The sequence below is a fragment of the Heloderma suspectum genome, chromosome 3 (genome assembly GCF_057233095.1).
Source record: "Heloderma suspectum isolate Gila_16-S chromosome 3, 16-S_ref, whole genome shotgun sequence".
Taxonomy (NCBI): domain Eukaryota; kingdom Metazoa; phylum Chordata; class Lepidosauria; order Squamata; family Helodermatidae; genus Heloderma; species Heloderma suspectum.
In genome coordinates this window covers 315,522,502-315,666,680 of record NC_139460.1, presented here as the reverse complement: position 1 = coordinate 315,666,680, position 144,179 = coordinate 315,522,502, and the positions used below count along the sequence as shown (strand labels likewise).

Below are 144,179 nucleotides of genomic sequence, written 5' to 3'. Positions count from 1 at the left end.
AAACAAGACAGTCTCTATGCAAAAGAATACATAGACACAAATCTAACAACAGGAATGGGAGGTTTGCCTGGCACTCATGTGGTACTCTTACCTGTGCCAGGTGAAGACCTTTTTCTTTTCCCAGGAATTTTAGCATTTTAGCATTCTAGTCTTTTAGCACTATTTTAAATATGTTACTGTATTTTAAATCTCTACATTGCTGCTAGATTTTATTCTGGTTTATACTGTAGTTTTAATGCTTTATATTTTATATTGTTTTTATGGTGTATTGTGGTTTTAATTTTTATGAACCACCCAGAGAGCTTCGGCTATTGGCCAGTATAGAAATGTAATAAATAAATTTTCAAAAACCCAAAATAGAGACTATTTTAACCTCCCAGGACACTCTACTACTGACCTTCAGGTGGCCATTCTTCAACAAGGAATTTCAAAGAATTTCAACATGAAATTGCTAAAGTACAATTCACGAAGAGATTCAGTTCTGTTTCCTGTGGTTTGAACAAGGATGAAGGTCTTTTATCACACTACTTTTGTTAATCTGCTCACCATTGCAATGATCTCTGTGTTATCACCCAACAATGTTTTGTCAGTGGCAACTGTTAAGGTAATTATAACTGTCTGTACTTTTTGCATTTCAGTTCCCTCTGACCACACCATTTACATTCCCCCACCCCCACACCAGCATATGTAGATAAAAATTTGTTAATCCGTATTGTGTCAGAAGGTGCCTGCCACAAGTCTTTGCTGCAACAGATAACATGGCTACACCTTTGGGAATTTATTTTTGTTTGCACTCTATTGCCTTCTAGGCTCAATTCAAGGTGCTAGTGATGAAGTACAAAGACCTGAATATCTTATCCTGGGGCCCAGCATACTAAGAGATTGCTTTCATCCCTTTATTTCCACCATGATCTTTATGATCAACCCTCTGTATGCTAAACTGGGATTGCAAGGGCATGCAGAGAGATGTTCTTGATGGTGGACCCACAACTCTAGGATTGCTTTCTTCTGGAAACTCAAAAAAGTCCAAGTCTAGAGCCCTCTATATTTAATACATCTTTGAAACTGTTCACAGGTCTCAACTGAGGTCAGAAGGCAGAGGCATGGGGTAAATCCCATTATCCCTTCCACGAATTCATATCCACAAATATGTCTTCTGTATAGGGCTATGGTGCTTTCTAGAAGCAGTACAATACATTGTATTCAGAATGAGTTTGGTGGCCAGAGAAAGGGCAAGATGGGATTTGATTGGTGTATCTAGGGAATTTGTGATAAAATATTGATACCTCCTCTGTACCTGTGGGATGAGAGTGGGCTATAAATTTAAATAAATACATAAATACATAAATTTTATTATTTATATATCAGTCTTATCAAGCAGGAATGAAGTGGAGCTATAATTAATCACTAATGGATACAATGCAACTGTTAAAAGTAGTGAAGCTGATTTATCAAAAGGGAGGCTGCTCAGCGCTTGAGATAGTTTATGAAGATTAAAGCCCATATAACTGCTGAGTCTTCCAGAAGTCATAGAATCAAAGAATAGTAGGGTTGGAAGGAGCCTATAAGACCGTCGAGTCCAAACCCCTGCTCAATGCAGGAATCCAAGTTAAAGCATCCCTGACAGATGGCTGTCCAGCTTCATCTTGAATGCTTCCAGTGTGGGAGAGTCCACTACCTCCCTGGGTAATTGGTTCAATTGTTGTATTGCTCTAACAGTCAGGAAGTTTTCCCTGATGTTCAGCTGGAATCTGGCTTCCTATAACTTGAGCCCATTATTCCATGTCCTGCACTCTGGGCTGATCGAGAAGAGATCCTGGCCTTCCTCTCTGTGACAGCCTTTCAAGTACTTGAAGAGTGCTATCATATCTCCCCTTAGTCTTCTCTTCTCAAGGCTAAACATGCCCAGTTCTTTCCATCTCTCCTCATAGGGCTTTGTTTCCAGTCCCCTGATCATCTTTGTTGCCCTCCTCTGAACCCTCTCCAGCTTGTCTGCATCCTTCTTAAAGTGTGGCGCCCAGAACTGGACACAGTACTCCAGATGAGGCCTAACCAGTGCTGAGTAGAGAGGAATTAGTACTTCACAGGATTTGGAAGCTATACTTCTATTAATGCGGCCCAAATTAGCATTTGCCTTTTTTCTAGCCACATCACATTGAAGGCTCATATTCAGCTTGTGATCTACAACAATTCCAAGATCCTTCTTCTTGTAGTATTGTTGAGGCAAGTATTCCCAATCTTGTAACTGTGCATTTGGTTTCTTTTTCCTAGGTGCAGAACTTGGCATTGATCCCTATTAAATGTCATTCTGTTGTTTTCTGCCCAGCACTCCAGCCTATCAAGATCACTTTGAATTTTGTTTCTGTCTTCCAAGGTATTAGCTATCTCGCCCAATTTTGTGTCATCTGCAAATTTGATCAGCATTCCCTGCAACACCTCCTCCAAGTCATTAATAAAAATGTTGAAGTGCACTGGGCCCAGGACTGAGCCCTGCGGTACCCTGCTCGTTACCTCTCCCCAGTTTGAGAAGATCCCATTGGTAGGCACTCCTTGAGTTCAATTCTGTAGCCAACTGTGGATCCACCTGATAGTTGTTTCATCTAGCCCACTTTTCGCTAGTTTGCTAATGGGGATATCATGGGGCACTTTGTCAAATGCCGAACACATTCTTCCCAGCCTTTGTGAGGTGCAACACATCCCTTGCCAACAGTCCATCTTCCAGGAAGTATAGCCCACGGTCCCAGAATCTCTCACGCCGGCACCACCATCGTAGCCAGTCATTCACCCAGAGTATTTTTCTTTCCCTTTCTGTCCCTCTTCTAACTACTGGAAGGATGGATGAGAAAACTATCCGGGCCCCAAAGTTCTTGAGTTTCCTTCTCAAAACTTCAAAGTCTGACGCGATTTCGTCGTAGCTCCGCTTGGTGGTATCATTTGTTCCCACATGGATGAGAAGAAAGGGATACCTGTCAGTGGGCTTTATGAGTGCAGGCAACCCTTCAGTCACATCTCTAATCCGTCCTCCTGGGAGACAGCACATCAGGCGAGTCCATGGGTCTTCGTGACATACTTGGGTCTCGATCCCACGCAGCAAGGAGTCTCCCACTACTAGTACTCTTCTCTTGTTGTTGTTGTAGGCCTTGGTTTCCTCGCCTCTGTTTGACTGACCTTCTGCCTCTTGCTCGCTCTCATGCAGATTCCCCTGTAATTCTTCCTCTGCAGGCTGTCCTCCAGTCTCATCCTCAAGTACCTGGAAACAGTCCCATAGCTCCACTGCATCCGCTGGTGCACAGTGGCGTCTAGTTCTTCTGCTCCTAACTGTCACCCTTTTCCAAGGAGTATCGTCTACTTCATTTTTCCTCATCTCAGCATTTTCCTCTTTTGCCTCAGCTTGCTGTTCCTCTTCAAGCTTCTGTTCTTCACTTTGCTGCTGCAGTTCCACCGTTCTGTCCAAGAACTCTTCATGTTCTCTTATTCCCTGGAGGGTTGACACTTGCCGCTCCAGTCCTCTTACTTTTTCTTCCAACAGCATGATTAACTTGAACTTGTTGCAGGTGTAGGCCATGTTGTTCTCAGGCAAGAAAACAAACATGGCACAAACGCTGCAGGTCACCACCACTGGAGAGTCTAATCCTTCCATAGCCCCTTTTCCCTTTTTGTGTCTAGCTTTCTGATTGTTCTAGAGTAGCCTGTGCCTGGTCCTCTACTCACTGGAGGTTAAAAACATTGGCCCACTGGTATGGAAGTGTGTGTTACAAGAAAAAGAAATTTTAAAAACTGCAAAAGAAATAATAAAAAAAGTTAGGGGCCGGTGGCCAACTCCCCTGGCCAACTCCTGTTTGCTTTCCCTGTTCACTCGCTCCCTGGGAGCTTGCTTGCTTCTATAGTCCCTAGACCAGCTGGAGCAGCTTCCTCTGCTCTGATCAGCTGGGAGGTGAGAAACAGTCTTCCTAATAGGCTAAAAGTGGAGGTGAGCCTTTGATTTCACTGGGAGTAAAGCATGACTAAATTACTCTGGATCCAGCCCTATATTAATAACTTTTCATTGGGGTAAGGTCACTACCCCTTGGGCTGTTTCTTGTGCACCCAGCAACAGCAATTATCAAAATTAAGGAAGGAAGATTTCATAACTTAACCCCCTAATTGGGGTAAGATCCAGTTTATATGTTACGAAATTATGTCCAAAATCATATGTTTTGGTTTTAGAACCTTTGTACCGGAACCGTTGTTCTTATGTTATGAAGAACCTAGTGGTGTTCAGCTATTCCCCCCTCTCCCGCAACGCACATAGTATGTGGAGGGGAAGTAGAGCTCCAGCTGCGAACCCTACCCACTCCATCCATATTCCCCCCCCCCCCGCATCCCTCAGCCTCCAAGTATTGAGAAGAATGACAGCTAGGAAGGCCTATGTGGGTTGGCTTTCCATGCCTGTGGGAATCTGGATTGCAAAGGGTTCCTGCTGACATGGGAGAGCCTTCATGGTGTGTGCAGTTGGATGTGCATAGGCTCCCCTTGCTAACCTTCTGCATCAGGGGTGCGGCCAGGAATGTGCCAACAACAAGGTTGGGTAGGGTGGGTGTGGCCCCACTTCTCTTTCCATGCATTGAGTGTACACAGTGCAGAACAATAAAGAGCTATCACAGGTGTGGAGTTCAGACTGGTTCCGACTGAAGCCTGGAGCGGATTCACTGCTCCACTGACATCAGAGCCACCAGTCTCCACTGCATCATACAATTTTAGAGTTGGAAGGAACCTTGGGGGTCAGCTTGTCCATCCCCTTGTTCAGTGGAGGATTTACAGTGCAGGATGTAACTGCAGCAGCCCTGACAGATGGCTGCCCAGCCTCTGCTTAAATTCCTCCATCACCTCCCAAGGTAGCCTGTTCTACTGTTGAACAGCTGTTACTGTTAGGAAGTTTCTCCTGATGTTTAGTCTGATGTTTCTCCTGATGTTTAGTCTGCTTTCTTTCAATTTCCACCCATTGGTTCTACTTCTGCCCTTTGGAACAACAGAGAATGTGTTTAGTTTAGCTCAGTTTAGTTATATGCCACTTTTCCATGGTGGACTGTGCCAACAATGGCTCACAATAAACATCAACTTACCAAAATATATCACATTTGAAAAAAGCCAAAAAGCTTTGCTCCATCATCTGTGCGAGAACTATGCCGGAAGGCTGCTATCCGTGTCCCCCCATAATCTTCTCCAGGCTAAACATGCCCAGCTCTTTCAACTGTTCCTCATAGGATTTGGTTTCCAGAACCCTCACTATCCTAGTCACCCTCCCCTGGACACAGTCCAGTTGTCCACATTCTGCTTCAAATGTGGCACTCAGAACTGGAAGAGCACAGCAGATGCTGGATGACCAGAGCAGGACTCTCAGTCTATGGCCTTGCTCTTTTGGATGAAAGAGAATGGTGGTAATGTTAACATATGGAGCATGATTTAATCCTTGTTCCTCAAGAATCTATAAATTTATGGGAGGGATCTAGACTTAGTCATACTTAGAGTAGACCTGTTCAACTCAATGGGACTTAAGTCATGCCTACAGTCCCAATCATTTCAGTGGGTCTACTGTTAAGTATGATTAAGTCTGGATCCAACTCAGTCTTCAGAATCTATAAATTATGATTGAGTGTATTTAACAGTTCAGAGCCTATCTACAAAACAAAAATGGAACAAGAACCTTGGGCTTATGCTTAACTGATGTTTATATGCCTTAGTTACATGTAATTTTTCAAAACTGAATAAAAATTATTTAAACAAAAGGGGAAAAATTCAAGATAAGGTTCAACTGTATGTTTTTTCTCTATGTTATGACAATCCATTCCATTTGTTTTCTCTCCTGTTCATTGTTTGATTGTGCTTTAACGTTATTTATTTTATTATTGTATTCTTCTCTTTTTTCTTTCTAGCTTTTGTTTATGTTTATGTGTTGTGAATATGCCTAGCTCTGCATGATTTTACATGTTTAAAAAAATTTAAAAAAATGATTTAAACAAAAGAACCTTTACAAAGAGAAGTTTGGGATTGTATGTGGAGAACAGAAATGAGGTGATAGCTTTATATTAATTGGAATTACCCCAAGATCTTTACTATGTGGTATTTGATTCCATGGGTACTGAAGCACACACAATCTTGTGGATTCAAATGACTGGAGATATAGAAATGAAAATGTAGATTTCTTTCATATTTAGTGGCCCTGTCTCAAAACTGATAGGCAGAGCAACCCTGTGGGGAAGGGGAGAGGAACGGCCACTTCCTAAGCCTTGCTGGCTTTCACTGACCAGGGCAGAAGGTGGGGCGGAAATTTTAAATTAAAAAAATCCCTCTCATTGACACCAATGGGAAGGAAAATCACTATTCCAGCTCCAGGGTTGGCATAATTTTAATCCCTTGTCGGGGAGGGGGGGTGTTGGGGGAACAAGGCGCTTTGGATCCTGCATATCCATGGCTTCCCCCAATACACCCCAGAATGCCCCTTCCCCATACGGAAAGGAGGCATAGTGCCTCCTTTCAAGAATGCAATGGCAATCAATAATAGCAAAGGATGCAGCCTCTCCTGGCTGACCTGCACCAAGAAGAAGGGTAAAGTTCATAACCAGTGGAACAATCTATCTCGACATCACAGGGTAAATGAGCCCTGCAGAAGAGCCCAAGACCTGGTTTGCAAATACATGTTCATTGCAGGTGGATACCAGGAAGAGGGCCTTTTCTGCTGTGGCACCCCAGTTGTGGAATGAGCTTCTCGAGAGGCTTGCCTGGTGCCAATGTTGTAATTTTTCCGGCACCAGGGAAATAACAAGCACCTTGTTATTTTCCCAGGCATTTGAGCATTCTAGTCTTTTAGTTCTGTTGTTTTAAATCTACGGTTGTATTTTAAATCTCTGTGCTGGTGCTAGGTTTTATTCTGGTTGTACTTTTATACTGTCATTTTAAGCGTTTATATTTCATATTGTATTTTATGCTGTATTTTGTGGTTTTAATTTTTCTGAACTGCCCAGATTGCTTTGGCTATTGGGCAGTATAGAAATGTAATAGATAGACAGACAGACAGACAGGCTCCATAACTACACAACGTGATGACTTGCATGTGTGAATGGTCCATCTCACATCAAGAACCAATGGGAGCTCCCCTTGAAATGCAAACCACAGCTTAATATTTGGATTTTGTTCCAGTGCTGGCTCCAGGTTTTTGAGGGCGCATCAACGGGGTCTGCCTTCTCACTGCCGTGGTCACCGGCTGCTCCTGCTCCTCTTTCCCATCATTGCTGCCACTTGCTTGCTTGACCAGTAGTGACCAAGTAGACAGTGGCATCTCCTCCTCCTCCTCCTTCTCACCATCTCTATTGTCTGGGCCAAGGTGAGGCAGGTGAATATGCAGGTTGCAATGGTAAAGAGAAGCAAGTCCAGGGAGCTCTTGTCATTGGGCCCCTGTTGGTGGGTGGACTCTTGGCAGGTGCCCCATCATGCCTACCCTTGATGCCAGCCCTAGCCATGGTAGTTTACTTCTTGAAAGATACAGAGTGGGCCATCCATGCTTACCTTTGACATTGGCCCTGTTTACTCCATAAGTATTATCTGTATTTCCTCCAGACCTCTGGTTCTCAGTCACAGCAGCAATAATTTGTGTCCGCCCAGGAGAGGGGCTGTCCAAGCCAAGATTCTCTTTGAAACTCCAAGCTAACGTTGGTTTCCCTCTCCCACCCTGCTTTTGAAGATAAAGCCCTAGTTTTGGTAAATGCACATCCAAGTCTTGCATAATTAAAAAGAAATGCATATATCCATGTCCTTTGTTGTTGTTGTTCAGTCATTCAATCGTGTCCGACTCTTCATGACCCCATGGACCATAGCACGCCAGGCCTTCCTGTCCTCCACTCTCTCCCAGAGAGTGCTCAAGTTCATATTCATTGCAACAGTGATGCTATCTAGCCATCTCATCCTCTGCCGTCCCCTTCTCCTTTTGCCAACATCATATTAAAAGCATTAGTAATTAGTTCCAGTAATGGGCAACTGAATTCTCATGTAAGTTTCAGGTCCTTTGTGACATTGTGTGGTGCTGCTAGTCACTGTGAAAACTAGGATTAAATACAGAGTAGATCACAGTGCTGATATGGGAATGGTTGGACTGGTTAACAAACAAGCCAGCATTTCTTATCCGTTGAATGCCTAACACTTCTTTGGGGCCACTGCCTTTAAAAACAGCAACAACAGTGCTCCGTAAATGCCAGTTGGACCCATGTAATAGGTTGGGACACTCCTTCCTGGAACAGCACTCTGGAACTGCATGCTGGTTAAAGTATGGAGAAGACTGGTTTGACATTCCTTTAACCAGCACCTGCTTTAAAGGTGAGTTAGGCAAAGCAATAATGCCACCTGTTGGCAGCTTAAAAAATAAATGCACACTGAAACTATGCAGCCTGATCCTATATAATTTTAATTGGCGGTAAATCTACCTGTGAATAGGGCTTACTCTCACGTAAATGAGCACAGGTTTGCTGCTGAGATGTTGCTTAATTACCTGCCGTGCATTTTTATTAAAGTCAATAATTATTTGCAAATCTCCTTCTGTTCTTTGATATCAGTAATCCCTTCATTTAAAATGAAGAGAGCCAGTGTGGTGTGGAGAGCCAGTGTGGTGTAGTGGCAAGAGTGTTGGACTAGGAGCTGGGAGATCTGGGTTCTAGTCCCCACTCGGCCATGAAAGCTCACTGGGTGACTTTGGGCCAGTCACAGACTCTCAGCCCAACCCACCTCACAGGGTTGTTGTTGTGAGGATAAAATGGAGAGGAGGAGGAGGATAATGTAAGCCGCCTTGGGTTCCTTGCGAGAGGAAGAAAGGCGGGGTATAAATGCAATAAATAAATAAATAAATAAATAAATAAAATCTCCCAGAACAGGCCCTTTTGTGCATCACCACCAAGCACCAGCCACATGCTAGAAACCAGGGGTATGTGGCCCCATCAGATGATCTCAGTGAGTGGGCAGATTGATACGACAGGTGTCGTGTCCTACCACCTTCTTGGTAGGACCATCCTGGAACTCAATGAGGTCTCAGAGGAGGAGAAGGAGGATCTCATAGCTAGGTCTGGCGTTTGTAGGGGTCAAAGGGAGTCAGAGGATGTTGTTAGCCCTCCTGAAACTACCACCTGTGGTGATGCTCCGCTCAGGGAGGATACAGTGTTGGAAGAACCAAAGTCCCCTGACTGGTCCTATCCCTCTCCAACAGACCCACTAGGATCACCCCCAGGACCCCAGGAGCAACAGCGGACCTATGTCTGGACAGAGGCCCAGAATCAGAGATGCAGTGCTTGTCTGGCAGCACATCCAGTATCCCTGAATCTTACCCATGAGGAGGATGCATACTCTGGATCAGGGCCCTAATAACTAACCAGTAAGGATGAGGCAGCAACATCACCCATAAAGCATTGCTGAAACAACATCTCTCTTCCTGTGCTCCATGCTGGACAGCCCCTGTGCTAACCTGACCTTCTGTAGCTCAGTGTTGGAGCCCCTGCTTTGCATGCAGAAGGTCCCAGGTTCGATCCCCGGCTTCTCCAGGTAGGGCTAAGAAAGAATCCTGCTGCAAACCCTGGAGAGCCGCTGCCACTCAGTGTCGACAGTACTGAGCTAGATGGACCAATTGTCTGACTCAGTATAAGGCAGCTTCCTATGATCCTAATCCTTGACCCACATGACTTCTCCTGGGAAGGCAGGATTTGACCCACATGGCAGGGCTGGCAGGAATGGGGCAGGAGGAGGCAGTTCTTTAGGTAACTTGGCTCCTGGCCATTTAGGACACTAAGGGCCACTAGTGGCACTACATAATTAAATAAAGGCACACTCCTATGCATGTTTAGACAAACAAAAGTCCTACATGCTGGCTGAGGAATGCTGGGAGTTGTAGGCTGTTTTTCTGTCTAAGCATGCATAGGATTGTGCCCTAAATGTAATAACCACCACCTTGAATATATTGCATGGTCTTTGATGCCCAGGTTGTGCTCAGGGTAGAAGGTTCTCAGGACAAGACAGCATCCCAGTTACTTAACTATTTTCCCAGCAAAGAGGCGGGGCGGGAGGGGGGAAGGAGGAGAGGGAAGATGCTGAATGCTTGCTTTGCAACAAATTCCTTTGACTGTTCTGATCTACTCATTACAGAAACGAGCACTCACTCTCCTTTACTTTCTGCAGGGTTAAATGTGGTATGACCTATATCAATTGTTAAAAAAGATGTAACAGGGGTTGAAAGTGGTGAGGCTATAGTTGGGGAATTAATAATAATAGATGCCTCTACCATCTTCTGCTCCTCCTCTTCCTCCTTGCCATTTATTTAATGTGGTTACCTTTAAAAATGTTGGAAAGACGGACAAATTATCTCAGAATTTTTCTGTTTCTAAGGGATATGTAGGAGCTATCTTCTAAAAATATATGACCAGGTTATGGAACGCATAGTCAGGACTGGAGTACCATGAAAGGGGGACAAATTGTCATTTATTTACTTCACTATTATATTTTTATCCTGGTGTCTGTGTTCCATTTCGGTTTTCTACCACCAGCTCCAAAATGTCATGGGCTGTTTATGGTTGCATAAGTAATGCAGTTGGGACACTTCATATGCGCTTTTTTAAAATGCAGATTGTTAATCTGTCTAGGTGAAATAAGGCCCAGATAATAGGATCTGCAATAGGGCAAACATACCTTAAACCCTTAACATGCATACAAGTTCCTTTAAAAGTTAGGGGCTGCTGGAAGAAAAGTGGAAGGTAGGAAGGGATTTTTAAAAAAAATCATTTTCTCATCACGGCAAAAAAAAGGGAATAATCCATGTCAAAGATGGAAAACAATTTACTCAGGACAGTCTCCTTAAGTGTCACAAAACTCTTTTCCGGCTGCTGCAACATTCTCTAATGACATTATAGCTTGTGGCCCCATCTCATCTAATCTGTTAGCAAAATCCGAAAGTCACTTAGGTCAGTCTCTAATGCAAGCTAAATGAGTCTTTCCAGTAATAAGAAGCTTTGCAGAATTAGTTTTCGTTCTGCAGAAAATTGCCATTGGGGCCAGCACTTTTATCTAAAAATTTCACTTGTGCATAAGCAAAAAACTCATATATTATTTGGTTACATTCCATCAGTATGAGAAATAACATTGTGAGAATTCAATGCATGCTAATGATATATAGAAATCCACCTGCTTTCCGATAAAATGAGTTTAATTTTCTGTTGCCCACTGCCTGGTTGGCCTTTCATAAATTACTTATGCACAGCTATTATTAAAATAGAGGGAAAGCAAATTAGAAAGTCCGCATATCTCTCTACTGGATTTAACCAAGGCAGGACTGTGACAGCTAGAGTCAGCGTTTTTGAAAAAAAAATTCTGCTCTCTTGAAAAATTTTGCATCTCTATACAATTCTGGGCCGCTGTTGTAAACGTTCTGACCTGCCTTCTTACCAAATTAACCTAAATCCTTTCTATTTTTCAACATTAATGGAATCCTCTAGAGTCCTGCTGATATATATTAAAATATATTTATTGGTTAATTTGAATTCCAACCATTTTTTGTACCTCATTTCCCAGCACTTCTGTTATATCTCTGCAGTTTAGAGCTTTAGCATTAGAAACCTTACAAATTAAGATAAATGCATCTGACAATTATCAGATCAAAAAGAACTTAACTTTCATTGGAATATATGATTGCAAATTTCTCTTCCTGATGAAAGAGAAAAATGAGGACTTTCTCCTTGAAACAGTTAATTGGATTTTGAAGCACTGTACATTTCAAGCAAATGGTGCAGCTTTTGCCTGGTCTGTGACTGTATGACCCCTTGGCTTTACAACAGACAATGGGTTTTCATTTTCTTGCAGGTCTTTCAAGTCCATAGTTCATGGTGACTTTAACTTTAATTTCTGTTAATGATATTATTTTGCACTTTTGGGGATCAAACTTTCACATGATGGGTTTGAGCAGCAGAGGCAATCCCATTAGATTCTCAAATTACACTCTTTTTAATGCTGCTTGAAGCATTATTTCATTTTATAATGTATTTTTTCATACTACACACACACACAAAGAATTTAAAACTAGCGGTTATTCTACAAGCTATATAATAGCAGGAAAGAAAATTAAATACATTGAATCATGAAATCTTTGTACAGCTGAAGCTGATAATGCTAATAGGCACAAACCTTGTGATTTTACTTCCACATGTATGTGGAAAGACACACCACCCTCCCTAATTGGGTGAGGGGACTATTACTCATTGCACAAATAATCCCACCACCCATCTTTACCTTGATTCATACTCTTGATTCTCACACATGGGCTCTTTCTTCCATTTGGTAGACAGGAGAAAATAAAAACAACAATCCTTTTTACATAAAGCAATGCAATTTGGAACTTTATTCAGTTTAACTGTCTCAATCCCTGACTTTTAACCGCAGAGACTTTACTGATCCCACACACCTCTTCTTGTTGGTGAGAGCTGATACTCCTCAGCTACCACATTTTCTTAAGGTATGAAGCAATGGTGACAGACAGACACCATACAAGTAATTCCATTCCACATGGCTCAACTCTGTGGGAGAGGGTGCGCCAGGGAAGTAGAGGGAACTTCCTCAGAATTAATCAGGGACAGAGACGTGATGTGTTCATAGGGTGGGTATGTGTTCTATTGTACAGAGACAATTTTGCTGTGATTTTGTAAATCTTTACTGCAGTCAGTAGACCATTCTAGCTGATAAAATAAATTACACACACAGAGCAGAACATCCAGTTAACTTTAGGAAAACATAATAGAAATATATGATAGTGGATTCAAGTATTTGGCCACTTGCTCGGTAATTGACTTGTCTGAGCTCAGGAGTAATAGAGTAATAGAGATGCTCTGACTTGGATTCCTGCATTGAGCAGGGGGTTGGACTCGATGGCCTTGTAGGCCCCTTCCAACCCTACTATTCTATGATTCTATGAGTCATTAAGAATTCAGTAGGGTGACCAGAGAAGGAATGTAAAATGGGATTTAAAAGATCATTCCTAGCCGCTTGATAAAAACTGCAAAACAATAAAACACGCCATATAGTTTCCACCTCGGTATTATTGCAAGGACAATATCAGTTACGCAATGAAATTTTGTATATCAGCCATCTAAAAGTTTAGAGGGTAGATCATTAAGGGCACATGGCTGGCTGGGGAATGCTGGGAGTTGTAGGCCTTTTCTCTGTCTAAGCGCGCATAGGATTGTGCCCTAAATCTAGCGAACAAGAATGCTCTCCGATATTTAGGGACTGTTAGCCAGCGCAGATAGGGCATCCCATCTATACAGAAAGAGACTGGTAAACCTAAGGACTGAGGCGAACATGGGCTCCAAGCAGCACCCCAAAGGTGGGTCTACATCCAGCAACCTTACAGAAGACAATCCTTCATTTGAAGGGTAGTCAGAGGAATAGTCTGAAAGGCCTTCAAATGGGGCAGCCAATTATTTGACATCCACTATCTCCTAGCAGAGCAGAGCAAAGCAGAGCAGAGCAGAGCAGAGCAGAGCAGAAGAAGCTGCTCCAGCTGGTCTAGGGGCTATACAAGCAAGCAAACTCCCAGAGAGCGAGTGATAAGAGTGAGCAAACAGGAGCTTGCCAGAGGAGTTTGGCAGGGGAGGTCAAGGGGGAGGCCCCTGACGTTTTTTAAAATTTCTTTTTCTTGTAACACACACTTGCATAACAGTGAGTAGAGGACAAAGCACATGCTACTCCAGTACAATCAGAAAGCTAGAAACATAAAGGGAATAGAGACTATGAAAGGACAAGACTCTCCACTGGTGGTGACCTGCAATGTTTGTGCCATGTTTGTTTCTTGCCTGAGATCAACTTGGCCTACACGTGCAACAAGTGCAAGTTGATCACTCTGTTGGAAGAAAAAGTAAGAGGACTGGAGCGGCAAGTGTCGACCCTCCAGGGAATAAGAGAACATGAAGAGTTCTTGGACAGAACTGTGGAACTACAGCAACAAGAGCAACAGCAAGCTGAGGCAAAAGAGGAAAATGCTGAGATGAGGAAAAATGAAGTAGACGATACTCCTTGGAAAAGGGTGACAGAAGCAGAAGAACTAGACGCCACTGTATACCAGTGGAAGCAGTGGAGCTATGGAACTTGAGGATGAGACTGGAGGACAGCCTGCAGAGGGAAAATTACAGGGGAACCTGCATGAGAGCAAGCAAGTGGCTGAAGGTCAGTCAAGCAGAGGCGAGGAAACCAAAGCCTACAACAACAAGAAGAGTACTAGTAGTGGGAGACTCCTTGCTGCGTGGGATCGAAACCCAAGTATGTTGCGAAGACCTATGGACTCGCCAGATATGCTGTCTTCCAGGAGGATGGATTAGAGTCGTGACTGAAGGGTTGCCTGCACTCATAAAGCCCACTGACAGGTTTCCCTTTCTTCTCATCCATGTGGGAACAAATGATACCGCCAAGCGGAGCTACAAAGAAATCGCGCAGGCTTTGAAGTTTTGGAAGGAAACGCAAGAACTTTGGGGCCCAGATAGTTTTCTCATCCATCCTTCCAGTAGTTAGAAGAAGGACAGAAAGGGAAAGAAAAATACTCTGGATTAATGACTGGCTACGAAGGTGGTGCCGGCGTGAGAGATTTGGATTCTGGGACCACGAACTATACTTCCTGGAAGATGGACTGTTGGCAAGGGATGGGTTGTACCTCACAAAGGCTGGGAGAATGTGTTTGGCCACAGCATGAAGAACTTCATCAGGAGGGCTTTAAACTGAATCCTACAGGGGAGGGAGACGTAAAGTTGGGGGTAACAATGGATGAAGGCTCATGCACCACAATGGAGAGAACAGCTCTAATCGCGCCCAATAATAGTCTTCAGAAACATGTAGAAAGAAAGCCAGAATATAAAGCACATGGTCTTCAATGTCTATATACTAATGCCCAGGGTGTGGGAAACAAACAGAACGAACTTGAACTCTTAATACAGGAGGGAAATATTTATTTATTTATTTATATTAAATTTATTAATCGCCCATCTGGCTGGGTTTGTACCATATGACAACCCTAGAGAGGGGGCTGTATATTCAAAACGTCAGCTGCATGCACCGGGCAAGTGCCACGGCTCATCATGGGTCAAACAACCCCCAGTGAGTCCATTGTGTCATGGGAACCAGGTCAATACGTTATGTGTATGTGTGTGTAAATAAATATCTACACACCCACACATAATAGTACTGTGTGTATATATTACACGCATGCATACACACACACACTACTTTAACTTGTCCTGACATTTTAGGATGGGACAAGTTAGATTCTTTTTTATGTATTAACTCTGTAAAGATAATTCTCATCATGAATACACTCGTATATCCACTCAAAAGAAATAAATATGCAAGTAATAGGCTTTTAAAGAACAGGGCAAATACAAGCAAAATTACCAACCACCCATGTTAAAAAAACAAAACAAAACACAACAACGGACAGCAGCAACAACAAGGAGCAGCCTTTCAGTGAATGAACTGTAGTAATTAATAATTAATAGTTAAATAACCCCTCATTAGAAACCAGCTGCTTTCAAGCTGAATGTTAGGCCTTTCTTTTGCTTAAAGTCAGCTTTTCCTTTACTGCTGTTTACATTAATTCAGCTACCTGAGGGCTGGGATGCAAAGAACTTAGGGCTTGAGTTCCTCAAACAGATCCTCACCCCCATCCCGCATATACAAATACCACACAGAGAACCACTTTTGAAACTGAGGGGACTTTCTCAAAAGAAGTTTGTGATGTGGCATGAGCACTTTTGCCACGTCAAAACTAAAATTAAAAATAGTACTCAGCGGGTCCAAAACCTTTGGTACACCTACTATAGCTCTTTAATGGTTTCCAGCTCTTCAATGGCTTTAACAGATTCCAGTGCATATGAACAAGATACAGTGGCCACAGTCGCACTTCACACTAAACCATAGTTTGGCGCAATGACAACAAGCAGGAACTAACCACAGAGAACCTCAGGCTTGCACGCTCCTCCCCTCACCCTGCTCTCTCTCTGCTTTGGACTTCACAGCATTGTAGCCACAACAGTACCTTTGACAAGTCATTTCACAAAGCTACTCAGACAAGACTGGTTTACACAGCATGACAAGCAGATTACAGGTCGAGTATGGGTTGAACTGTGGGTTGTTGTGTTGTGTGAACTTAGTTTTGCTAACAAACTATGGTTTGTTAACCATGAACAACCCACAGCGCACAACCCAACTACAAACCATGGGTTCTCTTATGGGTTGTTCATGGTTAACAAGCCATGATTTGTTCGCATGGTTGGCTTTACACAACACAGCCACCCATGGTTCAATGACAACTCACACTCAACCCATACTCTGGCTTGTCATGTTGTGTGAACGAGGTCATTTAATGCTTACCAAGAGGTTTAGGAACAATCTGCCCTGCTCCGCTAGGATGATGGGAAGCAAGACTATTTCGGGTAACTTGGAAGGTTCTACTTTTGGCAGAGTTAAGACTCTCCAATAATGGGCTCATTGCAGCGATAGCCATAAAAAGTCATTGTCAAATAAAAACTGGAAATAGACAAGACACTTCATAAAGCAGCATGCTTTGAGCATAATATACCGAAAACAACACCCAAGCCTTGTTTGTATAAGCATGCGAATTAGCCAGTTTTAGGGCAGAGAAAAAGGCAGCATTCTCTTATGATGACTTTTTTTTAAGAAAGCTCACTCTACCGTATTTGTTTGATAATGGATTTGTGTCTATTGTCCTGCACTTCACTCCTCATCAACAAGAGCACTCCAGTGTAGAGAAATATGATTTTACCGCAAAGGAACAAAAACGAGTGAGACCAAAAAAATAATAATACAGCAGATGGAATATTATTTGCATCTGTGCAAATAATGCCTTGCAACAAAATATATGGTGCTTTATTATGAGATAAAGCAAGCAGATGTGCCTAGAGTGCATCTAACATATGGAGCAGGAATGTCTTTGTCTGATGCAAAGTTCTTAACCTTCATGTATATCCCTCCTTGTACATCCATTAGCTTTCTCTTTTAAAAACAAAACTCTCTAGATGTACACTGTGCATTTGCACAGGGCTGCATTACCACCAAGACAATTTGGCCTTTCCATTTTAACGAGTGACGCACAAATAGGTTTCTGCTTTCATACAGTCACTTATCTGTGAGTTTCAGTGCTTGTCCCATTGCAAAGATAATTAAATATCTTTATCTTGTTTTTCATCCATGTTCACACAGTTACTTCAGTTTGACAAAGCCTAAACATGATTTTACTCCTCTTCTGGCTGAACAGGACTCCTAACATTTGCTTGCAAACACACTCTGACCCACTAGGTAAGGCCAGGGGAAAAGGAATATAGGAAGCTGCCCGAGACTGTTCTAGTTCGCATGATCAAAATCACCCACAACCCAAACTCCACTCATGGCTTGTTGTGTTATCCATGTTGTTGGCGTGGTTAACAAACCACCCAGAACTCACAGGGCATTTTAGGGTCTATATGACCCAGTATTGTCAACACTGACTGGCAGCAGCTCTCCAAGGTTTCAGGTGGGAATTTTTCAAGCCCTACCTGGAAAATGAGATGCCGGGGATCGAACAAGGGGCATTCTGCATGCAAAGCAGGTGCTCTGCCACTGAGCCACAGCCCCTCCCTAAAGCCAGGCCACAATGTAGCAGGCCATTGGACCTGAATTTTCTGACTCTTTAGATCCCAGAACTGGTCACCTGGAGGAATGTGTTTTTCCTGATTGCTGTTTGGCAAACCTAACACAGAAAAGAGTTAAAAGCCCTGTTCTTTGTGGTCAAAACCAGCTCCAGGGTTGAGGGGGCCCTGGGCAAAGTGGTGCCCCCCCCCGGTCACTGGGCCCACTTAGACTTAGGGGCTGGGTGGTGGCAGGCAGCAGTCCTCTGAGCAGCACTACAAGCAGCGCCAGGTGGCTGCTTTTAGCTGCGATTAAAATTCCCCACAATGCCCCAGAGTGATGCTAAGTCCAGGGCATTGTGGGGAATTCATATGGCAGCTGGACTCACGTGCCCAACACCATCCGTTCTTTTCATGTAGCACCTGGATCAGGATCAGCAGGGGCCCTACTGGGGTTCTGGCAGCTGCCCAAGGATGGCAGGTGCTGATGTCAGCTCTGTGGCCTGTGATGCTGCACGCTCCGTAAATCAGGGGTGAGGAACCTCTTTTGGTCCAAGGGCTGAGTTCAGTTTCGGAGAAGCTCTTGGGGGGCCCATTCCAGCGGCGGAAGGGACCTAGGGCAAAGGGGGCGAGACCAGAAGCTAAAGGGGCAGGGCCAGAAATACAACCCCCCCAAACATATTGTCACTTAAAGCTCTTCCTGCCAGTGACTCAGGAGAGGCATTCACCATTTTAGAATTAGGAAAAAACTGCACAAATGCCAGGAAACCACCAAACAATCTGTGGTTGAGGGGAAACGAGTGTAGCCAGGGGAAGGGGCGCGCCATCAGGAGGGCTGGGTGTGGCCCCCGGGCCCCGCAATAAATGGACCCCAGCTAAGCTCTCTGGGCAGTTTGCAAAGATTAAAAACCATTAAAAATACAGTATACAAAGTTTTAAAACCATTTACATAAAAAACACACAAACAGACAGTACATACAAAGGCAACACATATAAAAAACAACTTTGAATAATCGACCATAACCATAAGACAAATCTAGGACCTGCTTAATCTCATCATATGCTGCCAAATGCCTGAGAAAAGAGAAAGTTCTAAAACTGTTGCTGAAAAGATAATAATGTTGGCACCAGGCAGGCCTTGTCTGGGAGATCATTTCATAACTGGGGGTCCACCACTGAGAAGGCCCTCTCCCTTGTTGCCGCCTTCCAAGCCTCCCTCTTACTTTGCTCTGGAGGTTCCTTTCACTATCAAAAGTGCAATGCCCTATTCAGCATTGGTCTATAGCTTTAGCCAAGACGGTATTGTGGTTAGAATGTCAGACTAGGCCGGCAGAGACACAGGTTCAAATCTCCACTCAGCCAGGAAACTCACAAGGTGACCTTGGGCTACTCACACTCAGCCTAAACTACCTCACTTACATTCCGCCTAACCTATCTTACAGGGTTGTTGTGAGGATAAAATGGGGGGCAGGGGGAAGAAACCATGAACGTTACCTTGAGCACCTTGGGTGAGAGGAGGGATATGAATGTAATAAATAAAATGAAATAATGTACATGTATGACACTGATTATTGTCTTTGTTGTAGATTTTGTTTCCTGCTTTTTTCATGTGTATGTTTTCATTATATTCTTTCTTGTTACCCTCTACATGTGCTATGTTAAATCTGGGGGGAGGGCAGTTGACATTTGTTATGTGAAAAATGTAAACACAGCTTTATTATCATAAACATGAAATAAAAAGCCCTATGCACATCTTCAGTATGCACATTGGCTGAACACATGGAAGGGAATGGGATAACACCTACTGGCCCCACCTTTTGACTTCTGCATGTTCAGTGGAAAGTGAGGAAGAGGTTTTACATGCATATAGCTGTGTGAACACAGGACCTTCCACACAACTGAGAACTCTGCATGATCAGGGCTCCTAAATATGCATATAGTGCCTACGTGGATACTTAGAGCCTTTCTGCACAATACTTTTATTGTGCGCTTGTGATTGCTCATTCACAGTAGTTTGTGGGTCTTTTACATGACCTTGTCATCCCCCAGGGCCTCTCCTTGCTTTGCAACCATTATCATGGTTTTCTTCTTAACAGGGAAAGTCTGGTATATCCTGAATGGCACCATAAAACCCTCTGTACAATTGTGCAATTCTGCTATACTACAGCTCCATCTAGTGGCTGTATAATGAAACATATAGAAAGGCAGAGAAAGAAAACCCTCGAGGAAAAAAAGCACATGTAAAGGAGCCTATCTTAATCTTGCAAATAATCTGACAGCAGAAGCCCTGGTAAAGGTGTGGGGTAACAGCCTCATGTAGAAATGCTCTTATGCATGTGTGGAGCCCTGTTCTCAACTTACATTGAATGCAGAGGTTGGGGCCCGAGTTCCCTCTATAGGCTTATTCAGGCCTGATATCTTAGCATTCAACCAATCCACAAGGTCAGGGATGTGTTCGCTAGCCCTGACCCACAGCATCCACACAAACATCTACAGGTAGGGACCCTTTGTGTGCACTCCTGCACACATAAAGTTTCCATGTGATTGGGAACCCTGCACCGTCCCTCCCTGCAGATGTTCGTACTGTACGAGTGGTTGTCAGAAGGCTAGTCGGCACGTCCCTCCTCCCCGCATTGATTGAATGAATGTGTGTTATGCCTGAATAGGGCTCAGTGTTCAATGAATGTAGATATGGATGGAAAATGGGTATATTGTGTGAGGGTGAAGGAGGAGTGTGGACTCCTTATGCATCTGGACTGTGTGTTAATTTGCATATTTTAATCTTTAGAAGGTCACTCTTATGTTTTTTGTCGTATCAGAAACAAGATCCTACCTAGGTTTTACTTAGGACTTGCACATTGTCAGTGGATAGCATGTCAGGTAAGAAGCAGGATTGTGCCCAGTGTGGACATGTCCCCAACCTCAATGTGTGCTCTGGTCCCACTTGTTGCACTGTGCCTTTGGCCAAACGTCTCAAAGAGGTCTCTATGCAGATAGAGATGCACTTATGGAGATTCTTCAGCCTGGTCAGGAAACCTGTGTGATCAGGGTTCTGATAGCATGGAAGACCATACATACATGCAGTTGTATGCGCAGATCTTCTACTGCAGCCTTCCCCAACCTGGTGCCTTCCAGATGTTTTGGGCTACAGCTCCCAGCCAGCAACTCCCAGGCACCCTCAGCCAGGATGATCAATTGCTGTAGTCCAATGTATTTGGAGACATGAGATTGCGGAAGGCTATTCTACTGAATAACTTGAGCACGCTCCGGGAGAGAGCGCAGGACAGGAAGGCCTGGCGTGCTATGGTCCATGGGGTCACGAAGAGTCGGACACGACTGAACGACTGAACAACAAAATTCTACTGAATGCACAGCTCCTATGTCATCTGCACACAACTGTATACATGTACTGTTTGAGATGCTCCTGTTCCTGGTATGAGTTCACCAAATATATGGAAGGAATATCTGAAATGGCTTCCATCTCTCCACAGGCTAGTCTTGGTCAGGCAGCCATGAAAGCTTCCGGTAGGCCTCATACTAAATATTTGTTTGTACCAAAGTTTTAAAATAATACAGCCTTTGCTTGGAACATTTCTTGGCATTTTCTTGGACCCATGAAGAATCTTATAAATACTATCAGAGGAGGTGTTTCCACCCCTTTCCATGACGTCTCTCTCCACAACAGAGCTAAAGTCAACTATTTATTATTGCAATTCACTGGGCAAACCCAGGGCAGAAAAGCGTGGATTGGATGAAAGAAATACAAGTTCAACTTACCTTGGAATTGTCCCTGGTTACTGGTCTGTCTTATCCCAAGATTATTCTGACTCTTGAGTAGATTATGCACACCGAACCACTAACACGACAAATTATTTCCTCCCTGTAGAGCAAAGCAGAGAACTATGGGATAGCTATGACTTCACCGAATGTGAATCTCCTTCTGAACAGATGAGAGTTAGGCCATCCTGAACAATCCCTGCAGAAATACTAAATGCTGTTTGTGCTTATTCCATGTGAACACAGACTATGAGCTTCACCACATGAGGCTAAAATCCTGCATCCTTATTGAGGCTTCTCCTTCCAGATTCTTTGTGGGATTAAGATTGGCCCCTTTACACAGGTGGACACGTGCTTTGAACTGGGAAATTCCTTTCTTGGCATGTTCTGTGTGTTTCATTTTACAGCCACTAGATGGCCCTGTGGTTACTGTGGAACTGCACAATTACACACATCTGATATATCGGATTAACATTCCTTATCGGGTTATCTCCGATCTTTTAAAAAAGTGGGATAAAGGTCAGAAAGCGTGGGAGATGCCCTGGAGGTTGACAACATCGTGTAGAGGACCCGCAAACTTCCATGAATGACCAATCATGCGCTTGCAATAAAAGCCTCGTGTAGAAATGTTCTGTGATTCATTGGCCTGAAATATAGCAACGGATGTACCCTCTCGACTGAATTGCTCAGTCAAAAGTATTTCCACGCCTGTAATATCTTTCCTGTTTTGTTTTTACTGAGCTTGGCTTGTCTGTTGCTGGAATGAATGCATCAGTTTTGTTTTTAGTTAAAGTAACAAGTTTCCTCACAATGCCTCAGCAACGACTATCAAGAATTTGATTCCTTACGAGCCAAAGATTTTTTTCCCCTTCCCTTTCTGAAACTTCTGACAAGACTCTGATTCCATCCTGACAGAAAGGAAGAATTTTAACAAGGTGTTTGGTTGTGGGTTCAGGGCATATGTTTCTAATCTGAACCAGATCAAACCCTTGCTTCTCAGTACCGCTTCTGGCTGTTGTGTACTTAACCAGATCTTCAGTCATCTTTCAACTGACCAGTATCCTTGATAATAATGATACCTTTTATTATTTAAAGCACTGAAAGTTAAAGGTGACCAAGTTCTAACACATGCGCACAGCCCTAATAGCAGAACATCTCCAAAGGGCATTGAGTCTCTTAGAGTAGTAATGAATACCGATTTTTGTCTTTCACACTGCACGGGAGAGGGAACTTTTCTTGCCTTCCCTTGTATAGATACCATGAAAATTGGACCCTAGGCAAGGATGTGAGTCACGCACGAATACAGCTCCAAGGTTTCATGCTGTGTGCCTGCGAGAGCTATAAAAGACATTAGAAGAACACAGGAGTAGGAAGAGAATGAAGACAGACTGTGACAGTGTGGAGCTTATTAGCCAAAATCAAAATGTATTTTTATGGGATGGGAGCCGTATCCTAAACACACACACACACACACACACACACAACTGCTGGTGTTCTCGTCAGTTACCTACAATGCCATCTATGGGTTGTGCTACCCGTCTTATCATGCTATACATCTTTCCCCAACTTGGTACCCTCCAGATGCTTTTAAGTACAACTCCCATCAGCCCAGCCAACATGGCCAAAAGTTAGGGATGATGGGGACTGTAATTCAAAACATCTGGAGGACACCAGGTTGGGGAAGGCAGGCCTACATATACAACCAAAGTGTTGTTTGAGACAATAACTACTCTCTTGCCAACAGAAGGCTGTGCTAAATGCAGTATGTTGCAACCGCACCCGGTCAACCATCTGAATGTTTATCTTGTGAAGAAGGTGATTGAGATAAACGTTTGGTCCAGTGTTCTGATACTGAAATGTCAGTGATTAGGTCATCAGAAAATGCATTCTAGGAACATTACTGGTGCAACAGAACAGAACACTATTCAGTGGGGAATTAGCAAAGGGAACAAGCTAACACAAGGTGGTTACTGACAGCACACAACAAATGTGTATTAAGTGATGTGAGTCTGGTGTAGCAGTTACAACAGCCTTCCCCAACATGGCCCACTGCAGATGTTTTATTTTTATTTATTTATTTATTTATTTCATTTCTATACTGCCCAATAGCCGAAGCTGTCTGTGTGTAGGACTGCAATTCCCATCATTTCCAGCCAGCATGGATGGCCATGCTGGGTTAAAATGTTGAACTAAGAAAAGGGAGACCCAGGTTCAAATCATCACTCAGCCATGAAGCTGTCTGGGTGACACTGGGCCTGTCACTCTGCCCCAGCCTACCTTACAGGGTTGTTATAAGGATAAAATTAGGGGTGGGGAGGGGATCTATGTATGCCACCCTGAGGTACTTGAAGGAAGGGTGCAACAGAAATATAATAAATAAACAGAAGTCAGGATTATTGTATGAATGAATTTACACCAGGTACGAGTATTAACTGATGCACAGAAGGCTTCCACATTGAGGCTTTCTAGAACTGAAGTGAAATTCTGCAGCATTTGAGATTTCAAATCTGATTTTGAATTTCAAACATTTTCAGATATCCCTTTTGAAACTGGATTCTTGTAACAGCTTACATCTGAAAGCAACTTGCCAAAATCTGCATATTTATACCAAGATTTTTCCTAAATCTTTCTGACCATAATCCAACACAGAGTTAAGCACACTTAGCTATAGCTCAGTGGCATTTTACACATGCCTTACATGCAAAAAGTCCCAGGTTCAGTCTTTGGCATCTCCAGGTAGGGCTGGGAAAGATATTTTTAAAAAACTTCGGAGAACCATTACTGCCAGTCACTATAGGCAATGCTGAGCTAAGGAGACCAGTGCTGTAACTTGTTATAAGGCAGCTTCCTATGTTCCTTCCTAAGCCCATTATACTCACAATTGGAAATCCTAGAACCATAGAATTGGACGGAACCTTGAAGGTCATCTAGTCCAACTGCCTGCTCAATGCAGGATCTGTGATGTAGGATTCAACTACAGCATCCCTGACAGATGGTCATTCAGATGCTTTCTTTCTTTCTTTCTTTCTTTCTTTATTATAACACCACAGCTCTTATTGCAAGGATGTTTCTCTTAATGTTTAGTCAAACTCTGCTTCCTTGCAACTTCTAACCATTGGTCCTACACCTGCTGTCTTGGGCAACAGAGAACAACTCTACTCCATCTTCTGCATAACAGCCGTTGAGATACTTGAAGACTGCTAACAGGTCTCCCCTTGAACTTCTCTTCCAGATGAAACATTCCCAGTTCTTCCAGCCATTCCTCACAGGACTTGGTTTCAAGACTCCTCACCATCCTGGTTTATTTATTTATTACATGTGTGTCCCACCTTTCTATCCCAAAATGGCACTCAAGGCAGCTTATAGAAACAATTAAAATGGATTCAAACAATAAAAATACCATAAAATCAATAAAAGCGTAACAATTACCAGAAGAATGACTTTTCAGAGCAATTGCTGTTAATGGGCAAGGTTAATGGTTGCCCTGAAGTAGGGGAATATGAAATTAGCTTTCTTTAAGCAAATTTGGGAATTTGCTCAAGAATACCTATTCCTTCCCAGATTTGATTCTGCTCCAGTGTTTTAGGGTTTCAGGTGCACTTATTCAATGCTCTTGAGATTCAAAAGTCACAATTCTGCTTGAAAATCTCTGCGCTCATCTCCATTAGTCCAAACTGCACTGGTTCATCAAAAGATATAGTTGTTTTATAATGTCATGGAATGATAAGGGTCAAGATGCACAGTCATATAAGTTAGGATTAAGATGACGTTTTCTTCTTTTTTCTCCTTGGTAAACTTAACTAAGGATCAACGTTATGAAAAACTGTGTTACTTCATTTGAAAATTTTGTAATTTTTCCAAAATATATATATTTAAAATCTGTGAATAAGGCAAGGTGCAATAAAAGCCTTGTCTGTGCTGAACCACACCAGTCTCCTATACCCAGTATCACTTTCCAGTATCACCTTCCAGAACTATCCAGGGACAACAGTTTAAACTGCAAATAAAAGTAACATGACAGCAATCACTACATTTATTTTTCTTGCCATGATTGCCTTGTGCTTTCCAATCAGCTACCCCAAGAGACCCTTCATAATCTTTATAATCTAATTTTTGGAATGATGGTGTGTTATATCATTGTTTTATGATTTATTGTATTGGTTTTTTAAAAAAAGTATACTACTCTGGGAGACTTTGTTCCTGAAGGAACAAGTAGATGCTGATTTTTTGGATGAGGGGTGGTTGTTTTTTTCCATTTGGGGAAAAAATTAAAAATTAAACAGTAGCTATAAAAAGTCCTGGGATCTTTGGGAATGTACATATTAGGGAGATCTGTTCCCTACAGCTGACTACCAAGCTTTTCTTACAAACTTCCAAGAAAACAGATGTCACAACTTCTCCAAGCAAGTTTAATTGATTTTGTAGTTGGAAAGGTTTTCCTGTTTAACCAGGTTCAACCACCTTGTCGTGTTCAACCATTGCTTCTTGTCCTATTCTCACTAGCCAATTGTTCCCCTTCTTCTTCCCAACATTCCACTGAATGTCTGCAGTCAACATATTTCCACTTGATCTTTTCACTAAGTTCCTTCACCCTTTTCCTCACCCTTTTCTCTTCGAAACTCTTTATTATCCTCACAGCTTTTCTCTGAAGCCTTTCCAACTTAACTTCCTCCTTGAATTGTGGTGCCCAGAGCGTGGTACTCAGATGAGATCTTTCTAGGGCTCTGTAAAATGTACGCTTCCTTCCTTTTTCTTGGAAATGAAGCTCTCCTTGAATGCAGGGAAGCAAACCAGACCCTGGAGAAAAATTCACCAGACTCTTCTTCGTCGTTCGATGACACAAAGGTTGTGCGCATATTAGATACCTACATCTTTCAAACAGCTTGGAAGTTTTTGAAGTGTTTTTTTCTTCTTCTTCCAAGCAGATATCTCTGCTAAGTATTGGTTTGTTTCTTAACAGCTAACATCAATGACAGGCCTCAAGATTACACAAAATCTCTTTAACAACTAGAACAGCTCCAAAGAACTGACTGATTAGTTCAAATCAATATGTGAAATTCAGCATGATTTGGCCTCCATTCTGCAGTGTCAGTAGAGCCATAACAATTGATAGAATTCATGGCAGGCTCTAGACCAGGGGTGGAGAACGTTGTTTTTTTTTCTATCAAGGACCAGAAAAAATCAATTGGGGGGCCATATAAGTATAAGCCGCAGTGGCTTAGTGGTTAAGACGCTGAACTGCAGACTGGAAGGTCGGCAGGTCAGCAGTTCGAGACCCGAGTGCTGCGTGACCGAGTGAGCTCCCGTCTTCAGTCCCAGCTTCTGCCAACCTAGCAGTTCGAAAGCAAGAAATTGCAAGTAGATAAATAGGTACCGCCTCGGCGGGAAAGGTAACAGCGTTCCGTGCACCTTGGTGTTCAGTCATGCCGGCTATATGACCACGGAAGGGTCTTCGGACAGCGCTGGCTCTTCGGCTTAGAAACGGGGATGAGCACTGCACCCTAGAGTCGGACACGACTGGTTGGGGACACCTTTACCTTTTTATAAGTATTGATTAGTTATTTTATAGGATATTAATTGTATTATAAATATGACAACTAAATATAACTATATTGTAAGGCCTAACAAGAAAGTGCTGGATATTGTCATCTCCTGAAGCCCTGGCTACTCAGGTTTGGATCCAATGAATAACAGAAACAACTATTCCTGGAGAAGGAGGCAGGTGAAGGCTAGGAAGATATCTGACATTCTTTAGTAGAGTAGATGGTGCCAGTCACTGGGCTCTATGGAATTAAGTTGTTGCTGCTTTTTAGTAGGCTTTAGTTCTTCAACCTGGCACTCTCTGGTTGTGTTGGAATTACAACTCCCACCATCCCCTGCCAGCAAGGCTATGGTAATGCTGTCTGGGGATTATGGAAGCTGTAGTCCAACATGTCTGGAGGGCACCAGATTGGGAAAGGGAAAGGCTGTTCTAGGTAAACTGCGTTAGGATGATTGTTTAGCAGCCTAACCATACACACATTTATCCAGAAGTAATTCTGTCGCATTGAAATGGGCCTTGCTCCCTATTAATGTGTGTATGATGGCAGCCAACAATCTGGAAATTCGTCCTACCCTGCATTTAACGGTGGACAGTAGTAATCAATGTTAGTGTCACATGGGAGGGAATGGGATGGTTGTGCTATTTATTTATTTAAAATATATTAATTTAAAATGTTTATTGGCTGCCTTTCAGGGCAGAAGCCCTCCCAGATTCCTGATGCAGCACCAGGTAGTCTTGCTGGCTCTGCAAACTTTGGGCCTCCAATCCCAAGCTCTGCTTTTTCACCCCCAAGAGCTGCAGCATCTTAGCCTTCTCCTTCACTGCTTTTATCTTTTCCACATTTTGCCCACCCACTGGTGGCCTGGTTCTGGTCCTGAGCTGCCTTCTTCATCCAGGTACCACCTCATTCCCTCCTAAGTATCACTGGGGTGGGATTCTTTCTTTATATGCTGGCTATGACGCTGCGCTGAGCAGCTTTTACCCATCACCTGCCCGAGGGAAGGATGACATTAAGCAGAGGGCTGGCCCCAGGGTCTAGACTCTAGACCAGCTTTCCTCAACCTGAGGCCCTCCAGGTTGGGTGGCAATTATGGGAGTTGCAGTCCAACACATCTGGAAGACACAAGATTGGGTGACTGATCTATACCTAGCAACCATATAACTCCTTGGTTCCCTGGCCCATAGTCCCAGCCCTCCAATCCTCCCTTGTCTGCCCACTTTCTTTCTGCTAATACTGGACAGCGCCTCCTATCTCTAGGCTCTGGTTATAGTTGTAATCCAGGCCTATTTTCCCCTTGGCTCCTCTTTTCTTCACCTCCTTGTGTCTGCCATCAATAGTTTCCCCAACAACCTGCTTTTCAGGCAACTACTGCATACTTCAATTCACATCTTTTAGCCAACTGATATCCCTTGATCAGCCTTCCTAGCACTCATCTCTCACTTAGGGTGGTCACTTGCACATCGCCAAAAAAGAGGAAATGCATCTTTTCAAAAGAGCACAAAAGAAGATACAGATTTGCATAACACTTGTACAGGCTGATGTATACATCTAGATGCAAATTCAGAAGTAACTGCTATGATTTAAATAGAAATACAGTCCATGTCACCCAAGTGGGGAAGACTGGGACCAGGGGGGTGTCTCCACCAGCAATTTACTCCGAGCTGGTGCATTTGGAGGTCATTAAGGATACATGACGTTGTGGCCATCCAGCAGCCACCCTGGAGCTTAGCACAGAAAAACCGAATTTCCTGATTCTGCTTAAAGTCCGATTCTTTTCCTTAAGTCGGGTTCTCTGCAGTATAGTTACTGTGTGCCCCAACGTCCACATTTACCTTGGGTATGCAAGCCCTGCCCAGGGGTGTGCTTTTCACCGTGACCCTGGTCAAGAGGTGTTTCCTGTCCCTGTGTTTCCCAGCACAAACCAATTAGTGTCTACTCAGAAGTAACTTCCATTGTGGTCAATGAGGCTTGTCCCCTGAATGCACTCACGAGCATTTACAGAGATCCCCCTCTACTGAAATATCACATTTTAAAGAACTACTTCCCTAAAGGCTGCAAAGCATTTCCCAAAGCTGTGATCCTCCATCGTTTGGTTTATTCCATTCGGAAGTAACTAATTCACACCTTTGTTCCTGCGCAGCATCCAGTTAGAAAGGGGGCTGGTCTCCCATCCCTTTATTTACCCTCCTTGTCTTTCTGAGCAGAAACATATGTGCGTCTGCTCAGAAGTAACTCCCATTGTGGTCAATGCTTGTTCCTGAAATGCGCACTCCAGAAGTTACTGAGATTCCCATGAATTGAAATAGCGCATTTAGAGAGGCTTAATGTCAAAGCTTCGAAGCTTCAAATGATCGCAGCACGGCGGCGAGAACACTGTGTTCCTATAATGATTGTTTATTTAAGGAAGGAAGTAATGCGGCAGGGGAGAGAAGGAGATTGTTCACAGCTTTGGCAGCTTCAAGGCAGGGGGAATGCTGTGTTCCTGTGATGACTGATGGTTTAAGGAAGTACTGAATGCCGGGGGCGGGGGCGGGGGGAGAGAAGGAGAGTGATTTTTGGCAAAACACTAGAGGAAACCTCCCAGGATTTTATTGAAGGAGAAAGGGGGAGAGAGCCTGGAGGGGGGAGCCTCTCTTATTAGTTGAGCAGCCCTTGCCATTCAGATGACATTCACTCCAACCCACCACCACAACTCAGAAGTATCTTCTGTGAAGCGTATTATACTGGTGTGGTGCACTCGCTCGTGGAGCCCTGAGCGGACACAAGTGCCCCAAAGCCGATCTCTTGAAAAATTCCAGGTAATCCTCCATTCGCTTCTCCTTCCGTTATCGTGGAGAAACCCCCCAGGTGACCTGTGCACCTGCTCAATCTGCTGCACAGATGCTAACTGTGGATAGGCAATTTACATGCCCCTGATACTCTCTCATCTTACAGTTCTTTATCTTTAAACCAGACTTGGACTGGACCCAGCCTTTCAAACAGAGGACTGTTAAGTAAGACACATGGTCACCCTACATACAGTCCCCTCACCTTAAGTACAGTGAAGATTCTTCAGAATCCCCTCTCTGATTACTCTTTCTTGACTCAATTCTGTCCCTTCTCTGTCCTTTTCCTCAAGCTTCATTCTCCACTTACCCTTCCTTCAGGTTCATCTTCCTCAGTCCATTACCTACTCTGGTGCTCTCTTCCTTCAACTTCCTTGCTTCTGTGTTCCCTGTCTCTTAGCTTTCCGATGTCACAGGGGAATGCAGATGTCCTCATCCTGGCATCTCTGTGCCAAGAGCAGCACAAGATGAATATCTTGCTGTCATGCTGCTCATGAGAAAAAGATGTCAAACCCTACAGTCTATCTGTTTAAATGCCATATTTATTATGGAAGGGCACTAAATTGCAATTTATTATAGTCCTCAAGTTGTTTTATGCACAAGAACTCATCTTATTTTGTATTTATATGCAAGTAATAATGGGTTTTAAACCAATGAAGATTTTTTGGATTTTATGTTTTTTCACGTGAAGGGACTCTTTGGGAGGTAGACATATGATGTGTTTATTTATTTATTTTTAAATCCATTGACATTTACAGACATGCAGCACCATCTACTGGAATAATGGCATCTTATAAAAGTGAACATTTAACATGCCAAGAATATTTGTTCAGATGCCAAGGTGGGAAGGAGATAGGAAACAAATATATTTTCATAATTTCACATGCTGTCCTTTCCTGGACAGTGGGATCATCAGGGTAGCTTTTTGCAGCATTTTCTTTTAGAGGAGAGGATACCAGTGGGGTATGGTGCCTTTGCAATCATCTATTTCTTTGCAAATGTATGGTATGAGCAAAGGGTTGCCACCTTTTTTCTTGACAGGTCTCCTGTGTAATTAAGAACTGCATAGCAAGCAGAAGGCTTTTCCCATCATTGGTGAATTTCTGTCTATCATGTAGATGCTAAAGGCATGGGAGACAAGGGGGGAAAGAGGAACCTTTTACTAAGAGCCTATATAAAGTATCAGATACAGAATACATGACGACAGGATACCCTGGAGGTATCCTGATGCTAGGAAATTCCTAGCATCTGATGCTAGAGAATTCCCTAGCTGATGCTAGGGAAAGTGGAAGGCAAAAGGAAGAGGGGTGACCAAGGGCAAGGTGGATGGATGATATTCTGGAGGTGACGGACTCAACCTTGGGGGAGCTGGGGGTGGCGACGGCCAACAGGAAGCTCTGGCATGGGCTGGTCCATAAAGTCACGAAGAGTCGGAAGCAACTGACCGAATAAACAACAACACAGAATACATACAAGAACACAGAATTTGTATGTAAATCTGACTGTCTTAATTATATATCTGGCCTTTCAGGACAAAGTTACTATAGCTTTTCAACTAAGAAGAAGGGCTACTTAAGAATATCTCCACATTTTATGGGGCAATTGTGTCCACCACACCAGTGTTACACCTTGAGCACACATGTGTACAGATATTATTGGGGACACTGTTTGTTGATCACATTTTACATGTTAACTTCTGTGAATGCAGTCATTACCATGGCAAATATGATTGCCATTTATTGTCACTCTACACATGATTTTTTCCAAACTCAAATATGTGCACAAATGTAGGAAAGCACTCCTGTTTAGCGCCTGCCATGTGTGAAGATCCTACAGCAGCAGCAGTAGCAAGGAGCAGCCTTTCGGTTAATGAACTGTAGTAATTCCAGCTAGTCATTATAAGGACTATTGTTTACCTATAAGAATTGGTGCCTGAATTTGTTTTCTTTGTCTCCCCTCCTCATGCCTTTGGTTTCATGTCACTGGGCTGGCAAGCAAGCAAGCGACTGTGGCAAGGTGCAGTCACCTCCTCCACTCACTAATGGTGCTTCCAGATGGAGCTTTTATTGTGCAATCACTCTTCCTCATTCATTAAATTTTAAAGGAAAGACAGAATAGCTACACAATGCCTTCTCATTAGTAGCACTAGGAGCCCTCCGCCTAGAACCACACTGGGGTGCTTCCAGACAAGGCTTTTATGGTGCCATCGGCCTGCCTCATTCATGGCATTTTATGGGGTGGTCCAGACAAAATTGTTTTCTGTTCGTGACACTTCCATGTTTTCTTACTGCTTCTTCTGCCTTTTTCCTTAATGAAGAAAACCCATTAAGGAGAAAAAAGACTGAACAGCTGCACAAGGCCTTCTGACTGCTACTGCTAGGAGTCCAACATCTGGAAGCATCCAAAGAGGATGCCATAATAAATCTTTATGGTACCACTACAAGGCTTTTTGTTGATTTTGCTGCAAAAGACTAATTCTGATACCCCCTCCCGAAGTTCCTCTGCTGCTCATTTGTCTGCTCGCTCATGCAAGCAGCAGAGGGGGTTGCAAGAAATAGCCCCCATTGCGTCCTCCACTCCCTCTGGGTGGTGTGGTGGGGAGGATGGGGCTTCCTGGGGGGAACAAGGTGGAGGGGTTAGCAGTGGTACAGCCAGGGCTGAACCTTGGGGCCAAAGGCCAGGGCCCTGCATCCCAAGGGGTCCCCAAATGACCACTCAGCAAGTAGCAAGTGATGCGGCAGTTGCAAACATGCCCAGCATCAGCACCTGGGACAGCATGGGCATGCCAGGGCCACCAGGACTGACAGAGCTTGCAACAGCATCCTTTCCCCTGCTTATTTTTAAAATATTGTATAGCTAGGGATGGCCAGCTCTACATACACATGGTTACAGATGTTAATTGTATTACTTTTACTTTAAAATATATTATTATTTTCTATAACAAAATAGTGTTTCTTCCCAAGTAAACGTATTTAGCATTAGGGCAGCTGAAGCATTTTATTCCTGGAGTCATGGTGGTGCTGTGAGGTGAAACTGAAGACGCTCAGAGTATTTCTTTTTAACCAGGGGTTGGCAAAAATGGGGGGGGGGTAGTTTGCTGTAATGTATCAGGAACATAGAATGGTGAAGTATTTCACATGGCCTCCTAAACAGTGCCCCCCAGAAGACCATTAAATCCAGGGACTAAAATTACCTGGCTTTACCATTGGGGCTGGTCCTGTGAGGACACGTTGCTAAGTCTACCCCCCCCCCCGCCCCACTCAATGCAGAGAGAAAATGGGGAAATGCCCTTGGCCGGATCTACACCTCGAGCCATATCGACAGGATCCCGCCACGGTGACGCCCGGCTCGACCCCTCTTTCCGCATTTATACCCCGTCGCACACACAGCGACATCGGCTGCGGCATTTCGGATAAATCAAGGCAAAAAAGGGAAACAATACATCGGGGCGAAAAAGGGAATCCACCATCTAAGAAAGGGGCGCGCATCACGCGTCCCGGCGGTGATCCGGGCGCTTCGATGGCGATACGAAGCGCCGGGGCGGGTCCGGCTCTTGTCTCCAGCCGCCCGCTCCGCAGGCGAGCGCGCCCGGTTTCGTAGGCCTGCACGCGTGGCCGGGAACATGAGCGCGCGCGCGTTTCTTACCCGAGAGAGAGGGCCGGAGGACGCGACGCGTCTGCCGCGGGCGCGGAGCCCGGAGGCCTGCGCGGCGGTCGCCAAGGCCTCAGCGAGGCCGTTGCCAAGGGAACCAGCGGCGCGGCTCACGCTGCGGCTGCCACGGCCGCCGGGAAGAGCGAGCTGAGGAAGGGGCGGCATGAGCGGCGAGGGCAGCGGCAGCAGCGGCTCCACCGCGTCGGTCCTGGCCGAGCTCGACTGGGACGATGGGTTCGCCATCCCCGTGGCCAGCGCGGAAAACAAGGCTTTGGAGGACGAGGCAAGGGTCGGCGGAGGGGGCGGGAGGGAGGGGGGAGGCAGGGCCCGCTCTGTCCTTGCCGCGGCACTGTGGGGCGGGGGGGAGGAGGCCGGCGGCGGGAGCCCCCCGAGGCACGCTCGGCCCCTCTGAGGGGCGGGTGGGCGGCGAGGAGGACTCGCCTCTCGCCTCCCGCAAAGCGGGGTGTCGGCCCCCGCTGCAGGGCTTCTTCACGCGATGATCCTCGAAGCCGAAGAAGCCCTCCCTCGAAAAGGCAGCTCGTTGAGCCGATTTTTATTTTTATTTTTTAATTTTAACCTCCCGGGCCTTGCCTTCCTCCAGGGAAACTCCAGGGCTGGGTGGTGGTGTGATCTTGCCCCATATATATATATGGTGTGACTGGGGTGTACCATCACCCCGCAGAGTAAAGGTGCTGCGGCAGAGCTTTCCCCAAAGGAGAACTTAAGAAGAATGCAGCAGGATCAAATTCCGCGACCCGGTTCACACAGCACGGCAAGCCAGAGCGTGGGTTGAGTATGGCTTGCCGTTGGATCGTGGGTTGCCGTTGGATCGTGGGTTGTCGTGCTGTGTGAACCCAGCTGCGCTAACAAACCATGGTTTGTTATTCACAATCGGCCCACAGTTCACTACCCGACAACAAACCTTGGGTTCTCTTTGTAGGTTGTGGTTAACAAGCCATGGTTTGCTGGTGTGGTTGGGTTCACACAACACAACAACCCATGATTCAGTGGCAACCCACAATTCAACAACAATCCACACTCAGCCGTACTCTGGCTTGTTGTGTTATGTGGTCCTAGCCAGTGTCTGTCTAATTCAGTATCCATAAAGACAGCAGTTAGATGGCATACACGATCCTCCTCCTCCTCTCCATTTTATCCTCACAACAACCCTGTGAGTTAGGTTAGGGCTTAGAGTCAGTGACTGGCCCAAAGTCACTTGGTGAGATTCATGCCTATGTGGGGACTAGAACCTGGGTCTCCTGAGACCTAGTCCAACACTTCATTACCCCTCACTGGCTATCATTTGGGGAAACAATTGTCCCAATGCACTGCTGCTCATAATTTTTAGGGACCCTTCCTGTTTCAGGACCTCTGTCCATAATTAATAGGAAAAGTGCCTTGGAAGAGCCATGCTGGATTGGAGTAGAGGTTCATCTAGTCGAAGGGTGGGGAACCTGTGACCCTCCAGATGTTGCTGGACTACAGTTCCCATCATCTCTGAATTGGTCATGTTGGCTAGGGCTGATAGGGGGTTGGAGGCCAACAATATCTGGAGGGCCGTAGATGGTTGTCTAATACTCTGTTTCCAACAGTAGCCAACTAGATGCCTCCAGGAGGCACATGACCTGGCGTTAAGGTAGCATATTGTTTGTCCCCAGCATATGCAATTTAGAGACACAGAGGGTCTAAATTAGCTGTCGTTGCTAACAGATGCTGATGGGCTGTTCTCCATGAATTTATTTAATTGTTTTTAAAAAGTGATCTGGACTATTGGCCATTACCATATGTTGTGGCAGTAAATACCATTATATATGCATTATGGATTTCCATATATTTTTTTCTAAAGGTAGAATTGAATATCCAATCCAGCTTCAGCCCATCTTGCCTTTACATAAGATTGAGCTGCATGTAATGGATCCACTAGGGCAAAGGATGACATAGGATGAAGGGAGTGGGGTTAAATTACCTTCAAAGGTGGTATACTTTAGGTCCTAAGGGGACCTAGGTGATATGCTTAGTTAAGCTTTATTAGGACCACCAAAATGCAACAAAAAATCATGCAAGCTGGAATAAGATAAAAAAACAGAGGATTTTTATCCCCCCAAATAACTGAGATTGCTTATATTTGAAAGATTTGTGTTTTTTCTACTCCACCCCATCTCTAAATGCAGTAGTATCTGAAAATTGGACCATAGGGAAAATGACTTACAAATGCTAGTTATTTCTAATATTATGTAACATTAAAATATATATTTGCAGCTGCAAAAGATGCAAAAAGAAAAGGCAAACTTGCAAAATCAGTTGACTGACTATGAAGACCGTATTGCAGCAATGACATCGCATTTGAAGAATGTCAGGCAGGAGTTTAATTTGACACAGGTAAATTAAGATCTCTTCTTTGGTGAAATATGCAGTGCAATTCTATGCATGTTTGCTTATTTATTTATTTCTATATCTCCCAATCGTTGAAGGTCTCAGTTTATGCTGAAATAAATCCCACTGTAATCAATATGGTGTTCTCTCATCTAAGTATGCCTGGGATTTCTGCCTCAACAATGTATTTTATGTTATTTTATTATATTCCACCTTTCTTCCATCATGGAACTTGACAGCAAACAGTTTTGATCTCCCAGCCAGGCACTGACACAGACCATAACCTGTGTCTGCAATCCTAAACACACTTACTAAGCAGTAAATCCCACTAAACTCGATGGGATTTATTTCTGAGGAAATATGCTTTAGATTATACTGCACAGTTGCGATCTACTGCACAGTTGCTTGAGAATATGTCACATTTGATGTAGTAGGACTTAATTCTGTATTCATTGCTGGTTCATATTTACAAATAGATGTTATGCACATTTTTGGATAATTAACAAGCAATTGATTGTTTGGGCTCATAAACATTAAATTGATTTTTTTTAAGCTGAAGGGATTCCTGGAAACCAAAACTGAGCTTAGTAACTTGTTAAATTTAATAAGATCGTCCTAGATAGATAATACCTTGTTGAACTTCTGCCATGTAAGGGAAGGGATATTTTATTTATTTATTTTAGTTACAATATTTATATACCGTTTGACATCAAACATTTTAGAGTGGTGAACAACAAGATAAAAGAATAAACATCATATTAAAACAATTAAAACATTTTAAAAGAAACAGATTCTGAACTTAATAAACCGCGGCTGGTTACTCAAGGAAGTCCTCTCGAAATAACAGTGTCTTCAGGAGGCACCGAAAACAACACAATATTGGCACCTGTCTGACCTCTAAAGACAGGGAATTCCACATATGACTATATAGCAAAATGACTATATACATTTTTTATATTTTATATGTATATAGCCAGACAGAAAAAAACACATAAATAGCAGCTGATCCATACATTAGCTCAACATATTAAGATCTTCACTGCAGTCATGTTTCCTGGATGAAATGCTCTAAATTGATGGTGAGACCTATGTGAATATAATTAACTACTCTTTTTCTGCTCTGGGCTACAGAAAAGAAAAATAATAGATTCAAATTCTCATCTGAAATTTTTGTACAAGTATGGTAGCTAACTATAGAAAACTGATCTGAGAGAGAATGCTTGATCTTTTGTTATACAGAATCCATACCTTTGCAATCTGGATACCTATCAATGTAGTTATTCTCTATATTTACACAAGTGGAACTCCTTAGTTGTGTGTCGTATACATTTACATCCGTTTTTGTCTTTTAATTCCTTTAAAAAATGAAACAAACACTAAAAGTAGCTTGTGAATCATCAGTACTCATTCCAAAATAATTAACTTATTTTCTCTCTAGTCTCTTTTCAGAGCCAGACAGAATGAAATTGAAACCGAGCAGCATTTTAAAGCCCTTGCAGAGAGAGAAGTGGGGCGCCTGAAGAGTGAGATTCAAAGGCTGGAGAATGATATGGTTTCATTAAGAGAGAAGAAAAATAGTCAAGAAGTATGTTTCAAATATTTCATTGTGTATCTGAAAAATATCTTGCCAAAGATGTAAGCTTTCTCCACCACTATTCTTGCACTGAGCTTCTTTTTAGCTTTTCTCCTGAAGAAGTGAATATATACACAGACTAGTAAGAGTTGGAGAATTTGCACTTTGGAAAATGGACTTAAGCAAAGGACATAACACCGCAACAGATTTTATATTAGTACCAATATTGGCACTCTCCTTTCTACACTATTTTAATGACATATGTATTTAAGATATTTGTACCCTAAGGCAATATAATGTGGAAATGGTTATCTGAACTCTTCTGTTCGTCTAACAGTTCTGTATTGCATGACTGATTTTATCAGCTTGTTTCCAAGTAATTGTTTACATAGGGCCAAACTATAGGTCCAGATTGCTTGAACATAAGAAGCTGCCTTATGCTGAATCAGATCATTAGTCCATCTCGGCCTGGGAGTGGCTCTCTCGGGTCTTTATCATCGTCTGCTACCTTATCTTTATAAATGGAGATTCCAAGGATTTAACCTGTGATCTTGTGTATGCGTTCTAGCACTAAGCTATGGCTCATGAAAACACATATTTGAAACCCCATGGAGAGGAGAAAAAAAAATCACTGGATCAAAGAAACTGCAGGCAGAGAAGGGGTTAAGTATTTCCCTCTCCCTGCTGCTTCTCCATTTCCAAGCTCCCTCTCCCAAAATGACTTAAAAAGGGCTGTGGGGTTTCAGTCACATCCATTTGTATATAATGTATAGTTTGGTTTTTAGTGCCAGTAGAAGTCCCTGAACTTACCAAAGTTTTACCACTTCATTTAAAAAGGTGTTTGGGGGCTGGGTGGGAAGGGTGTCATTTGATTACAAATGTTTAACTTTGGGATAAGTGTTTCTTTATGCCTTCCATTTGTTTAAAGTAAGAAGCGAATACTGAAAGTGAGTAAAGCAATTATTTTTCTTTTTGACAAACTTTTGAAGGTTATCTACGAATCCAATTAAAGGATATTTCTGTACTTGGTACTTAGGTTGTTTCTACATTGGGTCAGTCCAGACGTAACGCTACCCAACCTTATCACAGTTAGGAGGTTGGGAGTGCTATGCGCGTTCGTGCTCTCCTCCCTCCCACTTCCCCTCTCAGGCATAAATTCCACTTCCCTGACGCATCTTTTTTAGGTTTGGTGCAAACTATGCTTAATGCTGAATCTGCAGTGGCATTTGTAGCAGCAGGTGATTTTATGCTTATAATAAGTATGCTGTGTTGATGTCATATGTTGTCTGTAAAGGTTCTTTTTAATAATAAGATTTTTGTTGTAAGCTGTCCTGGCTCCCCACACCCCCTTTTTTGTAAAGCTTGATAAAAATATAGGCTAGGTTCTAAAGAACCTATATATAGGCTAGGTTCTAAAGACGAGGCTGGACAGCCATTTGTCAGGGATGCTCTGACTTGGATTCCTGCACTTAGCAGGGGGTTGGACTCGATGGCCTTGTAGGCCCCTTCCAACCCTACTATTCTATGATTCTATGAACCACAAGAGACCTCGGACTTGTTTTTCTTAAACAACAATCCCCCATGCTGGACACGTTGTGATATGGCATGGGGGTCAGCTGTACCAAGCAGAGAAGTCAACAATTCTACTGCATTAGCACCAGCCCCATGCATGTGCCTAAATAGGTCTTTGGATCCCAACCATAATACAAATACCCATTATTATATTAAAAAAGGTGTCAAACTAGATGTTTGAGAGAACAGTTATTCAAGGTGCTTCTCTGCTCTAAAGCATTTTTCCCACTCCAATACCTCTTCCTGGGTAGCAAGAAAATTGCTTGAAGCAATAGAGCAGAGTGAAGTAACGCTGGGGAAGAGGGAGGGTTTTGTTCCGCTCCCCTTTTCCACACACTCAATTTCCTGTAAATAGTATGTCCCCACTCCTGGTTTATATGTGAACAGGGCAGATACATGCATAAATATACATGGGTACCTTGTCACATTTAGTGTGGCTCAAAGACACAGCTAATGGGCAGAATCCAATGGGGTGTTTACGACCCTACCGATCCTCTCGTGCCCCACAGATTCTGTTGCATAAGCAGTGGGTCCCACTGATTCCATTGCGCGAGTGGGAGCTACCGCTTGTGCAACAGAGATTTAATGCATCCCAGAAGAAGCCCTGAAAAGAGCAGAAATGCTCATTTCTGGATTGGCAGACATCGGTGGAGCTCCCTTATGTGACCTTCCCATTCCAGAACAAGCATTTTTGCTTGTTTCCATTTGCCCCCGGAAGCACCAGTTCTCCGTTCTGCAGGTGGTAGGCACCGCTTGTGGACGGGAATTGGCAGGCGCAGGAGAATTGGTGAGGTATAAGCACACTGTTGGCTTCTGCTCATGGCAAGGATTTATGAGCAGCTTGCTGGTCCTCGTACCATTCTTGGAAGCATTTATTTGTATTAAAATCCTTCCAATATAACAGCTTGATGACAGCCCACTGTCATAAATTTACGCTGCCTTTATATACCGGGGCCCATCACTCTCTAGGTTATAACTCACTGGGCATGTTTGCATGTCATTTTATGCCATGAATTATGGTTTAATAAACCGGAATGTGAACAAGCAGCATGCTAGTGCATGCAGCCTGTTCACTCCCACTTTGCTTTTCCCCTCACATTGCACGGTGGTTAAACAAACCAGAAAGGGAGAACTTGGTGTGACACCCAAACACAAGATTACAGGGTTTTATGCCCACACAAGCCAGGCTCATAAACCCACTTTAACCAGGGTTTCTTCTTGGCTTATAAATCCTGGCTTGTTTGGGTGCAATAAACCATAATCCTGGCTTCGGACATCATGCAAAACTCTCCCTTATTTATTTAGTTGCTTGCGTGACGCAGGGGCAAGCTGGCTGCATGCACAAGCATGCTGCTCGTTCACGTTCTGGTTTCTTAGGCCGTAAGCTTAAAATGACATACCAGCACAACCTGTGTTCAGGCTAGGTTAACTGAGTAGGATTCACGATTGCTGGAATTAAAAACCCGGAGGACTGCAAGATACACAAAACTGTGGTGTTGCCTGAGCTGTAGATGTTTGCCAGGGTGAGTAATAGTGTTGTTTTTAAGAATAAGGGATTTGTTGGTCACATAAGAATATGATCTTGTGCGAATTCTTACTGTGTTCTGTGAATTTATCTTTTTTCTCCAACTTCATTAGAATAATGTTTTCAAAGTGACTCAGAAGCTGGAAGCTTTAAGATGCCAAATGAACTGGGACCAACAAGCTTTGGAGGCTTGGTTGGAAGAATCTGCACGTAAAGACAATGATGCAGTTACGATCCAGAAATACGCACAGCAAGATGATAACAAATTACGAGTATGTATATCGTTTTGTAAAAGTTTGTGTATGATTTTGGTGGGGGTGGGTGTAAAAAAATTCACAATACTTGTAACTTCAGGTTGGGTGGGAAAGTGATGTAGCACCAGACTAGATATGACATGGAAGTCAAGTGAATGCCTGCACTTTAAGATCAGAAAGAGAGGTCCTTCTCATTTGCTCACCTGTGAGAGTAGTTAGGTGGGTGACCACATGTGAGAGGGCTTTCTCTGCAGTGGTCCCACACCTTTGGAACAAGTTGCCATCGGAGGTCTGCCATGCTCTGTCATTGCAAGCTTTTAAGAAGGCCTTGGAAACATATTATTTTACCATGGCCTTCTCTTGATATGACTGCTGCTGTTGCTGTTACTGCCGTAGTTGTTGTTGCTGGTTTTATTGTTGGCTTTTATTGTTGTTTTTATTTATGTTTTACTGTCTTTATGTTTTTATTGTTTTTAATATTTTAACTGCTATTATGTATTTTTTCGCTGCAAGCCGCCTTGGGAAGGCTTCTCCCCTGAAAAGCAGCTAAGGAATATTTTAAAGAAATAAAAATAAATGTCTGCAAAGGTTTTTCTTTTTTATTTTAATGCAGCCACAGGGGACTCTGAATTTGATCAGTGCAATATGGGGAGGGGCACTTAACCCCATGGGCCATTTTCCCAATCCAGATTACCCCCAGCTGCTTTCCTCTCCACAGGGGAGAATGTCTTGGATCTTTAGGAAATAGCTGATTTTGCTTTATTGGAATTGCTGGGAAGGGTATTGAGAAATTGCTAACCCACCTCTCTTTTTAAAAAAATAGGATGTCTTATTTTGAAATGCCAAGTGATGAACAATTGAAAATGCTTAATGATAAATAATTAAGACTTTGAAAATGTAAACAAGTAAAATGTAATAATTGTATTGAAGGGAAGACACACAAAGACACAAGCAGATTCACAATGAATTCTGGGTAACTGGCATCAAAAACAGTTGTCAGGATGACCTGGATGGTATCCAAAGAGAAAATGCTGCATTAAACTGGCAGAGCTATTTGGGAGACTAAATATCCACATCAATTTACTGAAAACCTGACACTAATTGATAGCATTTGGCTTTGGTACACGGCAAAAATAGTTCAGTGCAAGGGAGAATTTTGATGCTAACTGGATTACTTGTGGGATTCTTGGATTCCTTACTTGTATTCATTTACAGAGGAAATCTTTTTAAATGAATTGTTGCATTTCAGCCCATTGAAAGCAAGACAACCTCACACCTGTTCACTACTCAAATAACCTTTTGAACGAAGCGATAGGCTTTAAAGCAATACATGACATGGAGTTTTAACTAGTTGGACTAGACAATCTTTGATTCTCTTCTCAAAGCCTTAGGATTTTATGACCTTCCATCCTTTTTTGAACACATGGCAATGCTATTATTTTAGTAACTCCTAATCGTATTTTATTATTGGAGTAAGTTCCATTATCCTTTTGTTTCAGGTACTGACTTTACAGATAGAAATGCTGACTGTACAATGTAATAACAGACGCAGAGTTCTTGACAACGAGCTTACAGAAACCTTAGCTGCTCAGGTTTGTCTACAGAGCAATTGGAGAATTAATTTTGCAGTAAAACCTCAATTACTTTTTATACCTGGAATACATTGCTAGCTGGTTCCACTTCTCTTTACAGATAGAGTTGGATAAGACAGCTGAAGATTTCCGTAGAGTTCATCATGAAAGACAAGAACTTATCAGACAGTGGGAAAGCACCATAGAACAAATGCAGAAAAGGGATCAAGAAATAGATAACTGTGCCTTGGTAAAACATTTTTTGGGATTTTGATTTGTTCAAATATGGAATGTCATCTGGGCTTCCATTCTACTAGAATTAAATGGCATGTGTCTCCTTTTTTTTAACACATGAAGTTTTTATTTATAATTCTGTTTTACTTTATGGTGTACCTTTTTTATTATATGCCACCATGACCTGTTAAACAAAACCACCCAAGACAGACTCTCCCCAACAACTTTTAACTAGCATTTTTGTGGCACCTGATTGTTGGAACAGGTTGCATTGCTAAAAATAATTTATATTTTTTTCTACTGCTAGCTTTTAGCACAGGCAAGGCGGGCAATCCGTTCCAAAGAAAGTGTGCTTAAAGACAAGATCCAGTTTTTGGCAAATGAGAGTGGCAATAACATGGAGTATGAGAAGAGAATTGCCATAGCTGATCGACAAGCTACCAAACTGAGACTAGATTACCAAAAAGAGGAGGCTAATCGAAATCTGCTCCAGGATGAGGTAATCTTAACATATACTGAAACTGGCATATGATGTTCAAAATCTTTCAGTATAGCATTGCTGGACATAATATTTGCCTGTGCCAATATAATAGAAATATGCTGAAACTTGAGCAAATTGTAATGCAGCTAAGGGAGCAATCCTATGGCCACCAGACAGCGGCTAGATGGCCATAGGATATGGTGTTATCCAGGAACCAATCTCGGAGCCTGTGCTCTGAGGTTGGTTCCCGGAGAACCAACCTCCCCCACCTCCAAGGCAGCACAGAACAGTCCCGTTCTCCACGCTCGCAAGAGGAGCACAGAGGGGCCGAAAAGGGGCATAGCTGGGGGCATTCCGGGGCGGGGAGATCATAGCTGCCTGTATGACACATCCAATGTGTCGTACAGCAGCCTCCTTCCCTGTTCCATGGTCCTGCGGCCACAACAATCCCCTCCATGCTTCTCCTGCCCTGCTTTGGATAGGTGGTTGCCTCCAAGTTCAGAGGCAGCCGCCTATCTAGATGGGATTGTGCCCTTAGTTTATGCTCTACAGCCCTTCAGAAATGTATCTTTCCAGAGCTGGAGGCAATATTTGTTTTATCTGTTTTATTCAGCTACATACTTATATTCTGCTTTTCAAGGCCTAGGCCTACACAAACTGGCTAACAATATATTAAGATTATAAAAATATGTTAAAAGCAATAGCAGTTAAATAAAAAATGAACCAAGAAATCCTAGATCCTAGGCTGGAGAGGGTTAGGATGGGGCAGAAGTGCCTCTCCACCATCAGAGAGGAGCTCCAACAGCCTGGGGGGCCCAGCAGCCCTCAGTACACCAACAGAAAGTCCCCTGGGTGTAGATCTACCACCAGTGCTGTTTCTGCCAGGGGGAGGCCCCTAAATGGGCCATTCTGGGAGCATGCTGGAGGCAGCCTTCAATCCAAGGTGTCTTCATTCCACAGAGAGGCCCCAGGATCGGGCCCCTTACCTATGCTAGCCTGGATCTGGTGTAATTATTTTTCCTTCCATTGAAACCAATAGAAGGGAGGAGAAAGTAACTGTTGGAGATGAAAAAAGGTAAGACCACTTCCATACCACCTTTGGAAGTGGCAAATGATCTACAACTTCATTCCCCGCTCACATACTTAGGATTGTTCGGCCCAGTACCAAAGCCACACTGTGTCTGATATGGCTGGTTGTTAGAATAGAAAGAAAAGAACAATTGTGCTACAAATACAAAGTTTATGCACTTCCTGATTTGGTGATAAATGACCCAAGTGTTCTAAATAATTTCACACTTCTTCTCAAAATTCACTGATTAGCTGGATACATTGAAAGCTACTGTGGATGGAACCGCTTCTGAACTAGAATCTATGAGAACCAGTGTAGCTAACCTTAAGAAGGAAATCCAGGAAAAAACTTTAAGGTAGGAATTAAATGATGAGGTGATTGCTATTGGGGTTTTTTTAAATACATTTTCTAAGTATTTCTTTATAACAGGTACTAGAAGAATTAATACTTCCCCAGCGTGGTGCCCTCCAGACATTTTGGATGACAACTCCCAGCATTCCTGACCATTAGCCATTCTGGCTGGGGCTGATGGGAACTGATGGCCAAAAACATCTGGGGAAGGCTGCTTTAGACAGTGTTGAACACCTTAGGGTGCAATCCCATCGGGATAGACATCAGCCTCTGAACTCCAGCTGCCCTGCATTGGATAGACATCAGCCTCTGAACTCAGAGGTTGATGCCTATCCAATGCAAAGTGGCTGGAGCGCAGAAGCAATCCTCGCCTCCGTGCTCTGGCTGCCCTGCATTTTCAGCTAGACTGCGATTTTGGCTGTCTAGTTGGAGCGGGAGTGGGGGAGGCTGTGCAGCACATAGGAAGCCTCGTAAAGAGGCTTTTGTGGTCTCCCCACCTTCCCACCCCCAGGAATGCCCCCCTTTCACCCTCCATGCACTGTTTTCAAGTGCAGAGACGGGCAAGAATTGCACTGACTACAAGGCTGCGGGGGAGGGGGTGTGGAGCACGGTTTCTGGGAACTGACCTCAGAGCCCTGACCTCAGAAAAATCCTGTGGCCCTCTAGACACTGTCTAGTGGCCATAGGATTGCTTTCTTAATGTTTATTTGTGTGCTCTCTTCCCATTTGTAAAGCCAATTGGCTTGCTGTCCTCTTTTTAAGACCTTGAATCAATGGGACCTGGTTGGTGAGAGGAGAAAGCTGTATATATGAACTGGATTACAACTTGGAGACAGTTGCTTGGAACATAGTCTAGTCATGTTTCAATATGGCCTGCATGCTGCTGCACCATAGAATCTCTCCACTATCTCTCTGCCTAGCATTTATTCTCCAATTCTCTCTTTCCTATGCCAGTCTGTGGGTCCTGTCTGAATGGTACAATGCCCCCCACCAGATTCACTTCTATATCCTGGAAAAGTAGGAGAGTTGACCATCAGTAAACCTTTCTCTCAGTTTCTTGTTTTATAAAGCTTAAAATATCTTCTCAGGTTTACATCTTAATGTATGATAAGATAGAGGGTTATTAAATCAGACCAAATAGTCTGATTTATAATCTGTTTTCATCATAAAAAATAAAAGTGAATGAAATTTAGGCTGCTTACTAGCTAAGAAGCAAGGTTGTCATAAATAGTAAGTGACATTTCCTGGAGTAACAGGCATTTTAGAGCTTGCGATTATTAGCTGCAGTTCTCTATTGCTTCTGTCTAGCTTTTGGAAATCTCTGTGTAACTTGCTCTCTCTTTTTACCTCATAAATCCCTGCTTAGGGTAAACTTGATTAAGGACCAGAATGATAGTCTTACAAGTAAATTGAAATGTGTGACAAACCAAGCATTGAGTTTAGAAGAAAAAGCAAGCAGAATGGAAGAGCTACTGAAAGAGAAGGAGAAAAGTGTGAAGGTAAAAGCATTTTTATTCACAGTTACCAGCAGTTTGTCAAAGCATGACAAACTAGAGTTTAATACTGTTAAAATGATTGACAATTTGTTTTCGGTTGTTTTTGTATGTTATTTTATAGAAACATTTGCTATCCATGTGAGTTCTCGCTGATGTATTATTTCTTTAATGCCTTGAACTGGAGTTAAAAATGGTTGTTGTGGGAATGTATTCCATTTCAAAGCCACTCAGATAAACATGTAAGAAGTTTTGAGATAGCAGATTGGCCATATGGTAAGGAAAATTGTCCTGACTGAATTGGGAATAAGATTCAGGGGGAAGAGAAGGTCAGCAGTTCTAAGGTGGAGGAGCTGAAATGTTATTTGAAGCATGCACGGAAAATAATAATCCTGGAATCACCCAAATAATTACAGAAGATGTGAAGAAAGACTAATCATTACATATTATCATATGAGTATTTTATTTATTTTTAAACTCTCAAAAAAACGTAATGTCAATTCTTTTTTTCAAAAGGAAAGATAGGAACTGACCACCCTAAGCATGAAAAGCTAACACAGTATTTTAATCACTATCCAGAAGTAAAGCTTTAATATTCTGTATGACATTATTACCTAAGAAGAAGATCAGGTGTTCACAACCCATGTCAGTAACATTGACTCTTGATTCAACAACAACATGTCTAAAAAGATAAGGCAGATATTTCTACCTATGTGGAGTGGCATTACTACCACTTAGTCTGTAGGAAGCACTAACAAAATACCCCTCTGAAATTACTTAAGATGGGAGTGCAGCTAAGTTGTCTCCACACCTTAAGCTTTGCAACCAGTCTTCCAAAAATTGCAATTTTTACATAATAGTACTCAGCCGGTAATATTGGTGGGAAATCATGGGTCAATTTGTGACACCACCCAGGTGCACCAGATGTTATGCCAACATGGTGAGAACTGTGCTCCATTCTAAATGCTGACGTCTTGGGTATCAGAATCATTGTACAGGATTTTAGGTGACTTTATAACAAAATACACTTTCCATAAAGTTCTTAGTAGGGTGGCTAAACCATTAGCTGGGCTTTTTTCCTTACAGAGGAGGCGGATAACCCAAGATGATATAAGCATAGCAGTTCCACAGCCTAGGGGTGATAGTTTTTACTAGGATGAACTGGTCTGGAACAATGTTTGCAATGTGTTAATGAGAAGTGTACTTCCCTTCAAAATTAGCTACGCATGTCTATTTGCCCCATCTGTTAATTCACTGTGAAAAAATACAGGCAGGGAATAATGCATTCAAAATCCCATTCTTTCCATTTGAGCTTCTGTTTCTTAGTAGCTGCCCCCACTCCTCCAGTATCTGTAGGAAAGCAGAATTGCAGGGGTTGAATCTTATTTAACACTCTGTATATTTTAGGATCTCTTTGAATGATTAAAATAACTTTATTAGGATCTTAATAAATTAGGAGGAACTAAATGTGATCCCATTTAAATCAAAATGAATTATATTCTCTTCACCAGGTCATGGTAATTGCTTATTGTATTTTACACATTGGTGGATGAGGAATTTAAAAGTACAGATACATTTGAAACTAAGTTGTTTCTTTTCTTAGAGACATCCGTTAGGTAGATGGGACATTTGTCTTGGGTGATTATCCTTCAGGAGGCACAAAGCAACTAACTAGTGGACAGGAAGCAATAGCGCTAGATCGGAATGGCCTAGCTCTCGGAGGAGGAGGGCCAGACAGGATGCAGGTGTCAAGGAATGGATGGCAGGGTACCAGAGCAAAACAGGTGCATATCTCAAAAGAGGCACAGGCCCATCCGAAGTGCCCAGATGACTAATCCAAAATGTATTAGAAGCATACCCCTGTTTAGTTGTTATGTTCTCAGAATTTGCAAGAAGATGTACAAAGCAATATATTTCCCAGCATTCACATTTTTTTGCTTTTATTACCATCAGGAGAAAGAAGGACAGGCAATGCAGCTGAGAGACATGCATTTCAAGAAAACGAAGGAGCTGAAAGCACTTAAGGAAAATGAGAAGTGTGTCACTGCTGAAATTGATGGACGCCGAGGACAGATGAAAAACCTGAAAAGCCGATTATTCCGACTGGATGCAGAGACACTTAAGCAACAAGAACTCATGTATAATCAGGCAAGTATGTAAGTGACTGACCAAATAGTGATAGGCTTAAAATTATTTGGTTAAATCAAACATTTCAGCTTCTACCTTCGTCATTAACACAGTTATATTTCAAATCAAGCATCGGGAACCAAGGAGATAATGGAGAGAATTCTCAGGAAAGGGACATTTGCTACACAGGCACAAGAGAGGTTTTTTAAAAAAATAATTAGATAGAAAAAGCAAGAATTTAAGACTTGGAGAAGGCATTCACCTTATTCGCTAATCCTTAAACTTCTACCTATGGCAGGTGTCTTCTTCCTGAGAATTTTCTGTATTCTTAGCACTGTCTTCTTGGCTTCCTGGTTTGAAATTCAACTGTGTTACTGATAAAGGCAGAAGCCCAAACAGTTTAAGTGAATAATTTTAAACCTATCTCTGTTTGGTCAGTCACTTATTTGCATATATCTCTATTGTGTGTGTATTTTCATTGTAATTTCCAGTAACAGATCCAGTTTCATTAAGTACACAGATAAAATTTAGAACATTAAAAATGTGTGTAAAATACAGTGTTAAGTAGGAATATATTGATTTGAGTTCTGAATTAATAAAGTTATTGTTCTACCCTTTCAGTCATAAAATCTCTACCTGAAAGTAAAGGATCATTGATATCAATGGAACCTATTTCTAAAAAATAATAAAAATCCATTTGCTTACAAGTGAATTCCATTTACTTCCAAGTAAATATGCTTTGAATTGGATTGTATGCTTCCCAAATCAACTTTTTGCTGTGGCTGCTCTGAATCATGGCTGCTTCAGGCTATATTTTTGAAGCAATACAAGAGATGAACATGCCCAAATCCTGTTATTTGTTAATGGGATTTATATGCATAACTCCTATGCACCACTTTGAAAATTTACCCCTCTCTATCAGCATCTACTGGTAGTGGTAAGATTGCTACCCAGTTGTAAGCCTCCCTAGAGCAGACTCTGGGCTGCGGGATGCTTTGTTATATTTTTAGAAGATTACTTGTGAGTTAGCATCACGCACCAACCATGTTAAGACAGTCTACAAATAAGAAGGCCTATAGGCCAGAAACAATTGTAAAATAACAATAACTTAATTAGATGCCTGTCCTAAAGCTAATGTTTTGTGTTGATATTTTAGCACTTCTAGAAATGGCTGTAATTGTTTGTTTTTCGGCTTCTCTGTTAATTTTATTTCTTGCTTTAAAATATTTCTAACAGGATTTTTATATACAGCAAGTGGAGAGAAGGCTGTCACGCTTGCAGGGGGAGCTTAACACAGATGAGAGGCAAATTTTAGAAGCAAAAGTTGCTGAACTTACAAAGATAGCAGACGAAAAGAAACAGGCATACAATACTTTGCAAGCACAGCAGAAGAAACTTCAGGTAATGTGACTTTTGCATCTAATGGGATGTTGGCCAGTTTTGTTGCATCTAAAGCAGTAATTAATTTGTAGCCTAGGGAAAAGTCTAGTGTAGTTCCATCTTCAAAGCGAAGAAGATTTGGCTCCAGCTAACATCTGGACAGGGGTTAACCTGGAAACACCATATGTGTACTCCCGATCTCCTTGGAAGAAAAATGGGGTACAAATGTAACATAAAATAAAAGTGAGATGTAGTCAGTCCTACTGGAAGCCATGCCCACCACCCCAGCTATCCTGTGTCTACTCCCAGATGCCTGACAGCTAAATTAGAAGCAGTGTTCTTGACTAAGCTAAAAGCAACTTACTTACTTACGTATTTATTTATTTATTTATTTATTTTCTATAATGCCCAATAGCCGAAGCTCTCTGGATGGTTCACAAAAATTAAAACTAAACAGCACACAATAAAACAATTTAAAATATATAGAACATTAAAACCACGATATAACAGTACAACTACAGTAAAACTTAGCAGCAGTGCAGGAGTTTAAAATACAGATTTAAAACAGCAAAGCTAAAAGTTTAGAAAGCTAAAATGCTAAAATGCCTGGGAAAATAAAAAGGTCTTCACCTGGCGCTGAAAGGAATACAATGTAGGTGCCAGACGAACCTCACTAGGGAGCTCATTCCAGAGCCGGGGTGCCACAGCAGAAAAAGCCCTCCTCCTAGTAGCCACCCGCCTCACTTCCTTTGGCAGGGGCTCACGGAGAAGGGCCACTGATGATGATCTTAAGGTCCGGGCAGGCACATATGGGAGGAGGCGATCCTTCAGATAACCTGGCCCCAAGCCGTTAAGGGCTTTCAATGTTAATACCAGCACTTTGAATCGGGCCCGGAAATGGACTGGCAGCCAGTGCAGCTGGAAAAGTATACTGGCGTAATATGAGCTCGCAGGCCAGTCCCTGTTAACAATCTTGCTGCCCTATTTTGGACCAGCTGAAGTTTCCGGACCGTTTTCAAAGGCAGCCCCACGTATAACGCATTGCAGTAATCCAGACGAGAAGTTATCAGAGCATGAATAACTGTAGCTAGGCTATCTCTGTCCAGATAAGGGCGTAGTTGGTATACCAGCCTAAGCTGATAAAAAGTGCTCCGTGCCACTGAGTTCACCTGTGCCTCAAGTGACAGTTCTGGTTTTTCTTTCTTTCCAGAATGACACCCATTTTATCAAGTTGGCTATGAATAAGACTGGAGAAGAAATGGCTGGTTTGAATACCAGAGTAGATGAGCTAAACCTTTTCACTGACAAATCAGAGAAGTTATTAAAAAAAGCCAGAGCAGATAAGCAGGTATGGTGATTTTTCCACAGCGACAGATGTATGTTTCAAATACATACATCATTGCTGCCTCAGACAAGTGCTTGGGATGTTTGTGCTGTCAGATGGCCTTGCTCATCAGTTGCTTTGTCACAATTCTGGACATTCTCTCAGAAACCAAATTATTCAGTGCTTTCAGAATCAAACTTATATTTCATAAGATGTTGGGTTTAGTACTGAATATTCTTCTTGTTTTGCCAATTGAAGGATTTGATGATTGAAGACAATCTCCTAAAGCTGGAACTGAAACGTGTAAGAGATACGCTGTACAATAAGGCTGAGAAAGTCCTCTCACTTGAAAAACGGAAGCAGCAGTTAAAAACAGCAATGGAGGAAAGAACTGCGGACATTAGCGTTCATAAGGCAATGATTGAGACGCAGATAAGAATAATAGAGCAAGAGCGTCAGACTTTGAGGTAATTACCCTATGTGCTGTGTGAAGCTGGGAGTGGATTTCTCTTTTAAGAGCGTGGTCTGATATTGGAGGAATTCACTGCAGTTCCAAAAGCCAACCTGTTGTCTCTCCCAACCTGGGCAATAGCTAATGAAAAGTGTTTCAGCAGCTTCTTTGCAGTACAGGCGTTTCTTTATACTGCATGATAGAAGTCCTTGCAATCCATTTTTCAGGCTGCCTTGCTCAGTCCACTACATGACTGCAATGGTTCCGATGTATTCTTTAGCACTCTGGCACTGGTTATAGTTCAGAGCAGGCAACAGTTCAATCTGTTTATTGCATTTCCCCACCCCCTTTTCCAAGAAGTGCAGAAGCCCCTTGTTTTATCTTCACGCCAGGGGAGGCTGCTGGCTCCAGTTTTGGTGGGGTGGAGATTCTATTTTGGGATTTAGTTACAATCCAAGGTGCTGAGCCCTATCTCCAAAATGGGTCCAGAACCTTGGATAGCTCCTTTAGACTTCTGGCTGGTTGTAACTAAAGCCCAGAATGGAATCTCAGCTCCACTGAAACTGGAGCCACCAGCCTCCCCTGCTTTGCACATATGTCTGATGTGGGTTGGTGTGAGAGACAGTGACTGGCCCAAAGTCACCCAGTAAACCCTAATGGATAAGTGGGTATTTGAACCTGGGTCTTCCCAGTCCTTGTTCAGTGCTCTAACCTCTACCCCAGGAGTCCCCAACCTTTTTGGACCCTTGGGCACATTTGGGAATTTGAGAAATGTATGGGCATCACCACAAAATGGCTCCCATGGAAGATGTGGCTAGTCACGTAATGGTTGTGGCAGGCGCCTGGCTAGTCAAAAGTGGGGGCGGGGGAGAGAAATAGGCTAGAGGCTGGGAGGGAAGGAAACAGCCAGGCAAAAGGGTAGAGAAACAGCAAGGCTGGAGGCTAGGAGGGGGAGAAACAGTGAGCTAAAGAGGAGTGGGGAATAGTGAGGCAAAGGGATAGAGGGGAGAGAAAGAGCAAGGCTAGAGGCTAGAATGGGACAGAAGGAAGACTGCCCTAAACATTTTCCAAGGTTTTTCTTCAAACCATTTTTTTGAAGGGGGCAGGGAGAGGAGAGCTTCACAGGTGGTGTTGGAGGTTCCTGTGAGTGCCATGGCATCCATGGGCACTGCGTTGGGGACCCCTGCTCTACACCATACTGCAGAAACTTCTAAAATTTCCTTTACTGATGTACAATTTGCCTACTTGGCTGGTAGGATTTGCTTTATGTTCTTTCATCTAAATTCATGATAGGAACCTTCTGATACAGGAACACGGCAGAAGGAAACACATCATTAACACTTATTCTCGAGCAAAGTTCTGCTATCAGGAGCCTGCTTTTATGTATGGCAGAAATGTGTCCAAGAAATGCTTGCTGGAAAATTACAAATACAAAGACAGGAGCTGCAAAGGCCTGTTTTCTCCAACTTTAAGTAATTTGGAAGTAAGAATCTGTACAGCGGGTGGTTAAACCCAACTGAGAAATGAACACTCAACCAGCTGATTTGGAAGCCTTTCCTTCCCGCCCCCCTCTTCCATCCATAGCCCACGCAATAGGAAATTAGAGTGATTTAGTGTGACTGGAGCTTAACCCCTCGCCAAGCAGGCAGACTCTTGTGTTTTTCCTTTGATAATTACATGACTAATTGGCACTTGCATATAATTTGATTTGGGGTTGTTTCCTGCTGTTGCTTATTCTCTTCTGGTGGTGGCAATATTAAGATACAATCAGCAGGGGGCACCTTTTGCAGCTGTAAAACTAAAATGCCAAAACTTTAAATGTTTGGGTAGGGTTCCTTGGATGGCTGCTCCCCATGATGCAAGAATTTGCAATGTAATGTCATATTAATCTTCCTCTGTGTGGGACTTGAGAAGAGTTGGGAGGACAGGGTGGCAACAGTAGCTGGTATGCTGTGACTGGCAAAGAAAAAGATGACACATCACTCTGCTATAAGAATTCACAAGCTCTCTTATAGGAGGCAAGAGCTCCCCCAAGGGTGCATCCAGACAGGCAGCTTTTTACAAGGTCTGTTACTGATAATTCCATGAGAAGGCAGTACAGACTACATTGTCCCACAGACAGTACGTTGTCATGTGTTGTTCCTGTTTAAACACAAATGCATTTAGCAAAACTCTGATGGTTGCTTCTTCTAAAAAGCAGCTTTGGAAGGGGACAATTCTCTGTCCCAAATTGTCCCCTTCTTAAGCTGCTTGTCCTTAGAAGATTTGACTGCCAGGGTTTTGTTGCAAAGATTTGTGTGTAGTGTGTAGCTCTGAGTTTAGTTGGCAGTCATGGGAAAATCAAATAAAAAAGAGCACTCAAAGCAAACCTATCTTAAACTTACAGGAAGCTTCGTGGTCCATGCAGGAGGAGCCCTAGGGAAGCCAGTCTCAGTGAAGTATAAACACTTCAGCATCATCTATCAGCCCCATATCCAGATGTACTGATGGGAAAGAAGTGACTTGTATTCTTACCTTCTAGCCATACCCCCCACCCCCAATCATTTGGAGAAATTCACAGATAGATGTATGTCCCCTTTCAGCAGTATGTCCCCTTGCACCTGGCTTCTTAGGGAAGGTCATCTCTCACGTTGAGAACCATGCATCTATTTTTTTCCCTGTCAGATGTCTGAGTTAATTTGTCTTTGAATTTTCCCTCTCAAACCAGTTCTGAGTTCCATGAGCGACTGAGTAAAATTGAGAAACTGAAGGGTAGATATGAAATTATTACCATCGTCATGATGCCCCCAGAAGGAGAAGAGGAGAAAACTCACACTTATTATGTCATCAAGGTAAACTTAGAATCAGAGTTGGAAGAGGCCATTTAGGCCATTGAGTCCAACCCCCTGCTCAGTGCAGGAATCCAGTTTAAAGCATCCCTGACAGATGGCTGTCTAGTCTCTGCTTGAATACCTCCAGAAACGGAGAGCCCACCACCTCCCTAGAAAGTTGGTTCCATTGTTTGGCTGCTCTGACTGTTAGGAAATTTTCCTGATGTTCAACTGAAATCTGCCTTCCTGTAACTTAAATCCCTCATTTTGTGTCCTGCAGTCTTGGATGACAGAGAACAGATTGTGACCCTCCTCTGTGTGACATCTGGTTGAAAAGTACTATCGTATTCCCACTTAGTCTTCTTTTCTCAAGGCTAAACATATCCAGTTCCTTTGATCTTTCCTATAGGACTTCATCTCTAGTTCCCCTGATAATCTTTGTTGCCTTGGCTATCCTGCTTCTGTCCAGTGTGGAATTGATTCACATCTCTCATCTAGTCATCTGCACCTCCTGTCTCTCCCATATTAGTAGCAGTTATAGGTTATTCAGGGGAACTGAACTGTCACTACCTATATCGTCTGAGAACAACACCTGCTTTTAAATAAGCATTCTTTGCATTTTCCATGTGTGCGCCCCCCCCCCCCCCATCATGGGGATTACTGAGGCTCATCTCATGGCTTTCAAGACGGTAGAATTCAACTAAATTCCTACTTAGAGTAGACCCACTGAAATGAAAGGGACTTAAATTAGTCATGACTAAATTCCTACTTAATTCTAAGTAGGAATTTAGTTGGATTCTACCCAGAGATTGCACTATCACCCAAACTGTAAACAAGATAAAATATTCACAACCACCTTCAAAATCAGAAGGAATGGGCAGAGAAGTGGGTCGCAGAAGTATATTTTGCCACCCAGTCTCAATCTTCCATGGGTTGTCTGGCAAAATGGTTAGCTTAAAATATATTTTGATGCTCTGTTGTTAGTCTTTCTATCTTTCATATATATAATATAATTTAATTAATTATTGTGCTATTACAGAGGAAACTTCCAGTAGATAAATGAAGGAAAAGCCTTCATCTTACACTGATTCATAAATCCAAACATAATGTGTAACAATTTCAATTGTACTTACCTCATTGGCGAAGATTTACATACAAACCCCCGACAGACGTTTAAAGTTACGGTGTAGAAGGTGTCTCAGAAAATGTTTGAAAACAACTTTTTAAGACCTTAGGAATGAAACTGTGGGCAACATTTCTGTCACTTCTTTATCAAACTTTGGTAGGCCCACTGGGAGTTAAATAGTTTTTGAATAGGTTTGGAACAAAAGCATCTATTGCTGAAGTACAGGTTGCATAACTGTGCCCCCCGTCTTGTGCCCCCCATCCCCAATTCACTGTTATTTTTCAAAAGTGAAGAATCACTTTCTTGCAAAGCAGTGAGCATGTTTTGTTAGCTATTTTGTTGGGAAAGCCCTGTTGGAATTGGTGATTGTATTCAAAGTTAACAATTTTCACAGGCAATTCACTGCTCGGGTACCATGTATCCCACAGTTCCATCAAGTGTTCAGTGCATTTGCCCTGTTGCTTCATGTAAGCCTAGAATGCTTTGCCTATGACCTCTTGATCAGATCTTGACCCAGGATTGAAATTAAGCACTGGACTGATGTAGTATTTAACTGCTTGCTACTATTGCTTTCTGATATTTGATTCAATAATAATACCCAGGTAAAAAGCATTCTCAGAATATGGGGGTTTGGTTATTCATCTTAGGATTCTGAATTCCGTTCTAATTTTATTTCAAGGCTGCCCAGGAAAAGGAGGATCTTCAGCGTGAAGGGGATACTTTGGATGCAAAGATCCAGCAAGCTGAGAAAGAATGTGTAGCCCTAGAGAATACTCTGCACGTGCTTAACAGCTGCAACAGCAACTACCGAGACTCATTCAAGAGAGTTACAGAGAAAAGTAAGCAAGTTCTAGCTGTATGTGCAGGGTAGAATAGATTCACTCATTTCTGAATCAGTGCCTGGGCACGGTGATGGACTGGATGAGGGCCAATAAACTGAAACATAATCCAGACAAGATGGAGGTACTGTTAGTTGGTGGTTCGTCTACCCATCTAGGTGATGTTCAACCTGTTCTGGAGGGGGTTGCACCCCTAAAGGATCAGGTTCGTAGTTTGGGGGATGCTCTTGGACCCAGAACTGTCACTTGAGGCACAGGGGAACTCAGTGGCACAGAGCACTTTTTATCAGCATAGGCTGGTATACCAACTACGCCCTTATCTGGACAGAGATAGCCTAGCTACAGTTATCCATGCTCTGATAACTTCTCATCTGGATCACTGCAATGCCTTATATGTGGGGCTGCGTTTGAAAATGGTCTGGAAACTTCAGCTAGTCCGAAATAGGGCAGCAAGATTGTTAACAGGGATTGGCCAATGAGATCACATCATGCCAGTGCTTTTCTGGCTGCACTGGCTGTCAGTCCATTTCCGGGCCCGATTCAAAGTGCTGGAATTAACATTCAAAGCCCTTAACGGCTTGGGGCCAGGTTATCTGAAGGATCACCTCCTCCCATATGTGCCTGCCCGGACCCCAAGATCATCCTCAGGGTCCTTCTCCTTGAGCCCCTGCCAAAGGAAGTGAGGCAGGTGGCTACCAGGAGGAGGGCCTTTTCTCCTGTGGCCCCCCCAGCTGTGGAATGAGCTCCCTAGAGAGGTTTGCCTGGCACCTAAATTGTACTCCTTCCAGCTCTAGGTGAAGACCTTTTTATTCTCCCAGTATTTTAGCATTTTAGCTTCCTAGTCTTTCAGCTTTGGTGTTTTGAATCTGTATTTTAAATCTCTACATTGCCGCTAGGTTTTATTCTGGTTGTATTATTATATTGTGGTTTTATTGCTTTCATATTTTATATTGTTTTATCCTGCGCTTTTTGGTTTTAATTTTTGAGAACTGCCCAGAGAGGCAGTTGGGTGGTATAGAAATGAAATGAAATAAATAAAATAGAAATGTGAGGCACAAAGGTAAAGGAGGACAGGGAAGAGCTGTGCTTACTAACCACACTGACACAAACAAATTGGAATGTAATTTAAATGCTGCTTTTATTATCCTTTGGGGTCAGAACAGAAAGTCTAGATTGATGGAACTAGTGTGTTACAGTGATGTTTTGAACTTGGATGCTGAGGACCTAGTTCAAAGCTCTGCTCAGTCATGAGGCTCACTGGGCGGCTTTGAGTATCCCTGTAACGAAAATGTTACAGGGATAACCTGTCTCATAGGGCCATGGCAACGATATATAAGGAAGGCCACACATGGGAAGGACAGCTAGAAAAAGGGATAATAAGGTGAGATTATGTTCAGCATGCATTTTAATGCCTTTATGTTTACATGTGTGTGTTTGTTTATTTACTGCACTTTTAAACCACCCAATAGCCAAAGTTCTCTGGGTCGTTTACAGTAATTCAAACATACAGTACCAATATTGAAACAAGCAAACAAAAGAGCACAAAATAAAATCAAGATAAAACTTGCAGCAATACATAAAACCATCACCACATCATAAAACCAAATTAAAACCAACAGCAGAATACAGTACTAAAGGCACTAAAAGCAACTCTTAAAATGGCTGGGAGAATAAAAAGGTGTTTGCCTGGCCCTGGAAAGGCCATAACATAGGGCACCAGGTGAGCCTCTCTGGGGAGAGCTTTCCACAAGCAGGGTGCAACTGCTGAAAAGGCCCTCTTCTCTTGCAGCCACCTTCTCTTGCCTCATTAGGCAGGGGCACCTGGAGGGGGGCCTCAGATGATGGCCTTAATGCCTGGGTAGGTAAATATGGAAGGAGATATAAATCCTTAGATAGAGAGATAATGGATGCAACAGGATTGGCATGGAGTAACAGAAAGTTAAAACTCTGGAAGGATTCCCTGTAATTTACAGAAGCTAGTAGAAGTAACAAATTACCAGGCAGCCTTCTTTCCTCTCTGTTCCCCACTTCAATATGTTGCACTGGAGCCATTACCTTTTGCACATATGTGCTACTTTGGCAGTTGACAGTGCTAGGCCCAGTAACTACATGGGGTTGTCTTTGAAGACGTCTTAGAAACAGTACAAAGTGCCGCTGTTAGATTACTAAGTGGTAACAAATATAAGGAACATGTGCCAGTATTTAAACAACTCCACCAGCTCCTGATCCATTTCTAGATGCAATTCAAGTCTCCCCAAGCCTTACACTACTCTAGCATGCCCCACCTCTGTATCTCCCCCCCACCAATCTAAGGTTAGGCAGTGGGTGATTAGTAGGAGGGCCTTCTCGGTTGCGACTCCCTGTACTTGGAATGCCCTTCCCAGAGAAACTCTATACCTTTTCCACACTAGTTGAAGACGTTTTTATTTGCGCAGGCATTTGATCGTGTTATGTAGCTGGTTTTAATTAATGCTCCTACTGTTCTTCATTGTACTGATAGTGTGGCTGCGGCTCTCTATTTTTCCTGGTTTTTAATGGTATTTATTTTACTATGGAAACATAGACCACCTTGGGAGTCTTGTGCTGAAGTACAGTTTATAAATCTTCTAAATAAATAACCCACACTTCCCTCTGATGCTGCCCATGCAACCACTGGGAGCAGCAGAGAAAGAAGTGTATGTGTGTACATGTGCAATGGCAGTAGCAGAGAAGGCAGAAGATGCAGGGGGATCAGAAAGGCTTGGCTTGATATGGCCCACCAGATACTCTTGAGGAAGAGGGCCCTAAGGACATTCTTGGCCACTGATTTTAGAACCCCCTTTTTCTCATAAAGGAATGGTGTCATCAAAATAGGCAAGCTGACATACAGTGGAGGATGGTTCTGTGTTTATATGAGAAAGACAAAAAGTGTCTACTTTCCAGACTAAAATACCACAGTACTCGGAAAACAATATACTAGATGAGAACTCAAATCTTCCTCATTCATTGGTACTTGAATATTACAATATTGCTTCACTGTAGCGCTGGAGAAAGCTTTTGCTATTAACTTTTGCTCCCTCTGCTGGTTCTATTATTTTATTATCATACAATCTTTGTAAATAAGCTGTAGAGTCCCTTCAAAGATTATGACAAATCAGGCAGTTTTAAAAGAGAAACTTGTTTTAAAAGGGAAGGACTTTTAAAAGAATATTTGGGCTGTGCATACATTGTTGTTGTTCAGTCGTGTCCGACTCATCCTGACCATGGACCTTAGCACGCCAGGCCTTCCTGTCCTCTGCTCTCTCCCGGAGCGTGCTCAAGTCCATATTCATTGCATCGGTGATGCTATCTAGCCATCTCATCCTCTGCCGTCCCCTTCTCCTTTTGCCTTCAGTCTTTCCCAGCTTCAGGGTCTTTTCCAGGGAGTTTTCTCTTCGCATTAGGTAGCCAAAATATTTGAGCTTCAGCTTCAGGATCTGTCCTTCCAATGAACAGTCAGGGTTGATTTCCTTTAGGATTGACTGATTTGACCTCCTTGCAGTCCAGGGGACTTGTAAGAGTCTTCTCCAGCACCACAGTTCGAAAGCATCAATTCTTTGGCGCTCAGCCTTCCTTATACTCCAGCTCTCACAACCATGTGTTACTACTGACCTTAAATCATGGTTAAGCAGTGGCTTACAATGACCTGGTTTGCACAATTGCAGGGTGGTTAATAAACAATGGTGGCTTGTTAACCCGCCCACATGTGCTAGTCATGTGCTGGGGGCGGGAGATTAGCATAATTACCCTTGGCAGCATCGCTTGTTGTGTTGTATGAACCTGGCCAGGTTAACAAGCCACCCAGTACCCATGGGCCACCATGGCTTATTTCCCCCTCCGATATCATGCCCATTATGTTGGCACTGGCTCATAGATGCTCCAGTTCATTGCATCATATAATTGTCATTCAGATTAGTTTAATGTACTGAAAATTTGTGTATATTTGACCATACTGGTGGTGTTATTGGCGAGTAGATCAGCTGGTTTTGAAATGCATCCATTTTGTTATATTTGAAGTGCGAATCATGCATCCTCCCTACCTGGACAGCATACCCTATCCAACATCCAGCACTAACTCAAAGGGTTTTTATAGGTGAGGAGCATGAAGAGAAGGTGAAACTGGAAGAAGAGAAAAGAGCTGCTGGTGAGAAATACAGATACAAGAGAAGGCAGATCAAAGAGCTCCAGGAGGATATCCAGGTAAAGAGACTTCTGGTTTTAGCTCAATATGTAGGCACTTTTATAATCTTTATCCATATTTAAACTTTTCTGGGAACATTCTCATCATATCTATCCACTGTTGTCTCACTCTGAAGAACCACCCATGCTTTGCAGAGTGCTACCTCCCCCTCGCCCCTCTTTCTGCTTTGCTTTCTCTGGGTATCCAATTCTGGGGGTGTTCTAAGAATACTACTGCAAACCCCAGTTCATGCACATTGGTAGTAGGTGGCAGAAGTCAGATTTAATTTAGACACATTTAACATTCAAAGTGTACATAGTTTGGAAGCCTTGGTGTTTCTGCTCTAACCTGTAATCCTATTTTGACTGAATCAAGGAAGATCGCTTCAAATGCCTTTAGAATCAGTATGTAGTAGATAATGTAATGGATTGGCCTAGGCTCAGATCCATCTTTAACAATGGACTTGTTGGGATGTTTTGGCAACCAGCACACTCTCCCTTACAGGGTTCTTCTGAAGCCTGGTATGGATTATAAAACATTATATGTACTTGCCCACACCAGAGAAGGGAGATTTTCCCTTACCTGTGAATTCTCCTTCTACTTGTTTGCTAGACAGTGGTCCAAACACTGGATGCTCTCTTCTCTGCCCAGCAGGAGGCAGGATCTTTTTATTGAAGAAGACTAGCCTGAGAGGCTAGTTGAAGAGGCACTACCCACTTCCTCCCCTAGGCCAGTTTTTTCTCCATATATGCCTCCATAGTTCACACGGCACACGAACAGATGCAGCCGGCACCAGCCAAGTCTCCCGATTTGGGGAGGGGGAGTGGTGTGTAGGGGAATCCCTGGTTAACTCTGATCTGACATTGGATAACAATGGGAATGCCTCCAGGGGGCAGGGCTTAGAGGCCAAGTTCCACCTTGTGGGGAGTTATTCAAGGAGGTACCATGGGCCAGAGGTTCCCCATCCCTGGCATAGGGAGCCACTTATATATATGTCTGAGATATATTAACATCAGTGCACGTTGTACTCATATACAGAGTCTGTGCACCATAACGTTGGATGTTTTGTGCATACGCACATTTGGTTGTACAGGCATAGGCTCCAATTCAAATATGACAGCGAGCTGCAATAGCAGATGAGAGCACAGCAAGCCAGACAAGTCAGGGGGGTTGATGTAACCCATGAGCCTTCCCTAACTTGGTGCTCTCCCAGCATTCCTGACCATAGGCCATGCTGGCTGGGGCTGATGGGAGTTGAAGTCCAGAACACCTGGAGGACCCCAGATTAGGGAAGGTTGCTTTACACATAAACAGCTGCACAAATCCTGCTAATTGTGTGTGTTTATATTTTGATCTATTTTAATTCTAGATTGGCATCTGACTTGGTAGATTACCCTGAATCTTGCAAAGATGGGATAGAAAGAAAGTAAATAAACAATTGCCTAAGCTTTGTTCTAACCCTTCCCATGAATATCAGGCTGCTGTGTTCATTTTAAAGATCTTGAGTTATAACTCCAAAAAGAGAGAATACACAAATGTATACTTCCTCTTACTGTGTAGTGTTCTCTTTATTGCATGAATTTATTTTAAAAAACTGCTTCAGAACAATTTATGTATACATTTTTATTTCTCCAGTCGATGCAGGGTACTCTAGATATGCTTTTGAAAGATGAAGCTCTCTACAGCGAAAAAATACGGGAGAAACAAGTAAGAATACTGCGGTTAACCAAAGATATAGATGATCAGAAGCCAAAACTAGAAAGAGTCACAAAACAGGTTGGTTTAAATTAATATTGAGTAATAGATTTAGCTTTGTTTAGAGTACAATAAAATAATAGACTTGGAAGTCAAGATTATCAGCTATTACCAATATATGTACTATAAAGATCTGTTAACATAAAAGCTAATGGTTACTTTAGCATCTCTTAATGCTCAAAATGATTTCTAAAGGTTTCTCGACTATCCAGAGAAATCCGAGCATTAAGGAACACCCAGTCAGAAACACAAGAAGAAAAAGATATTGAACTTCGTGCACTGAAAGACTTCAACAGATCCATGGATAAAATGCTGGTTGATATTTCAGAAGCAAATCCAGATTTAAACACAGCCTTTCAGAGATACTTTGAACAGGTACTATTTCTTGTTGGCTCAATCTTTCTTGTTCAAAATTTGCTTCAATGACTTGCAGGCAGACGTCATGCAAAACCATCTTTCACCATGGCAGACATGTGCATCAACTCTTCAGCTTGTGCATTCCCCTTCTAGTGTTGCCACAAGGAGTTCAGGAACTTCTGCTTCTGTTTTACATTACTGCACATTGCTATCATAGCCCAAGGAAATGTGGATAACCTTAACTATGGTTAGTGGAAACAAGGCAACTTAAAACCATGGTTTTCAAAGCTGGATTGTTTCCACTAACCATAGTAAAAATGAATCACAGTTTACGGTCTAGATGTAATGGGAAACTGCAGTTAATATGAAACAGAAGCTTTTAGTGCCCTTGCAGCCACACCAGAGGAGGGCAGTGGGGTAGCCCAAGGTTTGTATAGGCTCCTCTGTGTCATGCTAAATTATATGGCTATTTCAAACGAATATCCTAATACAAAATTGGTGTGTTTGTTTATATCCGTTTATGGCCTGTTATATCCCAATACATTTCTTTTAACTTTTAGGCTTCCATACAGCTTTCTTCAACTCCTTCTCGTCTTAGCTTTCGATCATCTGCTCAGAGCTCATCATCCTCAAGCATGTAAGTGGTAGTATTATAAAAAAAACACTTTATAATTAAATATTTCTTACTGAATAGTGACTTCAGCAGTGATCCAGGTGGCACAGGCATGGTTTATATTTGCAAGTCACTCACCTTTCCCAACAGGCTACTTGGCAGGGCTTGAAAGGGATTGTCACAGTGACTTACAAGTTCAGCAGGGAAATAAAGGAGAGAATAGGAAATGAGTTTAAGGCCCTCAACAATCCCCACCTCCCAAATCTGGCATACTTGCTCCTTTAGATCTTTTAAGTGCACTTATCTGTGTGTCTCAGCAGCAAGGCTATTTATTGAAATGATCCCAATTTGGGGTATAAAATTGTTTTTCAGGGCAATCCTTGTCTAATTCTTTCACAGAGTGGTGTCATGTTTTGCACCCCAAATGCATTAGGTTCATTTCAGTAGGTTTCCTAGTACCTGCTGAAGCCCTGCTGCTTTTTTGGGGGGTGGGGAGGCCCTCCCTGATCCTCCTAATTATTGCAAGGCTTTGCTCCCAATCTCCTTGGGTACTCAGAAGGGATCCGTCTAGGACACCATGGAATCAGAGAATACGCTAAGGCAAAAGCTTGCATACCAGGAAGGATGGGCTAAATCAAGGACATGACAACCCCGTTAGAACAGGCTCTGGCCTCTCCTCTATCACAGATGGACATAGCCCAAAGAGTAGACCTAGATGATATTAACTATCAGACCAAAAATATTTCCATATAAGCAAGAGGTAGAAGATATATTTCTTGTTTGCATGGAAATATTTTTGGTCGGAGATAATACTACTGGGCATTTACATAGCATTTTATAGTATTCAAGGAGCTTTAAATACATTATCTTACTATGCTTAAGACAATCCTGTAAGATCTGATGGGATGTGGCGGTTGAAAGAGTAGCTTGCTTAAGGGCACCTAGTAGTACATGTCAGAGACAGAATATGAACCAGGAAAGTTGCAATTTGTAGCTCAGTCTCTTGGTTACTATGCTATACAAGTAACAAGAAGCCCTCTTGATTTAGGAGTGGCTGGTGAACCACAATTTCTTGGTGAGTTTGTAATCCAAGCATGGGATGTGGGGTATGCTATTAGGTACTGCTTTGCAGATTATTCTAATGTACTGAATGAGAGAGGAGGAACTTGCTGGCAGTTTCCTTGTTGGAAGGCATCACCTTCTGTATTCTTTCTCAACTTTCATCCTGTTTTGCAGAGTGTTGAAATTATGGATTCACAAATGTATACATGACATTCGGATATAAAGACTGTGTTACTCTATAAGTCATTGTGATAACCACTTAGAATGAGGCTGGTTTCAGGAACAATCTTAAATTTTGGAAAGAATGGGGATGGGATTTCTGTCACACCTAGGTTAGGGATGGTTATATATCACAAGATGCAGTTCAGACTTCAGTCTCAACCTCAATATCCAAATCTCCATCATTGGGAGCCACAATAGTTTGAAAATCAACAAAGGGCTATAACTGTTTTTCCTGATTGTCAGAATCAATGAGATTTGCAGGCATAATTTGCAGGCAGCCCCTAATGAGAGAGTTGTGTCAGACAAATAGGTGCTGGTGTGTGTGTGTGATGCACCTTTACATTTTGATTTTTTAAAGAAGGGAACCACCAAGAACTTCTTTATTTCCTGGCAGAGATGGATGACATTTGCAAGGATAGTTGCCTCTTCTGAGGGGATCAAGCTTGACAAGCTTAATATGAATAGGTGAAGTGGGAACCCTTTATGGTTTGCAGGTACCAAAAATGGATGGACTTATCTCCCTACATCTTTTTGTGAGCAATTTTTATGAAAATGAAATACAGTATAGAGGTGGTGCTAGTTATGAAACTTGCAAAGTTCCAGAAGGATAGGAGCAGAGGGGGTTTTCTGTTGAAGGCACTCGAACTGGTGTTTTGCTTCCTGTTATCTCCCTCCATGGTGTGTGTGTGTTGAAATTTGCATGAAAATAGCATATGTCATAGAGACGTTACTAGGCAAGAAACCTGCAAAATTTCAGAAGGATGGATGCAGGGGCTAGGTAGTTATGATGACTGAAAAAGAGTTTAAGGCTTTTTTAATTTTCTGCTCAAGTGGCACCAAATTCACAGGGACAGTGGTGGATGTGGAGTGTACTGCAGCAAAGGCAGAAGGACTTGAACGTTCCACATTTTTCAAGCAAGCACCCAATATTACATCCTGCCAGGTTCCATAGATTCCCAACAAAACTCTTTTAACATTCCTGCTCGTGGGAGAGAACTAGTAATATATCAAGTAATATATCAGTCCTATGATATATTACTTGACCATTCCTTCCCCCAAGCCCTGGGATTGGAGAGCCCTGGTAAAACCATTCACTGTGATTAGAAGCTAGAGCGCTCAGTCACAAAAGTACACCCCTTCCTGGACTATGGTATTATTCCTTTTATGGCGAGCTTGAAGAAAAATGTGTCAATTTTTGTAGAGACAGTGGGGCTGTTCGCACATGACAGCCCACCGTGGGTTATTTAACCCACGGTGAGAATGTGGTGTGTGTGGTTGTCATTTTGAATATGCAGCCCGCTTGGGGGTTGTCATGTTGTGTGAAGCTGGGGAGGGTAAGTTATGCGAGGTTAAACAACCCTCGCATAACCCATGGTCTCTTTTAGGGTTATGTGAAAGGTTACGTTTAATCCTCCCATAACCCACGCTCGCTGGGTTTGCACAACACAACAACCCTCGAGGGGGGGTTAGATATGCAACCTGGCATTGCGGGTCATCGTGGGTTAAACAACCCATGACGTGTGTCATCCAGACCTGGTCAGTGTGTCTGAGTCCCTTCAAATCGCTAATTAATCTTCAGGAGTGTTCAGATTTGGTCCGCTTCAGAGGAGCTCCATTTCAGTACTGGCATCTCCCAAATCAGCCTGATTCGGTTCTGGGTTACGCTAAATCCAAACCCCTACTACTTTTCAGTGTCAGTTCATTCAATTTAAAACAGCTGCCATTGAAGAGAATATTAGAGAAGCTATCCTTGCTGTTACCATAAACATGTTTTGTTTTATGCAGAGAACTTAGCTAGCTTTCCTTCTTCTGATTATATATTAAGTGGTGTGATGGCTTTCTTTTGTCTTTTAGGTCTCTCAAGAGTTCAGCTTCATCTTCCAGTCACCTGCAACTTAACATTGTATCTCTGACTCTGAGCCCCAGCCCTGAACCTACTGGTCCTGTTTTTTCACGTCCTCCTAGTCAGGGTAGTATGTCTGCATCCTCTGGTAGCAGAAGCCCCAATTAACATTCAGTATTGCGCTACAGAGAATGTCTCAGAGCTTTAAAGAGATAATGGATTTAAAGTATATCCCTTATTTAGAAATAGTTCTTAAACTGCAGTATAGTTTTTATGGATAAGTAGCTAAGTTATTCACTGTAGGTGATATTGAACAAGCTGACTTATTGGCAAATTGAATAAATGTTTAAGAAAAATCTTCAGGAAATGACATTGGCTTCATTTTCAGTAGCATGATTAAGAATCATGACAGCTGGCTTTTATTTCTCCTATTTCTTCAGGATTTGTAGTATCCTGTAGCTTTAATTGTAATAATGTTTGTAAAAATGTTCACTATAAAATTTTGCCCCCACCCATCATGTAACAGTTTAAAAATCCTACATCCGTCTGACTTAAATTAGACAATGACTGGGTTCAGACAACATAACCCATGATGGGTTAAATAACCCATCACGTCGTTTGCAGGAATTTTTTTTTGCCCCAAATAACCCACTCTGATAACCCACGGTCTGCAGTAGGGGTTATTTAACCCATCATGGATTATAGTGTCATTTGGTGGGCATCGTGGGTTATTTTGGTCACCTACAGAGTGACCACCTACTGCAAGAGCGGTTCAGATCACTGTGGCTCTGCTCTTGTGGGTGTTCTCTGCACAGGCTATTTCATTAGTGTCTATTGGGGGGAGGGGGATTCCAATTGGGAACACCTTAAGTTTGCAGGATTGGGACCAAACTTCACACACAGCCTCCCATGGTCAGGAGGTACTGAAGGCACCATCAAAACCCTGCACAATTACCCCCAGAGGAACAAAAATCCCAAGTGCACCAAAAAGGGTGGTGGCAGCTATAAACCTTGGAAGTTTCCTGGATCAGGACCAAGCTAAACTCCACACACAGCTGTAGCGCTCTTTCACTAAAGTGCTGCAGCTGTCTATGAAGTTTGGTCCAGTTCCTGGAACTCTCCAAGGTTTTATAGCAGACTAGGAGAGGCTGTATGTGAAGTTTAGTCCTGATTTCGCAAACCCCCAAGGTTTTAATAACCACATCCCTCTTTTTGCTGCACTTGGGATTTTCTCTCCCCTGGGGCAATTGTGCAGGGTTCTGATGGTGGACTGGATGCCTCCTGACTGGGAGAGGCTGTTGATGAAGTTTTGTCCAGATCCTGCAAACGTCCAGCACTTTAGAGATGAAGGGATGACTTGCATTACATACAGTAGCTTATTAGTTTTGTCATGTGGCAAGGCATCATGCACTGTTTAAAAAATAAGCTACTGCAACTAGCTTATTAAGCCACCACGGGTTCTCACGACATCCGAACGTGGCCAATATCTTTCAAGAGCATTAAGAAAACTTCCTTAGCTCATGAGGAAAAAAACCAGGAATCAAGAGAAAAGCTACTGGATAATATATAGGCATTAAACAAAACCAGGGAAGTAGTTTTGTAAAAAAAAAAATTTATTTTAAGACAGGCTATAGACACTGATGGCACATACATTAAAAATGTCTGAGTTTATGGTGATATTAACAGTAGAAAGTAACAGTCATTAACAGTCATTGGTGCCTTGGAAAGATTCCTTCTGTAAAGTGCAATTTAGATGCCAGTTAGTACAGATGGCTCTGTTAATAGTAGCTAAGAGTTTTCAGCCAGTCACTTCTTAATATCCTAAATAGCATGAGAAAGTCACCCCCCAAAAGATATGACGTAATTCTTGCATATTCATAATTCCATAAATCAATATCTAACAAGCATAAACAAAACCTCTATTTTTCAGTTAAGAGCACAGACTTGTCAAGCAATTAGAAGGTGAACTATATTGAACTTGCACCCAGCGTAACATTTTAATTCATTGGTTTTTCTGCTTGCTTCCTTTTTCTCTCTCAAATTCAGCAATTTGATTAAATATGTTCAGTAAGTTCTGAGGCAGTTTTTTCCTAGCACCACTTTCCAATTGCCCTTTGCCAATGAGTGTAGCTTCCTCATCTATTTCCTTGGCTTCTGTTGTTTCTCTCTCCCTGCTCTTAGAGTCTCTCTCCGTTTTAATCCATGCCAACTCAGGTCTATTGTCAGCATTGTACCTACTAGGCTCATTTATCCATCGGCTGGTGTATCGTTTGTAGTGTTCAACTGATTTGGTTGAGTGATCAGACCCTGTTGGAGATGTGGAATATTTTGTTTGGCTTGGACTGTGCTTTCGGTAATGTTCTTTCCTCCCAAGTTCTTTTTCTAACTTTCCTGAATCATTTGTCTTGTTCCTGTCATCAGACTTTCTGTGATATGAACCTACACTATCCCTCCTATCAAAGGAAACTCTGTCTGACTTACCCTGTTTTTCTGTTTTGTTACTATTTGCCTGAGCCTTGGAACTGCTATAGGAATCCCTGGAATCTTCAGACCTACCTCCATAAGGATCGTCATCATCAGCAGAAGTCCTTGGTAGAGAGTAATCTCTCTCTCTGTTTCTTACTTCAGGCTTTTGATAGGCTAACCTGTCCTGCCTCTCTAGCAGTTTCTCCATTTCATGCTTTTGATTAAGAAAGGAAGCAGAGGTATTGGCTGGAGGAGAGTAGCAGTCATCCTTCCTACTCTGATGTGAGGAACTCCTAGATGTGTGTTTTTTAGAGCTGTGCGAGGATTCGGACCGGTTCCGATTCCTTTTCTTGTGCTTTTTGTTATCGGAAGAGGAGGAGGCTGATGAAGAATCATCTGATGAAGAATCACAGGAGGAGGAAGAGGAAGTGGACCTTTTTCTTTTCTTCTTCAACCTAAAAGTTTTAATTAACCATGAGGCATTGCCAGTAGCATCTAAAATTCAACGTTTGGGGCAAAGCTCTGTCATAAAGATTGCAGCTGCTAAACTAAAGCTTAGGCACCAAAAGGTAAATATTGTTTAGTCAGAGGGAAGGGATTAATATTTTATTTCAAATACGTTATATGAAGTATGCAAGCTTGTTTCAAAGTTTTCTGTTAAGTATGTTAGGAAATTTGGCTATAAATGCAAGGCTCCCTAGCGCTACTACACAGAATCCTCCAGAAGACCAAAATTGCTTACCAAGGGCTAATGCTAAAATATTATTTCATTATAAAACATTATCTGAAGATCATGCACCTGTCATAGGAACTTCTTTACTACCTAGTTTCAATAAAAGCTTGAGGAAGGTTCAAGCTATAAAGAGACAAGGTTTTCCCATGTTAAAACCCCCAGGTTATTGTCCAATCCATAATGAGTATCTGATCTCGCTAAGCAACTCTTTAGCTAATAGTTATAGTGTAATCAGGGGTACATAACCTGTTGTCCTCCCAATGTTTTGGACTATAACTCCCATAATGCTTATGGGAATTGTAGCCCAAAACATCAAGGGCATCAGATGTCCCTACCCCTAGGACATTTACAATTTTTTTTTACTGTCCTTGACACTGCTCACATTCAACCTATTCTACGTTTGCCTCCCTCTTCCTCCTTCAGGAGGAAGAACAGGGGCATGTCTGGTTTGCTTACGATGCTTAATTTGTTGTTTAATGTACATCGATGTTTGCTTAATGTACATTGATGACACTGTATAAATAAACAAAACATAAAATTTAGGTAGCTATATTGTTTTACCTACAAAAGACTAGAGAGATTCAAGAATGGTGCCTAAAAATTTGAAGAAGGGTAAGGTATACTGTGCTTCTTCACTCTAAAATAGATTCTCTCAGGACTCAAAAAGCATCACAGCTCAGTTGGTACACAAATCTTAATCCAGATAAACTAAATCTCTCGGCCTAAAACATCATAGTGGTACTTTCTGCTGATTTCAGTGCTACTCAAGTGTCCACAGGCTGACAGCCTAAAATTGCAGGGAAAGAGATTATGCTCCTAGGCAGGATTAAGTACAAAAGAGACAGCAGAGGAAGAAGTTATTCCCAACAAGAACTTTAGTCCCAATATTAAGGAATCATACAAATGGAGAAACAAGATGTACTGTGACATCTTGTTATTAAGTACATCTAATATACTTCATGATGATAAAAGAATTATGACCAGGTGATGGTAGTTGCCAGGAGTGCTTTTTCCTAACCCTCTTGTATGCCAACTATGCCCTTACCTGGAGAAATCAGATCCGGCCTCAGTCAATTCTTGCTCTGGTCACCTCCAGATCAATTACTGTAATATGAGCAAAGCACCCATTCGAGTTTTCCTCTCATTATGAACAACAGGTGTGGCATTGGGAGGGGGCAATTCCGATGGCAACCCCAGCAGGGGCAAATTTGTTTTGTTTATTTATTTCATTTCATTTCTATACCACCCAATAGCCAAAGCTCTCTGGGTGGTTTACAAAAATTAGACTTAAACCACCCTTTTCCTAGTCCTACACCAAGTTGTGCCCCCATCTTAGTTTTCTTTAAAAGCAAGCATATACTATGTGACAGAAATCACATCTAATCCAATCCTCGTCATTTACCTTTAGGCAGGCTTTAAGGCCTATTTTATTTCAGTTTTTGCACGATTCAGATTTTATCATGTAATCTGCAAATATAATTTTGTGCGGATATAGATGGTACTTTACCTTATTTGTATTGTTTTGACTGTTTTACCATGTGTACTTCAGCAAAAAGCCAAGGCACAAATTAAACCATCACCTTTCATGTTAAAAACAATTGCCTTCCCTTATTAGCAGATTTAGTAGTAATGGACTCATTCCTAGCAAAACGCTCATATCTAGATACTTTGTGCTAATAATTTTAAGGGCTGTTTCTGTACCACAGGGGCGAGGGACCTCTTTCAGCACAAGGGCTAAATTCAATTTCAGAGAAGTGCTCGTGTGCTGTATTGCAGTGGCGAGTGGGGCCAAAGCCAAAGGTGTCAGGGCCAAAAATACAAAAAATACCAGCATACTTTTAAGCTTAGAGCTCTTCCTGCCAGTAACTCAGCCATTTCAATTAAAAAAAAAAAAAATTCAAGGCACCTAGGAACATTGACTACTGCAAACATTCTCATCACAAATCAACACAAAATCACCTTACCAACAACAGTGAATACCCGCTACTTACAGTACCAGTTAGCTCTATCACATGTGTAAGTGATGCTCTATAGAAGACTCAGGTAAGAAACAGCAGGTAGAATATAACAGAGGTTACCTTTTTTCTTCTTTTAAGAGCTTACGCAGTTTTTCTGCACTTGTTTCTATTTTCTTCTCTTTTTGTCTCTCTTCTTTTGCAGCTTGTTTCTCTCTCATTTCCAGAGATTTCTTTTTTGAATCCCAACATCAAAAATATTTCATTAACAAGCCACAATGTTAATCCAAGGATTTCCCCAAAATTCCATCCCCATCCCACAATATATATGCACACACACAGTTTACATCAACCCCAGGGGTATCATATCCAAAAGAAACATTCAAGGCAAAATTATTATATACAAATGGGGTGTTAAGCATTGAGATGAACACGTATGGTATTAAGGACCATAGTGCAGTTTATACCCCATATTTTTTTTAAAGGAAGAAAAGGACCAAGAGGGGCATCAGTACCCATAACCCAATGTAACAACATTAGCAATCCAGAGGGCATGAATGGAAGATTAAAGGGAAAAACAGCAAAGTAATTGGCCATATACAATAATCAACCAAATAAAAAATAAAAGAAAGCACCATTATTTGAATTTATGCATAAAATATGATCCAAATTAAGACATAATTGGAAGGGGCCATGTATGAATACAAACCATTTGGCAACCATACCACAGCCCAGTTTGATGCATGGTTTACACACGTAATCATATTCCAACGGGTTGTTGGTGATGAGCAGCACCAGAGGTCAGACACAGCAGCAACAGTTCCAGTTCAGGGGAAAAGGCATTGGAGAAAAACATATCATCAGTATTACAGGAGGACAGCCAGTCAGTCTCAGCTGTAACTCAAGGCAGCTTTGTATGTGCCTGTTTAGACCATTTTTCTCACTGCTGCTCCCCACCACAGAGACATACATATGCAAAGGAGGATACTGTGTCTTTTTAATAAGAAGATTCCATTTACAGACGGCTTTTTGCTGGCATGTTATGTGGAAATGTGTTGAGTAAAAATAGACATGGTATCCAGTTTGGCATGTGTTTTTCTGTACATGATGGAGAAGCACCATGTAGAGGGGAAAAGCTCAATACAAGCACATACAAAGTGTTCCTCAATGTCTTTTAAATATGTATGCTATAAATAAGTCTGTGATCTAGAAAACCTTGGTTACCGAACTTTGAAGGCATGCTAACTAATCTTGTAGGTTAAGGATATTTGAAAATTAACATTCACTTGTTGATGACCAGCAGGCTAAGCAGGGGATCTGAATCTAGTTCTCCTAGGACTAACTTGGTATTTACTGTTCCATATCTAATTCACTGACAGGAGTGTCAAAGTAGAAGGCAACTGTCTTCTATGCAGTGTTTGTTTCATTTCTGTTGGAATGACGTTCTTATATACTTGCCTATGTCAGCCTTGCATCCTGATGCTGAATGCATTCACTTGGAAGCAAATTCCACTGGTTTCAATGGAGCTTATTTCCAAGTAAATATGCTCTGGAAGTCCATCCAATTACCTACTACAGGTAGGTCCCAACTGAAAGAGGGTTCTAGAACTCATCTGACTTGGCTATTTGAATTCAGCATCAGCAGTCATGCTTACTATTAAACTACTTGAGTGCTATCTTTCCCATCCTCTCTCTAATCAGCCTCCCACCCCTGACCATCATAACTTATCAAGACAACTACATACATCTGGTTTTGATAGGTGCAACAACACTCCCCATAACTGATACATGATACTGAGTGCAAGAAAAACACACATAGAAGACCAACACGCAACTGCCTATGATGCATAGTTTTGAAAAACATTGACCTCAACTAAGAGAAAGTAAAGAATCACCTGTATCTGCTTACGAAGTTTCAGCAAGGCATCTTCGGCTTCTTGAAACGTCTCATCTATGTTTAAAGCCTTCTTGTAGTAACTTTCAGCATTCAGCAACTTATCTTCCTCTTCCAACCTGACAAGTAATTTTTAGCACATGTAAACATTCTGACTACCACAATTAGGATTGGATCCAGGATCTGCCTTCTGTGGATGGAATGGCTCAGAAGGTGTCTTCACCTGATTTTCATATCACCTCCCTCATACCACAGCTTACCCCATTCAGCATGATTCCCTGACCATCTGTCTTGCATTTTCAGGGGGGCTGGAGGGGCTGCCGTGGGGAGAAAGGGCAGCCCAAATCTGGATCCAACCCTTCGTCTCACATGCATTTGAGGGCTAGACCACTTTATGCTTAAGAAATGCTGAAACTCTCAAGAATAAATCCTTAGTGCAAATAGCAGTATATGTTGACTAAGAAAAGTGGAATTTTATTCTCAAAGAAACCTCATTTAACTACTTCACCCAAAATATGTTCAACAGTGCTTCATACCAGAGACTTGGCCCAGCACTGACAGGCAAGACATCTCTAGTGGTCTTCCACAATTCATCTCAACCTGTGTTGGATGAGAAGCACACTGTTGCTTTCAGCAGTTGCTCTTTGGCCACCACATTTTAATCAAGTCATCAAGAACCACAACAGTGAAAATTATAGCAACATGGGTATGTGTTCACCTGCATTTCCTCTATACAAACACTGTCAGGCATGAATCTGAGGACATTCAAGCATAGCAAATTTAGTTGCAGAGCCAGAAATGTGAAGTGTCACTGAGCTAAATAGTACAAAAGGCTTTTGCTCAGGTCAGAAAACCAACTAAGACGACAATAAGGTCACAATACATCTACCTGATTCCAGTATCTTATAAAGGGGCTTAAAATAAAAACAATAAGAGGAAGGTTAGAATGCAAGATGTGGCAGAAGCCCACAAATCACATGATGGACAGCAAAAAAAAGAGAGCAGACGTCAAGAAATGCAGTGGATGGGTATGGGTAGAGCTAGTTTTTACTAGCTTTCCTAAAGGGTCACAAAGAGACATGAGCATAAAGGTGGTGGGCCAGCAAGGCAAGGTTTCTCAACATAAGGATTTCTTCACGCCTCTTCTGTCTTTTACCTCTATGTTGGTGTTGCAGGGGGCAGGGGCTGGCATCTGAGGGGGTCAGATTTGGCCCAGGACTTCCAATTGCTGTTGTTGTTCAGTCGTTAAGTCGTGTCCGACTCTTCGTGACCCCATGGACCATAGCACGCCAGGCCTTCCTGCCCTCCGCTCTCTCCCGGCGTGTGCTCAAGTTCATATTCATAGCATCGGTGATGCTATCTAGCCATGACATCCTCTGCTGTCCCCCTCTCCTTTTGCCTTCAATCTTTCCCAGCATCAGGGTCTTTTCCAGTGACTTTTCTCTTCGCATAAGGTGGCCAAAATATTGGAGCTTCAGTATCTGTCCTTCCAATGAGCAGTCAGGGTTGATTTCCTTTAGGATTGACTGATTTGACCTCCTTGCAGTCCAGGGGACTCGTAAAAGTCTTCTCCAGGACCACAGTTTGAAAGCATCGATTCTTCGGCGCTCAGCCTTGCTTATAGTCCAGCTCTCACAGCCATACGTTGCTGCTGGGAAAACCATAGCTTTGATTATACGAATCTGTCGGCAAGGTGATGTTTCTGCTTCTTACTATGCTGTCTAGGTGTGCCATAGCTTTCCTCCCAAGGAGCAAGCGTCTTTTAATTTCATGGCTACAGTCACCGTCTGCGGTGAACTTGGAGCCCAAGAAAATAAAATCTGTCACTGCTTCTATTTCTTCCCCTTCTATATGCCAGCAAGTGATGGGGCCAGATGCCATGATCTCAGTTTTTTTAATGTTGAGTTTCAAACCAGCTTTTGCACACTCCTTTTTCACCCTCAACAAGAGGCTGTTTAGATCCTCTTCGCTTTCCGCCATTAGGGTGGTATCGTCTGCGTATCTGAGGTTGTTGATAATTCTCCCAGCAATCTTAATTCCGACCTGTGATTCATCCAACCCGGCGTTTCTCATAGTGTACTCTGCATATAAATTAAATAAGCAGGGTGACAATATACAGCCTTGTCGTACTCCTTTCCCAATTTTGAACCAATCGGTTGTTCCATGTCCGGTTCTTACTGTTGCTTCTTGACCCTCGTACAGGTTTCTCAGGAGACAGGTAAGGTGGTCTGGTACTCCCATCTCTTTAAGAATTTGCCACAGTTTGTTGTGATCCACACAATCCAAGGCTTTAGCGTAGTCAATGAAGCAGAAATAGACGTTTTTCTGGAATTCTCTTGCTTTCTACATGATCCAGCAAAAGTTGGAGATTTGATCTCTAGTTCCTCTGCCTCTTCAAAACCCAGCTTGTACTTCTGGTAGTTCTCGGTTCACATACTGCTGAAGCCTAGCTTGTAGGATTTTGAGAATCACCTTGCTGGCATGTGAAATTAGCGCAATTGTACGGTAGTTTGAACACTCTTTTGGCATTGCCCTTCTTTGGAATTGAAATGTAAACTGACCTTTTCCAGTCTTGTGGCCACTGTTGAGTGTTCCAAATTTGTTGGCATACTGAGTGCAGCACTTTAACAGCATCATCTTTTAGGATCTTAAATAGCTCAGCTGGAAGACTGTCATCTCCGCTAACTTTGTTGTTAGTAATGCTTCCTAAGGCCCACTTGACTTCACTCTCGAGGATGTCCGGCTCAAGTTCAGTGACCACACTATCCTGGCTATCAGGGACATTCAGATCTTTCCTGTATAGTTCTTCTGTGTATTCTTTCCACCTCTTCTTAATCTCATCTGCTTCTGTTAGGTCCCTGCCTTCACTGTCCTTTATCATGCCCATCTTTGCACAAAACATTCCCTTGAGATCTCCGATTTTCTGAAGAGATCTCTAGTCTTTCCCATTCTATTGTTTTCCTCGATTTCTTTGCATTGTTCATTTAAGAAGGCCTTCTTGTCTCTCCTTGCTATTCTCTGGAACTCTGCATTCAGTTGGGTATATCTTCCCCTTTCTCCCTTGCTTTTCACTTCCCTTCTTTCCTCAGTTACTTGTAAAGCCTCATCAGACAACCATTTTGCTTTCTTGCATTTCTTTTTCTTTGGGATGGATTTCGTTGCTGCCTCCTGAACAATGTTACGGAACTCTGTCCACAGTTCCTCAGGCACTCTGTCTATCAGGTCTAATCCCTGAAATCTATTCCTCACCTCCACTGTATATTCATAAGGGATATGATTTAGGTCATACCTGAATGGTTTAGTGGTTTTCCCTACGTTCTTCAATTTAAGCTGAAATTTTGCAATAAGCAGTTCATGATCTGAGCCACAGTCAGCTCCAGGTCTTGTTTTTACTGACTGTATGGAGCTTCTCCATCTTTGGCTGCAAAGGACATAATCAATCTGATTTCGATACTGACCATCTGGTGATGTCCATGTGTAGAGTCGCCTCTTGTGCTGTTGGAAAAGAGTGTTTGCTATGATCAGCGTGTTCTCTTGGCAAAACTCTATTAGCTTTTGTCCTGCTTCATTTTGTACACCAAAGCCATGCTTGCCTGTTATCCTGGTGATTTCTTGACTTCCTACTTTAGCATTCCAATCCCTGATGATGAAGAGGACATCTTTTTTTGGTGTTAGTTCTAGAAGGTGTTGTAGGTCTTCATAGAACTGATCAACCTCAGCTTCTTCAGCCTCAGTGGTTGGGGCATAGACTTGAATTACTGTGATGATGAATGGTTTGCCTTGGAGTTGTACTGAGATCATTCTATCATTTTTAAGATTGTACCCCAGTACTGCTTTTCCCACCCTTTTGTTGACTATGAGTGCTACTCCATTTCTTCTAAGGGATTCTTGCCCACAGTAGTAGATATAATGGTGACCTGAATTCAATTCGCCCATGCCTGTCCATTTTAGTTCGCTGATTCCCAAGACGTTGATGTTCAATCTTGCCATCTCATGTTTGACCACCTCCAGCTTACCTTGATTCATTGATCTGACATTCCAGGTTCCTAAACAATATTGTTCTTTACAGCATCGGACTTTCTTTTCACCACCAGACACATCCACAGCTTTCGGCTGTCCTTTTGGCTTTGGCCCAGCCGCTTCACTCTTTCTGGCACTACTTGGAAATTCCCTCTGCTCTTCCCCAGTAGCATATTGGACACCTTCCGACCTGAGGGGCTTATCTTCCGGCGTCATCTCTTTTAGCCTTGTGATACGTTCCATGGGGTTTTCTTGGCAAGAATGCTGGAGTGGGTTGCCATTTCCTTCTCCAGTGGACCACATTTTGTCAGAACTCTCCGCCATGACCTGTACATTTTGGGTGGCACTGCACGGCATAGCTTATGGCTTCACTGAGTTACGCAAGCCCCTTCGCCACAACAAGGCAGTGATCCATGAAGGGGTCCAATTGCAATATAGGGGTCAAACTATACATTGTATTAAATGCGTAGTATGCAGCTTCATCGTCAGGGTTTTAAGAATCATCACTAAGTGCACCCCTACCCCCTATTTTCATCCAAGATGGAAACCTATGGGCTGTGGGAGGGCTCTTGAGAGATGCTCCGCAGAGGATATGAACTGATTGGCTGCCTTCCCAGCTTAGAGAGGACTGAAGTCTGTTCGTGCAACGTACCCAGGTTCAGCCCTGCCTGGAGACCTTCCAGAAGAAAAGCTAGGGGTTCTTTGATACCGGCAACCTGAGGTGTGAACGTTTTTCTTTTGCTCCATCTATAGAGGGCTTTCCAGGTTTCTTTCATATATCCTGGTGGTAGAATCCTTGTGGGATGCAAGCAGGGTATTTATGATGTTGTTGGAATAGCCCAGGCAAGACAGATGGACCTTTCAGCAGCCAGGCACCTAGTGTGAGCCATTGTAGGTCTGGGTGGAGAAGTGGACTCTGTGACAGAAGTCTGGCTTCTGTGGAAAGAACCATGGCCCTTAGTTGTGGCCAGAAGGGGGCTACTGGATGACTGATGCTTGTTCCTTCCTGATTTGTTTGCAGAACTCTGGCTAACAATGGGACTGGAGGAAAGGCATAGAGTCTTTCTTTTTTTGGCCACTGGGTATTCAATGTGTTTATTCCTTCAGTAAGAGTCGAATCTGGAAAGGAATCTTGGTAGCTTGTGGTTGTGTCCAGAAGTGATCAGGTTCAGTATGAGTGGACCATATTGGCTTTGGATTTCCTGGAAGACTGCAGGATGTAGACTCTATTCCCTTGGTTCTATCTGTTGTCTGCTTAGGCAGTATGTGATACACTTCAGTGTCCTTTGATATGTTGGGCTGAGATGGAGGTTAGGTTTTGCTCAGCCCATAACAGCATGGTCTGGGCTTCCAGGTGAAGGGAGTGGGATTTTGTACCCCCTTGTCACAGTATGTGTGCTCATATTGTGGTGTTGTCTGTTCTTACTAGGACATGAGAGTGAAGTAGCTGGTGTGAGAAGGATTTCAGACCCAGATGAAACTGCTCTGAGCTCCAGCCAGTTGATGCTGTGGCACTTTTCTTCTGCACTCCATTTCCCTTGAGCTACTAGAGAAGTGCTGAAGGCTCTTCATCCTTTGAGACTGGTGTCTGTGGTCCGCAAGACTACCCAAAAGATAGATGCTTTTGCAAAAGAAGATGATACTGTTGATGCCCCTTAGAACTAAAGCTGAAGCTCTGTGTGCCTTCTTTAGGGCCATATCAGACATTTTCTCTCCATGTTCTTTCAGGGGAATGTCCCTTTCTCTGGGCATTACAGCACATGACAGCACAGTCAACACAGGGGTGTCAACGACAGGGACGGTTCTTCCATCACCTCATGCGGAAGCATGTAATATCTTTGTTCTGTATTCGCTCCTTTTTTCCCCCTTGTAGGGGAGATTTCCACTCTTCCTTCATTAGTTTGTTAAAGGAGTTAGGAAAGGGTACTTCTCTGATTATTGGCTTGAGCTCCGGAAACATCACCGCCCTTCTGGACAATGACTACTGTTTCTCAGGTTGTGCTGGGTCACTAGCCAGGGAGGCAATTGCTTTAAACAATAAAGGTAAAAAATCTTCTTTGTCAGAGAATCGATCAGATGAAGAGTCCTCTAGAATCTCAATGTCTGACCATCCCCCCTCTTCCACTTTGGAGATGGACACCTGGAGTGAGACGACAGAATTGTTCAGGGTGGGGCATAGCCTTACATCTCTGGGAGCTATTACTGGGTGTAGAGCATGGGTCAGGTGAATTCTCCTTAGAACCTACTGAAGACTATGGCTATACGTAGGGCTTTGATTTTTAACTTTCATTATTATTTTTACTCTTATTTTAGGTTTAGGATTAGGAGGGGGGAGAGGAGGAAGACTCAGAAGTGTGTGAGCTTCTGGTACACTTTGGAACTCAGCTTGACTTTAAGGTTTGTTTCTCTAATAAATGCTCAGTCAAATTATTAAGTACTGTCTTCATGATCTAGGATAGAACTGACTTTAGTTGTGCCATATTAGTAATGCTGGAGATGGGGCTATCGCTTTACCCCATCTGAATAATTGAAGAGGTCAAGGGTGGTCTCTGCTTGCAGGTTGAAATTGAAACCACTGCTTAAAATGGCCCATGTGACTTGGCAGGAAACCTTGGGGGCGGGGGGAGAAGCTTTCGATCTCACCCTTGTTAGTGAAGTGTCTGGCTTTTGCAGCTCTGTTCAATCCTCCTCCTGTTCCTAGCCTGACTCGAGATCCAGCACAGGCTCTGTTGCATCATGGAAGAGGTGGCGTGGTCCTCAGATGCAGCCATCCCGAGTCCTTTGACCTCAGCCTTTTGCTGAGGCCCAAAACACGCCCTCCCTAGCGTTTGCAATTCTCAGAAGGGAACCAGAACCGACAAGCTGATAATCTCATGCCTGACCCTCCTGGGTAGGGTGGACAAAGTCGGCAAGAGGCGAGAACAGTTGTCCACTTATCTATTGATGGCTTCCTAACGACTCTCACATGAGTCACTATCTGATCCCTTTCCAGGTCTTGAGTTGGTTTTCTTTGCCAGGGAAACCATGAAGATAATGATAGACAAACGGCAGAGACAAGAGAGAAAGCAGCATAAGAATTTTTTTTTTTTTTAAGGAGATTGAAGATACTAACGATAAGAAAAGAAAAATGGGTAACAGAAAATAAAGACAAATATAGGCTTGAGATAGGAAGAGATAAGAAGTTCTGTTCTGGGCAAAAAGCTGGGATGAACTGGCAAGGAGGAGCCTCAGACTGATGGAGTACTCAAACCCTGTTATGAGGGTTCCTGTTTTTCCTGGGGAATAGAGGGAATTAACCCATTGTGGGATGCCTTCCTCACACCAACCTGGAGAATGAAAGGTGCTTATATGTTTGACCAAGTCTCTGAGGGACAAAAGGAGATGGCAGTGAAAGTAAGAGGCAGATACACAGACACTTTCACTTCAAACTATGCTCACCAAATTGGCTACATATCCAGCTTCAAGATAAAAGTTAGTCCTTATCTTTAGCCAACCAAAAGCAAAAAAGATACTGTACTAGCAAGATGACTGGCACAGCTAATACGAATAAAGAAGACAAGGCAACACTTACTGGCCTCCCCGTTCAACAAGTGTTTGACAAAGATATTTTCTGGCATTTCTGTGTGTTGGACAATTTTCTAAAGCAACTTCAAAATCATCGATTGCTTTATTTAAACTTCCCTTTGTTGCATACCTATAAGGGAAACATCTTGTAAGTATACATATTTTATATTTTCTCATAAAATAATTTAAATGCCATTTTCTGGCCACAAGCCAAGCTGACACTTACAGTGCCCCACGGGCCACTAAGGCTTCAACATTTTGCGCATCTATTTCCAATGCCTTGTTGTATTCGTTCATAGCGTCTACATGACGGCCTTCTTTAAAATAATCAACACCAATCTTTACACTAAAAAAGGGTATCAAGAATATTATGATTTCTACATGTAAATCAACAATTTGGTAGCATTTCCATTCAAAATTCACTTCAATTTATAGTCGCATAAAAGAGCTAATTTACTGTAGATGTGTAAACATGACAAATTGCCTTTACTATGAAAAGGAATCCAATTTCCCATCATCTTTGTAGATTCCCCCCACCCCCCAAACTGCTTTAAAATCAGAGAGTTCAAAAGGGCAGGAGAATTTACCAAGTTGCAGAAAGATATAAAGGATCTTCCAACATTCCTCCAGGGTATACAGAGGAACATTTAGCACTTTTATGTACATACAAGCAAACAAATAGCTCACTCCACTCTTCCAAGCTAGGAGTATATCATCCATTAATATGGCTGAATGGGAAAACTAATAAAGGAACTTCTAAGTTTCTTGAAGCTTGAAAATAATGTGCTTCGTCTAATATTTGGCTATTGAATTTCACAAACACCTTAGCTTAGTCAATCATAACAAACACAGCAGAATCATAGCTGATGTCAACTTCAAGCAAGTATTAGCCCTTAAAGTTTCAAGCATTCCACTTGGTTTGACCAGATCCAGAATGCATTTTCTTAGAAAATAAATAGCAGTTCTTTCCAATTTTATATAAAACACTTTGTAATTAAAATGAAGAAGTGTACCATTTTAAGGCCCATGAGGCAGATTGTCTTTTCCTCAATGCAATAGCAAAATCCTCTTCATTGAAATTTTTGCTGGAGAAAAATAAACAGTTTAATGTAAGTCAAGGAGACCTGATTGGTCAGCAAGTTCTTACAATCTGATCCAGTTTGCATGTCATGATTACCCATAGGATGTTTAAACTCTAGTAGTCATGAACGAGTGGGAGCAAGTGAGCATGCTGGCTCCTGCTCGCTCCTGCTGAGCTAAACACAGGGATGCTCCATCCCTGGGTGTTTACCATGACATCCAAACCTGGAATTGTGGGTTGTTGGGGGACAGACAACCCAGACTTCTAATCCATAGTTTGTACCTTTGTAATCCTCTCATTAAGGATGGCGGGTTGGATTCATTCAGTCCTAGTTTGCCTACCAGAAACTCAACTACTGCTGGATTAGCAAAACCCAAGGAATGATGCAAAACTTTTTCATATGTTTCCAAACCACTGGCTATTTCAACACTTCTCCTGGAAAAAAGAAAAGAGGCAGGCATAGGCATTGGTTCCACCTTGACAGGGGTGACATTTCCACTATCCTTTTCATCAGCATAAAGGTACAATGAAAAGGCTGTTAATGGAATATCCCAGAGTCACCCAACATGTTACAAGCTCTTCATCAAGGAATGTTAGATGCTACTGCAGAAAACACTCAGGCAACATGCTTTGAATCAATCACCACAATAACTGGAGTAGACATATCTTTGCCCATGAAGGCAGGAATTCTCCAAAATGTATTGGCCATTTAAGTTTATCCAGTGAAGCATCATTTTGAGGCTTTACCCGTCTCTCTTTTACTTCTAGTCTCCTCGATGCTGCTCTTTTCTCTGGCTTAGGTCAGTAGTGTCTACTGCTACACGCTGCCACCAACTACAATTCAGACACTAGAGCAGTCAAATTACCTAATCAGCTAACTACGCATGGGCAAAAATAATCTGAAATGAATTCTGCCCTCTGCTATTCCGCTCCTCTTCTACTGTGCAGTTTCCTCTATGCTGCTTTTCCTGTTTTGTTCCAACTACTGGCTGACAAGCAAATGGGAGAGGTATATTGTTAGTATATTGAAGTATATTGTTAGATCACAATACTCCTCCCAGGTGATAAACCATGTCAGATTACACAGGAAATGGTATTCTTCAACTTCCTGAAGCTGGAGGTAACCAGAATTGTATGTCTAGTAATTCACCTTCCTCATTATTTCACCTTCCTCATATCAAAAAGCTAAGCTATGACGGTTAGACTTTTTTTTTTTGTAACCATGGTGGCTTAGCGTGTCATGGGGGAGGGAGAACCATGTCCTGCGTCGTTACTGAACCACCCTGGGTAACCACCCCCTGCAAAAGGGTTAAAGGGCTCCAGGGAGGCTTCCCGTGTCGTTTGGCAGGCTCCCTGGTGGTTAAAAAGCGACTATAGAATCCACCAGCTAGAGTGTCTGCTACAGTGGGTGACGCTCTAGCCACCACAGACTTCTTCTATGGTCACGTGACCATTCAAGACGATGGAGCAGCTGCCAGGAGCCCATTCATGCCGCAGAGGACGTCAGGATGCGCAAAAATCACTCAGGTAATCTTGCCCAGTAACTACAGGGAGGGGGTAGCAGAACCACGCAGTGCTGCATAGTTCCCGGTTGTGTGACAGGCCCGCATGTAGTGGTTTCACTATACCCCCTCGTAGTTACCCTAACCACCCTCCCTCTGTGTGCATGTGAATAGGCTCACTGCATCTACTCTAGTAGTTCAGATGCACCAAACTAAAATATTTTAGTAGCGTGAAACCAAAGTGCATTCTGAAACACATTTTCTTTTAATGTCAACATCAGCACTGCTATTTAAGTTAAGCCAATGCTATGAAGTTACAACCTCTATTCTTGTCAATAACAACATCTTTCTCCCTTAAACAAAGCCCAGTATGTGTCAAAGCGTTTATTGAGCCAATAAGGAAAGATGCAGCTCACTTCAGTTTCATACCTATAGTGGAGAGGCAAGTCATCCAAGCTGATTACTCCTAATTTGGTACTTGCTAGGCTGGGAGAAAGAGCAGAGCTGTGCAATGATACTGTGAGCTTTTCATGGTAGCGATCAATATCCTTGATTGCAGCTATTAAAACACAAAACAAGTGAGATTTAAAAAGCAGAATACCCCATCAAATGTGCTGAATGTAAATGTGGAGGAGCAAATCTATTAGTGAGGCAGCCAAAGGCTGTATCAAATGAACTTGCCTTGGATAAGGTCACTAATTTGATAGTATGATAAAGGGTCACCATGGCTGCTTTGGGAAGGCACATCTCTCAGTGGACAAAGAGCCTGAAATAGGAACCAATCAACCAAAAGAATTAGTATCTGCTATCAGACCATTAAACATTGTGTTTTGTGGGGAGGGAGCACAGAATTTGTATTAGGTAAAATGACTCTCCGTCTAGTCCTTTTCAGAGGAAAACATTTTTCACCTGTGTAGTTTTAAACTGACTTAGCGGCAATCATATTGATCTCAGCTCTGCTGTAATGGTACCATTTAAGGTTCAGGGAATGTACACATGGAAGCATCACGTCCTGCCTATTTGGCATTTTAGCTGTAAATTAACAATGGTAGGAAACAGTATGTGCAAGGGAAACCATGTTGGGCAGAGGGGTTTTTGTGCAATGTTCCCCTGTACAGTTATTGCCATTCATGCCAATGCTGCAATTTGCACACTGTGTGATGTAGACCAGCCTTAAGATCAGCAGCTGCAGCGAAGCTGAGAGGGTGCCAGTCAGATGAGGACATGACCTGCCGGAGAGCCTCATGGAAGCATGAGGCTCTACCTCTCTTTCTCATCAAAACCAGGTGAGGCAGTGGCTGTTCTGAACCAGTGCCTGGGCACGGTAATGGACTGGATGAGGGCTAATAAACTGAAACTCAATCCAGACAAGATGGAGGTACTGTTAGTGGGTGGTTCGTCTGCCCGGCTAGGTGATATTCAACCTGTTCTGGAGGGGGTTGCACTCCCCCTAAAGGATCAGGTTCGTAGTTTGGGGGTGCTCTTGGATCCAGAACTGTCACTTGAGGCACAGGTGAACTCAGTGGCATGGAGCACTTTTTATCAGCTTAGGCTGGTATACCAACTACGCCCTTATCTGGACAGAGATAGCCTAGCTACAGTTATCCATGCTCTGATAACTTCTCGTCTGGATTACTGCAATGTGTTATACGTGGGGCTGCCTTTGAAAACGGTCCGGAAACTTCAGCTGGTCCAAAATAGGGCAGCAAGATTGTTAACAGGGACTGGCCTGCGAGCTCATATTACACCAGTACTTTTCCAGCTGCACTGGCTGCCAGTCCATTTCCGAGCCCGATTCAAAGTGCTGGTGTTAACATTGAAAGCCCTTAACGGCTTGGGGCCAGGTTACCTGAAGGATCGCCTCCTCCCATATGTGCCTGCCCAGACCTTAAGATCATCATCAGCGGCCCTTCTCCGTGAGTCCCTGCCAAAGGAAGTGAGGCGGGTGGCTAGTAGGAGGAGGGCTTTTTCTGTTGTGGCACCCCGGCTCTGGAATGAGCTCCCTAGTGAGGTTCGCCTGGTGCCTACATTGCACTCCTTTCGGTGCCAGGTGAAGTCCTTTTTATTTTCCCAGGCATTTTAGCATTTTAGCTTTCTAAATTTTTAGCTTTGCTGTTTTAAATCTGTATTTTAAACTCCTGTACTGCTGCTAGGTTTTATTGTGGTTGTATTGTTATATTGTGGTTTTAATGTTCTGTATATTTTAAATTGTTTTATTGTGTGTTGTTTGGTTTTAATTTTTGTGAACCGCCCAGTGAGCTTCGGCTATTGGGCAGTATAGAAATAAATAAATAAATAAATAAATAAGCAGTGACTGACAAAAAACACAAGTCACCTGTAGATCTTTCTTTTCATGCATACAGGGCCTCATGGAAAACTACTGCATTTCCCTAATGGAAAAATATTCCTAACACAGGTATCTTCCTAACACAGGTATCTTCCTAACACAGGTATCTTCCTAACACAGGTATCACACACAGTTTTCCCAGTAGTTATGTGCAAGCTACCCTTTTACACAACACACAGGCACCATAGAAAGAAGATGCAGGAGTCATTGCAAAGACACCTTTCTTTTTTATTCAACAATTACAAGCAAAATTAAATTTTGAAAAGCTTCCCTTTATAAAGAATTTCACATACACTATCAGAGCTGCAACAGAGTTCAGTTCAAAGCTTCTTCATCCTCAAAACAACCATTTAGAATAAGCCATGAAAATGTTTTGCTGCCTCAGCAAGACATTAACCACCTTTCAAGGTCAGAGCACATTAAGGCTTTGAACTGTTCATCGTCCCACAGCTCCCATTTACTTTCCCTGAGCAAGCAACCCCCCCTTTAGCTGTGCAAGAGGCTAAGAAGAAACAAAGTTATCCATCAGAAAAAGTTATGCCTTCCCAGTAACAATTCACATGTTAACAGTTATCATCAGACTTACAGTGATTTCTAAATCCGTGATCTCTCGAATGACACCACTTCGCAGACAGTACAGCACCATGAAAAAACCAAATTCACGAATAGAACTAATCCTTCCAATCACTATGTCCCCACGTTCAATATCTCTGAAAAACAGTTCTCTCCTCTCTGCACTGGGAATATCCATGAACTGCTCCAACGGTGGCATAATAGCATAATAATCTTCCAAAGATGGAAATAAAAAAGAATCACACTTAAATACCATACAGCCATTTTTTAAAAAAATACAACAACATTATTCATTGTTCACACAGTAACACTGTCAGACATCTATGTAATTTGTGAAACTGTAGTTTTGGAAAAAGCGTTTAGAATAAGTGAAATCTTCCCAACTGCCCTACAACATGTTCATGGAGAAGGATGCAACAGTTCTGTTTATTTTAATTTATGGCCCTCCTCATGATCTCTTTCTGGAGTGGCACTGCAAGATAAACAATTTATTCATGCCTATCCTAAAGCAAATATTATGGTTAAAAATGAGGACACAGAAGATATTGCACAGAATCCAACAGAGTGCTTACACCCCGCCAATTCCTTTCCGTCCTGCTGATTCCCTTCTGCGAGTGGTGGGTCCCGCCAATTCCGTTGCTCAAGTGGGTCCCACTGCTTATGCAAGGGAGATTTAGTGCTTCCTACAGGAAGCTCTGAAACGAGCAGAAATCATTATTTTTGGAAGGAGGCAGGTCAGTGGAGCTCCCTTATGTGATCTCCGCTGACTTGCCTCCTTCCAGAAACAAGTGCTTCTGCTCATTCCAGATTGCCCTGGAAGCGCTAAATTGCCATTGTGCAAGTGGTGGGGGCTGCCTGCACAACAGAATTAGTGGGGCAGAAGAGATCGGTGGGGACGGAAGCACCCCACTGGATTCTGCCCAATGGCTAATCCCTAAAAGACGAGGCATGGGTATGCCTTTTTAAAAACCACACTCTTACTTGAAAATATGAGAAGGCTGAATGTAGTTGGCAAAGAAAAGGCACTCCTCTCAGGCTCCCTCTATTATTGTTAACTGAACTGTATACTTAGTCCTATCATTAAGAGCTTTTCCAGAACGAGCCCCAAAACAAGTGTGTCTGGACTAGACATTCATGAAAAATGTAGGAAAATTACAACATTTTTCATCTTGGAAATGCCACAGATAAAGGATTATAGAAATAAATTTCACCCACAAATTTAAGTTCAATGTCTTCAGTCCAATAACCATCATTCTAACCAGTCAAGCATTCAGGGGCAGGCAACTTGGTGACCTCCAGATGTTTTGGACGACTACAACCAGTGTTTTACTTTTCCACAGAAACTTTTCCATTTTGTAAGTTCATTAGTAACAAGAAATGGATGCCAATTAGAAAAAATTGAAATGTGTAATACTGAAATGATCAAACTTAAACTTACTGTAGTACTCTAAGAACATGAATAACTTAGGAGATAAAGTTGCACCGTTGGCATATTCAAGAAATTTACAGGTCTAAGGGCACAATCCCATCTGTTGTGCCCTTGCAAGATGGAAGCCTCTGAACTCAGAGGCTCCTATGCATCCAATGCCCTGCTGGGCTGAAGCCAGGAGGGCAGAAGGAGGCAATCTTCACCTCCTGCCTGCCAATCATTGCATTTTTTGCTAGGCTTTTTTGCCTGTCTAGCTACAGTGCTTCAGAGAGGCAAGGAAGGAGACTGGCTCAGGATAGCTTGTATTCTGGCCTCTCCATCTCTTCCCCTCCACACCCACCAGAACATCCCCTTTCCTCCTCCCTGAGGTAAATTCTCCTATTTCTGAGGCCAGCCAGCACGGTTCTTTCCACACCAGCTGCAAGTGGTCAAGGGGGGGGGGGGTGGTCAGATCTCCAAATCCCCCTTCCAAGGTCAGAGCACTGTCTCTGACCTCAGAGGGAGGAATCTCCACTAACCTATAGCAATGTCTAGGGGCCATAGGATGTCCAGACAATGTCTAGAGGCCATAGGATTGCTCCCTCCATGCCTTTGTTTAATAAGACGATGACAAACATTCCCAGTGTTACAGACAACTGCAAGCTGCTGCCCCTTAAAAAAGTACCGAAAGCTACACTTCTATACCCACTTACCTGGGACTAAACCCCACTGAACTCAATGGGACTTACATTTGGGTAGGCATGTAGAGGATTGGCCTATAAATATCTTAGTTTTTGCAAGTTAGGAAAATAAGGTAAAAAGGTAAAATAGCCCACTTACAAATAAAATTAAATAAAGGAAAGATTTTTATTTTTAAAATATTTTGTAGATTTACAAAATATTTTATTGAATCCCAGCTTCATCATGGAGAAAGAAACGAAAAATGTGTTTTTAGAGAAAAATCCTTGGAAATAAACATTCCCATAATTAAACTAGGGAGTAGCTATACATTTGGATATTCAGTTAAACCTTTTAACACTGAACTTTTCAATAATATATCGCCACCACATACAGCAATAACCGTATGCACATTTACCTGGGAGTAAAGCCCTCTGAACTCAGTCAAACATGCTTCTGTATAAACATGCAAGTGTCACAGGAACTGTGAATCAAATTAGGTATCTTGAATCCATATTTTTTATTTTACTTATACTGAGCTCCAGCCCAATAAATAATTGAAAATACTAATGTAACGAAGTTATTTCCTCAGTGAAAATCGGTGTTCGAAAAAACCCATAGCTTCTAGTTCAGAACTTCCACTTTTAAACTTCATGGACTTCAGAAAATGGAAAAATCTACCCATAGTGAAACAAATTGTTCACATGCCAGTTGTGTGTATGTATATTCAAACATTTGTTTATTTTATTCAATGAAGACGTCAGAATTCGAGGAAAGTGAAAAGCAAGGAGTCAACAAATGTGTTGACTGCAACACATTTGCAGTCAAATGTGTTGACTGCTTCCTAGCAGACTGCTAGGAAGCTGCAAGTTACATGGAAAGGAGTCTTACTGGAGCATTGCACTAACCCTAAATATTTAGGGGTTACTTTGGATAGGGCCTTAACATATAAACAGCATTGCATTAACACTAAACTGAAGGTCAGCGGAAGAAATAACATCATTAGGAAATTAACAAGCACTACTTGGGGTGCTAAACCAAAGGTTCTTAAAACTACAGCATTAGCCCTCTGCCACTCGGCCGGCGAATATGCCTGCCCAGTTTGGTATAAATCAGCACATGCTGGGCAAGTTGATATTGCTTTGAATGAAGCAAGTAGAATCATTACCGGATGTCTAAAAACTACTTCTCTAGATAAGATCTACCATATAGCTGGCATTGCCCCGCCTGCTGTTTGTAGAGAAGCAGCAGTATACAAAGAGAGGCTTAAATTCTCAATATCCAAACAACACCCTCTTTTCGGCCCACAACCAGCTCCTCAGAGATTAAAATCCAGGAAAAGCTTCCTCAGATCGACGGAAGACTTTGATGAATTCAAAAGTAGAATGAACTTATGGAAAGCTTCAAAGAATCAACACTGGAGGGAACCAGCAGAGGAGCTGAAACCCGGTTTCGATGAAAGCTGGGAAGTTTGGAAATCATTGAATAGACTGCGTACAGGTGTAACAAGATCTAGAGACACTTTGAATAAATGGGGCTATCCGGTGATCTCTGCCCTATGCGACTGCGGAGACTTGCAGACAACACATATGTATACTTGCCCTTTGTGCCCTGACCAATGTGCACATGAGGACCTTATGACAGCGCGACAGAACGCAATTAACGTTGCTAGTTTCTGGGCAAGATTTGTCTAATTTTTATATATTTTAACTTCTACATTTTATATTTTAAATGTTATGTGTTATAGCATGTTTTTTAATTGTGATGCTTCTGACACAAATAAATAAATAACAAATGTGTTGCAGAAGGGCCTTGTCACTATGGTGCAGGAGTTTGGCACAATCCCAGATTGTATTTGTGGAGCAAATACAAAATAAAGCCCTGTATTTTGCTGCAACATTTAACAATACTATTCTAATTACATCTGAAAAATGCTGTTCATTTACTACGTTTGACGGATTACTAGCAATACTCGAAATCTGGATTAAAAAAAAAAAAAGAATGTGAAGGGACTGCAACCATATTAATTTACAACACTGCTTTAAAAAGTATTTCACTCCTAATACTGAAAGAGCAAATATTTCATATGACAGTTTCCCCCAGTGTTTCCATTTCAGACCTTTGGAAAAACAAAACACAAGGCAAAACATTTTCCCTTGAATTTTTTATTCTTTCTCACAGGCATTCACACCTTTAAACTCAAGCCCTTAATGTAAGGACACACTTATAAACATGTCTCACCAAACTCAATTGACTTACAACTGTATTGTCTTTGCACAGTCTTTCCTAACCTGGTGCTCTCCTGATGTCTTGGACTACTACTCCCATCACACACAGCCAGCGTTGCCAATGGTCAGGAATACTGGGAGTTGTAGTCCAAAACATCTGGAGGGTACAAGGTTAGGGAAGGCTGTCTTAGTGAAATTCTTACCTTCATTCTCTTCATTTGCTTCTGCTGTTATTGGCACATTTGTTTTCCACGAATGAGAAAAAAGGAGGTCAGCTTTTTTGGCAATGAAGTGCTGTATCTCAATATTATCAATTCCTCTCTCTTTTCTGAAATAGCAAAGAAAAGATTAGCATCCCCTAAAGAAACCCTGTTCTGAATCAAGACCCAGACATTTATTTGATGACTATAGCAACATTATAGTTAGAAAAAACAGCCTCTCATTAAATGCCAAGTCAGTTGCAAAGTACACAACTCATCTTTTCAGCTGATCCCAAGCAGCTGGTGCTTCATAATTATACAGTCAACAACATGATTTAGACATTTATGCCTTGAGCCATTTTTGTATGCAAAACATACCAGTTCTTATTCAGCTACCTGTTCAGCCTTCAACATCTCACTACATACATTTATTGTTTGATACCATAAAGCTGACATCAATACAATACAGTCCTCAGCATGCTTCTTCAGAAATAAGTCCCACTGAATTCATTGAGAGTTACTCACTAGAAAACATGTTTAGGATTCTGAGAAGGGCTTCTGGGACTTAGCTGCTTAGTGACTGCCAACCCTCAAATATACAACATACAAGTATTAACATCTAAAGTTCTAAACTGGGTTGGGGGTGGCTCTTCAAAATACAACAAACAATGTCACATGGCAAAAGCGTGTTTTATGGTGCAGAGAGAGAAAGACAGGGTTGGGATGATGATTGCCACCCATAGTGGCTTAAATAAACCACCATGCATTGCGGCACAAGCCATGCGCTTGATGCACGACTCAAGCAGATGATAAAGCAATCCATCTGGAAGCACCTTGACAACAATGCCGTGATTACTCGAAGCCAACATGGATTTGTCAAGAACAAGTCCTGCCAGACAAATCTGATCTCATTTTTTGATCAAGTAACCTCCCTTGTAGACCGTGGGAATGCTGTAGACATCATATACCTCGACTTCAGCAAAGCTTTCGACAAAGTGCCCCATGATATCCTGATGAGCAAACTAGCTCAAAGGGGGCTAGAGGAAACAATGATCCGGTGGATCCACAGTTGGCTACAGAATCAGACTCAAAGAGTGCTTATCAATGGGACCTTCTCAAACTGGGGAGAGGTAACGAGTGGGGTACCGCAGGGCTCAGTCCTGGGCCCAGTGCTCTTCAACATTTTTATTAATGACTTGGAGGAGGCGGTGCAGGGAATGCTGATCAGATTTGCAGATGACACAAAATTGGGCAGGATAGCTAATACTTTGGAAGACAGAAACAAAATTCAAAGTGATCTTGATAGACTGGAGCGCTGGGCATAAAACAACAGAATGACATTTAATAGGGTTAAATGCCAAGTTCTGCACCTAGGAAAAAGAAACCAAATGCACAGTTACAAGATGGGGGATACGTGGCTCAACAACACTACAAGCAAGAAGGATCTTGGAATTGTTGTGGATCACAAGCTGAATATGAGCCAACAATGTGATGTGGCTGCAAAAAAGGCCAATGCTCTTTTGGGCTGCATTCATAGAAGCATCGCTTCCAAATCCCAGGAAGTACTAGTTCCCCTCTACTCAGCACTGGTTAGGCCTCATCTGGAGTACTGTGTCCAGTTCTGGGCACCACACTTTAAGAAGGATGCAGACAAGCTGGAGAGGGTTCAGAGGAGGGCAACAAAGATGGTCAGGGGACTGGAAACAGAGCCCTATGAAGAGAGACTGAAAGAACTGGGCATGTTTAGCCTTGAGAAGAGAAGACTGAGGGGAGATATGATAGCACTCTTCAAGTACTTGAAAGGTTTTATTTATTTATTTCATTTCTTTACCGCCCCATAGCTGAAGCTCTCTGGGTGGTTCACAAAGGTTGTCACAGAGAAAAAGGCCAGGATCTCTTCTCGATCATCCCAGAGTGCAGGACACAGAATAATGGGCTCAAGTTACAGGAAGCCAGATTCTGGCTGAACATCAGGAAAAACTTCCTGACTGTAAGAGCAATATGACAATGGAACCAATTACCTGGGGAGGTGGTGGGCTCTCCCACACTGGAGGCCTTCGAGACGAGGCTGGACAGCCATTTGTCAGGGATGCTCTGACTTGGATTCCTGCATTGAGCAGGGGGTTGGACTCGATGGCCTTGTAGGCCCCTTCCAACCCTACTGTTCTATGATTCTATGACTCAACCCTCCCTCATAAGTTGTCATGCCATCTGAACCCAGTGAAGGAGGGTTGTTGGCATGGTTAACAAACCACCAAAATCCATGGGCTGTTTTCGGGTTGTGGGTGGGTTGGCACACCAACAACCCACCTTAGCCAGGTTTGGACACAACAACCTACAAAGGGGGGAGGGGTTTACAGGCAGTGCCAGAAACCACAGTGGCTTATTTACTTAAGTCACTATGGGTGGCAATGATTATCCAGTGACAATACTTTACAGCCAATGGTAAATTTCTACAAAGATTGGGGGGGGGGGGGCACAGCTCAGTGGTAGAGTGCCTGCTTTGTATGCAAAAGGCCCCAGCTTCAATCTATGGCATCACCAGGTAGGGCTAGGAAAGACCCTTGTCTGAAACCCCGGAGGGCCACTACCAATCAGCACTGACAATTATGAACTAGATGTCCAATGGTCTGGCTTAATATAAGGCAGCTGTCTATGCCTAAGGACCAGGACCAAATCGTACCTGAAGCAACCTGGGATTGGACGGTGGACCCGGTGCACTCTGCACATGGCCAGAGGCACTCTTTCCTATCACCACCGCCTCACAGGCATCAGGGCTGAGCGCTAGGTGCGCTTTCCAGCTGCCCAGATGGCAAGCAGCAGCGGGGACTCGACGCACTGCCTCCCCCGCTTCGAAAGGCCCCTCCCCCTCCAAGGTAGGTCTGGGGGCAACCCCTCGAGCTCACCTGCCTGGCGGCAGCGTCTCCAGGCCGGACCCCCCAGGCGGCAGGAGGCCTCGGAAGTCGGGGTTGTCGTGCTGCTCGGTCCGCAGCAGAGGGAGTAGCGCCGGCCCGTGAAAGCCGAGTGCCTGGCGGAGCAAATCCCGCTCCATCCCCCCTCAGTCAGCCCGGCTGCCGCCCGCTACGCCCTCAGCGGCGGCGGCGGCGGCGGCGGCGGCAACACCCCTCCCCACACGCAGAATGATTTACACGACCCGGAAGCTAAACCTTCCTCTTCGCCTCCCCCGTCGCCAAGAGGCACGCTGTGCGCAAGCGCAGAAGAAAGCCTGCCCGTCAGCGACAACCCGCGCTCGCCTTCCGCGAAGGGCGGGGGCGGGGCTTAAAAGGAATCGGCGGGAAAAGGCGGGTCCTCTTTTTTCTTTTTACCTCACAGAGCCGCCCCGTCTCGGCTGACGCCAGCGACGAGCCTTTCGCTCGCGGGCTATTTATTTATTTATTTATTTATTTATTGCATTTATACCCCGCCTTTCTTCCTCTCGCAAGGAACCCAAGGCGGCTGACATTATCCTCCTCCTCCTCTCCATTTCATCCTCACAACAACAACCCTGTGAGGTGGGCTGGGCTGAGAGCCTGTGGCTGGCCCAAAGTCACCCAGGGAGCTTCCATGGCCGAGTGGGGACTAGAACCCGGATCTCCCGGCTCCCAGTCCAACACTCTCGCCACTACACCACACTGGCTCTCTGAGCTCGTGGGGAGCCCATGCTAAGTGATAGTATAAGGGCGCAATCATATGCGTGTGTAGACCCTCTGCGGAGGGAACACCGGGCTAGATGGACCCATTGGTCTGATCCATCTTTTATGTTTCTTATGGCAGCTTGGTGCTGCATAATCTGCAGACGAGGTGCTCCGTTTGTGGAACGCTCACTTCAGGGAGCGTTCCACGAACGCCTTAGACCTGAAATGATGTCATTCTGATGCTAAAGACATTAAAAATATATTTGGCAAAATTGTCGACTCCTGCAAATTTTACTTGGGATTTTAATTTTTTCTTGGTGTGGGTTTATTGTCATTCTAAAATATTGGTGTCACTGTTTTCAATACTGTCAGCTGCCCTGGAAATAGTAATATTGAAGGCCATGATTCAAGTGCATTAAATAAATGCATGGGAAGTTGCCTTATAGCTATTGGTTCACCTAGCTCAGTATTGTGGCTATACTGACTGGCAGTGGCTCTCCAGGGTTTCAAATGGGAACCTTTGATGGAGATGCCAGAGATGGAACCTGGGGCCTTATGCACACAGAGCATGTGCGCTACCACTGAGCTACAGTCCATGCAGTTTTGACTGGAACCCAGAGCAGTGACAGATTTTATTTTCTTGGGCTCCAAGATCACCGCAGACGGTGACTGTAGCCATGAAATTAAAAGACGCTTGCTCCTTGGGAGGAAAGCTATGGCAAACCTAGACAGCATAGTAAGAAGCAGAGACATCACCTTGCCGACAAAGGTTCGTATAATCAAAGCTATGGTTTTCCCAGTAGCAACATGGCTGTGAGAGCTGGACTATAAGGAAGGCTGAGCGCTGAAGAATCGATGTTTTCGAACTGTGGTGCTGGAGAAGACTCTTACGAGTTCCCTGGACTGCAAGGAGGTCGAATCAGTCCATCCTAAAGGAATTCAACCCTGAGTGCTCATTGGAAGGACAGAGACTGAAGCTGAAGCTCCAATATTTTGGCCACCTAATGCGAAGAGAAAACTCTCTGGAAAAGACCCTGATGCTGGGAAAGACTGAAGGCAAAAGGAGAAGGGGACAGCAGAGGATGAGATGGCTAGATAGCATCACCGATGCAATGACTATGAACTTGAGCACGCTCCGGGAGAGAGCGGAGGACAGGAAGGCCTGGCGTGCTATGGTCCATGGGGTCAGGAAGAGTTGGACACGACTTAACGACTGAACAACAGAGCTCCCACTGACATCGGAGCCACCAGCCTTCACTGAATACATGTCCATTAGACATGTGTGAAGTAGAAGGGAGATTATATCATCATCATCTTACATTCATAGCCAGGTTCCAGAGACTGGGAAAAATAAATCTGTCTTAACTAGTGGAGCAAGGTGGCTGGAGAAAAGGGGGAGATTAACCATTTGACCTTCAGCAGCTGTTCTGACTGCCTAGTATCCCAATCAGCCAGGGCAATATGTATCTGCCTACAGGAACCTTCTGGAAGGAATTCAACATTAAATTCAGATAGCATAATCACCAAAAGTACATGAAGAAGACAAATTGAGCATCGGATGGGATTGTGAAGAGTTTGCATATTCATTTACATAACAAATATTTCATTTGCATGATATAATTTATTACAAGCCTCTTTGAGTCGCTGTCTGAATATAAGATGGAGGGAGCAATCCTATCTGGATCAGCGGTCGCCTCTGAGCCCAGGGGCGACCACCTATCCAGTGCAGGGTGGAAGGAATCGATCTCATACTCGCTTCCCCTGCCCTCGGAGCGTGGGAAGTGGTGGCCAGACAACACATAGGATGTGTCGTACCAGCATTTTTTACCTCCCTGCCCTGGCCTGCCCCCTGAGAATGCCCCGTTTTTGCTGCTCCGCGCTGCTCTTACGAGTGCGGGGCCAATCCGCGCTGCCTATGAGGCAGCGCAGAAGGGGGTGGGGATCAGTTCTCCGGGAAGCGACCTATGGCCATCTAGTGGCTGACTAGCGGCAAAAAGAGAAGGGGACGGCAGAGGATGAGATGGCTAGATAGCATCACTGATGCAATGAATATGAACTTGAGCACGCTCCGGGAGAGAGCGCAGGACAGGAAGGCCTGGCGTGCTATGGTCCATGGGGTCACGAAGAGTCGGACACGACTGAACAACAACAAGCGGCACTAGCGGCCATAGGATTGCGCCCTAAGTGGGATAAAATGTTATAAATAAAAATAAATAAATAATGCTGTTCCTAATTATTATTTGGCCAGTTTTGTAGCTCACTTTACCCTGAATATGTATACTTATTATAAATTTTGTTTTTCTGTTTCTCTGTGTATCATATTAATAGCTAGTTCGTATATATAAGATGGGCTTTATGTCTTAACAGATAAATTCAAGATAACAGTACACAACACAATACAGTTATTGATCATCTATAGGTAAGAAGTGAAAACATCTGAACCTCCAAGCTAATTCTGAAATGGGAATATGGACCCTAGATATTCTGATGCTATTGTCTTCAATGGGGTTTAGCAAATGTAACTTCAGAACTGAAACTTTTTCTTTCACCTGGATATGATTTAGGCATAGGATTGCAGCCAAACACAATGATATCCAGAGTCCTTGAAAAGTCTTTGCAGTATATCGTTATTCCACTAGAGGGTGAAATAAGATCATTCTGTCCAGCGTCTAACTGACTTCAAAGGTTTGAAATAATCACTTGTGTGTATATGTGTACAGCAAGTAGATACTTGCAGAATCCTGTATTATGGATTCCAAATTTGGATTTTATTGTTGCAATCCTGCTTCTGTAACCATGTTTTCACATTGGTTGACTCAGCATACTTAACTTAAAGTATCGGATTTGTTTTTATGTGATGTTACAAAATTTATTGCATTTATGTACTGCCTTTCTGCCATGTCAGGTTTACAATTTAAAAATACTAGCACAAATAAAAATATAGAAGAACCAATTTCTCTGAGGCTAACTGATGGTCCTTTCAAGAGCCAGTGGCAGGAACTCCTTGTCCTCTCTGCCTTTCCTTGGGGCATAGAGCTCTTAAGTGGCACCAAGGAAGGGGCTGCCACAACAGTTCTCTCAGGCAGATTGATGGTCCCTTCAGAAGCTGATGGTATTACCTCCCTCTTGATATTGATGCCAGCATAACATGAGAAATATCAGCATTATTTTCTTATTTTTAAAGTCTGTCAAAATATTTGTTAAATTTTAAATTTCATTCCTCCCTTTCCAGCAACCTGAAGCGCATGCAGAAAACATAGCTTTTTGGCGCCATAAAAATATTGTGAAAGAAAAAAATGACCAGATCCAACTTCAGGCCAGAGGGAAGCTCTGACCCTAAACCCAGAAGAAAGGGTGCCCCAAAGCACAAGTGCTGCTGTGTCACATAAGAGTTGGCCCAGGGCAAACTACAACACTTTATCTCACATACTATTTATTATACAACAATGGGGTGGGGGGCAGCAAAAGGGATCTATGCCGATGAAACATTGGACCATGGTGTCCAGTGGAGCAGCTACCTCTTTGGTTCTCTCTCAACCTTTCCCGCCCCTGCAAGCTGGGCTTAATTTTGGTATTGGAGCCAGATGGAGAAAAATAGAATGAAAGTGGCCGGAGGGAGGAGTAATGGGGGGCAGGGGGGATTAGGTGGCAGAAGTACCCCTCCTGCCAACTAGTTCTTCCTTGCAAATGCCCCTCTTGCCCACTTTGGTGTTATGAAAGCCCCATGTTTCCTGTATAGTGTGTAGTTTCACCCGCAACATAGGACCATGCTTCCCCTACAGATGAAACAGGCTCATAGGCCTTGGGTATTTCTAGATCATTTAGACTACTTCTGTGTCACGGCCCATGCTTCCATTCAGAGTTGAGAGCAGGTACTCAGGACTGCCACCTGTTTCAGGATATACTTCATCCGCTAATCCAGTTTCTGCCACTGCTTGTGGCAGAGTGACAGTCCTGTGTAGCCCTACTTCTTTTCTGACCCACTGGCGGCAGCAGTGTGGTATAACACAGTGTGGTCAAGTCTCATGCGCTCAGATCTTGCACAGTTAACTTCTGTTTCCCTTTTCCCTGAGCTTCACACCCAAATAAATCAAAGTAAGGATAATAATCCACTTCTGCTGAAGACTGGTCCTAAAAATTTCTCCAGTCTTGCAGCTTTTTTTTACCTGTGCGGTGTTGCATCAATGCCATGGAGCTTGTACACAGAAAGGATTTGCCACTGCTAAAAGGCCACTGCCCCCACAGGAGATCTCAAAGCACAGTAGCCCTGAGGCACTGGCAGTGATAAGTGGGTCCATATGCTCACCAGGGGAGACAATCGGGCGGGGGGATAGGAAAGTTCATTCTCCTTCCCCTTCTCCTCCCTTCACTTCATTTCATGGGTTCCAATTATTATTGTGAACCGCCCAGAGAGCTTCGGCTATTGGGCGGTATAGAAATGAAATAAATAAATAAATACCCCAGCAGAGGTGTAGTGGTGGCAGGTCGCACCAGGGCTTTGCTCCGGCACTATTTTGAAGCCAGCCCCCAGCTGGGTCGCAGTCTGCTAGGGAAGGAGGAAGAAGCAGAGGGAGTGTGAGCAGCTGCCTGTTGGCTGCCTCTCGTCTACTATGCAGAGCCGGCCAGACAAAGGGAGCAAGTGAGAGAGGGAGCCTGAGGAAGCTCTGCATCCTCCTCTCACCCCCCGCCCTCCTCAGCTGTTGGCTTCTCCACCCGTACCTGCTCTGTGCCTGCGTGCCCAGTGCTGCCCTCGTCTCCTGCAACACCGGCCACCCGTTCAGGGCTGCTGCTGCTGGCCATGGCAGCAGCTGGGGGGGGGGGGCGCACTGCCACCATTATCTACTTATGAGCAGGGCAGGTGGCCAGTTCGTGCCCGTTTTTAGGATTTATCACACAATCCTATACATGTTTATTCAGAAGTCAGTCCCGCGATGTTCAAATGCCAATTGGGCTTTCTCCCAAGTGTGCATAGGACTGCAGCCTTAGCTGCATTCCCAAGATCTCTGTAAATTTAATTCGAAATAAACTCTCATTAGATTGCACTGTTAATTCTTGAACATTAATTTCTACAGTAAGCAGAATTGTCAAATGCAACCTGCTCTGTCAGCTACACTTTTTGGTACAAGGTTGGCATGTATCTAGGCAAACAAACCCTGGTGGAGGGAAGGGAAACAGAAAAAAAAATCAGTTGGGGAGAGAGGAGAAAGAAGGGGTGTGTGTGTGTGTGTGTGCGCGTGCACGTGTGGTTCAATCCAGCTGTGTGTGTGGACGTTTCTGTTGCGGGATGGGAGAGATATAATGAAGGAGCTTAGGAAAGGCTAATGGGTAATGTTGGGACGCTAAGGGAGTGTGCAAGGGGGCTGTTTAAATGAGAAGGGATCTGTCCATGAGGCCTGAGTTGAGAGGGTTAAGCTTCCAGAGTATCATATTTTGAAAACCTAAAATGTCTGTGAGTGAGTGAGTGAGTGAGTGAGTGAAAAAGATTAACGCCCCTGCATTTTCTCTCAGACATCCAATTGAAATACCACTGCCTTACTTTTAGTTGCACTGTTTTTGGATCCCAATTGAAGGCTGTATAACTTACAAGGTTGTACAATCTGAGAAGGGGCCATGGCTGTGAGGGGGCATGGCTGTGACTGTCACAAAAGGTCCCTGCACTTCTGAATTTGCCACTACACTACTGATCCCCAAGATCCACATCACCTATAACTACAGCTGGAGATCATTAAGATGATTCCTCAAAAGATGTTAGTCAAAATATACTTCCACTGAGAAAAATCAGTAGAATACCATTGGTATTTTGATTAATTTATAACAGTGAGGACTCCACTCTAAGCATCTAAGCACTCTTTGATTTGTCCTCATACAGCTGGTGGTCTAATGGCAGCAGTGTTTATGAATAAGAAACATGCTGTGGGCAGAGAAGAGAATTTTAGATAACACCTTAAAAATGACTGCTTCTATTTAGGTTGAGTTCATTTTCTAGTCAAATTAAAATAAAGCAGTTGCAGGCAGTGTTATAATGCTGCACTGTTTCTTTGTCTGCCTCAAGTTATTTATCATCAATGTAAGGAAATGGAAATAAAGTCAAATGTAGGCATGAAAACCTAGGCAGTGATGGTGTTACAACATCAGCTTGACAAAGTTACCAGCTCTTACCATTGTAGTATGAGGTGTATTATTCTAGAGATCTTCTTACATTTAAAACCAATGTCTGATTCTTAGACTTAAAATCAAAAGGCATGCAGCCTAATTCTATGCACGTTTACTCAGAGGTAAGTCTCACTGATTTAAATGGAACTTACTCTATAAAATAAATGGCAGACATGCTGTTTGATGAAATATTCGTGTTACCTTCGTGTGTGTGTGTGTGTGTGTGTGTGTTCTTGCAATGTTTTCCCCAAGCCAAAGGTGTGTCTCTGAATGCATTACTTCTACAGCCCTTTACCAAACATGTTTATGCAGAAATAAGTCCCTCTGTTCCTGGTAACTATGCCTAGGATTTCAGCGTTAGTTATCTCAAGGCTTAGATGAATCACACCAAATTACATTCTGTGGGCCAAATTATATTGTTACATTTACCCCACTTTTCCAAGCGGGAGTGCAGCACTTACCCAGATTAGGTTTCCTTTGGAAGGAGGTCACCGGAGGCTTATTGGTGTTCTTGTAATATTTATTTGTTTGTTTGTTTGTTTTGTACCCTGCTTTTCTACCAAAACATGGCACTCAAGGCAGCTTACAGAACCAATTTACAATAAAAACATAACAATTACATTAAAATATTATTAAAAACAGCACCCAACCCACCAGACCCACTCACAGCCTAAAAACCTTAAAGCAGTCTTTGCCTGTCCACAGAAGGACAGCAGAGAGAGAGCTGTCCCTTAAGAGAGAATTCCACAGCCTGGGAGCAGCCACCAAAAAGTCCCTCTCTCGGGTCTCTGCCAAACATGCCTCTGTAAGCTCAATTGAACACAGTAGGGCTTACTTCTGAGTATATGTTTATACTTTGGGCCCTACATCACACCCTTCTGTAGTCATCCGCACACTCTGGACTCTGCCTGGAGACGTTGGGCCACTGGGAGACTACACCCACTTTCCAGAGCGAACATAAGGGAATGGGGAGAGCCACTTGGTCCATCCATGGGCCAGAGAAGGAGTAGCTGCAGGGAGGTCATTTCCCCTCTCTGTCAGAAAGAACGGTCAGCTCCAAGTGACAGTTGCCCTGGAACTGGAGAGCAGAAAGAAAGCACACTCTGGCTTCTGCCATCAGCCAGAGGACCTAGGACCACTAGGAGGCTACATCCCCGCCTTCCCAGGAATAATAGCATGGCAAGGTGGAGACCAACCTGGCCCATCTATCAGCCAGAAAGCTTGCTTCCCCTCTTCCTGACAAAAAGAATACTCTGCTCTTTCAACTGCCTGTTGTCCTGGGATTGTAGAAGCAAAGGGAAAGAACACTCTGGCCACACCCATCAGCCAAAGGAACTTGAGCCACCAATTGCTATTCAAGCGAGAACACCAGCAAGTGTTCAGCCTGGGCCAAGCTGGATATAAATGCCCAATTATAGCTCACTACCTTGTCTGGTTCTCCAAGGCCAGTTCTCCCCTCCACGCTCCTTCCCTTGTGTGTCTTGTCTTTGTCTGCAAGCCTGATCTGTCTTTTTTATTGATGCGAGCTGCTTTGGGAGAGAATAATTCTCTGGAAAGTGGGATAAAAATGCAGTATGTAAGTAAGTAAATAAATTATACGATTGCATGTCCTGGTCTTAAATGATGTGGGAATTCATCTTCGCAAGCTCCCACAGGCGTATTTAAGTATTCAAGAGCCCTAAGTTGCTTAGGGGTTCACTCACTTGCTTTCTTCTCCGTGGCTCTGTGTTGTTTTAAGGCACTAATGCAGCATGCATAGCCACTAGCCTCTGAAGAGCAATTAGAACAAATTGCTCATTGAACGTTTAATGAAGCGGAAGCTCATGCATCACCCCCAAAGTCATTAGCAGCCCCCTTCCTTGTTTGCTTTAAATTGTGTTTCAGTTTAAATTATCCAGAATCAAAAATATCTGTAGAATAAGGTTAGCCCGAATAACTATCAACAAGCAGCAATATTTAAGCTGCAAAAACGAAGAGGCTCAGGTTGACTGATATCCCAAATTCCCGAGGGGTAGCCATCTTAGTCTGTTGCAAGAAAAACAACAGTCTTTTCATTTGTAAATGAATGGGTCACCAAAAAGGGCCCCCAAGGCTGCTGATAGCTCCCAAGGCGACCTGTGGCACCTTAAACATTAACAATTTATCATGGCATACGATTTTGTGGACTAGAGTCCACTTCTTCAGACACATAGAATGTTATTCTGTGTTGGCAGGTGCATGTACACATGGGTGTAACGGAAAAAATGTAAGCACTGAAATCAAAGGAAATTAAATGCAAAAGAATACAGACTGTCTCACTGTGACGATTAAGTTAAGGTTTACATTTCATTTTTATTTCATTTCATTTATTTCATTTCTATGCCACCCAGTAGCCAAAGCTTTCTGGGCCATTCACAAAAATTACAATCCAAAACCACAACATAATAAATACATAATATAAAATCTTATCATACAAAATTTAAAAACAATTTAAAACAGTTAAAACAAAATACTGGGACCTGATAAAACAATTGACATTAAAAGCTCATATTTTATATATATATATGTGTGTGTGTGTGTGTGTGTGCACGCGCATGTGTGTATACAATTGATATTTGCTTTTAAGGGATATTATGGAAAACCCCCAATTTTCATTGAAGTCAATGGGCTGAATTGAATCCAAATGGCACCAGTTTTACATTAGTACTACAGTCAGTAACAGCTGTCTAAAAGCTTTGCAAACAAAAATGTTTGTTGTGTTTGTAGTGGTTATTTGTTAGCATTAGTGTATGATTTCCAAGACTAGGGGAAATAGAAATTAACTACTGATTATCTGCTAACTAAAGGCCCATCACATTTGATGGGCAAGGGAGGCACAGAGAGATCCAGTCCTTTCCACAATCTCACTTTCCCACTTCTCCTTCCCCACCTCCCATCCATCAAACACAGCAAAGGGCTGTGTCACCAGGGGCAGCTGCAACAGTCTTTTTTTAAAATCCACATCCCACTGTTGTTTATGTATTTATTTGTTTAATACATTTCTATACTGCCTTTCTGCCAAGGCACCCATGGCAGTTTAGAATTTTTAAATATTGAATTAAAGAAACAAATGTTACCAAGATTAAAACAAAAAAAAAACCCACATCAGACTATAGTTCTCTCAGGAGTTATAGGCCAAAATTTCTGGAGGGCCACAAGTTGCCCATCCCTGACATATATAATGAAGCTTCAAACAGGTCTTGCATCAGTTGCTTGGTCCAGCATGTGTTATATTGGACAGAAAGCTTGTTCACATTACAGATGCCTCTCTTCCACCTCCTTTTCCAAAGAAACAGCTCAGTCATTATCGTTAAAAGCGCAGCAGCATGTGAGAAGCTCAAAGGCAATTTAAGCATCACATGTGTGACAATGCTCAAAATCAGGCACAGCTGTAGATGCTGGGAGAAGAATGCACTGAGAAGCCACTGTACTTGATTTCCATCTATACACACTTATGCTCCACATGTACATATCACAGTCAGCTTGCAGCTCGGCTGGATCCAGCACCACGTACTTGGAAACCTTTTCTTCTACAAATTCTGCCTTGCAAAAAGGAGACTTTGGGGCACAGTTCCCCAGCACTATTAGAAAGGACATATCAAGAAAAGATTTTGGAGAGATCTGTGGCACAACTAGAAGAAAAAGGAACTGCAGATATAACAGGAGAACTTTTAAGCAAGGTCGATTTTAATGAAGCAAGGAAAAAATTGCTGTAAGCACACATCCTTGGCATCAGTGAATTCCTGGTGCAGCTTGACATCTGCTATAACCCTCCTGTTCCAGAAGTTGTGGGGGCGTACAGCTGTTGGGCTTGACTATCATTTTGCCTGTTTAGCAGCTTTCCAGAACACATGCTGATACACAGAGCAGTGAAGAATAGAGGCTTCAGTAGAACGACACAGTGGTCTTCTTTTTGAAGCTAAATGCTATCACATCTTCCCCCCAAACACCAACTCCTAAACATGAACAATGGGAGGGAAAAGCACAATTTGAGGGCAGGGGGAACTACCTTCTTCCCCAGAATTATTTATCCATTCTTCCCTGAGATTGGAATAGAAGTGCCACCACTTATTGCTACAGGCAGTTTCAGCTAGAGAAAGGAAAACCATTATGGAATCAATTGTGGATTTCTTTGATGAGGAAAATATACAGCATAAGCAGTTCAAATTTTTCCCATGGTGCACCATGCCGTCACGCAGTTTAGCAGCATGACACATCATAGAGATTGATGCAAACTGCATGGCAAACCTCCAGGATAAACACAAATGCACATTTCAACAGAAAAATCTACAACAATCCCATCCTCTGAGAGCAGCAGACTGAGAGAGATCAAATTCCACCAGCAGCTGGAATGGTTTTCTTGTGTTTTAAACATCTCACTTGCACCTTTCACAGCCACTTCAGCACTGCAGGGTTGCCAATCGCACACAATTTTTTAAGGATTCTTCATATTTCATGAGCTCTGTCCCTCACAAGAATAGAAAAGGACATATATTTTTCTCCATCTCTCATAATGCAGGGTCACCCAGTGAAACTGATTGGCAGTAGATTGAGGAGAGACAAAAGAAAGTACTTCACATATGAATAATAAACTTAATGAATTTGCTACCACAAGATGTGATGAAGGCCAGAGCCTTAGATGGCTTTAAAAGGAGATTAGATAGATTCCTGGAGGAATCATCTATCCCTGACTATCCATCATGTGCAATCTCCAGTTTCAAAAGAAGTTTGCATTTAAGTACCAGCATGGGCACCCACAAGAATTCTTCCTGGGCAGGTGGTGATGGTAGTGGAAAGCATGTAATTGCTTTTGTAATTCATGAGTAATTCATGAGTGAATTACAACACACCTGTGCATTTTCCTTGTGTGTATGCCCTGTTGTTTCCCTGCTCACAATGACAGGCTCCCTTGATCTCGAGATCTCGCCAGATCACTACTGCGATAAAGCTCTTATGCATCAGAGAAGCAACTTTACACAACATCAGGGAAGCAATTTAACACAATATTGGGGAAGCAAAGTAATGCAAACACCAGAGAAGTGCTTCATCCAGAGGCTAATTAGTCCCACTGGTGAGAAGGAAGTGCAGGGCGATTCTGAAGGCTCGGAAAGAGAGCTCTACGGTTTTGATGTGCTGGAAAGGTAGGCGAGTTACTCTAGTTACCTAGGTTACTGAGGGCAGGGCCTGGTGAAAGACACACCCCTAGGAATGCCCCGATCATACCAAATTTAAAGCAGAGGGATGGCAGCTGAACCACAGAGGAGCCAAATTAAAGAAAAACAATAAAGTCAGAGTAGTCTGCAAAAATGCAGCTTTCTCAGAGGTAAACTCTGGGGTGGCTGCAGAGTGGCCACGTTGTCATGCATCCCTAACGAGTTTAAGCCAAGCAACATTGGAGAAAACTTCCCATGTAGACAGGCCCCCGGGACTCAAGAACCACTCACCCACAGGGCTTCCGTCTTACCAGGATTCAGCTTCAGTTTATTGGCTCTCATCCAGCCCATTACTGAGTCTAGGCACTGATCCAGGACTCACACAGCGTCACCTAATTCAGATGTCACAGGGAGATAGAGCTGCGTGTCATCAGCACTGTGATGGCATTTGGCTCCAAATGCCCTAATGACCGCTCCCAGGAGCTTCATATAGATGCTGAACAACACTGGGGACAAGATGGTACCCTGCGGAACCCGATAGCTCAATTGCCAAGGGGCTGAGGAATGGTCACCCAATGTTACTGTCTGAAATCGGCCAAACACGGGAGAATCACAGCTTGGGGAAAGCACTTTACAGCCATTAGGGAATTAGTGCTTTAAAATGTGTTATTTCAATTGAGGGGGATCTCTGGTGTGCACATCGGGCAGAAGCCTCATTGACCACAAGGGGAGTTACTTCTAAGGAGACACTCATTGGTTTGTGCTGGGAAACACAGTCAGGAAATACCCCTTGACTGGGGTCAAGGTGAAAGGCACACCCCTGGGCAGGGTAGCATACCCAAGGTAAATGTGGGGGTTGGGGCACACAGCAACTATACCACGGAGAACCCGACGTTAGGAAAAGAATCAGACTTTAAGCAGCCTCAGGAGATCTGGTTTTCTCCTGATAAGCTACAGGGTGGCTGCTGGATGGACACAGCGTCATATATCCCTAACGACCTCCAGACACAGCCAGCTCAGACTAAATCCCTCATGGAGACACCCCCAAGGAAAAACATTTATATCTGTCAATAACCAAACTTTATCTAGTTCTCATAAAGACTCCCTTCATGAGTGCTACAGCCATGAATGGCAAGATTCCCACATGGCACACGTGCACACACAGGCATAAAGCACGTTGTGTTGTTTTGAAGAATGGGGGTATATGAATGCCTCTCAAAACCCAATCCATTCCTCCCTCTTTCCCTCTCTCCTGCCAGTCAAGAAACCCGAGCTCAGAGCCTGAGCATGAACTGGGTCGGGGTGTGGTGGGTAGAATGGGGCGGGGATGGGAAAACAAACTTCTCTTATGTACATGAATGCTTCATGCCCTACATATTTTACCTTGACTTAGAACAGATTCCAAATATACTAAGAACACTAAACACCATATGTACAAAGAGAAACGTGTGTGTGTGTGTGTGTGTGAAAAAAGGTAAAAGAGAATCCAAAGAGTTGATCATTAAAAGCTCACTGCATCTCCCCGATCAGCTCTTGACCTCCTCAGCAACTATTTCAGCATACAACCAGAGGCCTGGTGGGCAGAAGCGCTGGAGGGATTAATTAGCAGATGTTTTCCATTAATAATTAGCTCAAAAGTACACTACAAAGGAGCATAATTATTCCTCAGTGTAATGTGATTTATTTATTTATTTGCTATGTTGGTTCTGATTAGATAGATAGATAAGATCAAGAAAATGTCCTGTCCCCCCCATATGAAGTTAGGTTTCTTTCTCCCCTGCACTCCTTTCCCCTTCCTCTGTGACATCAAGAACGGCAGGGAAGAGTTCCATATGTGCTTTGTGAAACCTACAGAGGCTCCTCCTGTCTCACGATGGCAAAGGGGGAAATAATAGAATCATAGGATAGCAGGGTTGGAAGGGGCCTACAAGACCATTGAGTCCAACTCCCTGCTCAGTGCAGGTATCCAAGTCAGAGCATCCCTGACAGATGGCTGTCCAGCCTCATCTTGAATACCTCCAGTGTGGGAGAGCCCACCACCTCCCCAAGTAATTGGTTCCATTGTCGTTTGCTCTGACAGTCAGGACATTTTTCCTGATGTTCAGCCAGAATCTGGCTTCCTGTAACTTGAGCCCATTATTCCATGTCCTGCAGTCTGGGATGATCAAGAAGAGATCCTGGCCTTCCCACTCTGTGGCAACCTTTCAAGTACTTGAAGAGTGTGAGGATGAGGCCTAACCAGTGCTGAGTAGAGGGGAACTAGTACTTCATGTGATTTGGAAGCTGTACTATTAATACAGCCCAAAATAGCATTTGGCTTTTTTGCAGCCACATCACATTGTTGCCTCATGTTCAGCTTGTGATCTACAACAATTCCAAGATCCTTCTCGCTTGTAGTATTGTTGAGCCAAGTATCCCCCATCTTGTAACTGCGCATTTGGTTTCTTTTTCCTAGGTGCAGAACTTGGCATTCTGTGAAATGGCCTCTGTGAAAGGGAGCAAGGATGGACAGGTATCCTACTTTACTGAGGACAGTCCTTTGTTTTGGAGATCTGTCAGGTCTGTCTGTTTCTGACACTGGTCAATCAGACCTGGACTAGTTGATTTCATTGCTCCTTCAACTTATATCAAGACTAGGGGCTCCAGTTAAGAATCACAATGAGGATTAACTGGGTGTCCTTGTTGCATCAGAGATCCTCCCTCCTTTCTCCTCTTGTGACTTTGTACAATTATCAAGCTACCAACGCAGGATAAAAGCAAGCACCACTTGTAACACATAAGGGGTGAGGTGTTGCTATAACTCTTCAGAAATAAGAACATAAGGAGAGCTGTGCTGGATCAGACCAAGGGTCCATCTGGTCCAGCATTCTGTTCACACAGTGGCCAACCAGCTGCCTGTGGGAAATCCACAAGCAGGACATGAGTACAACAGAACCCTCCTGCCCATGTTCCCCAGCAACTGGTGTACACAGGCATAACTGCCTCTGATACTGGAGGTAGCATACCCATCAGGATTAGGAGCCAGTGATAGTCTTCTCCTCCATTAATTTCTCCAAACCCCTTTTAAAGCCTTCCAAATTGGTGGCCATCACTATGTCTTGTGGTAGTGAATTCCATAGTTTAACTATGCGCTGTGTGACGAAGTACTTCCTTTTATCTGTCCAGAATCTCCCACCAATCAGCTTCATGGGATGCCTCCAGGTTCTAATGTACAGTTGATCTGTGTACAGATGGTCTAGTAAATGATCATCTATACACAGCTGTAGAAAGCAAGTATATCTCCTCCAAGCCTACTTTCTTCCAAACAAAACATGCCAAACTCATTTTGGTTGCAATCCTAAACCCCACTGGACATAGACATTTGGTGAATGCCCTGGGATTTACTTCTGAATAAACATGTAGCAGGGGTGAGGAATCTTGGTCCTCCAGATGGTGGTGGAGTACAACTTCTACCATTCTGTTGGCTGGGGCTGATGGAGGGCCCAGGTTCCCCACTCCTGATGTATAGGATTGCACTGTTAATTCCTGCTCAAAAGATATGCTATCTGATCCTGTAATCACTGCAGCTAAATTCATCCTTTTTTAAAAAACAGAATTGGCTGAAACTGGACGATTGGGTGCTGTTGCTCTTATAATAGACTGGAGCGCTGGGCAGAAAACAACAGAATGACATTTAATAGGGATAACTGCCAAGTTCTGCACCTAGGAAAAATAAACCAAATGCACAGTTACAAGATGGGGGATACGTGGCTCAACAACACTACGAGAGAGAAGGATCTTGGAAAGTTGTGGATCACAAGCTGAATATGAGCCAACAATGTGATGTGGCTGCAAAAAAGGCAAATGCCATTTTGGGCTGCATTCATAGAAGCATAGCTTGCAAATCCCGGGAAGTACTAGTTCCCCTCTACTCAGCACTGGTTAGGCCTCATCTGGAGTACTGTGTCCAGTTCTGGGCACCGCACTTTAAGAAGGATGCAGACAAGCTGGAGAGGGTTCAGAGGAGGGCAACAAAGGTGATCAGGGGACTGGAAACAAAGCCCTATGAAGGGAGACTGAAAGAACTGGGCATGTTTAGCCCTGAGAAGAGAAGACTGAGGGGAGATATAATAGCGCTCTTCAAGTACTTGAAAGGTTGTCACAGAGAGGAAGGCCAGGATCTCTTCTCGATCATGCCAGAGTGCAGGACACAGAATAATGGGCTCAAGTTACAGGAAGCCAGATTCCGGCTGAACATCAGGAAAAACTTCCTGACTGTTAGAGCAATACGACAATGGAACCAATTACCTAGGGAGGTGGTGGGCTCTCCCACACTGGAGGCGTTCAAGATGAGGCTGGACAGCCATTTGTCAGGGATGCTCTGACTTGGATTCCTGCATTGAGCAGGGAGTTGGACTCAATGGCCTTGTAGGCCTCTTCCGACCCTACTATTCTATGATTCTATGATAAAGGTGTGTTGGGCTTGAGACCATTACGCTGCCTTTCTCTCCCGAAAAGCACATCACGAACATGCCCATATGAGCCTGGCCAAGCCCTAAGATCAGTTTCCTTCCGATTCTCACTGGAAATTAGATTAGCAGCAGGTACCAAGACAAGGCTCCTCACACTAGTGACATGGAACTCCCTCCCTGGAGAAACTTGGTAAGATCTCTCTCTTTCCACTCTGAGGTGGGTCCTGGAAGTGGTTTTATGTCAATAGAAATTTGGTGTTTGATTCTTTTTCTGCAGTTTACATTGTCTTAGGGCGCAATCCGATGTTGATAGTCAGCAGCCTCCAAAGTTGAAGGCTGTCGAGTATCCTAATGTAGGGTGCCTGGAGCATGGAAGCAATCCTCGCCTCCATGCTCTGGCCGTCCTGCACTTGTGGTAGACAGGCAATTTTGCCAGTCTAGTCGTGGCGCTTCAGAGCAGGAGGGAAGGAGGCTGGAGTGAGCACAGGAACTGCGTAAGGCAGCTTCCCCAGTCTCCTCCCCTCCCCACGCCCAGGACTCCTCCCTTTTCCCCATCTCTGTGCTCAGGTTTTTGAGCATGGAGAGGTAGCTGGCACGGTTCTCTTCATGCTGGCTATGAGGGGGCATGGGCGGGGAGCGCGGTTTATTGGCTCCGAGGTGGGAGCCAGTAAACTGAACAGTCCTATGCGCCCCGCCCTCCCAGACACTGTTTATAGGCCACAGGATTGCTGCTTTACAATGTTTTTATACTGCTCTTTGCTTTTGTTGTATTTTTACTTATTTGTTATTGTTTTAATAATTGTTTTTATTGTTTTCATAATTGCACATAGATTTGGTACATTTGTGGGAAAAGATGCTGACGATTGTTGTTGCTGCTGCTGTTGCCTACGTATGAATCCAACGACACGCTACACATGTATAGGTAAAACAGGGGAATAAAACACATAGCTCTGGAATCCTGTGGCAGAAAAGTTGTGTGTGGGGGAGAGAATTTCATGGGGAAAGTTGTGGGCAGGGTTAAGAACCCCTTTCCAATGCTGCTTCCCAGCAACAAATAAGTGGGCTATTTGGGTCTGTTTATATATTTATTTAAAATGTTTATGCCCTGCTTTCCTCATAATGCAAGGAGGTTAAATACAGCACAATAAAAACAGCAATATATAAAAGGCACAAACAACAATAAATGTGAGCAATAAAACAAATAAAAATAACATGGCTAGTTATGCATTACCAAAAAGAAGAAGAGGAAATGCATCACCAAAAAAGAAGACAAAAGAGGACAGATATTTGCATAAAATGTGCATGTGCTAATTTATTGGTATAGATCCACATTTGGAAATAAATACTGTAATTTAAATAGAAATACATCCTAGTGGGGAAGACTATGACCAGGTGACCTATGTGCCTGCTCAGCTTGCTGTCGAGGTGCTAATTGTTGATGGATGGTACCTTCAAGGCCCCTGCCCTCCTTCTTATGGTTATTTATTCTTAAATAAAATAACCATAAACAATAAAATGACCTGGACTAAACAGCCTTCCAAATAGAGTGGGGGCAGGGGCAGAAGGTAGAGATCTCCAGATGTCTTGGACTTCAATTCCCAGCATTCCTGACCATTGGCCATGCTGGCAGTGGCTTCTGGGAGCTGAACTCCAAAATAGCAGGAGATCTACCTACCTGATATAGAGGATACTCTCAGTTAGAGGATTGTCCTCTATAAAGTAAGACATGTGGTTACTTTACATTTTTAAAAGAGACTGCAATCAAATGCATCATAAAATATAATAAAGGCCACTGCCAGAGTCAAAGGTGAGAGTAAAAGCAGAGAGATTCTGTATAATTGTGGTAGCACCAATGCAAAAAAAACAAACCAAGGCAGGGAGTTCCAAAGTCTGAGAATGGCAAGAGAGGTCTTCCCCCTTGTGCCAAACAAACATGGGTTTGGAACTGACAAGAAGGACTCCATAGATTAACTTAACAAGTGGGCAGGCACCTTTGGGAGAAGGTGGTCCATCAGATACCCTGGTCCTAAATTCTGTAGGTCTTTGAAGGACATAAATGAACAGCATTTTGAATTGGGCACAGAAACAGAGAGTCAGTGCAGCTGTTTCAGCTGTGGGATGGCATGTTCCAAGTTTTCTTATGTAACTTGTAGTTAAGACTTATCCAGCTGAGTTTTCAGAAGGATGAGGGAAAGTTAAAAAGGATTTTATTACTTAGGGCCGATCTACATAGCGCCCGCCATCGCAATGAATTCTGTATCTCGTCGGGTTAAACACTGTCGCATTAAAACGTGATTATTCACACTTACTCATTTTCCCTGTTGCAGTGCTTCATTGAATGCGCAAGCTCGGTTCACACTCCAGCGCTGTGCTGTTTTCCTGTGTGCGCTTGTGTGATCTCGGATGCTAACCGGGGTCGGCCCCGGTCAGTAGTTGAATGGGCGCCTGACTGGAAACCAGGTTTCTAAGCTTTCTTCACATTTCTAAGCTTCACAACTTCGAAGCTTCGAAGATCATGCCTGAATTAGAAAAAAAACATCGCGGAGAAGCCCCGATTCTGCGAGGATAATGCCTTAATTAAAAACAACAACATCCCGAGCGGGAGATAGGAGGGAGTAAAACTTAATCTCATTTGAAGGGATAGAACAACCCCCTGCTTAGTGCAGGAAACCTGATTCCCAGGCGGTGGCCCATCCAAGCACTGACCGGGGCTGACCGTGCTTAGCTTCCGAGATCAGACAAGTGCACGCACATCCAGCCCTTTGCTTGTTCCTGAGGAAATGGGGGCTGCTGAGGAAGCTGTGTGATCGGTAGCCAGAAGAAGACATGGGGCCGTTGAGAGCTGTGATTGGACAGGAGGGAAATACAAACACCGCCGCATATGGAGAGGCGGGGGAAGAGACTACGACTGGACATGGTAACGAAGGCGGAAAATCAGAGCACATTAAGGGGAAATACCAGGATATTAGGATATTGAAAGTGGGAGCACTGAAGTGGGAAATTCCAGTTCCAGTTTGAGGCGGCTACTGTGTAGTTTGAAAGGCAGGCAGTGAAACCTCATTGGAAGTGAAAAAAGGTGGTAAGTGTTGATCCAGCCTAAGTCAGTAGCTGTGACTGCTTTTTTAAAGCCCATCTAGCTGGGTGGGTTGTTTTTTTTCCAAGTCCTACATTTCTATTTATGCCTGTTTCTGTTTTTAACTTAGTACCTCGTTGATGTTAAAGGGTAGAAAGCAGCAGCAATCAATTTTGTATGTGTCGCTCCATATCCTCTTCACAGTGTGAGCATTACTTCTTAATTACTTCACACCAAGCCCTTGAAAAACATTCTCCTGCAGCATTTCTAAAGGAACACCTGACTGGAGAACTGGTATGGTGTAATGCAGCCTACCTCCACCTGGTGCCCCCCAGATGTGTTGGACTACACATCCCATCATCCTCAGCCAGCATAGCTGTTCCCCCTTTTCTTCCAGGATCCACGTATCTGGAATTGTCCATCTGCTTGATTGGGACTAACTTCCATTTTATTCCTCCCTTCCCAGAACTGTCTCTGCTCTCCACTTCAGCAGCTGTTCCACCTGGCTGCACCTGAGGGAGAAGTGAAACAGTGAGGCTCCATTGACTTGGCAGGGATCTAACTGCCATTTGGCTCATCGCAGAACTGTCTTCTGCAGGACCATTCCACCAGCCTAGACATCATATCGCTTCAGTATGTAACAGTATGAAAGAGCTAGTACTCAGATTTGTTTATTTCCCTTTCCCTCTCCACTCCTTTTTCTTTGGCATCATGTATCTCCAGTTGTGAGACATCCTTCTATAAACCACTCACTGGGTTTTAGAAACATAAAAGAGCCATGATGGATCAGACCAAGGGCCCATCTAGTCCAGCATTCTGTTCACACAGTGACCAACCAGCTCTCCACGGGAATCCCACAAGCAGGGCATGAGCGCAGCAGCACCCTCCCACCCATGTTCCCCAGCAACTGGTGTTCATAGTCATACTGCCTCTGATACTGGAGGTAATATACAGCCATCATGACTAGTAGACATTGATAGCCTTACCCCCGATGAATTTGTCTAGTTCACTTTTAAAGCCATTCAAACTGGTGGATATCACGACATCTTGTGGTAGCAAATTCCATAGTTTAATTCTGCGCTGTATGATGTCCTTCGTTTGGTCCATCCTGTATCTCCCACCGTTCAGATTCATGGAATGACCCTCGGTTCTAGTATTATAAAAGAGGGAGAAAGACATCTGTTTCTCCACTTTCTCCACACCATATACAATTATATATGTCCCCCACTTTACTTACTTACCTTTTTCCTATGCTAAAAAGCCCCAAATGCTGTAATATGCTTAATCAGAATGATACATAATGTAACAATAAACAAACAAACCTATGTTCTTCCTCATCCCCTGCACCCCACACACTTTGAGTCATGAATGATTATCACAGACCTGCCTGTTTTAGCCCAAAGAATGCAGTGTCTCTCTTGCCTTGTTTTCTTTCGGCAATGCAGTTGGCTTGTAAGATTCTGAAAGGCTGCAATCACATCACAAATCACACAAGGCTTGTTTATATGAATAAGAGATTCCTGAGGTTATTTCTGTAAGTTCTTCACTCAGGTCATTATCCTGAATCAACAGACATTGTTTACATGAGTAGAATGTTTACCCACACAACCTAGGTAACTCTCAGTCACTGCATGTACCAAATTCAGAATTCTGCCCATTTGATCGGGCTGCTATCTTTCCTTTTTGAGGAGCGGCCATTGCTCAGAGGTAGAGCATGTGCTTTGTATGCTCAAGGTCCCAGGTTTAGTCGCTTGCATTGCAATGCCAATGAAAAGGATCAGGGAGCAACTGATAGGTCTCAGACCTTGGACAGGAACTGCGGGTCAGAATAGAGAATTCTGAGGTAGATGAATAAATCATGTGACCTGATAATAAGGAAGCTTCCTGTGTCCTACACAATTATATGCCCCAAGACAGCACAGAAATGAACAAATTTTCCTAATTATTCAAAGATACCTTTCCTTCATTTCAACTTGCTTCGGCCTTGGGCTAAGATTAGATTTTCTCCAGGAAAAGTGGGTGGATACTCTGGTCCAAACTAGGTGACACATGAGAGATCTGAGCTGGACTTCCCGTGATTTTTCTTTTGGATCAAAGGAGTCACTGGGATTAGGGTCAGGTCTGCAGCGGTGGGAGAGGGTTTTTCTTTTTCATCCCATGCCATTTCCCCAATTAAATTCCACCCAAAGCTATTTGCCTATGGGGTAGGGGGGGATACAGCTAGTGTATGATATACTTCAACTATTAGAGCTGTAGGTAGGGGTAGGGTGGCCATGTGTCCTACTTTACAGAGTACAATCCTCTATTTGAAGGGCTGCCAGAGGAGAGTACTTTATTTGAATGCATTCTTTATTTGAAGGGCTGGCTGGTCCAAGTCTAGTTTAAAAATAAAGAACCGTAAGAAAAGAGAGGAGGGACATTGAAGTTGCCCATCAACAGTTTGCACCTGCATAGCAGGTTGAGCAGGCACACAGCTCACCTGGTCACAGGCTTATCCATTAGGCTGAGAAGTACCGTATTTCTATATAGCAATTACTTCTAATTTTGCATCTATACCTATAAATTAATATATGCAATTTTTATGCAAACCGTGTCCTCTTTTGCCCACTTTTTGCGTGATGCATTTCCTCTTTGGGGGCAATGTATAAGTGGCCACCCTAGACAGGAGTACAAATGAACCAAGAAGGCCCAGAGTGCTGGAGGGTAGAGCTGCTTCAGGGAGAACCCTCCTAACTAGATGCCAAAAGATGAGCTTGGAAAGCGAGTTTTTTCCCCTCCTTTGTTATTATTTATGCATCAGGAGGAGAAGCATGTTGGGAGATGTACTGTCATATTTGCATCAAGGCACACAAACTGCAGATGAGGGAACTACAACTCCATGGATTGCTGGGTATCAAATAACATGGCATCTCTAGTTTGGTTGCATGGATGTACCCAAAAGGAGGGGGTGAGGGCTGAATTTAAAAAAAAAACACTCATCAGGAAAACCTGTTGTCTATCAAGCCTGCTTAACAGAGTAGGGCTTTCTGAACTCATATTGATGTTTTGCTATATTATAATAAGGCAGAAGAAAGTAAAATATTAATATAACAGCTGTACAAACTTAGTAGTTCATTCTAATCTTGCAGTTGCTTGTAAGAACTTTTGAAACACAGCCTCTTTAGAAAGTTCCTGTTGTTGTTTATTCGGTCAGTCGCTTCCGACTCTTCATGACTTCATGGAGCAGCCCACGCCAGAGCTTCCTGTCGGCCGTCGCCACCCCCAGCTCCCCCAAGGTCGAGTCCGTCACCTCCAAAATATCATCCCTCCATCTTGCCCTTGGTCGGCCCCTCTTCCTTTTGCCTTCCACTTTCCCTAGCATCTTCTCCAGGGTATCTTGTCTTCTCATGATGTGGCCAAAGTACTTCAGTTTTGCCTTTAATATCCTTCCCTCAAGTTAGCAGTCTGGCTTTATTTCCTGGAGTATGGACTGGTTTGATCTTCTTGCAGTCCAAGGCACTCTCAGAATTTTCCTCCAGCACCACAGTTCAAAAGCAGCTATCTTCCTTCGCTCAGCCTTCCTTAAGGTCCAGCTCTCGCAGCCATAGGTTACTACGGGGAATACCATTGTTTTAACTATGCGGACCTTTGTTGTCAGTGTGATGTCTCTGCTCTTCACTGTTTTATCAAGATTTGTCATTGCTCTCCTCCCAAGATGTAAACGTCTTCTGATTTCCTTGCTGCAGTCAGCATCTGCAGTAATCTTTGCACCTAGAAAGACAAAGTCTGTCACTGCCTCCACGTTTTCTCCCTCTATTTGCCAGTTCTCAATCAAGCTGGTTGCCATAATCTTGTTTTTTTTTTGAGGTTTAACTGCAACCCAGTTTTTGCACTTTCTTCTTTCACCTTCATCATGAGGTTCCTCAGCTCCTCCTCGCTTTCAGCCATCAAAGTGGTATCATCTGCATATCGGAGACTGTTAATGTTTCTTCCAGCGATTTTCACTCCAGCCTTGGATTCATCAAGCCCATCAAGTTCTGCGTACAGGTTGAATAGGTAGGGTGAGAGTATACAACCCTGCTGTACTCCTTTCCCAATCTTAAACCAGTCCGTTGTTCCATGGTCTGTTCTTACCGTTGCTACTTGGTCGCTATACAGATTCCTCAGGAGGCAGACAAGATGACTTGGTATCCCCATGCCACCAAGAACTTGCCACAATTTGTTATGATCCACGCAGTCAAAGGCTTTAGAATAGCCAATAAAACAGAAATAGATGTTTTTCTGAAACTCCCTGGCTTTCTCCATTATCCAGCGGATATTGGCAATTTGGTCTCTAGTTCCTCTGCCTTTTCTAAACCCAGCTTGTACATCTGGCAATTCTCGTTCCATGAATTGCTGGAGTCTACCTTGCAAGATCTTGAGCATTACCTTACTGGCATGTGAAATAAGTGCCACTGTTCGATAGTTTGAACATTCTTTGGTGCTTCCCTTTTTTGGTATGGGAATATAAGTTGATCTTTTCCAATCTGTTGGCCATTCTTGTGTTTTCCAAATTTGCTGGCATATGGCATGCATCACCTTGACAGCATCATCTTGCAAGATTTTAAACAGTTCAGCTGGGATACCATTTTTGTCAAGTAGGAAAGTTCCTACTTGACAAAAAAAAAAGTAGAAGAATTCAGTTGCATGTATAATTCATTGGAAATTCATTTTTAAAAATCCTGTTTTTTTTAGTTATTTTCATGCATAACTGAAGTAACGTCCCCTTGGCTTATTCTGTGTTAAGAGCACTCACATGGGATTCTTTGTTCATAAATGCTGTAGTGGCTCACTAAGATCCCAAAGCTTTCAAATTTGTCTGACTCTTGTATGAAGAAATTGCAACATGAGTTCAGGTGGGGGGTTTGTTTTTGGCTTGTCTGTTTGTTTTTGCTTTACAAAAATCTAAATCCAAAAAATTGAAATTCCAAGTATTTAACCACAGTGAAAGCTGTACAGTTTTGGCCATGATATAACAAACTTCCTCTGTGTGTCCTGCATCAAATTTTAGATCAGTCTTCCCCAACCTGTTGGACTGCAACTCCTTTCATTCCGAATGGCCATGTGTTAGATCATGATCTCTTGGGGAAGGGATCCATCCTCTTGTACTCTGTTAAGCACCATGCACATTGATTGCACCATGCACATATTGAAGTGAACAACAACAAGGGCAAGGTGATAACATTGCCAACTTTTAATTTCAAAGAATGCTGGTTTTCTTTGGCAGAGGAGCCGGTATGGAAGCCAAGCGCAGTTTTCCTCAATGTGGTGTGCCCTCCAGATCTTTGGGACTCCAACTCTCACCATTCTTGATCATTGGTCATGCTGGCTGGGGCTGATGGGCGTAGCTGTCCAAAACATTTGGCGGGCAGTGTATTGGAGAAGGCTGGATTGCACAAATTCAGGGAGGATGGGTCTTGGGGTGCACTCTTAGGCTGTGGAGAGACACTGCTCTTTCTGTTGGTGGATATTTTTGTGTGTGTGTGGCTGAGGTATCTCGTGCTTGTACCCATACATCCTTAGGCATGAAGAGAGAGCAGTGAACTCAAGGGAGTCACTGACATTTCGATTGCACAGCTTGACCAAGAATCTGCGTCCAGCTTCTCCAACGTCACTTGCTTATTTCCTCACAACAATATGATGATGTGGGAGGCATCTTTAGAACTGGAGCTTTACCACAGCCGAAAGGGAGCAGATCCGCTGGTACTGCATCCATTTGTCATATGGATGAACAAAGTCTGGTGAACAGCGCCTTCACCCACGTGCTCCTGCATTTGGATGAATGTTTAGTACCTTTCAGCATTTGGTCTGTCACTTGATTTTGCATCTCCAGCAGAGGTTAACCATGCTTGGCTTTGTGTGTTACACCAGCATCAAAAGGATATGCCTACTAAGAATGTGAGAAGGGCCATGCTGGATCAGGCCTATCTAGCAGGATCAGACCTGCTGGCCTATCTAATCAGCATCCTGTTCATACAGTGACTGGCCAACTAGCCGCCTATTGGAAGCCTACAAGTAGGATATGAGGGGCATCTTCCAGCCGCAACCATCTGTTACCACACTTCCTCTGCTTTTACTGACATTTCAGACCCTGTAATGGTTACTTGACAGAATCCTCTTTAACCAGTCAGAACAAGGAAATTGCCTGGGAACCTTAATAGGTGGTGGAACATAGAAACGATTCATAAACAGACTTTGTATGGGTTGTGGTTGTGTGAAGTTCAATTAAAATCTATGTATTGTAGCTACTGTGAGGAAGGGAGTGGGATGAGACAAGCCCTGGTTGGGGTCCCTTGGCCTCAATTGGAGGAAAGAGGGTTATTCGCTCAACACTCCCCACTTTGCTGAGCACAAGAGTCATAACATAGTGTCCACAAAGGGTGCAGGGGTTGCTTTTACAATATAGATTAACATGATATAGTATGTTCCATTTGTTAACATTATATAATCCGTTTCACATGCAAAGTGCCTTGGAGTCTTTCATCCCCGCTGAAAGTTGCCTATTACTGCAATATGCTCATGGGCCTTCTGAATACATGAATTTCCCTCTCCACCCAGATTCAATTCACATGTGCATTCCTTTCCATGGACAGATTACTGTAACGAATTCCAGCTACATTTGCAAGGATGTCTCTATAGACGGGGAATGTCATGCATACCATTACTGGCTTGTGGCCCATGCTGCAATCCTGCACAGATATAGACAAAGAAATAGGTACAGATATAGATATAGATGATATAAATGATATAGATGATATCGATGTAGACATAGATATAGATCTATCTGTGCAGGATTGCAGCATAGTACACAAGTTAGTAACAGTACATATGCATGTACATCTTATTGAAGTAAGTAGGATTAATGTATGGCAATGACCTGCACTATTGTATTCTGCATCTTTGTTGTTGTTGTTGTTGTTGTTCAGTCGTTCAGTCGTGTCTGACTCTTCGTGACCCCATGGAACATAGCACGCCAGGCCTTCCTGTCCTCCGCTCTCTCCCGTCATGTGCTCAAGTTCATATTCATTGCATCGGTGATGCTATCTAGCCATCTCATCCTCTGCCGTCCCCTTCTCCTTTTGTCTTCAGCCTTTCCCAGCATCAGGGTCTTTTCCAGTGACTTTTCTCTTCGCATTAGGTGGCCAAAATATTGGAGCTTCAGCTTCAGTATCTGTCCTCCCAATGAGCACTCAGGGTTGATTTCCTTTAGGATGGACTGATTTGACCTCTTTGCAGTCCAGGGGACTCGTAAGAGTCTTCTCCAGCACCACAGTTCGAAAGCATCCATTCTTCGACGCTCAGCCTTCCTTATAGTCCAGCTCTCACAGCCATACGTTGCTACTGGGAAAACCATAGCTTTGATTACATGAACCTTTGTCAGCAAGGTGATGTCTCTGCTTCTTACTATGCTGTCTAGGTTTGCCATAGCTTTCCTCCCAAGGAGCAAGCGTCTTTTAATTTCATGGCTACAGTCACCGTCTGCGGTGATCTTGGAGCCCAAGAAAATAAAATCTGTCACTGCTTCCATTTCTTCCCCTTCTATATGCCAGGAAGTGATGGGGCCAGATGCCATGATCTTCGTTTTTTTAATGTTGTGTTTCAAACCAGCTTTTGCACTCTCCTCTTTCACCCTCAACAAGAGGCTCTTTAGATCCTCTTTGCTTTCTGCCATTAGGGTGGTATCGTCTGCGTATCTGAGGTTATTGATAATTCTCCCAGCAATCCTAATTCCGACCTGTGATTCATCCAACCCGGCATTTCTCATGATGTACTCTGCATATAAGTTAAATAAGCAGGGCAACAGTATACAGCCTTGTCGTACTCCTTTCCCAATTTTGAACCAATCAGTTGTTCCATGTCTGGTTCTTACTGTTGCTTCTTGACCCTCGTACAGGTTTGTCAGGAGACAGTTAAGGTGGTCTGGTACTCCCATCTCTTTACAGTTTGCCACAGTTTGTTGTGATCCACACAATCAAAGGCTTTAAGCATAGTCAATGAAGAAGAAATAGACGTTTTTCTGGAATTCTCTTGCTTTCTCCATGATCCAGCGAATGTTGGCGATTTGATCTCTAGTTCCTCTGCCTCTTCAAAACCCAGCTTGTGCTTCCAGTAGTTCTCGGTTCACATACTGCTGAAGCCTAGCTTGTAGGATTTTGAGCATCACCTTGCTGGCATGTGAAATGAGCGCAATTGTGTGGTAGTTTGAACACTCTTTGGCATTGCCCTTCTTTGGAATTGGAAGGTAAACTGACCTTTTCCAGTCTTGTGGCCACTGTTGAGTGTTCCAAATTTGTTGGCATACTGGGTGCAGCACTTTAACAGCATCATCTTTTAGGATTTTAAATACCTCAGCTGAAATACTGTCATCTCCTCTAGCTTTGTTGTTAGTAATGCTTCCTAAGGCCCACTTGACTTCACTCTCGAGGATGTCCAGCTCAAGTTCAGTGACCGCACTATCATGGCTATCAGGGACATTCAGATCTTTCCTGTATAGTTCTTCTGTGTATTCTTGCCACCTCTTCTTAGTCTCATCTGCTTCTGTTAGGTCCCTGCCTTCTTTGTCCTTTATCATGCCCGTCTTTGCACAAAACGTTCCCTTGAGATCTCCGATTTTCTTGAAAAGATCTCTAGTCTTTCCCATTCCGTTGTTTTCCTCAATTTCTTTGTATTGTTCATTTAAGAAGGCCTTCTTGTCTCTCCTTGCTATTCTCTGGAACTCTGCATTCAGTTAGATATATCTTCCCCTTTCTCCCTTCCTTTTCACTTCCCTTCTTTCCTCAGCTACTTGTAAAGCCTCATCAGACAGCCACTTGGCTTTCTTGCATTTCTTTTTATTTGGGATGGATTGAGTTGCTGCCTCCTGAGCAATGTTACGGACCTCCATCCACAGTTCCTCAGGCACTCTGTCTATCAGGTCTAATCCCTTAAATCTATTCCTCACTTCCACTGTATATTCATAAGGGATATGATTTAGGTCATACCTGAACGGTTTAGTGGTTTTCCCGACGTTCTTCAATTTAAGCCGAAATTTTGCAATAAGAAGCTCATGATCTGAGCCACAGTCAGCTCCAGGTCTTGTTTTTACTGACTGTATAGAGCTTCTCCATCTTTGGCTGCAAAGTACACAATCAATCTGATTTCGATATTGACCATCTGGTGATGTCCATGTGTAGAGTCACCTCTTGTGCTGTTGGAAAAGAGTGTTTGCTATGTTCAGCGTGTTCTCTTGGCAAAACTCTATTAGCCTTTGTCGTGCTTCATTTTGTACACCAAGGACCACATTTTGTCAGAACTCTCCGCCATGACCTGTCCATCTTGGGTGGCCCTGCACGGCATGGCTTCACTGAGTTACGCAAGCCCCTTCACCACATCAAGGCAGTGATCCATGAAGGGGATTCTGCATCTTACTCCGCTTCAAAGCTACCCTGTGAGGTACATGAGTATTGCACGAGGAAGCACTTCCTACCCTGCGGAGCTTAGTTTGTAAGATTACAGGGAACTGCTGGTGGGGAACAAGTCCTTCATATCACTTGATCTACCAGTTCTTCCCAGCCTTGAATTGAATTTTTATTAGTTGGCATGCTGCACAAGGTGTTGGACATTGAGCTCCTGCATATAAATGCATTTCTTAAAAGTAAACGTCATTTTTCTCAAATATAGAGAATGGCCAAATAACGACACATGTAAAACTCTGAATATTGTCTCTATGGTCATATTCCGTATCAGCAGCAGCAGCAATTTACAAAGCACCTATATGCAGCACCTAATATATAAAAAGCGAAGTAAAAGACACAGGCTCTGCCCTTAAGTTTATATTCTAAGACAGGCTATAATCTGTTCAGCCCTGGCACAAGCTTTCTCACCGCCTGAAGCAGGAGAGAACACACACAGCCACCATATTGCATCCCTAATTGCCGCTGCTGCTGCATTGAGCCCCCTTACCTTTGCTGCCACCTACCCTCTGTTTGCCTTGTCACGCTGAGAGCTGCAGCTGCACGACTGGAAGAAGTGGCTGTAGGGCTCTCACGAGAGCTCGCCCAGATCTCCAAACCCAGATGGATCTCAAGAGGACCGATGCCTGCTCTAGAGAGTCCTGCTGGCTGCTCTCCTGCTGTGGCAAATGCCATGGTGGGAGAGCAGGTAGTGGGGCTCTCCAGAGCACCTGATGGAGACAGCAGGGCAGCGGTGACAGGCCCTCCTGGGGGCAGCAGCGGGGGGATCAGCGCAATTCACCACTCCTCCTGCTCCTCCGCCTGATGCGAGCACCACACCCTGCTCCAGGGGAGGGTCAGCCCTGAATCTATTCCACTTACCCCGGAATTGGTAATAGCAATCAAATCGTATCCCTCATGCGTTTTAATATGACTCCGCATGCACAATCTTAAATCAGTGTTGCTATTGTTCCGCTTTTTCTTTAATGTTGAAAAGAACAAAACATTACTTTTTTCTTACAAAACAATGCCTCTTCATACACAAAATATAACACAATGTGCACTTTCTCAAGCTGTGAAGCAGGACATCTTTGCGGTACTTTTGCCGTGTTTAGAGAGCTTAAGAGCATAAGAATAACCATGCTGGATTAGATCAAAGGCTGATCACGTCCTGCATTCAGTTCAGAGGGCCAACCAGCTGCTGCCCGTGAGAAGCCCACCAGCAGGACTTGAGTGCAATTATAGCACACTCCCACTTTTGTTTCCCAGCATCTGGTATTGAGAGACACACAGCCCCACATACTGGAGAAATATATAGCCATCAGGACTAGTAGCCTTGTCCTTCATGAATTTCTCTAATCCCCTTTTAAAGCCATCCAAGATGGCGACCATGTCTACATCTTATGGTAGCGAATTCCACAGATGTGCTGTGTGAAGAAATACTTCCTTTTGTTTGTCCTGAATCTCCCACCATTCAGCTTCATTGGATGACCCCCGGTTCTAGCATGAAGAGAGGAGAAAAAAAAACCTAACTAATTTCTCCTACATATTTCTCCTCATTTTTCCAGCTTCTGGCACTTTCATTTTCTCTTAATACGATGGTCTCCTGATACATACAAGTCTTCTGGCATTATAGGCCTCAAGAGGGACTTCAGAAGCATATGTGCTCAATGAAATGGTTCATTTTGTTAAAATTGTTAAAAGTGATTTTATTGTTTTATAAAAATATTTTTTAAAAGAAGACCATCAAGCCTGCTCCGTGCAGGAATCCAGGTCAGAGCATCCCTGACAGATGGCTGTGCAGCCTCGTCTTGAACGCCTCCAGTGTGGGAGAGCCCACCACCTCCCTAGGTAATTGGTTCCATTGTCATATTGCTCTAACAGTCAGGAAGTTTTTCCTGATGTTCAGCCGGAATCTGGCTTCCTGTAAGTTGAGCCCATTATTCTGTGTCCTGTACTCTGGGATGATCGAGAAGAGATCCTGGCCTTCCTCTCTGGGACAACCTTTCAAGTCCTTGAAGAGCACTATCATATCTCCCCTCAGTCTTTTCTTCTCAAGGCTAAACATGCCTAGTCCTTTCAGTCTCTCTTCATAGGGCTTTGTTTCCAGTCCCCTGATCATCTTTGTTGCCCTCCTCTGAACCCTCTCCAGCTTGTCTGCATCCTTCTTAAAGTGTGGTGCCCAGAACTGGACACAGTACTCCAGATGAGGCCTAACCAGTGCTGAGTAGAGGGGAACTAGTAGTTCATGGGATTTGGAAGCTATGCTTCTATTAATGCAGCCCAAAAGAGCATTTGGCTTTTTTGCAGCCACATCACATTGTTGGCTTATATTCAGCTTGTGATCCACAACAATTCCAAGATCCCTCTCACTTGTAGTGTTGTTGAGCCACGTATCCCCCATCTTGTAACAGTGCATTTGATTTCTTTTTCCTAGGTGCAGAACTTGGCATTTATCCCTATGAAATCTCATTCTGTTGTTTTCTGCCCAGAGCTCCAGTCTATCAAGATTACTTTGAATTTTGCTTCTGTCTTCCAAGATATTAGCTATCCCGCCCAATTTTGTGTCATCTGCAAATCTGATCAGCATTCCCTGCACCGCCTCCTCCAAGTCATTCATAAAAATGTTGAAGAGCACTGGGCCCAGGACTGAGCCCTGCGGTACCCCGCTTGTTACCTCTCCCCAGTTTGAGAAGGTCCCATTGATAAGCACTCTTTGAGTCCGATTCTGTAGCCAACTGTGGATCCACCTGATAGTTGTTTCATCTAGCCCCCTTCGAGCCAGTTTGCTCATCAGGATATCATGGGGAGCTTTGTCAAAAGTTTTGCTGAAGTCGAGATATATTATGTCCACAGCATTCCCACAGTCCACAATGGAGGTTACCCAATCAAAAGATGGGATCAGATTAGTCTGGCAGGATTTGTTCTTGACAAATCTATGTTGGCTTTGAGTAATCACTGCATTGTTTTCAAGGTGCTTACAGATGGATTGCTTTATCATCTGCTCCAGGATTTTCCCAGGGATTGTGTCAGACTGACTGGTCTATAGTTCCCAGGTTCCTCCTTTTTACCCTTTTTGAAAATAGGGACAACATTAGCTGTCCTCCATTCATCTGGCACTTCACCCGTCCTCCATGATTTCTCAAAGATAATAGACAGTGGTTCTGAGAGTTCTTCCAGTTCCTTCATTATTCTAGGATGCAGTTCATCTGTCCCTGGAGATTTGAACTCATTCAAAGTAATTAGGTGTTCCTTGACCATATGCCTGTCAATCTCAAGCTTCAATCCTTCCCCTTCAGCCTGTACTTTGCCTTTGCCAGGGGGGGTCATAGACCCTCTTTTGGGAGAAGACTGAGCCAAAGTATGGTGTAGTAGCAAGAGTGTTGGACTAGGAGCTGGGAGATCCGGGTTCTAGTCCCCACTCGGCCATGGAAGCTCACTGGGTGACTTTGGGCCAGTCGCAGACTCTCAGCCCAACCCACCTCACAGGGTTGTTGTTGTGAGGATAAAATGGAGAGGAGGAGGATAATGTCAGCCGCCTTGGGTTCCTTGCAAGAGGAAAAAAGGCGGGGTATAAATGCAATAAATAAATAAATAAAGTAAGTAGGAATTGAACACTTCTGCCTTTTTCTTGTCATCTGTTATCATTTTGCCATCCTTATTTAATAGTTGAACCACCATTTCTTTCCTCTGTCTTTTACTATGCATGTATCTGAAGGAAGCCTTTTTGTTGCTTTTAGCATCCCTTGCTAACCTCAGCTCGTTCTCAGCTTTAGCCTTCCTGATTTATTTATTTATTTATTTATTTATTAAATTTATTAATCGCCCATCTGACTGGTCACCCAGCCACTCTGGGCGATGTACAACCCACCATAAACAATTTAAAACAAAATTTTACCATATTTTTTTTTTTAAAAAAATACCCTAACCCACCCCAAATGCCTGCCTGAACAACCACGTTTTTAATGCACGACGGAAGCTCATTAAAGAGGGGGCATGACGGAGTTCCCTAGGGAGGGAGTTCCACAGAGTGGGGGCCACCACAGAGAAGGCCCTCTCCCTCGTTCCCACCAGTCTAGCTGTCCTGGCTGATGGGACAGAGAGAAGGCCATCCGAGGCTGATCTTGTTAAGCGGCCTGTCTGGTGTTGCTGGAGGCGCTCCTTAAGATAGGCTGGGCCGGAACCATATAGGGTTTTAAAGGTCAAAACCAGCACCTTGAATTTGGCCCGGAAAACAACTGGTAACCAGTGCAACTCCTTCAGCACTGGAGTGATGTGATCTCGCCGGCGGCTGCCTTTAATCAGGCGAGCCGCCGCGTTCTGTACCAGCTGCAGTTTCCGAACCGTCTTCAAGGGTAACCCCACGTAGAGCGCATTACAGTAGTCTAAACGAGAGGAGACCAGGGCATGTACTACCGATGGGAGCAGATGGTCGGGAAGGTAGGGGCGCAGCCGCCGTATCAGATGGAGTTGATACAGCGCTGTCCGGCTCACAGCTGACACCTGAGCCTCCATTGGCAGCTGGGAGTCCAAAATGACCCCCAGGCTGCAGACCTGGTCTTTCAAGGGTAGCTGTACCCCATTCAACACCAGGTCAACATCCCCCAGCCTTCTCTTGTCTCCCACCAAAAGTACCTCGGTCTTGTCAGGGTTGAGCTTCAGCTTATTCCTCCCCATCCAGCCACTCACCGTCTCCAGACATTTGGACAGGGATTCTACGGCCAACCTTGGTGAAGATTTGAATGAGAGGTAGAGCTGAGTGTCATCCGCATATTGATGACACTGCACCCCAAACCTCCTGATGATAGCCCCCAGTGGCTTCACATAGATGTTAAATAGCATCGGGGAGAGGATGGAACCCTGTGGCACCCCACAAGTAAGTGGCCACGGGTCCGAAACCTCCTCTCCCAGTGCTACCCTCTGGTACCTGCCAGAGAGGAAGGACTGGAACCACCGCAATACAGTGTTTCCAATGCCCAACCCCTCCAGGCGGTCCAGGAGGATACCGTGGTCAACGGTATCAAAAGCCGCTGAGAGGTCGAGGAGAACAAGGAAGGAGCATTCACCCCTATCCAGAGCCCTTCTCATATCATCCACCAAGGCGACCAAGGCCGTTTCTGTCCCATGCCCAGGCCTGAAGCCCGACTGAAATGGGTCTAGATAATCAGTTTCTTCCAAGTGTGCCTTCAACTGCACCGCCACCACCCGCTCAATCACCTTGCCCAAAAATGGCAGATTTGAGACTGGGCGAAAGTTGTTCAGAACTTGAGGATCCAAGGAGGGCTTCTTTAAGAGCGGTCTTATCACTGCCTCCTTGAGGGCTGATGGCATCACTCCCTCCTCAAGGGAGGCGTTCACCACCGCCTTGATCCCCTCACCCAGTCTCTCTCTGCAGCTCATAATGAGCCAAGATGGGCAAGGATCAAGTAAGCAGGTGGTCGGCCGTACAGATGAAAGCACCTTGTCCACTTCATCAGGAGGAAGAAGCTGGAACCGATCCCACAAAACCGGTTTGCCACAGGCCGCCTCTTGCTCACTAACTGTATCCACAGTGTGCAGAGTAACACACCTAATCTGATCAATTTTATCTGCAAAGTGCCTTGCCAAGGCCTCACAGGAGGCCTTAGAATGCTCCAGTGGTTCCGGAGCCACAGGACCGACCAGGCTCCGGACCACTTGGAACAGCCTCCTGGGGCAGCACTCTGCAGACGCGATGGAGGCAGCATAATATTCCTTTTTTGCTGCCTTCACCGCCACGTGATAGGCTGAAGATATAGCTCTAGCCCGTGTCTGATCGTCTTTGGAGTGAGACTTCCGCCACCGGCGCTCTAGCCGTCTCACCTCCTGTTTCAGATCTCGTAACCGCGGATTGAACCATGGTGCAGTCCGAGCCCTGTTCAGGGGGAGAGGGCGTTTCGGAGCCACCTGATCTAATGCCCCAGTGATTGCGGCATTCCAGCCACCCACCAGGGTCTCGACCGAGTGGCCGTTGGCATGCCCCAGAGAATCCCCAAGCGCATTCAGGAATCCATTTGGATCCATAAGACGCCTGGGGCGGACCATTTTAATGGGTCCTCCACCCCTGCGGAGGGGTTGTGGAACCGAGAAGTCCAACATCACTAGATAGTGATCTGACCATGACAAGGGGGTGGTGGATATACCCCCGACTTCCAGATCACTCCCCGCTTCTCCAGAAACAAACACAAGGTCTAGTGCATGACCGGCTACATGGGTGGGCCCAGTTAGAATATGGTGCAGCTCCCAGGAGGCCATGGTCTCCATGAAGTCCCGAGGTGCTCCTGTGAGGATGGCCTCCGAATGTACGTTGAAGTCCCCCAACACCAGTAAGTTAGGGGACTGTACACGCACATCAGAGACCACCTGAAGCACCTCGGCCAGGGAGTCAGTCGTGCAGCGGGGTGGACGGTACACGAGCAGAATCCCCAGACTGCCCTTCGGGCCCAACCTCCAGTACATGCACTCAACAACCTTGGTCTCCCGGAGAGGGGGTCTGGTGAAGACCAAGGACTCTCGGTAGATAACAGCCACTCCCCCTCCCCAATCCCCAGCCCTCGGCTGCTGTGCATACGAAAATCCAGCTGGACGCATGGCTGCAAGGGTTGGAGCAGCAGCCTCGGCCAGCCAGGTCTCCGTAATACATGCCAGGTCTGCACCCTCATCCAGGATCATGTCATGGATGAGGGAGGTTTTCTGGGTAACAGACCTGGCATTGCAGAGCAGCAAACGAAGGCCAGAAGATGGGGTCACGCCTCCCCCAGCCATCCTTTGGCTCTGGACAGGCCCGGAGCAGGGGACAGATACTACACATCTCTCCCTTGTTCCCCTTAGCTGGCATGGACTGCCCCTAGCGCTCCGCCAGCGCCTGCCGCCCAGCCTCGGTATGTTCTGGCCCCCAACACTCCCCCCACTGCCTCCATCAGGTGGACACATGCCCCCTCGCTCCCGCCTATCAGGCAGGCTACCCACCCCTAAAAACACAACAAAATCCCCCCCAACAAAATAAAACAAACAAACAAAACAATTAAAATCCCCTTAAAAATGCCAGGCAGGAGTCCACAGGGAAGGCCTGGTGGCGGTGGTAGCGGCGACGGCGGCAGCAGGCCCAGCGGCTGCAAGTACGCCTCTTCCCCGGTGGTGGTGGTGGTGGTGGCTTCTCCTGCAGGCCCTGGCTCTCCCAGGCCACCTCAGCCAGCCAGCTTATGTAGCCCCTCCAGGGAGGGGCAGGTGGAGCAGCACAGCTGGCTCGGTACCTGGGGGCCTGGTCCTGCAGGGACTGGCGGTCTGCCAGGCAGAAGTCCACAAGGAAGGCCTGGTGGTGGTGGCAGTGGCGGCGGCAGCAGGCCCAGCGGCGGCGGCAGCAGGCCCAGCGGCGGCAAGCAAGCCTCTTCCCCGGTGGTGGTGGTGGTGGTGGCTTCTCCTGCAGGCCCTGGCTCTCATCCCTGATGCCATCCCTGCAATTCTGTGCTACCTGCCTGTACTCTTCCTTTGTAGCTTGGCCTTCCTTCCACTTCCTATATGTGTCCTTTTTTGTTTTCAGGTCTTATCTAAGCTTTTTGTGAAGCCACATTAGCTTCTGTTGTCTTCCATCTTTTCTTCTTGTTGGAATTGTTTGTGATTGTGCCTTGAGAATTTCCTTTTTAAAAAACTGCCACCCATCTTGGACTCCTTTTCTCATTAGAGTGCTTGCCATGGGACCTTCCTTATCATTGTTCTGAGTTTATTAAAATTGGCTTCTCTAAAATCCAGGGTACACATTTGGCTACACTCGGCTTTTGCTTCCTTTAGAACCAAGAACTCAAGTATAACATGGTCACTTTCCCCCAGAGTTGCCGTAACTGCTGCTTTATCCACTAAGTCATCTCTGTTGGTTATGTTACCAACAAACTTCCTCCCATATGGTCTGAGGAGTTCCCCATCCAGGACCTTGGAGCAGTGGGGGCTGGTGGCTCTGAGTTAGGTGGGGTTGTGAATCCATTCTGGGTTTAAGTCAGAACCAGCCAGAACTCTAAAGGAGCTATCCAATGTGCTGAACCCTATCTCCAAAATAGGTTCAGTGCCTTGGATAGCTCATTTAGAGTTCTGGCTGGTTCTGAGTGAAACCCAGAATAGATTCACAGCCACACCGAAATCAGAGCCACCAGCCTCCACTGCCTTCGATGCTTGAGCTTCCTCCACATGCCCCTCCCCTAGCCCGACCTCTGGTCTGGAGGTGTCAGGGTTGCCTCTGAGCATATAGAGTGTCAGAGCAGTTCAGATTCTGAGGAAGAGCTGCAACATGTGGGGGAGGAACTTTCCCAGGTTTCAGAGGCACAGCTGGACGGACAGACCCTCCCTCAACACATCCCTATGAGTGACAGCGAACAGGGGGAGGCAAGGGAAGGACAACCTGAACTCTTAGATGCCAGGCGCAGATGCAGGCACAAGCAGGAAATCGCAGGGGCTGAACTTAGGTGCTGTGCGTGATCGGCTCCGCGTCAACAGCTGCGCCTAGAGGTGTCACGGGAGAGGGGGAGATCTTCCCCTCCCACCCCTTAAGTTAAGAGAGTTTGCCACCTTTTTCCGAAACAGAGACCAACTTTCGTAGCTCCCCTCTGAACTCCTTGAAGGGTTTTCCTTTGTCGTCTGTGAGTCTCTAGCAGTTTGCATCTGTTTGCCTCAGTAGGGTCAATGGAATTAAAGCCTTGGAACTGCAGCTTCTTGTCTAAGCATTGATTTGGCTATTGGAGTTCTCAGCAGGGCAAAAGGGAATCCTGACAGGAGGCAACCTGGGGCTTGCAGAGGATGCACAGTGAGGAGCCCCCTTGTTATCTCCAGTCTGCCTGGAGATAACAAGCGGATTCCCCTGCCTGCCACTCCGCCTCCCTGGCCTGAAGGGGAATCCCATTGCTAGGTCTGATCACAGCTTGGAGATAACAAGGGATTCCCCTAGGAGGAGTGGTGGCCACTTACTTGGCCGGAGCTACCGGAAGTGCTGGCTGAGTGCACGTCGCTCCTGCTTCTTGTTCCCTGTGTGGAGTGAGAACCAAGAGCAAAGGCAGCTGTGCGCTCTGCTGGTGCTTGCAGACACTCCTGCATGTGCTGGCCAAGTGCATTTTACACACACACACACACACACACACACACAGCATTTGTGTACCGCTCCACATCCAAAGACCTCTCTGAGCGATGGACAGCTGACAGGATAAAGAATAAAAACACCATGTTAAAATAAGTTTTGTTGTTTTAAGAAAAGAAACAGAGTTCTGATAAAACCAAGTTTGATAAACTGTGGTCGGTCACTGGGGGAATAACAATGTTTTCAGGAGGCACCAAAAGCAGCACAACGTTGGCGCCTGCCTAACCTCCAAAGGCAAGGAATTCCATAGGAAGGGGGCCACCACACTGAAGGCTTTTTTCCTGGTGGACTCCAATCAGGCCATGGGTCCATGTGGAACCACTTTGCTCATCCTTGGCTTTCCCCTTGTGGGGAAGGAGGGGTGATGCTGGGCTGAGCACTTAGTTGGCACTTGAAAGACCTCCTGCAAGCACTGAGAAGCATCTGAGTCCCTCACTGCCCCAATCAAGTTGGTGCATGGCACATGAAAGAAGCTTTGCCTACCTGACATCCTCATCCAATGGGAGAAGGCACAAGGCAGGCATAGCTACCCCGGCTGACACAGTGGCTGGATCATCCACCCACCATGTTTGCAAGGGTCCAAATTTTGTCAGGGGGCTGGCCTCATTTGGCCCACGGAGGGCTGGGGCGGGGTATCATCTCCCCCCGCTTTAGTTCCCCACTCCTGGGCTACAACAACCATTCTATTTTTTGTATTTCTGTTTCTTCTTCTCTCTTTCCTACCCCCTACTTTGTGTAACATCCAACCTGATGAAGAGTTCTGCAAAACCTGACAGCCTGCTCACTGTTTTATAATGTTTTTGTTGGTCCTAATAAAGCTGTTGCTCGATGTGGATTTTGGAGGGGGGGGGATCTTATGGACTGTGGATTTTGGACGGGGTTTGTTTTCTTATGGACTGCAGTTCATATGACTTAAATGTTAAAAAGCAGATGAGTTAGCAGAGAATAGTTCAGCCGGTCTCAGTCAGAACTTTACAGCAAGGAAGAACTCGACAGTGGAGCTTTATCGCTTTAATTACCATTCCTTGAGGGCTTCTGCTTTTTATATCACCTTTGGCTTTCCAGACTAATTTTCATTCACACCAACAGCCAAGCCAAGAGCAGGAATGGTGAAAATCCAAGTTGAATGCTCATGTATCGCTGTTATTTTCTTCTTCTTCTTCTTCTTCTTCTTCTTCTTCTTCTTCTTCTTCTTCTTTTTAAGGATTCTAATTGACAGGACAGTTGTGATCTTTGTGCCACCAAACTAAAAAGGTCTAAAAATAGACTGAGGATGGAGAAAGCATAATGAGGGGGATGTAAATTAGAAGATTCATCCCAGCAAGTGCAGACAAATCCTTGAAATCTGTGGGGGTCTTTGGAGGAATATAATGACCTGGAGAGCCCTAACAAAATGCCATGCTTGGATTGGGCCCAACATTCATAATGGACAACCTTCTCCACCCAGTGGATGCTGGTGGCTCCCATGGCAGGGGGGCATGGAATCTGCTTCGGGTTTCAGTCAGAACCAGTCAGAACTCTAAAGGAGCTCTCCAAAATGCTGAGCCCATTTTGGGGATCGTGCTCAGCACTTTGGATAGCTCCTTTAGAGTTCTGACTGGTTCTGACTGAAACCCAGAGTGGATGCACTGCCCCACTGACACAGGAGCCACCAGCTTCCACTGTATTATCTTCATACAAGCGTCCATAGCTGGGCATTAGAACACTTGCTTTGGATGCCTAACAGCGCATGCCTATATACTCAGAAGTAAGTCCCCTTGAGTTTAGTGGACCCAAGTAAGTGTCTATAGCCGCTGAACTGCGGACCGGAAGGTCGGCAGGACAGCAGTTTGAGACCCGAGTGCTGCATGACAGAGTGAGCTCCCGTCTTCAGTCCCAGCTCCTGCCAACCTAGCAGTTCGAAAGCAAGAAATTGCAAGTAGATAAATAGGTACCGCTTCGGCGGGAAAGGTAACAACGTTCCGTGCACCTCAGGGTTCAGTCATGCCGGCCACATGACCACGGAAGCATCTTCGGACAGCACTGGCTCTTTGGCTTAGAAATGGAGATGAGTACCACCTCGGACACGACTGGCTGGGGACACCTAAACCTTTAAGTGTCTATAGCAAGTAAGTGTCTACAGGCACACGATGCCTGTAGGTACAAATGTGCCCCTGGACACCTTTCTTGGTGCCCACTGAGGCATCCTACTACCCCCAATTTATATATTTAAAATATTAAAATATTTTCTTACTCCAGATAAGCTGATATGCAGGCAATGCGATGCACATGATACAGCACTCCAAAACAAAACAAATGACCACCAATAGAGTATCCAGTATATAAATTCATAGACTTAAAATTTTAAAATGTATAGATTTAAACATTCCTAAATATATAGAGAGAGATATAAACAGATTTTAAAATGTCAAACATTTGACATTTGAAGTCCTCCACTGGGACTTCTGGGCTGGCCTCCAGGTCACAATGCAATCTGCAGCTTCCAGGGAAGTGTGGACATTCAGGGACAGCTCTAAGGGCTGTCTCCCTCTCCCACTCGGATACCACCTCCAAATCTACCCCGAAAATTGAGAGTCAGACTCGAGGAAGGAAGGAAAGTTGCTTCCACTTCCATGTGTTCAACACTGATCGGCCAGTGTTCCCACATGTGTGGAAAAGTCCTATACACGTAGATTTGTATTTGTATTCTAGGCTCCCTTCACACCAATTTATTTTACTTTTATGCATTTCTACTTCTAGCCTTGATAAGAAGCAGAGACATTACCTTGCCGACAAAGGTTCATATAATCAAAGCTATGGTTTTCCCAGTAGCAACGTATGGCTGTGAGAGCTGGACTATAAGGAAGGCTGAGCGCCGAAGAATTGATGCTTTCGAACTGTGGTGCTGGAGAAGACTCTTACGAGTCCCCCGGACTGCAAGGAGGTCAAATCAGTCAATTCTAAAGGAAATCAACCCTGACTGCTCATTGGAAGGACAGATACTGAAGCTCAAATATTTTGGCCACCAATTGCAAAGAGAAAAGTAACTGGAAAAGACCCTGATGCTGGGAAGGATTGAAGGCAAAAGGAGAAGGGGACGGCAGAGGATGAGATGGCTAGATAGCATCACCGATGCAATGAACATGAACTTGAGCACACTCGGGGAGAGAGTGGAGGACAGGAAGGCCTGGCGAGCTCTGGTCCATGGGGTCACGAAGAGTCGGACACGACTTAACGACTGAACAACAACAACAATTTCTACTTCACCCTTTATGGCAAGCCTTTACGAGCTCACAAGCTTACATAAAAACTGTGAAAAGCAATGCAACAGTGGAATAGATGACTTGGAATAAATGTTATTTATTTGTAGTCCGAGAAAATTATACAGAAAGGGCAAGAAATACAATTCATAAAAAGCTTGGTGGATTAAAAAAAATGTGTTTAGGGCCCACATAAATGCCACAAGAGAGAGGGCCAAGTAGAATTCTTGGGGAAGGGATCACTGCTTGAAAGGCCATGGCTCTGGTAGCTGTCAATCTGATCGACCCTAGTGGCAAGTCAGAAAGCAGGGCCTCTGAGGCAGACCTCAGGCCCCTGGCTTGATCCCAAACTGTACAGGGGTTTAAAGGTTAGTGTTGTTGTTGTTGTTGTTCAGTCGTGTCCGACTCTTCGTGACCCCATGGACCATAGCACGCCAGGCCTTCCTGTCCTGCGCTCTCTCCCAGAGCGTGCTCAAGTTCATATTCATTGCATCCGTGATGCTATCTAGCCATCTCATCCTCTGCCGTCCCCTTCTCCTTTTGCCTTCAGTCTTTCCCAGCATCAGCGTCTTTTCCAGGGAGTTTTCTCTTCGCATTAGGTGGCCAAAATATTGGAGCTTCAGCTTCAGTATCTGTCCTTCCAATGAGCACTCAGGGTTGATTTCCTTTAGGATGGACTGATTTGACCTCCTTGCAGTCCAGGGGACTCGTAAGAGTCTTCTCCAGCACCACAGTTCGAAAGCATCAATTCTTCGGCGCTCAGCCTTCCTTATAGTCCAGCTCTCACAGCCATACATTGTTGTTGTTGTTGTTCAGTCGTTCAGTCGTGTCCGACTCTTCGTGACCCCATGGACCATAGCACGCCAGGCCTTCCTGTCCTGCGCTCTCTCCCGGAGCGTGCTCAAGTTCATATTCATTGCATCCGTGATGCTATCTAGCCATCTCATCCTCTGCCGTCCCCTTCTCCTTTTGCCTTCAGTCTTTCCCAGCATCAGCGTCTTTTCCAGGGAGTTTTCTCTTCGCATTAGGTGGCCAAAATATTGGAGCTTCAGCTTCAGTATCTGTCCTTCCAATGAGCACTCAGGGTTGATTTCCTTTAGGATGGACTGATTTGACCTCCTTGCAGTCCAGGGCACTCGTAAGAGTCTTCTCCAGCACCACAGTTCGAAAGCATCAATTCTTCGGCGCTCAGCCTTCCTTATAGTCCAGCTCTCACAGCCATACATTACTACTGGGAAAACCATAGCTTTGATTAGACGGACCTTTGTCGGCAAGGTGATGTCTCTGCTTCTTACTATGCTGTCTAGGTTGGCCATAGCTTTCCTCCCAAGGAGCAAGCGTCTTTTAATTTCATGGCTACAGTCACCGTCTGTGGTGATCTTGGAGCCCAAGAAAGTAAAATCTGTCACTGCTTCCATTTCTTCCCCTTCTATATGCCAGGAAGTGATGGGGCCAGATGCCATGATCTTCGTTTTTTTAATGTTGTGTTTCAAACCAGCTTTTGCACTCTCCTCTTTCACCCTCAACAAGAGGCTCTTTAGATCCTCTTCGCTTTCTGCCATTAGGGTGGTATCGTCTGCATATCGGAGGTTGTTGATAATTCTCCCAGCAATCTTAATTCCGACCTCTGATTCATCCAACCCGGCATTTCTCATGATGTACTCTGCATATAAGTTAAATAAGCAGGGTGCAATATGCAGCCTTGTCGTACTCCTTTCCCAATTTTGAACCAATTGGTTGTTCCATGTCTGGTTCTTACTGTTGCTTCTTGACCCTCGTACAGGTTTCTCAGGAGACAGGTAAGGTGGTCTGGTACTCCCATCACTTTAAGAATTTGCCACAGTTTGTTGTGATCCACACAATCAAAGGCTTTAGCGTAGTCAATGAAGCAGAAATAGACGTTTTTCTGGAATTCTCTTGCTTTCTCCATGATGCAGCGAATGTTGGCGATTTGATCTCTAGTTCCTCTGCCTCTTCGAAACCCAGCTTGTACTTCCGGTAGTTCTCGGTTCGCATACTGCTGAAGCCTAGCTTGTAGGATTTTGAGCATCACCTTGCTGGCATGTGAAATGAGCGCAATGGTGCGGTAGTTTGAACACTCTTTGGCGTTGCCCTTCTTTGGAATTGGAATGTAAACTGACCTTTTCCAAGCACTTTAAACTCTACGCAGAAGTGAACTGGTAATTGATGCAACTGTTGCAAAATTGGTGTGATATTACCAAATTGCCTAGCCCCTGAAAGTGGCTGAATTCTTGTGGCTGAATTTTGCACCTGCCCCTCCCCCTCGTAGCCAACATGGAGAGCAACCGCACCAGCTGCCTCTCCACTCTTGGAAAACAGATTATGGAGATGGGAAAGGGGGGCATTCCCAGGGGAGGGGAGGAGACTGGGGCAGCTGCAGTACACTGTTTCCTGTGGCGGACCCAGCCTTCTTCCCTCCCGTTCGGAGGCACTGCTGCTGGATGGGCAAAATTGCCTGTCTAGCAGAAATGCAGGACAGCTGGAGCACGCAGGCACCTCCACTGTCCTCCCGCCCTACACTCGATACTCAGCAGCCTCCGGGTTCGGCGGCTGCCAACTATCCATGTAGGATTGTGCCCTAAGAGAGCAATCCTATGCAAGTTTAGACAGAAAAAAGCCTTACAACTCCCAGCATGCCCCAGTCAGCCATGCTGGCTGGGGCATGCTGGGAGTTGTAGGACATTTTTTTTCTGTCTAAACATGCATAGGATTGCACCCTAAATAATAAATAAATCCCACTTTCCCCTCACACACTCAGTGAACATGTGGGATGGGGTCATCTGTAAAGTCATCATGTTGTCCCTGTTGGGAATGCGTGGCCCACTGTCAGAGATGAGTCCAGGCTCCTTGAGATATCTGACAGCTCCAATTCTGAATCAGGGTTGGAACAGCTAGATTGGAGCCCGGGGGAAGAACCTTCCCTAGAGCCCCAAGATGCTGGGAGAGATTCCTCTAACTGCCTTGACAAACAGATGGCCCAGGCTGAGTCGCTGCCTCTTCCCTCCACTGTGAGAGAACTCAAGTTTCCGAGGAGCAAGAGGAGCATGACTTGAGAGACGCTCAGGCACAGGGTGCAAAGCAAAGTGGGGAAAAGTTAGGGACAGGGCTCAGACGCTCTGGCAGAATAGCCACTCATAGAAGCTAACATAAGAGGGAGCCTCCCTATGGGAAGGGCATCACTGCAATCGTCTTCTCTGATTAGATATTGCAGATTAGTTGTTTAGGGCCTGGGGCAGTCTGAGATCTTCCTTGAATCTGCATTTGTAGAAAGGCTAGTCTTTAGCAAAATAAAGTCATAATAGCCTGAAGCTTTGACTTTCCGTGGTGTTGATTGCAAATGGAGAGAACAATCTATTCCTGACACCCACCCACTATTAGGGTCATGGGTAGATACCCATCCTATGCCAGGTTTGTCCCCAACTGCAGCAATTTATAATTTCACATAGAAACGAATGGCAGCTACTCTGTTATATATGGTGCACCTTAAATATGAAGCTGACCTTACCCACAAAGGCTGGGAAACAGCTGAAAGAGAACATAAGGGAAAGGGAGAGATGGCTAACTGTCACTTTAAGAGGACAGACATTCCAAATTTCATCCATGCTCATGGGCATCTGCAGGAAGGGGCAAGGAGGGGCAATTGACCCCCTGGGTATGAGCCATAATCTTGAGATTCTGTTCTTTTTATTTAAAGAAAAAAGCAAGTCCCCGCCTTTGTAGAACCCAAGATATGAGGCAAAATATGCAGCCACTATTCTGCCTATTCATTTTTTTTAAAAGAAACTAGCCTACTCCCAGCTTTTAGTGTTTTTAGCCAATGAATGAAGTCACAGCAATGGTTAACACACCCACTGTCAAGGTGTGTTAACCCTTCTGGGTTTGTTAAGCCTTTTGGGGTCTTCCTTGTTAGGAAGTAATTGCAGGCTCATACAAAAACAATTTAAAAATCGAGGAGTTTCCTGTAGCGGGGTTTGGGCAGTAGTATGTCTATCAAAATAAACAAAAGGTAGCAGCAAAGACAGGAATTCATGATCTTTCTAGCTCAGGTCTTGTTAATATGTTTTTTTTTCTGAGTTTATAAACATTTAAAAAAATTACCTTGGCAATGTGTGCAGATAAAGTTCATCGTTATTATAGCCATATTGCAGGAGGCAAGGCAGTGGCTGAGGAAGAAGGGGTTACACAAGTCCTGCAAAGTAGCCCACGTATTGTTACTCCTATTTTGTGGAGGGCTGTGTGCTAGAGTAGCGTACGAGTACGCTGCAGCACAGCCCAGTGTTTAGGGAAACGCAGATGGGGCTGTGCACTGATTGTAGCAGCACTGCAATTCATTACAGGTTAGAACAGGTTGTTGTGATATACCTATACCTACAGTCAGGGCCAGAAATATTGGAACAAGGATGACTGTTTTGGCAGTTGGCTTCTGTACATCACCACATTGAAGTTGAAAGGAAACACACCCAGATGGGAGCGAAGTCAGGACTTTCAGCTGTAATTCAAGGGGTGTGACAAAAGTGGGGCACTTTCAGGAAGTACAGGCAGTGGCATACACACACACCCATTGTTGGTGGCTCATTAGTAATGGAACAAACCAACATCATTTCAAACTTAAGGATCGCCTTTAATACCTGGATGAAAATCCTTTGCAGTCAATGACTGCCTGAAGTCTGGAACCCATGGACATGACCAAATGCTGAGCTTCCTCCCTCGAGATGCTTTGCCAGGCCTTTACTGCAGCTGCCTTCAGCTGCTGCTTGTTTGTGGGTCTTTCTGCCTTCAGTCTTCAGTAAGCGAAAAGCATGCTTTATTGGGTGGAGATCAGGTGACTGACTTGGCCATTGAAGAACATCCCACTTCTTTGCCTTCAGAAACTCTTGGGTAGCTTTTGCTGTATGTTTTGGGTCATTATCCATCTGCAATATGAAGCGGCATCCTATCGGTTTGGCAGCATTCGGCTGAATCTGAGCAGAAAGTATAGCCCTATACACTTCAGAATTCATCCTGCTGCTTTTATCAGCAGTCATGTCATCAATAAACACCAGTGACCCGGCTCCATTGGCAGCCATACATGCCCATACCATAACACTGCCTTCACCATGTTTGACAGATGATGTGGTCAATCTTTGGATCATGAGCTGTTCTTCTCCTTCTCCATACTTTTCTCTTCCCATCATTCTGGTACAAGTTAATCTTGGTCTCATCAGTCCAAAGAATCTTATTCCAGAACTGGGTAGGCTTTTGGGGGTGTTTGCTGGCAAAGGCTAATCTGGCCTGTCTGTTCGTGAGCGTTACCAGTGGTTTGCACCTTGTTGTGAAGCCTCTGTATTTACATTCATACAGCCGTCTCTTGACTGTAGATGTTGACAATGACATGCCTACCTCCGCAAGAGCGTTCTTGACCTGGCTAGATGTTGTGAAAAGGTTCTGAATCAGTGCCTGGGCGAGGTCCAGGAGAATCAACAGGGGCATACTCCCCCTGTCGCTCTCCTGGCAGAGGTCATCCCACAGGGTGACCAAGGCAGTTTCCATTCCAAAACCAGGCCTGAAGCCTGATTGAAATGAATCTAGATAATCCATTTCATTCAAGAGTGCCTGGAGCTGTTCTGCAACCACCTGCTCAACCACCTTGCTCAGGAAGGGGATGTTGGCCACTGGCCTAAAATTGTTAACGTTCTCCAGGTCCAGGTTAGGTTTTTAAAGGAGTGGCCTGATTACTGCCTCTTTTAAAGCAGCCGGCACCACTCCCTCTCTCAAGGAGGAATTTACAACCTCCTGGACCCAGCTGGACATCCCCTCCTTGTTTGATGTAATAAGCCATGAAGGGCAAGGTTCAAGCACACAAGGGGTTGAACAGACTTGGCCAAGCACCTTATCCGCATCCTCAGGCCTCAATAACTGAAACTCATCCAATAAAACTGGACCAGACGGTGCTCTGAATGGCTCTACCAATGGAACTGCATTAATCGTGGTGTCCAATTCATGATGAATCTGAGCGACTTTATCTTCAAAGTGCCGTGCAAACTCATCACAGCATGCAACCAAGGGTTCCACAGTCTCTCTCCCTGGCCCAGAATGTAAAAGGCCATGAACCACTCGGAAAAGCTCGGCTGGATGTTTTCCTAGATATTAAGGAGGGGAAGGATGAATTAAATGAGTCATTGCTACTTTGGGAAGCAGGACAATTAATGTAATGTTGAGTGTTGTCCTTGGTGCCTCAGCCAGAAAGCAGGACAGAACATGGCTTATAATGTTGAAATAAAATTGTGGTTCATAGAGAGCTATGTTCTAAATTTTGGGGCTGTTAGCTATTATTTTGGATTATATAGCATCGACAGACCCAACTAGCAGCCTTCCCCAACCTGGTGCCCACCAGATGTTTGGACTTCAGCTCCCATTAGCCCCAGCCAGTATAACCAGTAGTCAAATGCTGGGAGCTGTAGTACAAAATATATGGAAGGCACCAGGTTGGGGAAGGCTCCATAAACAATATTTTCAACTCATCAGTTTCGTCATATGATCAACAATGCAGTACCAAAAAGGTGACTTTAGATTCACTGTACTGCACAAAAGAAACTATCAACCGAGGCCTAAAGGGACTTTTATACAGAAGCATATTGTCTTTGAAACCTACCTTTTCTTCCAAGCAAACATGATGCTATGAGTTGTGTGTTCCCACCTCAGATCTGATTATGCTTTTGTTGAAATGTCTAAGCCAGCCTACTCAGAAAAGCAGTGAGACATGGGCAAAGGTGGTCTTAAATGGCCCAGTTTTAAATGGAATGAGCTCACAGGTTAAGTAAACCATTTCTGTTACAAAGCTGCTCTTGAGGACCCTTTATAGTACACAATCTGTTCAAAGGACTGTTTCATGTAAGTGCTCTTGCTACTGAATTTCTCGCTGCAGTTGGAGATGCTCAAGCCAAAGCGCAGAGATTCATTTATTTATTTCATTTCTATTTATTTCATTTCTATACCGCCCAATAGCCGAAGCGAGATTCATTCCAGAAGGGTGGCACTGCGACTTGACAGCAGGAAGGCTATACTGTGCTAGCTTTCAGTACTACCAGGTAGTTTTTCTTTCTTCCTCGCTCTCCAAATTTTATTAATTTTCCAAATACAAAGAGAAACAAAGAAATAAAGAAAAAGAATACAAGAAGAGAAAAGAAAAGAAAATTACATCCAGTTAAATCACGTTAATGACAGGAGAAGTTCATGAAGACAAATGCCCCCCACATAACTCCCCTCCTATTAGTTATTGTGGGCATCACTATTTTGTGTAGACTAGCGTCCCACAGATATACTCTTGTGGCTTTGCTGTGATGTCTTCTTCATCCATAGCAAAAGGTTCAGCTCAGGCTCTATTAATTCTTTACTAGCAAGATGTCCATCATTATAATAGTGTCCATCATTATAATAGGTGGGGTATATCGGAATGGCACTAGAAAAGACCCTGATGCTGGGAAAGATTGAAGGCAAAAGGAGAAGGGGACGGCAGAGGATGAGATGGATAGACAGCATCACCGATGCAATGAATATGTACTTGAGCACACTCGGGGAGAGAGCGCAGGACAGGAAGGCCTGGCGTGCTCTGGTCCATGGGGGTCACAAAGAATCGGATGCGACTGAATGACTGAACAACAAATATCAGAATGGAGTCTCTGTATCTTTCAGGGAGGGACTGCTTCTTTCATGCGCAGACAAATGTGGCACTTACCCTCAATGTTCCCCATGGCCCATACTGCCCAGTGACTAGATTCTAGTTTCCAGCATCATGCCTGTGGGCACGAATGTGCCTGCAGACACCTCTTGTGGATCCTCCCAAGCTCCCAGCCCCTTCTGATTGTTATTTTCTTCCTTAAGATTTTATTTTTTAAAAAAATACCTGGGTGGTTGGCGTGCTAGAAATTGAAGTGGTGCCCTCCTGCGCTATCTTTATTTGGGTTCAAAAGAGTGGTTGTGTGTGCTGGAGCGGAGCCCCACCTCTGCCATGTACTTATGTTCTAGGGCAAGTTACATGAATATCTGATACAGGATCTAACAAAGGAACTGGCCCTATATGCTAGCTTTCACTACTACCAGGTAGTTTTTCTTTCTTCCCCACTCTCCAAATTTTATTAATTTTCCAAATACAAAGAGAAACAAAGAAATAAGAAAAAAGAAAAGAAAATTACATCCAGTTAAATCAGGTTAATGACAGGGGAAGTACATATAGGGCGCGATCCCATGCAAGTTTAGACAGAAAAAAGTCCTATGACTCCTGACATTCCTCAGCCAGCCATGCTTTGTATGACTTTTTTTGGACATAGGATTGTGTGCTTAACATATTTTCCCCCTTACTTTACAGGCAAAAATATGGGTGGAATCCATTGGCTGCTTGGATATTTTCTTTATGGTTCTTCATAATAGCAAATGATATTTTCCATAATCTGACAAAGGCTTTGATGGCTGTTGCTGTATATGTCTCTGATTTGTATACAAAATAGAATCATGCCATATTATATCAAAAGCAGATATTTTAATTTTGCCTTTAGCTAATTTCAGTTGATACATCTATTTTGCTTGCCATGGCTATTTGCCACAGCTCTATGTACCAAGACTTCAGTGTTAGATGTTCCGCAGTTTTCCAACTTTTAGCTATTACCTTGCAAGCTGCCATCAGCATGAACATTATTAATTCCTATCATGTAGTTTTGAAGCACTAAGAAAGCAAATACTTTCCTACCATCTCAAAGCTCCTGGACAATCTATTCCCTCTTCTTGTGCCTCAGAATTACTACAAGAACCTTACCTTTTAAAGCATCCCAAAGCTATCAGAGCCTGTACTTTCCTAACTCCTTAAACTCAGCAGGAAGAGTTTGATGTATAGATGCTAGGAAATGCAACACACACCAAATGAAGACGTTGTGTGTGACTTACAAGTATGACTTCTGCATTTTAAACACCAGGAGTTTCCATCTCAGAAGGTGTCCCCACAAACTCTCCATGAGAATATTTGTAAAGCATTGGGGGTGGGAGCAACTTGAAAATAGGATATTTGAGAGCACAGCTTCTTCCTTACCAGCTTGCCCAGTCAATGAAGTCATCAGATGAGGCACTCTTGATGGCTCTGCAGTCTGTTTGCCGTCCACTCAAGAGTAGAA

General features: G+C 43.8%; 2 protein-coding genes across 5 annotated transcripts; one reads left to right on the top strand and one right to left on the bottom strand.

Moving 5' to 3' along the window:
• Nucleotides 1-33,457: 33,457 nt before the first annotated feature.
• CCDC39 (coiled-coil domain 39 molecular ruler complex subunit) lies at nucleotides 33,458-67,901 on the top strand. Its single transcript, XM_084847562.1, has 20 exons — nucleotides 33,458-33,742; nucleotides 35,719-35,838; nucleotides 37,271-37,417; nucleotides 40,616-40,774; nucleotides 42,256-42,348; nucleotides 42,449-42,577; nucleotides 42,869-43,060; nucleotides 44,363-44,466; nucleotides 45,829-45,961; nucleotides 47,909-48,103; nucleotides 49,319-49,483; nucleotides 50,673-50,810; nucleotides 51,045-51,253; nucleotides 53,945-54,068; nucleotides 55,853-56,012; nucleotides 60,124-60,230; nucleotides 61,846-61,986; nucleotides 62,161-62,340; nucleotides 62,883-62,959; nucleotides 66,074-67,901. Exons 1-20 carry the CDS (start codon nucleotides 33,623-33,625, stop codon nucleotides 66,228-66,230), a joined length of 2,850 nt encoding a protein of 949 aa, XP_084703688.1. The 5' UTR covers nucleotides 33,458-33,622; the 3' UTR covers nucleotides 66,231-67,901.
• Nucleotides 67,715-93,903, bottom strand: TTC14 (tetratricopeptide repeat domain 14). Of its 4 annotated transcripts, XM_084847563.1 has the most exons (12): nucleotides 93,618-93,903; nucleotides 90,715-90,839; nucleotides 86,211-86,410; nucleotides 83,959-84,043; nucleotides 83,707-83,836; nucleotides 82,058-82,210; nucleotides 81,708-81,779; nucleotides 80,921-81,040; nucleotides 80,702-80,824; nucleotides 73,112-73,229; nucleotides 71,340-71,449; nucleotides 67,715-68,983 (listed from the first exon to the last, which is right to left on the bottom strand). In XM_084847563.1, the coding sequence occupies exons 1-12, from the start codon at nucleotides 93,761-93,763 to the stop codon at nucleotides 68,065-68,067; spliced, it is 2,301 nt and encodes a 766-aa protein (XP_084703689.1). In that variant the 5' UTR covers nucleotides 93,764-93,903; the 3' UTR covers nucleotides 67,715-68,064. The 4 variants fall into 4 exon arrangements, with proteins under 4 accessions (XP_084703689.1, XP_084703690.1, XP_084703691.1 ...); XM_084847564.1 differs by lacking the exon at nucleotides 80,921-81,040; XM_084847565.1 differs by lacking the exon at nucleotides 82,058-82,210.
• Between the last annotated feature and the right edge of the window lie 50,276 nt (nucleotides 93,904-144,179).

Bases quoted from the DNA above. Each gene is read 5' to 3' on its own strand.
- CCDC39 (XM_084847562.1), top strand. From the start codon at position 33,623: ATGAGCGGCGAGGGCAGCGGCAGCAGCGGCTCCACCGCGTCGGTCCTG. The intron at 43,061-44,362 runs GTAATCTTAACA...TTCACTGATTAG, and splicing joins GAAATCTGCTCCAGGATGAG to CTGGATACATTGAAAGCTAC. The intron at 54,069-55,852 runs GTAAACTTAGAA...TTTTATTTCAAG, and splicing joins ACACTTATTATGTCATCAAG to GCTGCCCAGGAAAAGGAGGA.
- TTC14 (XM_084847563.1), bottom strand. From the start codon at position 93,763: ATGGAGCGGGATTTGCTCCGCCAGGCACTCGGCTTTCACGGGCCGGCG. The intron at 83,837-83,958 runs GCAAGTTCATTT...GTGTTTTAATAG, and splicing joins AATTAGTGACCTTATCCAAG to CTGCAATCAAGGATATTGAT. The intron at 71,450-73,111 runs GTGATTCTTTAC...GATTCAAAAAAG, and splicing joins AACTTCGTAAGCAGATACAG to AAATCTCTGGAAATGAGAGA.